Genomic DNA, 141,406 nt, shown 5'->3' on the forward strand with positions numbered 1-141,406 from the left:
TTGCTTCATATCAGAACCTCTGGAATGCAGCTAAAGGAGTTCTCTGAGGAAAAGTCACACCCTCAACAACAAGAATTAAGCATCTTACTCAAATTGCTAGTTCATTTTAAAGGAGGAAAATTAAGGAGGGCACATATTGCATGGAGTCCTGGGTATTATACGCAAATAATGAACCATGGAACACTACCTCAAAAACTAAGGATGTACTGTATGGTGACTAACATAACATAATAAAAATTATTATTAAAAAAAGGAAATTATATAACTAATACATAAATAAAAGAGCTTAGTCTTTGAAATGAAATGAAATAAAAGAGACAAAGTGTTAGCTAACTTACTCAAAAACAAGGATGAAATAAGAAATGACAAGAGGAAAATAACCACAGATATAAAGACAGTGAAAAAAATGAAAGTATTTTGTGCTTGTGGTGGTGGTTGGGGTGGGGAAATGAGTGTAGAGAAGCCTGAAATAAGTTTTTGGGATGACTGAAATGCTTTCTATCATGACTGTGGTAGTGGTTACATAGGTGTATATATTTGTCAAAACCCATCATTAAAATAGGTGCACTTTCTCGTAAGTAAAATATGTTTTGATGAAGTTGATTTTTAAAAAATACTTGAAAGACCAAGGGGGAATATTAAAATAATGAAAATGCTCTTTAAATTATTATACAAAACTCAGAAGCCATAAAAGAATTCACTGATACATTAAAACTGACACATTAAAATAAAAGACTGATATCTTGGGGGCACCTGGGTGGCTCAGTCGTTAAGAGTCTGCCTTCAGCTCAGGGCGTGATCCCAGAGTCCTGGGATCGAGCCCCACATCAGGCTCCTCCACTGGGAGCCTGCTTCTTCCTCTCCCACTACCCCTGCCTGTGTTCCTTCTCTCACTGGCTGTCTCTCTTTTCTGTCAAATAAATAAATAAAATCATACGTTATCTCGGAATTAACTTAACCAGAGATGTAAAGGATCTATATTCTAGAAACTACAAATCACTCTTGAAAGACATTGAAGAAGACACAAAAAGATGGACAAATATTCCATGCTCATGGATCGGAAGAATTAACATAGTTAAAACGTCTAAGCTGCCCAGAGCAACCTACACTTTCAATGCCGTCCCGATCAAAATACCAATGACATTTTTCAAAGAACTGGAACAAACAGCCCTTAAATTTGTGTGGAACCAGAAAAGGCCCCGTATCGCCAAGGAATTGTTGAAAAGGAAAAACAAAGCTGGGGGCATCACACTGCTGGATTTCAAGCTGTACTACAAAGCTGTGATCACAAAGACAGCATGGTACTGGCACAAAAACAGACACACAGACCAGTGGAACAGAATAGAGAACGCAGAAACGGACCCTCGGCTCTTTGGGCAACTAATCTTTGATAAAGCAGGAAAAAACATTCAGTGGAAAAAAGACAGTCTCTTCAATAAATGGTGCTGGGAAAATTGGACAGCTACATGCAAAAGAATGAAACTTGATCACTCACTCACAGCATACACAAAGATAAACTCCAAATGGATGAAAGACCTCAATGTGAGACAGGAATCCATCAAAATCCTAGAGGAGAACACAGGCAGCAACCTCTTTGACATCGGCCACAGCAAATTTTTTCACGACACATCTCCAAAGGCAAGAGAAACAAGATAAAATGAACTTGTGGGACTTCATCAAGATAAAAAGCTTCTGCACAGCCAAGGAAATAGTAAAAAAAAAAAAAAAAAACAAAAAAAAAAAAAACAAGAAAAAAAAACAACGAAGAGGCAGCCCACGGAATGGGAGAATATATTTGCAAATGACACTACAGATAAAGGACTGGTATCCAAGATCTACAAAGAACTTCTCAAACTCAATACACAAGAAACAAATAAACAAATCATAAAATGGGCAGAAGATATGAACAAACACTTTTCCAATGAAGACATACAAATAGCTAACAGACACATGAAAAAATGTTCAAAATCATTAGCCATCAGGGAAATTCAAATCAAAACCACACTGAGATACCACCTTACGCCAGTTAGAATGGCAAAAATTGACAAGGCAGAAAACAACAAATGTTGGAGAGCATGTGGAGAAAGGGGATCCCTCCTACATTGTTGGTGGGAATGCAAGTTGGTACAGCCACTCTGGAAAACAGTGTGGAGGTCCCTTAAAAAGTTAAAAATTGAGCTACCCTATGACCCAGCAATTGCACTACTGGGTATTTACCCCAAAGATACAGATGTAGTGAAGAGAAGGGCCATATGCACCCCAATGTTCATAGCAGCATTGTCCACAATAGCTAAATCGTGGAAGGAGCCAAGATGCCCTTCAACAGATGACTGAATTAAGAAGATGTGGTCCATATATACAATGGAATATTACTCAGCCATCAAAAAGAACAATTTCTCAACATTATCTGCAACATGGACGGCACTGGAGGAGATAATGCTAAGTGAAATAAGTCCAGAAGAGAAAGACAATTATCATATGGTTTCACTCATGTATGGAACATAAGAAGTAGGAAGATCGGTAGGAGAAGAAAGGGAAGAAGAAAGAGGGGGTGGTAAACAGAAGGGGGAATGAACCATGAGAGACTATGGACTCTGGGAAACAAACTGAGGGCTTCGGGGGTGGGGGATGGGATAGCCTGGTGATGGGTATTAAGGAGGGCACGTGTTGCGTGGTGCACTGGGTGTTATACGCAAGTAATGAATCATGGAACTTTACATCAAAAACTAGGGATGTACTGTATGGTGACTAACATAATATAATAAAAAATATTATTATTAAAAAAAATCTTTAAAAAAATGATATCTTTTTCTCCATGACAGAAACACAATAAATAAAGACAAAACACAAAATGAGGAAAAATTTTGCAACTCATAGAAAGGCAGAGAGCTCATTTCCCTAACCTATACAAATCATTTAGAAAACAAATACTTAATAGGATATATACATACATCTCACAAAAAAGGAAATATAAACATAGTAAAGATGTTTAATTTCATCTAAAGGAAATGCAAATTAAAAGTACATTGAGAATAATTTAAAATAAAATGGTTAAAGAACTCAGAAAATTCCTTTTTCCCCCCAAATTTTTATTTAAATTCTAGTTAGTTAACATACAGTGTAACATTGGTTTCAGGAGTAGAATTTATTGATTCATCACTTACATATAACATCCAGTGCTCATCATAACAAGTGCCCTCCTTAAATTCTCTCTTCCAGGGGTGCCTGGGTAGCTCAGCTGGTTAAGCATTCCATTCTTGATTTTAGTTCAGATCATGATTTTAGGGTCCTGAGATCAAACCCTGTGTTGGGCTCTGCACTGAGCTTGGAACCTGCTTAGGATTGTCTTTCTCCCTCTCTCTCTGCCCCTCCCCTTCCCTGCTCCTCTCTTTCTCTATAAAAAAAATTCTGTTCCATAAAAGCAACAAGAAAACTGGCAAAAATAGCCAGAATCAACTTTTTTAGAACTCTGGAAACCAGTGCTTGAACCAACCCAAGGAGTCTTTACTTAAGAAAATTGGCTTTCCCTCCCTTGTATCTGATTTAAAACACAACTTCATAAAGCAGTATTTACACATCTGTGTTGACAGGCACACCATTTATTAAGATGTAACTTTTGTGACATTTATAATATGAAAGAGTGGGGAAGGAATGGAGCTATATAGGATCAAAGTTTTTTTATATTGTTGAAATTAGGTTGGTATAAATATGAACTGGATTGTTTTAAATTAAAATGATAATTGTAATCCCTACAGCAAGAAAAAAAACCCTCAAAAACACAGTAAAAGGAATGACAAGGGACTTAAAAACTAAATTTAAATGGCATATTTAATATAATGAAAGTGGAGGAAGAGAAGGGAAACAAGACATAAGACAGGTAGAAAACAACAAGATGGCAGACATAACTGAATATAAATAAGCATTCCAATTAAAAGGCAGAGATTGGCAGGATGTATTTAAAAACTCATGATCCAACTACATGCTTCCTATAAGGGACAAACTTTAGATTCAAAAACACAAGTAGGTTCAAAGTAATAGGATGGAAAAACATGTATCATGCAAACTAGCTAAAGAGAGGTGGAGAGCTATATTAATTAAGACAAAGGGACATTTTATAATAGTAAAAGAGTAAATCCATCAAGAAGATACAGCAATTATAAATATATATGTACCTAACAACAGCATTTCAAAATACATAAAGCAAAACTGACAGAATTGAAAGGAGAAATAGACACACAGTAATAGCTATAGGCTTCAATATCTCACTTTCAATAATAGGCAGAACAAGGTAGGTAGGTGGAAGATCAGCAACGAAATAGTAGACATGATCAACACTATAAAAACTAACTACACTGGGGCGCCTGGGTGGCAGTCATTAAGCGTCTGCCTTTGGCTCAGGGCGTGATCCTATCGTTCTGGGATCAAGCCCCACATCAGGCTCCTCCGCTATGAGCCTGCTTCTTTCTCTCCCACTCCCCCTGCTTGTGTTCCCTCTCGCTGGCTGTCTCTATCTCTTCAAGTAAATAAAAAATAAAATCTTTATAAAAAAAAAAACTAACTACACTTAACAGACATCTGTAGAACACTTCACCCAACAACAGCAAAAAAGGATTGAAATCAAATCATTCAGAGTATGATTTGTGACTATAATGGAATGAAATTAGAAATAACAGAAATAAAATTTGGAAACTAACAAATATGTGGAAGTTAAGCAACACACTTCCAAATAACAAACTGGCCAAAGAAGAGAAATTATAACTACTTTGAGAGGAATGAACACGAAAACATAACACAGCAAAACTTAGAGGATTCAGCAAAGTCAGTGCATAGAGGGAAATTTATAGCTGTAAACACCTATATTAAAAATGAATAATGATCTCAAATCAAAAACCTAACTTTCCACCTGAAGAAACTAGAAACAGAAGAGCAGACTAAACCCAAAGCAAGCAGAAGGAAGGAAATAATGAAGATTAGAGCAGAAATGAATGAAATAGAGAACAGAAAAAGAGAAAAAAAAACAGCAAAACCAGGTGTTGATTCTTTGAAAAGATCAACAAAATTGACAAATCTTAGCTAAGGTTACTTTCTTAGCCAAAAAAAAACAAAGAGGAGACTCATATTACTAAATGAGGACTGAAAGTGCAGGAAGCACTACTGACTTTAAGAGATTAGAAGGATTATAAGGAAAATTTGGACAACTGTGTATCATCAGAATAGATAACCTAGATGAAATGGACAAATTCCTAGAAAGACACAAACTACTGAAACTAACTCAAGATTAAATAGAAAATCTCAATAGATCTATAACAACTAAAGAAGTTTAATTATTAATAAAAAAAACTTACCAGAAAGAGAAGCCCAGGCCCAGATGGTTTCACTGGTGAATTCTACCAAATATTGAAAGAGTTTTAAAACCAATCCTTTACAAATCCTTTCAAAAAAAAGAAGAGGCAGGAACTCAATCTATGAGGCCAGTTTTACCTTGATGCAAAAAACAGACAAAAAGATGACAAGAGAACATCTCTTATGAATGTAGGTGCAAAAATCCTCAACAAAATACTAGCGAATAGGCCCTTGCAATCGATAGAAAGGATTATACACCATGACAAAGTGGGATTTATCCCAGGAATGCAAGATTGGTTCTACACATGAAAATCACTAAGATATACCCTACTAATAGAAAAAAGGACCCAAACCACATGATCCTTTCAATAGAGGACAGAAAAAGCATTTGGCAAAATCCAGTACCCTATCATGATATAAATGCTCAACAAACTAGGAAGAGCCGGGAATTTCCTCAATCTGACAAAGGGCATCTACAAAAAACTCACAGCTAACATCATACTTAAAGGTGTAAAACTAAAAGCTTCGTCCCTAGGATTGAGAACAAGACAAAGTACATTCTTGCCACTTTCATTCAATACTGTACTATAGCTTCTTGTGAGTGTAATTAGATAAAAGAAATAAAAATCATCCAGATTGGAAAGGAAGAAGTAAGACTATTTCTATTTGCAGATGACATGATCTTGTATATATAAAATCCTAAGGAATCCACAAAAAAATCTAGAGCTAATAAATGAGTTCAGCAGTTCCAGGATACAAAATCAATATACAAAAATCAGTTTTATTTCTATGCACTATCAGTGAACAACTCAAAAATGAAATTGAGAAAACAACTCCAGGGGCGCCTGGGTGGCGCAGCGGTTAAGCACCTGCCGTCGGCTCAGGGCATGATCCTGGCGTTCTGGGATCGAGCCCCACATCAGGCTCCTCCGCTATGAGCCTGCTTCTTCCTCTCCCACTCCCCCTGCTTGTGTTCCCTCTCTCGCTGGCTGTCTCTATCTCTGTCGAATAAATAAATAAAATCTTAAAAGAAAAACCAACTCCATTACAAAAGAATCAAGAATAATAAAATATTTAGGCACAAATTTAACAAAAAAGTTCAAGACCTGTACATTGGAAACTATAAAACATTGAAAGAAATTTAGAAAAACCTAAATACGCAGAAAAGACAAGACATTTTCATGGATCAGAAAACTTAATGTTGTTAAAATAGCAATTCTCCCCTAATTTACTTACAGATTCAACTCAATACCCGTCAAAATTATAGCTGCATTTTTCGTAGAAATCAACAAGCTGACCCTAAAAGTCATATGGAAATGCAAGGGACCCTGAACAGCTAAAACAGTCTTGAAAAAGAATAATAAAGTTAGAGGACTCATACTTCCAATTTTAAAACTTACTACAAAGCTACAACTATCAAGACGGTGTGTACTGGCATAGGGACAGACACAGGGAGTGACGGAACAGAAATGAGAGTTCAGAAGTAGACCCAAACATCTAACAAAACCATACGTCAACAAGAGTATCATTTAAATGGGGGAAAGAGTAGTCTTCTTAACAAATAGTGTTGAGACAAGGAGATATCCACATGCAAGGAATGAATCAGGAAATTTACCTCACGCTATATGCAAAAACTAACTCAAAATGAATCAAAGATCTAAAAGAGATAAACCATATAAAAATCTTTAAAAAAAACAGAGGTGTAAACCTTTGTGATTTCTAAGATATAACAAAGCACAAGCAACCCAAAAACAAAAACCACACAAATTGTACTTCATGAAAACGTAACACTTTTGTTCTGCAAAATGATACCATCATGAAAGTGAAGACACAATTCACAGAATGAGAGTAAATATGTGTAAATCAAATCTGATAAGGGTCTAGTATCAGAATATATTTTAAAAAACTCTTTAAACTCAACAGTAAAAAGACATGTAACCCAATAAAAAATGGGCAGAGGATTCCAATAGACATTTCTCTAAGAATATCGACAAGTGGCCAATAAGCTCATAAAAATGTTCATCATTAGTCATAAAGGAAATGCAAACCAACACCACAATGAGATACCACTTCATACCCGCTAGAATATATCAAAAAAAGAAGCAGGGTTGCCTGGGTGGCTCAGTCAGTTGAGTGTTCTCCTGGTTTCAGCTCAGGTCATGATCTCAGGGTCATGAGACCGAGCCCTGCATTGGGGTCCATGATCAGCGTGGAGCCTGCTTGAGATTTTCTGTCCTTCTGCCTCTGCCCCTCCCCCTGCTCATGCTCACTCTCTCTCTCTCAAAATAAATAAAATCTTAAAAAAAGAGAAGCAATAGCAAGTGTTGGTGAGTTGAGGATATGGAAACCTGGAATCCTCACACACTGCTGGTGGGAATGTAAAATGGTACAGCAACTTTGGAAAACAGTTTGACAGTTCCTTAAAAAGTTAAACATAGAGTTTCTGCATAACCCAGTAATTTCATTCCGAGGCATATACCCGAGAGAATTGAAAATATATGTTCATACAAAAACTTGCACACAAATGTTTATAGTAGTATTATTCATAATAGTCAAATAGAGAAAACCACCCATGTATCCATAAGCTGGTGTGAATGGATAAATGAAGTGTGGTATATCGATACAATGGAAAATCCAACAATCCAACTATAAAAAGGAAAGCTACAATGTGGATGAACCTTGGAAAGATTATGCTAAGTGGAAGAAGTCAGACACAAAAGGCATATAGTATGATTTCATTTATATGAAATGTCCAGAAAAGGCATGTCCACAGAGACAGGTTACTAGGAGTTAGGGGAAGAGGGACTGGGTAGAGACTGCTAATGGGCATAGAGTTCGTTTTTGGGGTGATAAAAATGTTGTGGAATTAGATAGTGATAATGATTTCACAATTTTGTGATATACTAAAAGCCACTGAACTGTATATCTTTTTAAAGGGTGAATTCTTTCTCCACATCTTCTCCAACATTTGTTGTGAACACTCTTACACTGTTGGTGGGAATGCAAGTCAGTACAGCCACTTTGGAAAACAGTGTGGAGGTCTCTTAAAAAGTTAAAAACAGAGCTACCCTATGATCCAGCCATTGCACTACTGGGTATTCACCCCAAAGATACAGATCTTGTGAAAAGAAGGGCCATATGCACCCCAATGTTCATAGTAGCAATGTTCACAATAGCCAAATTGTGGAAGGAGCCGAGACGCCCTACAACAAATGAATGGATAAAGATGTGGTCCGTATATACAATGGAATATTACTCAGCCATCAGAAAGGATAATTACCCAACATTTGCATCAACATGGAAGGAACTGGAGGAGATTATGTTAAGTGAAATAAGTCAAGCAGAGAAAGACAATTATCATATGGTTTCACTTATTTGTGGAACATAAAGTATAGCAGGGACATCATTAGGAGAAGGAAGGGAAAAATGAAGGGGGGAAAACGGGGTGGGGGTGGTGAACCATGAGAGACTATGGATTCTGGGAAACAAACTGAGGGTTTTAGAGGGGAGCAGGGTGGGGGATGGGTCAGTCCGGTGATGGGTATTAAGGAGGGCACATATTGCAAGGAGCACTGGGTGTTGTGCGCAAATAATGAATCATGGAATACTACATCAAAACCTAATGATGTACTTTATGGTGACTAACATAATAAAAAAAAGTGTGAATTCTATCTCAATTTTAAAAATTGCCAAAAGGGAAAAAAATGGCAAAATAGAAAGGAAGAAAGTAAGAAAGAGAGAAAGAAAGAAAGAAAGAAAGAAAAAGAAAGAAAGGAAAAGAAAAAAAAGAAAGAAAGAAAAAAAGAAAGAAAAGGAGCAACACAGCATGACTGGTTAGTGCCATTTGTGGGAAAGAAGGGTGCAATAAATAATATGCCATTGCTTGCATGGGCACAGATGATTTTGTAAGGATACACAAAGAAGTGGTAACACAGGTCAGCTCTGCGGAAGGGAACTGTGGCTGGAAGACAGGAATGGGAAAGCTTTTCACTGTTAGACACTTTTGTTCCTTCTGAATTGTACCACATAAATGTATAATCTATATTTAAATCTACAAATTAAATTGATAATAGCAGCTAATACTTATTGAGTACTTATTTTGTGCCAGACAGTGTTCTAAGCGTTTTATATTTATCTGCACAATGATGTTCTTTTATTTTGTTTTTATCCTCATTTACAGAAAGGGAAACTGAAGCATAAACAAGATGAATTATATGCTAAAAGTAACACAGCTAATAAGTAGCAGAGTTAGAATTTGAACCCAGCTGTCTGGCTCCAGAGTCCTTTCTCTTTGCCACTAGTCGTATTGCTGCTCAGAAATGTAAAGGAGTGGAAGAGGAAGAGAGGGGGAAAGTGGGTGAGAAGGATAAAGGAAGAAAGGGGTAAGAGATAGAGGAATGGAAGGGGGAGTAGGGTGGGAGTAGAGGGAGAGGAGGGAAGGTAACAAGAGGACGGGGGGTGGGGAGGGGAGTGGGGGAACAGGAATATACAGACCAGACAGCCTGATTTAAATGCAAGTACAGGACTCCTTTTCCCAAACACTGCCCTGCCTGTCCTTAAAGTTCTGATCATGGTCATTTGAACAGAATATTGAAGATGGGTACAGGATAGCTTACCATAGGCTAGGTCCCATGAAAGCCTCTATAGCTTAGTACAAAAATCTGGAATCAAATTTGAGTTAGAATCCCAGCTCTACCATTTTGTGGCCATGTTTCCTGGAGTAAGACCTTTCTAAGCTTCAGTTTCTTCATCTGTAATATGGGGATAATAAAAGTACTTGTTTCACAGAGTTGACAAAAGGATTTAAAGAACGGTATTTCAAGCACTTAGCGCCTGGCACAGAGTAAGTGAACAAGAAATGGTAGCTTTCATAACATTAATTAACAGAATCTATGAACACTAGATGATCGAGTTATAAAGTGTAAAAACTGAGTGGGAAGATCAGGCTCTGTGTAAGAAAGGCCATCACACAGATAAAGGTCAAAGGTGGTGGCTCTAGAAAGGGACAATAAAAGAGAGCTAGAGTCATACACACCTTTGCAATTTCAGTTTCATGTGGGAATTCCCCAAGGCATACAGTACAAAAGAGAGACAGATTCCCACAGCCCTGTGTACCTCTCAAAAGTCCTTGATTTCTTAGGACTCTATTACCACATCTGTGCCGAGAGATCATCAAAGCACTCATATTGCCGGCTTTCTGTAAGTAGCCACAACCTCTGTATGAGGGATGTGTTTTCCGTCTGCTAATGGATGTTGCCTTACATAAGAGGCAATCAGTTCATCTCGAAGCCTCCCAGACCTCTAGTCTACCGCTGGTTCTAATTTCTGCCTCAGTTGTGCCAATGACCGTTAAGAGTTAAGAAAGATCTAAGTCTCGGGGGCGCCTGGGTAGTGCAGTCCTTAAGCGTCTGCCTTCGGCTCAGGGCGTGATCCCGGCGTTCAGGGATCGAGCCCCACATCGGGCTCCTCCGCTGGGAGCCTGCTTCTTCCTCTCCCACTCCCCTGCTGTGTTCCCTCTCTCGCTGGCTGGCTCTCTGTCAAATAAATAAATAAAATCTTAAAAAAAAAAAAAAAGATCTAAGTCTCATGCTTCAGAAACACAGGCTTTTATTTTGACAAAGCTATAGATAGTGGTGACTGTAAAAGGCTATATATTGAATATGTACACTATACAGTATCTTGAAAAGAACTTGAGTCATTTCTTTGTGTTATATATAACAAGAGAACCATGGCCCTTCAGATGATTTTCTTTAACATATACATTCTTTAATTTCTTCTTCATCCTTATTCTCCTTGACATCAGCCACTCTGTCAAATCCTGAAAGCAGGAACATAAAGAAGATCACAAACCTCAAAGAATGTCCTCTGCAATTATAAATCTAACTCATGGCCCTAGAAAAGGAGGAGATTTGTTGGGCCCCGGGGCAAGGAACTATATTTTTTCCCCTTTTTCTTGCCATTTACCTTCATAGACATTACATTGTGGATTCTAAGGCCTTCTTTCTCCCTTAGTGACCGTCCAGCTACTCCACAGAAACAATCTGGTTGTTTAAGCTGGGACCAAGGAAGAACTTTCTATGCCTACGGGTCACAGATGCTGGAACAAAGGGCTGAGAGAAGGGGTCATACTGTTTAATGATAAAAGGCCCCTGTCTGGGCTGGGCTGGGCCCGGTGCTAGTGAGAGGATGGTAATTATCTGCGGAGCAAGCACTAACTCCTTACAGCTCTGCGTCCCTTCTTTCTTTGGAGCAGCCTTGGACTGTCTGTAAGAATCCAAGCCTGTTTGTGACGTCTCTCAGATGAGGGTTCCAGGAACAAACGCTTACTCTGTATTCCTAAATTTCCTCCAAAGGAGTTGTTTTCCTCCAGGAAGTCTCCCTCTATCCAAATCCTGGTCAAGCAGGTGTCAAAAGGTCTGACAATGTTAGTCGAGGACATGGATTCTCTTTTTCCATATCTCATTACAGAGGCTTTAAGCTCAGAGACCCACTGGTGATAGACTGGGCAGGTCACACAGCGAGAAAAGAACTCCTTACAGTACTGAAAAGAGAAGGAAGTCCATGAGTTCAAGGATGAATACTTTCTTCCTCCACTCCACTTCACCAGGACTCATGACAGGGCCCACTCAGCATACTCACTCAGGGCTCAGGGGGCAGGGAGGAGTGACTCATGGCAAAGCAGGCCCAGAAAGTTGGTTTTGAGCTACAGGGGAAGTGGAATGCCTTAGATGCAGAAGGCAGGGCTGTAGGGACAGGTGTCAAACTGAGCCGCAGTGGGTCCACTGAGAAGGGCTAAATGTTAACATTTTAATTGTATTGGGTAGAAGCTGTGCAAAAGAAAGTCAGGGACTCTGGTCCTGGCCTACGCGCAAGAATGCCCGGGAGGGTCCATGAGGTACGTGGAAAGACTTTCTAGGTGGAGGGGAAAAAAGGGGTTTCAGGGGAGAAAGAGAGACAGAGGCAGCAAAGAGAAGAGGAAGGGAGAGATGCAGGCTGCAGAAAGAATATTACAGATCAAACTAGAACTTAGGTGTCAGGTGAAGGACAGGAGAGAAACGGGTACCTTGAGAGTTTGGCTGCGGGTCTCTGGGAGAGTATGCATGAAGACACCCTCTGGCATTTTTTGTAACATCAGCACATGGCACTCCAGGAATCGGACAAAGCCATGTGAACCAAATAGTGAGGCATTGGTTCTTTTCACTAACTGGCGAGCCTTGGAGAAGTGGTGCTCAAACAGATTCCACTGTGAGTCCTGGGCAAACCTGGAGGGAATAATCTCAGCTCCATCCCCTGCTTACCGACCATGGCTCTTTCACAGAGCCAACACTTCTTTAAGGCTCGAAGACCTCCTGGACAGTCAGAACTGTGATGCTGGCCAGGGACCCAGGTTAACTCACTCACATGAAGAAGACTTAAATGGAGACAGGGGGTTATCCAGCACTTAAATGTAACCTTAAACTTAACCCTCAACCTATAGGCCCAAACCTGCTCAGAGACAAAAAAGAACACTTCTACTAAGATGGGAGGGATGGGAAGTAAAGGTCTTTAGAAAGGCAGAGACGCAGAACAGCCCTGCCTGGAGGGGTAAAAGGCAGTAGCTTAAATGACCCTATGGTGTCCTTAAGTTTCTACCCTTCCCACTGAGTAAGACTCTGGTACCCCACATTACCACATGGCCAGAGATGAGTGGACCCCCAGCATGACATTACTCTGAGAGTTTAGAATGCAGCTGTGCTCACAGTGTTGAATGAAATGCAGACACTCGGCAAAGGGCCGACATAGCAATCCTGTGGACAGAAAAGGTAACCAGGCTAGGATCAGTTGTCAGTGTAGGAACTGGTATAGAAGCTGTGTGGTACAGGGGAGCAGACAACATCTGAAATGTAGACACCCTGAATCACAATGTGGTTCCTGGACTTTAAGAAACCAGGGGCTAGGATCAGGGGCCATGCCCAAGGGACAGGCTCATGACAACCTGTGTTCCAAACACAGGGTCCTATCTGAGATCTGAATCCTTTAGGAGTATAGCAGAGCCCTGAACAAGATTTACCTTTTCCGTAGAGCAGCAGATCTAAGCAAGCAGAATAGAAGCAGGCCAGGCCAAGGACATCATGACCCTGGGAAATGAGTGCCCACTGACTCTCCAGCACATGGACACATAGATCAAATCTGCCAAGAGATAGAGCCACTGGGACCAGCTAAGGTGTGGGGAAGATAGTAGAGGAGAGGAGGGGATCTTACATCTCCAAAGTAGCCTAACATCCCCTAGATCTTCTCGCCTTAGCTCTATTTATATAGAAAGTATCTGTGCCTCTAAGCAAAGGAAGTGGGAAAATGCTTCTGAGCCAGTTTCCAGGTTCTTTCTTGAGCTACCGTGATTACCCACCTCCCTGAGGATAAATGCAGGAAGAGGAGGTGGAGAAGGGGCAGGAATTGGGAGGGGGAGGAGGAGGAGGAATATGCATTTCTACTCCCAAACCCCACACTTAAGACAATGCTTCCTGGAATGACTAGAGAAGAGACAGCCCTGGCTGTAAGAAATGGAACGGCATCACCCTCTCCATTTCAAACTTCTCTGGTAGACCATACCCTCCCCTCTTAGACAACAAATACAAATGGCAGAAAATGATCTTAATACTTCTTCTTCAGAAATGCAGATCTGAAGAGAACTGAGAGAACCAGATTCTCCAGAGCTGGTTTCTTGAGGTGTCTGCATATCTCATGAGCTTGAAAACCTAAGGAGGTCAAAGAGCATTGTGTGAGGCCTAGTGGTGAACTTGGCTTCTCTAAAAGCCCTAGGCCCACCAGCTCCAAGCCCCATTACCCAGCTTGATGGAGAAGTCAAGATGGCCAAGGCAGAGCTTGGTGTAGGCCAAGGCCTGCATGAGCTGGGCTGTGGCCATTAATCCCTCCCTGGAGAACCAACATAGGCTGCTTTTCTGAATGGCCATCTGCTCACAGTGCAGCCACTTGTCTCTGTCACCCATATTCTGGGAGAACTGGGATAAAGCCACATAGGTAGAGACAACCTGTGGGGCAACAAACATGGGGCAAAATATTCCGACTGTATATTCACACTGCACTTCCATCTTGTCCCTTTCCTGCATAAGAGCCCACTATGGTGCCTTGCTGCCCATCTGATCAGGGACTGCTGGCATCCCTATCACTCTCCCCGACTCCCGCTATGAAAACACGATCCTTGTTGCCCCCACACTTCTAATTTGATCATTCTTCACTGCCTGATCTTTAAACAAACTACTTTCTCTACCTGTCCCTCTTCTTGTTCTCCAATGCCAGACTTAGCTTGCAAGACATTGGCCAAACTGTACTTCTATGTTTTCTCTAATGAAGGCCTCTGACACTCGTTCCTTACAACTCTTCAGAACTGCTGCTTAGATGTCTATTATAAGTATGTGCTATTTGACATCACTGATGACTCTCTTCTTGGAATATTGTCTTCGCTAAGTTTTGAGGACATCATACTCTCTTGGCAACTGCTCAATTTCTTTTGCCAATTTCTCCTTATGATCCTGACCTCTTAACACGGGAGCTGTTAACTCAGTCCTTTGACAATTTCTCATTCCCTTGGAGATCTCACCTAGTTTTATGGCTTTAGATACCATTTACACACTGATGACGCCTGTATTTCTATGTCCGGCCCAGACCTCTCCCATGCACCCCACATTTGTATATTCAACTACCTACTTAACATCTCCATCTAGATGTCTAATAAGCGTCTCAAATTAAACATGTTTAAAACCTGGCTCCAGTCTTCCCCCAAATCTGTTCCTTGTACAGACTGCTCCATCCCAGTTAAGAGTATCTCTATGCCTCTAGAAGTCCAGGTTGCAAATCTTGGGATTATCCTTGACTCTTTTTTCTCTCCCATCCCAGAAATGATCCATTTGGTGAATCCTGTTGGTTCTCTCTTGACAGAAGACCACTCCTCCTGCTTCCACTGCCACCACAACAATCCAAGCCAACTATCTCTTGCCTGTATTGCTGGGATTATCTCCTAACTTGCCTCCCTGCTTCCTCTCTTGCCTCCTTCAGTTAATTCTCAATACAGATCCTATTAAAATACAAGTAGACTCTGTCACTCCTCTTCTCAGAACCTACCACTTGCTTCCCATCTTTTGTAGAGTAAAAGTCCAAACCTGTACAGTGGCCCACAAGGCTATACCATCTGCCATCCACCCTTCCCTGGCTCTTGGACTCACCTCCTGGTCCTGTCTCCTCCCCTCTAGTCATGCTGGCCTCCTCACTGTTCCTCAAACACGGACACCATGCCTTGTGCTCTACTGTGCCTTCTGCCTGTCCAGTCTTCTCTGATAGCCATATGGCTTACTTTCTCACCTCCTTCAGATATTTGCCCAGATGTCACCTGCTTCTTGAGGCGTTCCCTACCATCTTGTTTAAAACTACACCCCATCCCCCAGCTCCCAGAATCCAATGGCCACTTGCCTCCACTTAATTTTTCTCCACTGCATTTATTATCACCTAACATTCCATATATTTCACTGATCTATTCTCTGTTTCCCTAGAACCAAGGACAATGCCTGGTACATAATGGGTATTCATCAAATATTTATTGAACAGATAGATAAAAAAGATAGACAGATGGACACTAAAATTAGGAAGATATTTCCCTTCCTTCTTTTTTCCTAAGTCAGCAATTCAAATCCTTTATTAGATCATGGACTCCTTTGAGAATCTGATGAAAGCTATGACCTGTTCCCTAACTCCCTCCACTTGTCAAGTGTTCTTTTGAACATACACACCAAAGCCGACATTCAGTTCAGGAAACTCACAGAAAGCCCACCTAGAAACCCATCTATAAACTACAATATGAGAAATGCTGCTCACACCTATGATCAGTATGTCCCGTAGAGTCTGGGTTATTGTGGAGCCATGCTAAACCCAGGAATCTCTCTGCCTAGCATTTTAGGTTTCCGAGGGAGGTCCAGAGGTAAAGCAAGGATTTGCTTACCTGGGCTTCATTTGCAAACTCCTCAGCAGAATTCTTCTGCATGAGAGTGGCGAGGCAGGCAAACCTGCGGCTGCTGGCTGTGGTGTCCAGGTTATAGAGCTGCCAGAGCAGGGAGAGGCAGTGTACCCGCTGCTGCAGGACTGCCAGTTTCTTCTTGCTGCTGTGAAGCACAGAGCGCTTACTATGCCCTTAGTTTGCACCAGTGCCCCGCTGGCCCTCCCACAAAAATCCCAATCTATTCATCAGGGGGCCATCTACTGACTTTCAAACTCAGACATGTTCCTGGGATCCCCATTTTTAAATCATCTCTCTCTTTTTTTTTTTAAATAGATTCCACGCCCAGGTGGGACTTGAACTCACATCCCTGAGATTGAGTCCTGTGCCCTTACTGACTGAGCCAGGCAGGTGCCCCAAATCATCCCTCTTGATTGAAAAAATTCAAAAAAGTGTTTTTAAAAGGTTCACTCTTTGAATTGCTGTTTTTATTATTAAATGTTTTAATGTGTATAATAAAATTTTTAAAATTATATGTTAGCACATTTTTACTTTTGCCATTTTGTAAGTGATTCTTGCTGTTTTTAAGTAAATATATGATTTGCCCATAATCAAATATTTTTTATTATAATATTTTTTATTATATTATGTTAGTCACCATACAGTACATCCCTGGTTTTTGATGTAAAGTTCGATGATTCATTAGAATTGCTATTTTGAATATATTTCCTGTAAGTTATTATAGCTCAGTAACAGGGTAACGATTTAATATTTTGTATACATATCAGAAATAATATTAAATTACTACATATATGTATCTATGTATACATATGTATACACACATACATATGTGTATCTTGATTTGAAAGAGACAGGGTTATATGTGTCTTTATTTGAAAAATACAGATCGGAAGAATTAACATAGTTAAAATGTCCATGCTACCCAGAGCAATCTACAGTTTCAACACTATACTGATCAAAATACCGAGGACATTTTTCAAAGAACTGGAACAAACAGCTCTTAAATTTGTGTGGAACCAGAAAAGGCCCCGAATCGCCAAGGAATTGTTGAAAAGGAAAAACAAAGCTGGGGGCATCACAATGCCGGATTTCGAGCTGTACTACAAAGCTGTGATCACAAAGACAGCATGGTACTGGCACAAAAACAGACACATAGACCAATGGAACAGAACAGAGAACCCAGAAATGGACCCTCGGCTCTTTGAGCAACTAATCTTTGATAAAGCAGGAAAAAACATTCAGTGGAAAAAAGACAGTCTCTTCAATAAATGGTGCTGGGAAAATTGGTCAGCTACATGCAAAAGAATGAAACTTGACCACTCTCTCACACCATACACAAAGATAAACTCTAAATGGATGAAAGACCTCGATGTGAGACAGGAATCCATCAAAATCCTAGAGAAGCGCATAGGCAGCAACCTCTACAGCATCGGCCACAGCAACCTTTTTCATGACACATCTCCAAAGGCAAGAGAAACAAAAGATAAAATGAACTTGTGGGACTTCATCAAGATAAAAAGCTTCTGCACAGCCAAGGAAACAGTCAAAAAAACTAAGAGGCAGCCCAAGGAATGGGAGAATATATTTGCAAATGACACTACAGATAAAAGACTGGTATCCAAGATCTACAAAGAACTTCTCAAACTCAATACACAAGAAACAAATAAACAAATCATAAAATGGGCAGAAGATATGAACAGACACTTTTCCAATGAAGACATACAAATGGCTAACAGACACATGAAAAAATGTTCAAAATCATTAGCCACCCGGGAAATTCAAATCAAAACCACACTAAGATACCACCTTACGCCAGTTAGAATGGCAAAAATTGACAAGCCAAGAAACAACAATTGTTGGAGAGGATGTGGAGAAAGGGGATCCCTCCTACATTGTTGGTGGGAATGCAAGTTGGTACAGCCACTCTGGAAAACAGTGTGGAAGTCCCTTAAAAAGTTAAAAATTGAGCTATCCTATGACCCAGCAATTGCACTACTGGGTATTTACCCCAAAGATACAGACGTAGTGAAGAGAAGGGCCATATGCACCCCAATGTTCATAGCAGCATTGTCCACAACAGCTAAATCGTGGAAGGAGCCAAGATGCCCTTCAACAGATGACTGGATTAAGAAGATGTGGTCCATATATACAATGGAATATTACTCAGCTATCAGAAAGAACGAGTTCTCAACATTTGCTGCAACATGGACGGCACTAGAGGAGATAATGCTAAGTGAAATAAGTCAAGCAGAGAAAGACAATTATCATATGGTTTCACTCATTTACGGAACATAAGAAGTAGGAAGATCAGTAGGAGAAGAACGGGATAAAGAAAGGGGGGTAATCAGAAGGGGGAATGAAGCATGAGAGACTATGGGCTCTGAGAAACAAACTGAGGGCTTCAGAGGGGAGGGGGGTGGGGGAATGGGATAGGCTGGTGATGGGTAGTAAGGAGGGCATGTATTGCATGGTGCACTGGGTGTTATACTCAACTAATGAATCATCGAACTTTACGTCCAAAAAAAAATTAAAAAAAAAAGAAAAAAAAGAAAAATACAGAGTAACACCATGCTTCAAAAACAAAAGAAGTCCTCACTGTGCTACATTTCATTGGCTCAGAGAGTAGGGCAGAGGAACTGGAAGTGCTATAGGTTGAAGGAGGAGTCTTAGGTCAATAGAGGCAACACTCCAGGCCCAGTCCTAGTTTAGTTCTCTGTGGTCCTAAAGGGACTGGGATGACTTGGCTAGGCTCCTCACTTCTCACTAGGGTTGTTTGGAGGTTGGCTTAGGGACCAGGAATGCCAATATTTTTCCAGGAATGTTTGGAAAAAGACACCAAACCAGGTCCAAGGGAAATTCCTTTTCAGCAGTCGAAGGGCTTGCCTGGCCAATTTTTTAGCCAACGTGATCTGTCCCATGTTGAAACAGACCTGGAGATGGGAAAATGAGAAACAGAAATGTTTAAGTGTGGGAAGAGTACTATGGTCATTTGGGGTTAGTACTTGGGCCACGGAGGTGCTAGAGTGAGAGAGCTACAGCAGGGCCAGGCTCACTAACGAGCACCAGTAGGGCCAGGCACAGGTAAAGAAGAAAATAGGATTGTGGAGAAAACACCCTCTTTTCTCATCCCACATGTTTGTCAGTGAGAAGGCTGTGATCTGGAAAAGTGATGCCGCTGGACTGAGATAGGACTGTCATGCAGATGCCACTGAAAGGATCTGAAATGTCACCAAATCCCTTATCTGTCTTCCTTAAACAGGCTGTGCTGCCACTGTTCATGTGGGGGTAGGAGCTGAAGAACTATATTGAGGTTATCATATCCTTCATGTTTTAAGACTAAATCCTCCAAGAAAGTGATAAAGTCTATGGGTGATTCCAGAACAATCTTGGGAAGACTGCACAAGGGAAAGAAATAATTATCTAATCTTGCTCAAAACCTCTGGATTGAAACACAGATAATGCAATACTATGGAAAATTTGAATATTCTCTTTGGCATTCAAAGGCATCATACACAGTAGGTTTACTCTCCTAGCCAGATTATCTTAAGGTTTACATTGAAATTAGATTTTATTTTATTTTATTTTAATTTTAAAGCTCAGCTCTCTAACAAAACATCCCCTATGGTTTTATGGAGTCATTATGTATAAACTGATAATTATCCTAACACATTTTATTCTGTTGATTTAATAGTGGCGAGGCTGGGGAAAGTTGCTGAGCTGTCCTGAGTTATTCCTACACAATAAACAAATTTACTCCAATATGACCTTTGTAAATAGAGTGTCTCATGGCAAGCTTTCCCCAGAGCTTCTACTTGTTATACAAATCTCACTCTCTGAGGAAATACTGTTATGATATAGAATGATCTATGAGGTATATTATTTTTTTTTAAAGCAAGATGTAGAATGAAATATAGAGAACTCTTATTTGTGTATAACAAAGGAAAGGGGAGACCATATACCTTTATGTATGCCAAACCCCTCTGGTAGAATATGTAAAGATTCATAACACCGGGGAGGGGACATAATAGCTGAGTGATAGGGTTGGGGTAGGGGGGGACTTTCAGATGTATGTTCTTTTTATCCCCTAGCTTTATTGAGATGTATTTGACACAAAGCATTGTGTAAGTTTAAGGTGTATGACACGATGATTTTTTATTGAGATATAACTGACATATAATGTGTTAGTTTTAGGTGTCCAACATAAATTTTTTTCTTGATGAGAACTTTTAAGATCTATTCTCTTAGGAACTTTCAAATACATAACACAGCATTGTTCACTATAGTCACTATGCTGTTCATTACATCTCTAGGACTTATTTATCTTATAACTGGAAGTTTGTACTTTTGATCACCTTCACCCTTATGTCCATCCCCCAGCTGTCCTGGAAGTAGTTTACATGTACTCCACTGAACAAAGGACATGAATAAGCAATTCACAGAAACATAAATGACTGATAAACATACAAAAATAACGTACCTTATTTAGATATACACATTAAAGTACAATATACCTTCCATCTACAGATTAGCAAGTTTAAAACAGACTGATAATATCTGATGTTCGTAAGGATGTGAAGAAATGGGAAAAATTTGAATTAATATATGGATAGTTCCTGACTTACAATGGTTTGACTTAACAATGTTTTGACTTTTACAAATGGCGTGAAAGTGATATGCATCCGATAGAAACTATACGCTGAATTTTGATCTTTTCCTGGGGTAGCAATGTATGTATGGTGTGATACTTTCTCATGATGCTGGGTGGCAGCAGTGGGTGCACTCCCTGTCAGCCACAGGATCATAAGGGTAAATGACCAATAGACTTACAATCATTCTGTCCCCATATAACCATTCTGTTTTTCACTTTCAGTAGAGTACCCAATAAGATACATGAGATATTCAACACTTTATTCTAAAATAGCCTTTGTGTTAGATAATTTTGCCCATCTGTAGGCTAATGTAAGTATTCTCGTGAGTATGTTTAAGGTAAGCCAGGCTAAACTACAATGTTTGGTAGGTCAGGTGTATTAAAGGCCTTTTCAACTTGTGATAGGTATACTAGGTTCGACTAAATGATATTTTCAACTTATCATGGGCTTAGTGAGATGTAACCCCATCATAAGTTGAGGAAGATGTATAATTTTGATGGACAATTTGGCAATATATTTATTAAATATAAAATCATTCCTATCTTCCACCTTAGCATTTCTGCCTCTGGAAATTTCTGTTACAGGAACATTTCTACAAGGGAAGAAAGAGATGTTTACAAGAATATTCACTGTAGCAATGCTTATAATAATCTCAACTTAGAGACAACCTGAATGCATGTGAAGAAGGGACTGATTAAGTAAATTTTGATATGAGCATATAATGGAGTGCTCAGCAGCCATAACCTGATTAGATGTACACTAATATATAAAAATGTTCAGTCTGTACAGTTAAGAATAAAAGTCGGCTACAGAAGAAAGAGAATATAGAATACAATTCTATTTAAAAAACAACAGAAAATAATAATGATATGCCTATGTGTGTATATCTGGTTGAATTTGCACATTATTAACTATGCTGGGGGTAGCACGGAGCTCTTTTCACTTTCTCCATATTGTGTATTGCTATGTTCTGAATTTGTAAAACCTTTTCTCACATTATCACATTTACAATTGCATACAAAAAAACAAAGAGATTTTTAAAAGAAATAATAGGGTAACCCTCAAGGAGAAATAACTCAAAATTCAGGGTCCTGCCCCGACTTTACCTCTGACCGAAGACGGCAGAAAGTGGCCTCCTCAAACTGACAGATCTTCACCTTGTGCCTTTTCAAAAATGAGAATGCTGTGGGCTGGCCCAGAAGACTGCTGGCCTTCCTCAAATAAAAGAAGGCCTCCGAACAAGACAAGGGATGGAGAAACAGGATTAGGATTCGGACGACCCTAGTGGTGCGATGAGGACCAAGGATGGAGTAAGGTTATGATGAGGTCAAGATTTGGATCAGAGTCAGGGTGGGTTCACAGTGAGAAATGGGGAGCTGGATAGCATGCGCAAGTCAGGGGCAGGGCCGGCAGTGGTTGGTGCTCCTGGTCTAGCACATTCTCACTTGGTGTTTTCTCCTAAATCCCTTCCAGTCCCTTTCTCTCTCCACTTTGCTCCATTTTTCACCCAAGTTGACTTGACAGTAAGAAATCCCCACCAAATTCCCCAAGTGCAAGGGCTCAGCTCAGGGGCCAGGAGCAGAGTTTGCTCACCATGTAATTATCTGAGAGGTCCAAGGAGGCAGCGGCAGCCTCCAGCAGGTAATAAAATGCACATGTGGTTTCTCCGATGACCAGGCAGTGCTTGGTGAGGGGTGAGAGCACTAACTGCAGGATATCCTCACAGTGACAGGGCTTTGTGGTCAACATGTCTTTCTCAGGGCTGGTCTGAGACAGCTTCCTATTCACCTGATTCAGGAACTCTTCTTCTGTTCTTTGTGGAGAGAAGATGAATGGAGAGTGGTCACAAAGCAGCCACTCTTCTCGGGTCATTCCCAGATCTCCAAGCTACTGTTTCCAGGAAGCTTTCCTTTATGACTCATCAATTCTATGTTTAGCCTCTCTTCTATCACTCCATAAGTTTTTGAAAGTCAGGGATCTGATCCATAATGTCAAAGCCCTATTAGGGATTTTTTAAAAACCTAAAGTCAATCTAAGCACCTCACAGACTAAATGGGGAAACAACTACACCTGAAGAGTAAACACGTGAAATAAAAACATGAACACGATACAAGGCAATAAGTAATAATATATTTCTCTATTAGCATATTTGAAGTTTGTCACAACACATTTGAACATGATTTTATACAATACCATCTTATCCTATAACAACCCTGTCTTTGAGGTAGGCAAAAACTACCTTCCTTTTGCCAGTGAGGAAATTGAAGCTTGGAAAGCTTAACTGACTTCTAAATGACCTCACAGCTACTGAATAGGACTAACACTAGAGTTCACTTCTCTGAGTACTAGTCTAGTGCACTCCCCACAAACACCATGAGTTCAAAAGAGGTTAGATCTCTCTGAGACAGAATGATTGAAAAAGATGGAAACTGAGGAGGGCTTTGAAGAATGGGGAACACTCTGATAAGCAGAAGGATGTGGAGGTCACTTAGTATTTCAAAAAAGGGGGAATTGTGTGAGCAGAGATATACAGGTGAGTGTGGGGATGATTCATGTAGAGTACAGATTTTTCTTTGAAAACCATAAGAAATCAGGTTGGATAAGCAGGAGAGGAAACTCTAGAGTGGCTGGTAAACTCAAGATAGGGACACTTAAAATCGACAGGCTAGGCACTAGGAAGCCATGAGGCACGTGATTAGGAAATGTAAATTCCTTTTAATATCAACTGGGGTCAAACATAATCAAGAAGGCAAACTTACAGCAGAGGAAAATCTGCTCTGTGTACAATTCATTTGAAAGCTATTAAATGAAGCTTTTCCTAAACACTAAGAGATTATTTCCCTCCAAAGAATCAAAAATTGCCTTTCCGATTCTCTGTTAACTTGAACTCTGGACTGAGTACAAGGGTCACTACTCCTGGGTGGTCAGAGGTGTTCCAGGGCTGCAGGTGAGGTGAGTGGCCCAGTTTAATGGTCACCTGTGTCTCATTTCCTGGCCCCCCACACCCACTCTCAGCATCTCCATTTACCTGCAGTGTTCACTTGTGAAGGCCTCCCGACTTCTGAATGGTTTTGTCTGGAACTGAAAACTATCTGTAGGGAGAAAAAGATTATCTTTCATTATCCATCTTTGTATTAACTGAGAACATTTCCGATTTCTGACTACCTCTCCTCTGAAGCTTAGTTCATGACCTAATTGCCTCCTCCATTGTTAAAATGATAAGTTTAGGTTTAATACTAGACAAAACACAAAATAGAATGGTAGATTACAAATTCCTTAATGGCAACTATTTATGATTCAAATAGTAACTCCTCTCAAACTGCCCAAACTAGCCCCTGATTCTATTTGCTAGAGAAATGAATAAAGAATATGTCCACCTGGTTTGATGGCTACTTCCAGTAGAAGAAATCCCTGAATATATCTGGATTGAATTTCTGACCAGGTGAGAGTGGACCACAGAGCTAGACCTCGTGAGGAAAATCATGAGGGCACCAGATGCCTTAGTCCACTAGAGTCCCAGTGGCTAGCAGGGGGTTTCAGCTTTACCTAGCTGGCCTTTAACAGCCCTTATCCCTCAGATTTGACTCTTCCTCTGCAGTTGCCTTCTCACAGATCAAAAAGCAAAAACTGGGAATGATGGGGAGATGTTACCATTAAGGCTCAGAAGCACAGGTGGCGGGACTGAAAGGGGGTCCCAGAGAACTGTTATAGGAAGGACTTGTATTAAGTAAAAGGACCAGCTCTCTGGATACTGACCCATGTAAAATAAGGTAGGGTAAAATAAGAGTAAGGTAACTAAAGAACCTGGAGTTTGGCAGTACGACCACAACACACAATTTCCAGGGGCACCATCACATCATAACATGTGTGACTAGCGCCCTCTAGATTTGTGCAGTACCTGTTCTGCATGTCCTCACACAGAGGCCCTGAATCTGGGAAGTGTCCTCAAGGTTTGGTTGTGCTGGGAAGGTCTTGAGCCTCTCTCATATAGACTGATCAGGCTATGTAATCTAAAGCTGACACTGACCTCTCAAAAGGAAAGAGTCATATAGGAAATATGAATGATAGGGTAACTTCTTCACAATCCCAGACCAGGACATTCACTGTTACTTTCTTCTCTCTCCTTGGAAAGTACAAAAGTGCAAATGCCCAAAGAGTTCATCAGCCAACGACTAATTTTTCCAAGTCACCGGTCTACCTTCACGAAGTCATCAGAATGTTACAGATAGAGCAAACATTAAGATAATAGATCAACTTCTTGATTTTAGTCCATTACCACCAACAATTCACCATCTCTCCTTATCCCTCTCCTCTACCAACACCAACAACAACTTCTAACAACGTAGAAAAAGAGAAGATTTGGTTGGGTCTTGCCAGCTGTCTTCAACTATGGAAGAAGGCGCAACTCTGATTTGCATTTCCCTGACGATCAGTGTGACATTGAGCATCTTCTCATGGGTCTGTTGGCCACCTGTATGTCTTCTTTGGAAAAATGTCTATTCATGTCTTCTGCCCATTTTTTAATTGGATTTTTCATTTTTTGGATACTGAGTTTTATAAGATCTTTACATATTTTGGATACTAACCCTTTATCAGATATGTCATTTGCAAATGTCTTCTCCCATTCTGTAGGTTGCCTTTTTTGTTGATTGTTTCCTTTGCTGTGCTAAAGCTTTTTATTTTGATGTAGTCCTGATAGTTTATTTTCCCTTGCTTCAGGAGACACATATAGAAAGAAGTTGCTATGGCTGAGGTCAAAGAGGTCACTGCCTGTGCTCTCTTCTAGGATGTTTATGGTTTCAGGTCTCACATTTAGGTCTTTAATCCATTTTGAATTTATTTTTGTATATGGTGTAAGGAAGTGGTCCAGTTTCATACTTGTGCATGTTGCTGTCCAGTTTTCCCAACAGCGTTTGTTGGAGAGAGAGTCTTTTCCCCAATGGATACTTTCCTGCTTTGTCCAAGATTAATTGACCATATAAGTGTGGGTTCATTTCTGGGTTTTCTATTCTGTTCCACTGATCTATGTGTCTATTTTTTGCCAGTACTATACTGTCTTGATCATTACAGCTTTATAATATAACTTGACGTCCGGAATTGTGATGCCTCCAGCTTTGTTTTTCTTTTTCAAGGTTGCTTCGGCTATTCAGAGTCTTTTGTCATTCCACACAAATTTTAGGATTATTTGTTCTAGCTCTGTGAACAATGCTGTTGGAATTTGGATGGGATTGCATTAAAGGGATTGCATTAAAGACTGCTTTGGGTAATAGAGACATTTTAATAATATTTGTTCTTCCAATCCATAAGCATGAAATGTCTTTCCACTTCTTTGTGTTGTTTTCACTTATTAGGGAAATGGGAATCAAAATGACAATGAGGGATCACCTCACACCTGTCAGAATGGCTAAAATCAACAACACAAACAACAGGGGTTGATGAGGATATAGAGAAAGGGGAACCCTCTGTTGGTGGGAATGAAAACTGCTGCAGCCACTGTGGAAAACAGTATGGAGGTTCCTTGAAAGTAAAAAATAGAACTACCCTATGATCCAATGATCACACTAGTAGGTATTTATCCAAAGAGTACAAAAACACTAATTCAAAGGGATACATGCACCCTGATGTTTATAGCAGCATTATCTATAACAGCCAGAGTATGGAAGCAGCCCAAGCGTCCATCGATTGATGATTGGATAAAGAAGATGTGGTATGTATGTATGTATGTATGTATCTATCTATCTACAGAATATTGCTTAGCCATAAAAAAGAATGAAATCTTGCCATTTGCCATGACATGGATAGAGTCAGAGAGTATAATGGTAAGTAAAATAAGTCAGAGAAAGATATAAACCATATGACTTCACTCATCTGTGGAATTTAAGAAACAAAACAAATGAGCAAAGGGGGAAAAAAAGAGAGGCAAACCAAGAAAGAGACTCTTAACTATAGAGAACAAACTGATGGTTACTAGAGGGGAGGGGTTGGGGGATGGGCTAAATAGGTGATGGGCACTAAGGACGGCACTTATGATGAGCACTGGGTGATGTATGCAAGTGTTGAATCACTGTATTGTACACGTGAAACTAATATTACACTGTGTGTTAACTAACTGGAATTTAAAGAAAAACTTAAAAAAAAGGCACAACTCTGAAAAATCGGTGAAGTTGCAATAACATAGATTCTGCCTTGATTTAAAAAAGCTTTCTAACAGCTGCTGACAATGAAATGGGCTGTCCAATAACTGAAAATGTTAAAACAGAGAGGGTGAACTCTCATTTAGGATGTGGTAGAAGGGCAACCAGCCTTGGGGACACCCATCCACTAACTCAAACTTCGTCAAGCAACGTACTCCTATTTATCCCTGAATTCTCATTTCTGGCGTTATTTCCTTCAAGGGGGTTTTCTCCTACTCACTTCTCAGGCTGAGCCAACGGCCTCTTCTCTAGGTACCCCAATGCATGGGTATGCTATTGTCATTGCCTTTACCATGCCATATCAGAATCTTCTATTTGCATGTCAGTATCAACCCCCAAAACCGATAATTTCAGGAACCCACGCTTACTCACTTTGTATTCTTTTTTTTTTTTTTAAGATTTTATTTATTTATTTGACAGAGATAGAGACAGCCAGCGAGAGAGGGAACACAAGCAGGGGGAGTGGGAGAGGAAGAAGCAGGCTCATAGCAGAGGAGCCTGATATGGGGCTCGATCCCATAACGCCGGGATCACGCCCTGAGCCGAAGGCAGACGCTTAACCGCTGTGCCACCCAGGTGCCCCTCACTTTGTATTCTTAATACCTAGTTGCAGCATCTGATACACACAGGGGTCCCATATAAGTGTACGGAATTTAATAATAATAATAGTAAATAATAATAATGATAATAATAATAATAATAGGGGTGCCTGGGTGGCTCAGCCATTTAAGCGTCTGCCTTCGGCTCAGGTCATGATCCCAGGGTCCTGGGATCGAGCCCCGCATCGGGCTCCCTCCTTGGTGGAAAGACTGCTTCTCCCTCTCCCACTCCCCTTGCTTGTGTTCCCTCTCTTACTGTCTCTCTCCATCAAATAAATAATAAAATCTTTAAAAATAATAAGAATAATAAAAACAGTAGCTAAAATGTATTGAGCACTAAACATGCGCCTGGCACTATTCAAATCACATTATATATTTTAACTCATTCAATTCTCATAGCAACTCTATGAAATTGGTATTGTTATTTTCCTCCATTAATTGAGGTTAGGTAACTTGCCCAATATTGCTAACCAAAACAAACATGATCTCTAAAGTTCCTTTTAGCTCTGAGATTACATTTTTCTTATTTTCGATACTTCAGGGATAAATGGTTCTTGCCGCCTATTTTTCTCCCTTAATCTGATTCCACCTTTTGGATGAAGAGCTCCAAGTACATGAATACAGAGAAGTGCTGCCCACAAGTCCTCTTTCTGCTCCCTGGGCTTACCTTGGGGAGAAGACAGCTGCAATTTGTCTGTGATCACTTGTGTTAGTACTGAACCAGTATCTTTGTAACTACAGAACCGGGAGGTCCCACTGCAGCTCTTAGTAGAACAGACGGCAAAACGGTGGAAGGGGACAAAGTCCCCCCCACAGCTCCCACAGCGGCAGGCCAAATCTCGGAGAAAGCAGGCACATTCAAGGTGCAGGGCTATCTGCTGTGCCTTGGGCCACAGTTCCCAAGCAGCTTCCCGTAATAGCGGCACTCCGAATTCTAGCACCTCCATCTGAGGTAGGGATAATTTCTCTTGCAAACTGAAAGGAGAGTCAGCCTCTGAAATATAGGAAAATCTAAGTGAGAGCCTCCCTTAAAGGCCTTTTATGCCATCAGTAGCAAACTCCCAATCATATGCTGCTAGTTTTTAAGAAAATTTTATTTATAATTCCTCTGTATAAAGTATATTACACCAATCTGAGAATGACATTGACCATATCTTGTACAAAGTACCAGAGAAGAAGTGGTCGGTGGTACAGAAGTACACTGAATAGATTTCTTAGATGTTTTGCATAAATTGAGCTTTTTTACTACAAATTACTATAAACATCAAATCATCAGAAATGTTCTGTTCAGGGGCATCTGGATGGCTCAGTCAGTTAAGCGTCTGCCTTCGGCTCAGGTCATGATCCCAGGGTCCTGGGATTGAGCCCTTCATTGGGCTCCCTGCTCAGCGGGGAGCCTGCTTCTCCTTCTCCCTCTGCTTCCTCCCCCCTGCTCATGTTCTGTCTCTCTCAAATAAATAAATAAAATCTTAAAAAAAAAAAAAGAAATGCTCTGTTCATATATAAGGCCCAAACATATTTCAAGGTCAAAGGGAAATTATTTGTGAAATATATGTGCTTTGGGTAGTTTATGCCACAATTTTATTATGTGGAGAATTTGAGATTGCAAGCTATTTAATGTATATCTTGCTTTGTTCATGTCTGTTTCAATACCAGATATGTTTATCTTCCTTGTAAATTTCTAAAATTAGGAACAGTTTATCCTTTTTTTCTTACTATTTATATCTAGAAACCAATAAAGGATTATGGCAATATTTTCTGAGCCAAAAATCAAGATACAGATACTTAACACATGGGGTTAACAAGGAGCTAAAATTCTTGAAATTAAGACAATTCTGAAAAATACAGGTTATTCATTCACTATAATCATGGCTCCTTTGTGATTAAGATAATCACTTTCCCCCATTTCTTAGCCACAGTTTTAGGAAACTGAGGCCCGTGATAAAGGATATTGCTGTTCTTTCTGAACACAGATATCCCCACCCAAGGCTCTCTGTTCAGGTAAGAAGGAAGCAGCTCTTCCTGACCTGACTTTTTCTTCTCCTCCTCTTTGGTGTGCTTGATAGTTTTGATAGAGGAAGGCACTAAGACTGACTCAGCAGGAAGCTCTTGACTCTTGTTGAACCAGCGGAGCACCTGTATATCCACAAGGGCCCTCAGCACCTGAAGCAGCTTGTTCTTATGCCAGCCAGGCAGGAGGTGCTGCAGCAGATCTATGTGGAAGGAGTGACCAATGACTGCAGCACACTTAACCAGCAACTGCTCCTCTGGGCTCAATTGATCCAACTGGTTTACTGCTATTTCTGGAAAAAAAACCAAGAGAAGTGAATAAGCTTTCTACAAACATAGAATACATTGTGTTGATAATCTGTTTACTTAAAAAAAAAAAAAAGGCTTGCAGGGCGCCTGAGTGGCTCAGCTGGGTTGAGCTTCCGACTCTTGATTTCAGGTCACGTCATGACCTCAGGTTGTGGCATTGAGCCCTGCGTTGGGCTCCCCGCTGAGCAGGGAATCTGCTTGAGAGTCTCTCTCTCTCTCTCTGCCCCTCCCACCTGCTTTCGTGCTCTCTCTCTCTCAGTCCTCCCCTTCTGCATTTGCCCTAACCTCTTGAGAAAGCCTTATCTCCAAGTCCTCACTTGTTCTCTTTCCCCATTCATTGTTCCACCACCAACAACAACCAGGTTTTTAACACATCACTGAAGCTGTTCTCCTTATGGTCACCAAAACCTTCCTCATTTCTAAAAAGAACGTCCCCTATCTGATTACGCCTACTCAATTCCGATGGCTTCTCCATTCTTTATCTCATCAGTCATTATAAACTTACTTAGCCCTATTTTTAATCAACTCTTGCTATGTGTATAGCACTGTCTCTTCACCAGCACCATAGATTTTCTTGTATCTCAGCCACATCACCTCCCTTGCTTACTGCCTCCTCTAGCACAGGAATATGCGCAAAGAGAAACTCAGGACCTAATTTTTATCAAGTAACTAGAAAACTTCTCAGTTATTAGGCAGCCCCAGAGAACAAGGGGCTCACTTAAGTAAAACATTACTCAAGTAGCATGACACATCTCTTAAAGGCTCTTTGGGCAGTGCCAGAACTTATTTCTAGAAGGCAGGTTTCTTTTTTAGAAGAAAATGGGGCTAGCATGATAATCAGAGAAATATATTCAATCAATCGCCAAATTACTAAGTGCAATGACATCTGTAATTGGTTCACTTGAGGTTTTCAAGGGACTTGCCTTTTAATAATGGTGGGAGAAGCACTGTATCCAAGTTCACATCATCCTTGACTGTGCAGATATAAAGTTCCTGGTCTTCCTCAGAGCCAGCAGGAAGAATACCATACATTGTGGATTTCATGGCATTGGCTGTAGGGAGGAAAACACCGTGCTCAGTGACTGTAGTTTTAAAGTCACAAAATTACAAGAATTTAGTCAAGAAACTAACAGGATGAAGATAAATAGAGCATATGTTTAAGGTGGCTTACCCCACCCATCCTGCCTGCTCTCTAATTTTCTCTTAGAAACTAACAACATTTTCTCTACCATATGGTACCCAACATTTACACTCTTCCTGTTGACTTTCCAGTAGCCCTCTCTTCTATTACGTCACAGCCCTCACAGCCCTAAGATGCTTTTCCAGATTTACACATACTTCTACCCCTTCCTCCTTTCCCAGCCGCCTCCCTTCTCCCATCCCCTATCCAAATCATCAAGTCATCCTTCTCATCAGTAATTAGTGTGCAATTCTCTATTGAACTTTTATGCTTATAAATCCTCTTTTCCTATTCCCTACCTCCTGGGCTGCTCAAAAAGGAACTATAAGAGATTGATTGGTCAATTAAGTTCTCTGAGGCAGGCCAGGAACGCTTACTCTTGCTTATAATGTTAGTAGGGAATGGGCACATGCCTCATAAGGGTCAGGTGATACCATATCAAAGGATGAACCCCAGCAGCTGGACAATGGTAGAACCCTGGAAGCTCAGCTTACCTGAGAGGGTCTCCCACTTGCTGTTCTCCTCCTCCTTTTGGAGGTCGTGAAAGAGCAATATATCTTTGGAGAGAAGGTCCTGGCATAAGACCTCACAGTAGAGGGGGTTTCCAAAGCACCTGTGGAGAAGGTAGCTGTAGAGAGGTAATTAGGGGATTGCTGACTAAGATGCCCACTTGAACAGAGCCAAGTACAGGGATATTTCATACTGAGGAATATTTCTTCTTTTGTTAAAGTCAGCTTTTGATGATATACACTAACAGAGGTAAGAAGCAACACAGAAATGTAAAAAAAAAAAAAATTCTGATTGGTTTGAAATGTATCTTGTAGTAAATTTTCTTTAACTATTTTGTTTTCATTGCTGTTAAAAAGAACTAACGTCCCCTTACAAAGAGCCCTAGAAAGTGGCCTGACCACAAACAACCGACACTAGAAGCAAGCCATCCAAGCCCTAACTGTCTTGTGGAAACCTGGATGACAGCCTAGGGAGGTAGCCCTTTACTGGTTTACTAGGAGACTGTCTATCCTTGAAGCTGGTCTTGGGTCTCATCATGGTTACTAAGGCCATTCTCTCCCCCAACATGGGTAAGTGAGACCTAAGCCTTCTCACTATATTATGGCACTGGCTCTGCCCTTAATGAAGTGCCCAGCTAGTCCTAGCCACTCACATCTGCAGCTCTTGGGGGATGCTCACCACCCCCAGTTCCCAACATGCCATTCTCAACAGTGAGGTCGTTGCCAACTTCAAAATGGGCACAAGGACAGCCTGAGAGCTCTGCAGGAAGTGCTGGGCACAGCTGCACAGGGTGAAGGTAGGGGTCAATGTCATCACCACGATGATGGGCACAGTGGAGAGTAATGTTTCCAAAAACTCCCAGGAAGCTGCATCCATATATTGGGCTTCATCAATGAGGAAAATCAGTGGTGTTTCCCTCACTGCCTGAAAATAACAGCAAAGAAACAGTGACAACCTTTGATTAGAAATGAAGTAATCTGATTTTCAAATGTACCATGAATTTCCCAACAGCAATTTAAATAAAATGTCAACACAGGCTGGGATTTTCAGAGTAAAATATATCCTAAGTCCAGGTAGTATTTTATTTTATAAATATAAAATACAGCCAGTGTATCTAATTTCTAAAGAAATGTACTGAGTTTCTTTGGGCAAGAAAATACTCTAACTGAAAAAAGAAATGAACATCAAAATATTCTCCAAATCAAACCTGAAGGTTTCATTTTGGCAAAGGCTTCAAACTGTGTGGGAATTCATAATACTTTATATCAGTAACTTCCAAACCAGGCGGCACATCAGAATTACCTGAGTGCTTGTTAAAACTACCAACTGCCAGGACCCACTCATGTAAACTTTAAAAAAATATTCTCATTTTTATCCACATTCCCCACTCCCCTGCTGCAGCAGGCAACCATTCCAAGGTGTTTACTGTAATCTTTTTGTCTGTATTGTGTTCTTATAAAATATGCATCATTGTTTCATTAAGTAAATTTTTTTTTAAAGATTTTATTTATTTATTTGACAGAGATAGAGACAGCCAGCGAGAGAGGGAACACAAGCAGGGGAGTGGGAGAGGAAGAAACAGACTCATAGCGGAGGAGCCTGATGTGGGGCTCGATCCCGTAACGCCGGGATCACGCCGAGCCGAAGGCAGACGCTTAACCGCTGTCCCACCCAGGCGCCCCTCATTAAGTAAATTTTTAATGTAAATGCTACTGTAGAGATCTCACTGTTTCTCTTTTTATTCAGGATTATTTTTAAGACCACTCTGTGTTGCAATGTTTTCATCTATTCCCATACTTCTAAATTTCTGCATTATCCTGCATAGCATTCATCTACGAGTTCATGCCAACACCTCCCTTGCCTCCACAAAGACTGCAGTGAACAGACGCCCAGGGACATAGGTCCAGGAGTAGAATTGCTAGGTCTAGAAGATGCATGTTATTAAAATTTGACTAGTTACTTCTAGGTTGCTTTCCAGAATGACTATAGCAGTTTCCGCTCATAGATATTTTTGACTCTGTAATCTGGGTTGAGGCTTGAGTGTAATAAATAGGATATAAAACAGCTATCTGCTTGCATTTAGAAACCACTATTTTAAATTAAGTCACTAAAATTTCATTAAGAACCAAGGATCAGGGAAGAGCGAAGAACTTTTCTTGTATTCTGTGCAATAGGATTGATTCAAAGTTAAAGACAGATACAAACAATGAAGATATCACAAATAGGCAGGCCTACGTCAAGCTGTGCTATGGATAGATTAAAATAAGCACAAACCGTCTCCACATATTAAGAGTTAATGGTATGTAGCAAAAATACCCACCTCCTGAAGCACTTGAAAAAAACATGCCTTAACCTTCTTTTGTCTGGTCAGTTCATCCATGTGCGAAACTTTGAAGGACAAGGGAAACTAACCAGGAAAATTATTCATATATTAGCATTCACAATGACAATCTAATAAAAATATACAAGTTCTCCAAAGGGAACAGACAATGATTTTATTTTGAGTGAGAATGGTTTCTCCTATAGGACTGGGCATAGGGTCACAAATGCCAATCCAACATCAATACAGATTTCAAAGAGTGAGATGGAAAGTCAACTGGAGTTTAGAGAGAGAGACAGCTCCTTTCCATACCCAGACTCTGGCAAACCCTTAAAGGGTCATGACTAAGAAGTAAAGTGACAGGTTGGACTTAGCAATGTCACTTTGGATAGCTCTAGTACCCCAGTTATTCCAAGTATGCCAGAACGAATGAGTGCATGAAACTTGTCAGGAAGAATCGCAACGGGAATCTCCTAACATTGTGCTAGGCCATGGCACATGAGTTACCATGGACCCAAGAGTCAAAGTGAGGCTACTCCTCCAGTACTTTGGCAAGGGCCAGAGCCCCAGACAAAGCTTGCCTTAAAACAGGAGTATACCGAGGGATTGGAGAGATTTTCCTTTTCTCTATTTTCCGTTAGATACAGTGCCCTGCAGGCTTGGTAGCTTAGGAGAAGTGATGGAGGAAGAACAAATAGAATTGTGGACAAGGGAATTCTTAGTCTACTCACTCTAGGGTAAACCCTAAACCACTGGAAGCTTTTGAGATTCAGGTGCTGGTTCAAGTGACAAACTCATGGCTAGGGTTAAAGAACCAAACATTGCAGCTGACTTGAGAACACACGGATAAAAATTGCTGGGGACGCTAAACTGGTCAGTATCACCTTGACGGATTTAGCACTCACATTTACACTATGATCTCTTATATACCAAACCTCCTTTAAAATGTATGCACTAATCACATAAAGTACTATAATTATCATTTCACAGGTGAAAAAATGTAGGCTCAGGCAAAGTGATTTGTCCCATGACATTTGATTAGCAAGTGTTGGAGTCAGTCCTGGAATCTACTCTCCTCAACAAAGAGAAAGCCTGGGTTTTGGTGTCAAAGGGATTTCAAATCTCAACCCTGCCATTGCTAATTATATGTTCTTAGGCTATACATATATGGCCTAAAGGCATTAGATTAGAAAACAATCCTGGGTTCAACTATCCACCAAAAATAACATTAGCAATCCAATTCAGAAAGCCCCAGCTTTCATTACCTTCACAAAGAAGAGGTCATTAAAAAGGCAGTGAAGAGGCTCCTCCACCACCCCATGGAGCTGTTTGTGTAGGCACTCTTGCCGGTAATAGGCTGGACATGTATCAATCTCAAAGAAGATGGCCATGAGGGTCTGGATGGCATAGAAGCACTGCTTGAAATCTGCTTCCTTCAGCTTCAATGGTAACACCCTGGTGAATGTGTATATGGTCACTGGGAGCCCCTTGACCCACAGAGAGGTTACTCACTCCACTAGCCCAAGGATGCTGAATCTAATGATACAAGAGTCTCACCAACAAGGGAAAGGAGCCTCAAGAGAAGTAGATACTGAGCCAGGAGTCCTTACCTGTGTCCTTCCTTTTGGGCCAGGAAGTTTATTTCAGCCAAGAGCTGACTTTTTCCATAGCCTTTTCCACCTTCATACAAAACTGCTTGTCCCTTCTTCTGGTGCAAACATTCCTGCTGTGCCATTTGGAAGGCTTCTAGTTCTTTCTCTCGGTCTGTAGAGAGACAGGGGACACCTAATACTCCTGTGCTTTTTAGTAGACACTCTTTTTTGCAAAGGTAACTCTCAGAATGGTTTTTTCCCCTAGAATCCTGGGCAGAACCCCATTATTTGATGAGGCTGCACATCTCTGCATAAAATCAACTACACAGAAATGTATGCTGGGCTTGGGGGTTTGCTCTGGAGCCTACGTAATAAGATTAAGACTAATTAGGGACCACATAGACATGGGAGCTACCAAATCTTCTTAGTTTTTTGTAAAAATTTCCATTATAACAATTTAGTCTTCAAAGCCAGTCACTGCTAAGTAAAGATAATAGACTAATAGATATAAATGAAGATAAATATAAAGATAGGGAATATACAGTGTGTGTGGTAACAGTCTTGGTGCTCTCTTTTCTGGTTCATGATGAGGAATTTTCCTCTAGAGATGATCCACAACAAGCTGAGCAGACCTCAATAGCTGAACTCTGACTTCCAAAGATTCTTACTAAATGTTTGTACTTCTCAGACAAAGTGAGAAGACTCTACCTGAAGTGTAAACATTCAACAGGGAAAAGAAATGGCAAGGCCTTCTCAAAATTAACATGAATTCAGTAAGAAGGCTGCTCTCTATCCTTTTAATATAATGCTTAGAAGCGCTTAGTCTTGCATTTTTTAAAAAAAATCACATTTAACCATCTATAGCTGAAAAAAATATGATTTAAGGTAGAAAAGAAAACTTACCTAACAAAGGGTGATTTTTATTTCTCTCTCTGGCCAAATGTCTCTTCCCAAACATTCTGGGAAAAAGGACAAAGGGAAATGTGTCTATTAACAGATTGGGACAGACAGAATGTATATCTCTAAATAGCTAGAAGAAAACTTGTCTCATCAGCAAGTACTTTCAGATAACTGAAAAGGTCCAGAGTTCTATATAAAAGAGTTTTAAAAAATTAAAAATCTTTGGGAGAAGGAAGGGGAGAAATATTCATTGTTCCAGGCTCAGAGAAGTAAATTGTGAGGTACACACACAGAAAAAAGAACACCCAGATTAGTGACCTATTGCATTCTCTTCCTGTTGGATAGCAAGAAGTTCACTGAGGAACTAACTAAGAGCTAAACAGAAAAGCTAAAGATCTCAGACACTAAACCCTCCTCTTATGTCTCTTATTCCACGAGGCCAGGACCAGAAGCATCTGTCTTTGTAGTTTCATACAAACACCGATGATTCCTATACCCTGATTCTGTAAGAGAGATGGGAATAAACTATTAATGACACTCACATACATCTTCTATGGCCAAGGTATTCATACATCTTCCCTGGGTTGGAGATATTTTTCATCATTTTCTCTGGGAGTTTCTTAAAGTTGTAAGCAGGTAGCATGGATCTTAGATATGTTACCTCATCACAGGACACCAAACCTGGATAAGCAGTTATCATTCTGGCCACAAGGCTTACCTTCGGGCCAATAACTGTGTCAGAAAGACAGTAAAGAAAAGGATGGAGAATTTTTGAACCATCTCCTCCACTTTCACCCCCTAAGTTACAGAGCTAACAATCCAATGTCCCATTCTACCTGTATATTCGTGTCTCGCTACTGCCCCAATCATGCCACAGAATACTGGTCCGTTGGTGATACTGATGGAAACAAGTCTGGTGATCAGAAAAGCAACAGTGGGTAAATACAGTCAGAAGCCTCCAAGTCAGGCACTAGAGCTGTCACTCCTCAGATCTAGACGTCTAGTTTTAGAGCTCAGAATAGAAAAGGCCAGAGACTGCTGTCTGTCTAAATCACATGATGTGTATAAAATTACAAAGGAACAAAATAGTCCCAGTACTCATGGAGTTTTAGTTGGGGAGCTATTATCAGCAGAAAGACTAAATAAAAATACCTTATATCTGTTAGAGAGTTTATATAAGTTTTTTGAAGTACTTTCAAATTGATTACTTCATCTAATCCTTTGAGGGATAATTAACAACAAATATGTGAGGTATGTAGGGCAAATATTTTAACCCCATTTGACAAACAAAATAAAAAACAAAACCCCACAACTGAGGAAGCTAATTAACTTTCCCAGAGTTACACAGCAGAAATCAACAGAAGAGTCAAAATGAGAATCCAGGCCTCCTGACTGCTAGCCCAATAGTTATTTCCACTATACCATGCTGTCTCAGATAAAACCCCAAAATGAAAAGTAGATCAGCAGTTATCAATACAGGGTTAATGGATCAAATAATTCTAGAATGTCAGAGTAAAGGAATAATCAGAGGGTCAGGCTGCTGATGGAAGCCTTCCTGAAGCAAATTAGCCTTTGGAATACATTTTAAAAATGAATAATAGTTTTTTCATTCATTCATTCGTATATAGGTTCATTCATTTAACAAGCACTAAGAAGTATGTACAGTACCAAGTACTGGGCTAGGTGTGTTTAAAACATCTTGCTCTGGAGAAGTTCAGTCTCAGGCAGCGGGAGGGTGGTAGAAATTGAGGGAGTTGAGGAGACACATTTAAAGTTAGCAAGACAAATGCTACATATTAGAAATCAGTACAGCAAATTAACAGAGCAAAAAGAACAGATACACTAACTCATACTAGAGAGTTATAAAAAGCACTCAAAGGAGAGGGTGTATGATTGGACTTTGTAAGCTGCAGTACTGTGAAAGCAGGGCAACAGCATTCGTCCAGTGGGAAAAGGCAGAACTCTAAAAGCCTGCTGTGTTTGTGCAAAACTAAGCAGTTCCGGATGGCTACAGCACCGATGGTGTGTGCAGTAGGGACAAGTGAAGGGAGATGTGGTCCTACCTAGGCCAGGGATGGGAAAGCACTATAAATATGAATTATTTAAAAAGGGGGCATATACTGTTCCAGATGAAGCAAAGGCTCAAAGGTGGCAAGTTCATACATAAGAGGGAATAATCAGATTTACTTGATGTGAAAATTTCATGTGACAGATAAGATAGGTGGGTGGGGAAAGAGGGTACAACGAGGCATAAATTAGTTTCAAGTTGAATCTACAAATAAACCACTTTCAGTTGTTCAAAGAGAGGAAAAGTGGCAACAATGTTGACACTATTGTCTCTATGCCATCAAAATTCTCCTGCCTTCCTCTAAGGCCAGGATTGAGGACTTTTACTTGGGCCCATTGCTCAGGGTAAGAGACACCCGAGATCTGAACCAGGCAGTTGGTTCTGCTGCCACACCAAGAATAAGACTAAACATCTTCGGATGTTTCACCATGCTTCCTTTGTCTAAGATGCCCTCTCTCGCTTTCCCCAATTGTTGAACTCCTTTCTTTCTCAACCTGCTTCAAATGTTGTCTTTAGAGTCAAGACTCCTCTGTGACCTCTGGGAAGAATGAACTCCGTCTTCCCATAGCACTTCGCTGCAGCTCCTATAGCATTGTATTCCTGCACTTACATTTCATGGTATTAAAGTTAGTTGTTTACTTAGTGGAGGAGGCAGTGTCTTATTTCTCTTTACATCCACCACACCTAGCATAGTGCCTGGCTCATCACAATGTTTAATGAATGCTTGCTGAGTGGGTACATTCACACATATGATAAACTCAGCCACTAACAAGGCTATGAGAACGAAACAAACCATACTATTTTCACTTGGTCATTTCTTATTTCTTTCTACTGGACTTTAGAAACCCCCTTCCTCTTCTTGGCAGTCTGTGTTCCTTCTGTTTTTTAAAGAGGAAGTGTAGGGCAAATAAAAATATATATTCTTTTTTTTTTTTTTTTAAGATTTTATTTATTTATTTGACAGAGATAGAGACAGCCAGCGAGAGAGGGAACACAAGCAGGGGGAGTGGGAGAGGAAGAAGCAGGCTCATAGTGGAAGAGCCTGATGTGGGGCTTGATCCCAGATCGCCGGGATCACGCCCTGAGCTGAAGGCAGACGCTTAACCGCTGTGCCACTCAGGCGCCCCAAAAATATATATTCTTTATTCAACATATGTAAATATACATAAAGTATTTTCAGTGAGATTCTGAGACTACACTCCCTGAGTCTCAAAAAATATCCTGGAGAAACAGTCACCAACCAGAAAAGCCTGATTAGTCATAAGACTCAGAAAATCATCTTTTTCTGTAAATGAACTGAAAACTGAAGGTATTTCCTAGATTAGAAAGAGGAATTTAGAAAACAATCCAAGGTGAATAGGGTCACTGAAAAAGGAGACATGGAATGGGGTTCTGGGAAAAGAAGATTCTCATGGCCAAATATGTTTGTGAAGTGATGCAAACTATATTTCCTTCTTGGAGGTTCACCAATATATGCTAATATCAAAGGTTCTGAGTAGTCTTATAATAAAAATTTTAAAAAAGAAGAAGGAGGCCAGATTAGATGAACTCTAAGATTCTATCTACCTCTTAAAATATACTATATTCTAAAATAAATAAGACTGAAAGCACAAAACTATGGCCTAAGAAATGATGTACTATATGGTGACTAACATAACAAAACAAAAACAAAAACAAAAACAAAAATAAAACAAAGAAATGACTATCTCATTCAGGAATAAAGGCCAAGTGCAGGATTCTCGAAGGCCACAGGCCAATGTAAAATGGAAGAGATGGCCCAGCACCCCTATGTTAGAGAAGTGAGAAGTGGGCTGTAGGAGTAGCTGCAGATCCCATCAAGTTTAAAAGAAGTGCCAACACATATCTGCCTTGGGCTAAGAGTTTGATTATCTATGAAGTATCTGAAACATCTTTCCTATCTGTAAAATAAAAAGTTAGATCAGATCATTTCTAAGATCCTTTTCAGTACTAATATTCTATAAGAATATTATAGATATTTAAATGCCTCCACAATAGTATCGCATTAGTAATACAGGTTATCCCTTTTGGAGAGTATTTGCATTTTATAAGAGGCAGCTATGAGGTACTGAAAATGACCCAGGATTTGAGGACAGAAGGTCTGGGTTTCATTATCAGCTCTGCTGCATGCTAGAAACTCCTCTTCTGTGGCTTTAGTTTCCTCACGTGTAAAAGAGGGATAAAAACATTCACACTGGTAGCATATACAAAGTATCCTATAAATGTTAAAGTGCCATATAATTTTTTTCATCTTGAATAAGTATGGCAAACAAATCTTTGACTTGATGTTAACATTAAAAATAAATTTTCAAATCTATTTATGTATATACCTTCCTCAGGGCTTTCTAGTAAAAAAAAGAGTCATCTGAAAAATTTTAGCCCACACTGTTATAGTGTGACTAGTGGAAACATGGAATTTTCTATACCTTTATTAGGACAAGGCTTTTGTAGAAGGTGGGAGGGTGGGGTAGATATGGAGGAGGGAGATCAGGGAGAATTCCAGAAAAAATCAAGGAACTAGGAAAGACTAAGACTGAAAGGCAAGGAGAGTGTTAACCCGTGGTGGTCCCTTCCTATCTTGGTAATTGCCCTACAACTTCTCTTCCCACACCTCCCCTCCCTGTAGACAGGCCGCCTTGGTTCTACTTTCCCACGACATACAGTTATATTATAAATTTACACATTTGCTTGTTCCTTTGCAGTGTTCTTAAATCTTGTTATGGATATTCGGTTCCTCCCTCTTCCACCCAATTGGATGGAAACTTATCTTCATTTTCCCTGGGTATCTGGTGCATAATTCTGTACCTAATGATTTCTTAATAGAGCTTATTTTCCGACTTCCCTTAGCATGTTCCCTCCCCTTTAGGCAGATTCTGGACACTCTCAACCCCAGCTACGTATTACTCCTATCCTGCCTGAAGAGCCCCCTGGGGCCTGAGAAGCTCCTCTCTGCCCCACCTTCCTCCTCACTTGGTCTCAGCAAGATTCTCCCAGCAGAAGCTGAAGATGCTGAAGGAGCTCTCCAGGGCATGTGCACACTCATCTGGCTTCTTATCCCCAGGAAGGCCAAAAACACAGAGGAACATGCAGCCCTGGGACAGATGGCAAAGAAGGAAAAGAGAAGTTTACCTGGGGAAAGAATATGCTTGCCTCAACTGGACCAACTCCCCTGAATAAAGCCAGAGCCTTTCCCCACTGGTTTTCTGTTAGGAATGTTGAGTTCTACAGGATTCATGAAATGGACACTCTGAGCCACATCAACATGGAGATTTAAAAAAAAAAAAAAAGAAAGAAAAAGAAATAAAATCTTGATTTAACTAACTCTTCAAACAACTGAAATTTGAAACAAAAAAAACTGATGTCAAGAACTTTTCAAAAATTCCATTTCTAGTATATGCCTTGAGCTATCTGCCCACATTTTTTTGTCACGTATTATGATACTGCTCTTTTTCAAGCTCCTCAATTATCAGAAATATCTGATTATACTCATTTACAAACAGAGCAGAAAAACATGCTTTTGCTCCGACAAAGATTTTTCAACAACAATTGGATGAAAAAGGACATGGAACGTAAACTTCAGTTACCCTGAAAATTAAATTAACTAGACCCATTCCTTAACTATTATTAGTTGAACTTTCAATGTCCTAAAGCTTGTCACAAAATAAATAGCAGGGAATTTGACTTACACATGAGTTATGTGAGAAACAAGACTATTATTCCTTACTGAACTTTAACACTGATGGATCATGTTTCCTTGTACTTACTTTCTCAAACATAAAGATCTGGCTTAGCTGGCCACCCCCTTTCTCTATGACTGTGGAGATGTACAGGGCAGCCTCCTGGATAAGATGACACAAATGCAACATCCATGCTGTCTTGTGGAACTCTAGGTTGACCAAAACCATAGTCACGGTACGGAATTCGGATATATACTCCACAGGCTGACCTTCATCAATCTACAAAGACAAAGTGAGTTATCTTGCTGTATCTTCAACTCTCAGTATCATGTTTAGGCATTTAAATTCTATATTCCATGGTGAGTATGAGAAAATAACTTACAGGTGTCAGACACTGAACTTAAAGTTCAGGTTTGAGAAGCATAGATGTACAAACCAGTACACTTGGAATTAAAACTGTTTGACTTTAAACCTAATTCACTGATGAAATTTGCCATGCTTTTATGTTTTCTCTTTATGTGAGTTTGATATGTCTATTCTATTAGTCATTATATCATTTACCAAGGGATGCATATAGATTCATACATACAAAATCGATCAATACATATTTACCAAGCATATACTCTCTACCCTGTTTATAATGTACTAGCTTCTTGAGAGATAAACTGAAAAACAAATATGGCTTCCACTTGCTAGAACTGAGAAATCTGAAGTTACGACATGTCATCACAGGAATTGGTACAGATGGGGAAACCTGCTGGCATTACAACGGAGAACAGGAGATGAACTGGATCAATATGAAAAGGTCATCATATATAAATGTACACCTGTCAACATAAACACACACACAATCTACACGATGACTCAAGAACTAGGAAATAACCTTCTTCAAAAGGTTTTTCATTATGTGCTTCCGCAGGGTTTGTTCAAGCGCAGAGTCTGGATCCAACTCCAGGGCAGTTCTTAGAGTATCTGAGAAAAGGAAAACAAACAAAATGTCTCCAGCCATGTGGAAAATTTATCTTTGAAATTTTGGGCTTAGGGAGAAAGGACCAAGTAACTTACCAGCACTTGTCCGGTAATGTGGCAGGTAATCAAGGCACTTGTCAAAATGCTCATCAAAATCAAATGGGTCAATGATCCGCATATCTCTTAACTACAGAAAGGAAACTGCTCAATTGTGGGGCCATCCACCACCTGGATTACTGTTGGTCCCTTAACAGAGGGGCTGAGGATGCCATTTCCCTTGTTGATCATGTATCTTTCCAGCCTCATTGTTCTGCCTCGTCTAACTTCCTGGGAGGATATCCCCCACCTCCCTCCAAAATAGAGTTCCAATGGTTTTTGGTTTGGTCAAGCCATATGCAACCACCAGCAGAGCACTGCCCTGCCTAGTAGGAAAGCCTTTTCAGGATGTGCAATGGATGGGACCAGCCTCCTACCTTCACAGCTTCATCCTCCCTCATGATTTCCACTTCAAACATGTACTGCTCACAGAGCTTCCAGCAGTTCCAGGACAAGACAATCTCATTTGCCTGAGCCAAACGCTGAGCTACCTGGACATCATCCACATCCCGCCCAATCACCAAGAGGTACTGTCGCTGCTCATCTCCAACAATAACCTGGGAAATCCGACCTGCAGATAGACCTATACAGAAGAAAGGAGACAAGCGATGAATAGCCAAACTCAACTGGAAGCTATGCAAATGGTGGGGTCTGGAATCCTCACATTGCTCTGTGGATCAAGTCAATCTTGCTTTTGCAAAAATATTAGGTGAGCTTACCTTCTAAAATATTACTTTGCCCCAGATTTTCTTCTGTCTTAAGCATACCCAGAGACATTCAAACAAGCCTGGGTTGTATGAGGGAAGAAGCAAGACATCCCAGGCCTCTAAGATTCCTCTCTTTAAATTGTTCTAATAAACAACTAGGTCATGATAGCAGACTAAATAGTCATGCCAGAAACTGCTGCCACAGTGACTATACCACCTCCTCAACGTATAATCAAGGTTAAGTGAGTAGACAATCAGTATTTTACCAGACTTGGGCTTTGCCATACACTTTTATTCTATCTCCTGTTTTTTTTACCCTGAGGCATTTCTTACTGCTAATATGGCTAAAAAACTGGTTTGCTTGCCAGGGGAAAAAGGACTATATCCAAGTTAAGCCTGCCCTTAGCTAAGTTATCCAATCTAAGCTAAAAACAAAGGGAAAATAGTTTAAAAGAATTGTAGAGACATATACTTTTGGCCAAGATGGATTAATAGGTGGTGAATTTACCGTAATTCCCAGAACAATTAAGAAACTAGAAAAAACACACAAAGTGACAGTTTTCAAGATACTGGATAACAGGTAATAAAGGACAAGGATACCTGAGAGATGGGAAACAAACAAGGTGAACCCTCTGATAGCCTAGCTAACTGCATGGAAGAATTTCCAGGACTTCTCAGGGAGGAGAAACCCAGGTATAGCCCAGAGGACTCCTCAAATTGAGGAAACAGAGCTAAGATCTGAGGAGGCCAAGGCGGCTAGAATTCACAGAGCATTGTTAGTACTGGAGAGAAGTGTATGGAGAGAGAATTCCAGAGATTTGTACCAGGTCCCCTACAAGTCTTTAACTGAGTACTCAGTACTAATAAGTACATCAATGTGAGGAAACTACCTGAAACCAGGGAAAGAACCACCTGAAAAGATTAGAAGGAACAATCCCCAATATCACACAGGGCTGGCAATAGTTCTTATTCCAACTAGCCACAGTGTCAAACTTAATAATTCACAGGACATTAGGTATAGTACTCAGAAGGGGTTTGCCTCAGGAATGGGGCAAAACCAGCCCTAGACTAAACACTGCTGTGGTCCCATCCAACAAAGTTTAAAAACAAAACCTGAAAAAATCAAGCTAACCACAACCCAGAAGTATGCTCAAGAATATTTATGGAGGTAGGAAAAAAAAACCCCAGCATCCAACAAAGTTAAATTCACAATGTCTGGTACCCACCCAAAATAACCAGGCATGCAAAGAAAAAGGAAAATATGATCCACAATGAGAAGAAAAATCAATCAATCAAGCCCAACCCAGAATAACACAGATGACAGAATTAGTAAATAAGAAAACAATAAAAGTATAACTATATTCAAGAACTTAGGAAAATGACTGAATAAGTAGAGACACTGCAAAAGAAAAGGTCTGTACAGTTGAAAACACACCAATAGAAACTATCCAAAATGAAAACAGGGAGAAAAAAAGAAACAATGAACACAATGTCAATGACTTGTAGGACAATTTCAGGCAGCCTAATATGGGTGTAATTGGGCAGAGGAGGAGGAAGAGAGAAAAAATTACGTGGAAAAATAATGGCAGAACATTTTCTAAATTTGATAAAACCCCAAACCCTACAGATCCAGAATCTCAATGAGCTGCAAGCACAAGAAAAGTGAAGAAAACTATACCAAGGGACATCATAATCAGATTATCCAAAACCAGTGATAAAGAAAAAAACCGTAAGAGCAGCCAGAGGGGGGAAAAGGCATTATATACAAACAAAGATAAAGATGAAAGCAGATTTCTTGTTGGAAATGCTGCAAGCTAGAAGACAGTGGAATACCAACTTTAATGTAAGGGAGAAAATCCCCTGTCAACCCAGAATTCCATACCCAGTGAAAATACCTCTCAAAAAACAGAGGTAAAATAAAGATTTTTTCAAACATACAAGAACTGAACTAACACATGTCCAGCAAACCAACACTATGAGAAATGTTAAAAGTTCTTCAAATACAGTCTCAACAGAGATTACCAAAATTATTCTTCATAGAAGTTGTACCGCTATTGATTCCCACCAGCAGTCTGTATGACAGTGTTCATAACTCATTGCTTCATCAACAGAGTATTCAGCATCTGAATTTTTGGTATCTTTACGTGAGAAATAATCTCAATGTACTTTCCACTGGCATTTTTCTTATTATGAAATTGAACATCTTTTCACATATTAAAAGAGATGTATTTGTTTATGTACTATTTATTCATGTCCTTTCCCATCTTTCTCTTAAAATGTTAGTCTTTTGTTGATTTCTAGGTGTTCTATTTCTAATACTCACCCTTTGTATATATGATATAAGCTGCAGTTTTTTTTTCCAGGTTGTCATTTATATTTTGAATTTTTTATAGTTTTTTTTTTTTTTTAATAGATCTCTCTTTTAGTAACTACTACCTATCTTTAGCTGCAGGTCCTGGCCTTCTCTGGTATGGTAGATCCCAAATTTCTCCTGTATCTCCAGACTGCATTTTGCCACCAGGGTAATGATGTCACTGAGTTGATTCTGTTTCACTGTCCAGAGTGCCAGGAGCACATTCCCTGCAGACACACAAGACAGGCTGACATGGATCGAATATCTGGATTCACCTGATCTGGGCAAAGTACCCAATAATGCAGAAGATATCATGCAAGGTGTCAGGCAAGGTTCCTTGGCCCTGTACACTATGTTTGGTTAAAATACTGTCTTAGAGCCTCAAAACCACTCATCATATAAAAAACAAGGCAGAAGCTGTAATGTTCCTAAAGTTTAAGAATATTTTTGATAATCTTCCCTCCACCAGTATACTAACAGAATGGGAGGAGCACTAGCTAAGAGGTTCATAAAATGTAGGTTCATGTTCAAATCTAATTTCAAGGTTGGCTCAATTAAATTTAAATTAAAAAAAAAAGGCCAACTCTGTTAATGATCCTGTGAGTTCTCCAGATAGGAGATTTTGACTCCTATCTTACACATAGCTTCTGCTCGTAAGGACTAAGTTTCTCATTAGTTTTCTCATGCAAACAAATGCTTTATTTTTCTGTCATTCAATTAAGCAAAATGTAAAGCACCTGTGAACTTAATATGGGCAAGATTTTTCTATCAGACTGAGAGAAACTTTGAGGCAGTGACTGTGTTTTCTTCATCTTTGTTTCCCCAAGGCCAAGTACATATTAAATAATCAGACAATGTTGAATAAACAAATATGCCAAATTCCACCTAAATGAAGTCTTCCTTGATTACAGTCCTTTAAATATTCAGAAAAACTGAAAAATACCTGTGATATTTAGGATATCTCCTCCAAAACACAGCACATCTGAAATCAAGTAAAGGAGAGAGAGGAAAATGCATTAAAATCAGATATACTAGACCATGGCAGAATTATGTATGATCAGAAGAATGGCCTACTGAATTTTTCCTCATATCTTCCCTGGTCTATTTGTTCTCTCGAAGGGACTCTTTCCTTTCCCTTAGCCTCTCCCCAAATCTGTCTGTATCTATATCCATCTTGAAAATGAAAGAAATACTCCTGTTCTCTTCAAAGTCATTCCCCTCGGCTCTGGATCCTAGCCCCTCCCACCCTTTCAAAAACTTCACTCCCTCCTTTATCTCCTCTCCACTGGATCGGATTCCCATGAATATCTTGAAAAATGAAAAGAAAACATAACAAAATTAACCCACCTATTCTTGACTCCACCTTCTCTTGCTATTAGCTCCATTTTTCTGCTACATCCCCAGCAAAAAAATTCTCAAAAGAGTTGGCCATATACAATTTGCTCCTCATATCCTATTTACTCTTAAACATTTTCTCTACCATTCTCTTCTCTGGCTTCTCCCATCTGACTTCCAACTCCATCACTTCACTAAAATTTATCAAGATCGTTAACAGCATTCACCTTGCTAAATTCGGTATTTTTCTCACAGCACTGTATTTTATATCTTTCATTTTCAACTCAGCCAGCCCCAGCCCTCTTCCAGAGACACTACTTCTCCTTTGGCTTCAGGAACACCACAATAGCCTACCTAACTGGCTGTTTTATAGTCTTTTGTAAATTCTCTCTCTAATCATAATCTATCCTGGAGTCCCTCAAGCCTCAGTCTTAGGCTCTTTTTATTTACACTCTCCTCATGTGGACTCAATCAGTTCCTAACTTTAAGTAACATCTTTATGCCATCAACTCACTTTTTGTCTCTAACAGAGACCTATTCTCTGAGCTGCAGGCTCAATCATAGCTTCTGACTTCATTTCTCCATTTGAATGACTTATTGACATCTCAAACTCAGTATATTCAAAACAGAACCCTTGATTTTCTTTCTCAAAGCCCAGTCTTGCCCATCTCGGTAAGTGACACCACCATCAATTCAATTATGAAAGCCAAAAATCCTTGAGAGTTGCTTTCCTCACTACTTCCCACTGGTATCAATATACCCATAAATCTTGTCTGTTGAGCCTGCAAAACACATTTCAAATCAATTCATCTCCTTAAGGCTCCACTGCCTTATCTCTAGACCAATGGTTTCTACCTTGGCTGCAATCTTGGCTTCAACATTGGGGTAGCCCGTGAAACTTTAAAAAATCCTTATTCCTGGTCTTACCCCAAGGTATTCTGATTTAATTGGTCTGGGATAAAGCCTAGACATCAGGACTTTTGAAAGCTCACTGAGTGGTTATTTAATGTGCTGCCAAGGTTGAGAACCACTACCCTAGACCAAATCAGCATCATCTCTCCACAGCTGCTACAACTGCCTCTTCTAGCTTCCATTCTTACCACCTGCCCTCCATCAGCTCCCTATGATCCAATCTCCATGAGGCGGCTAAAAGATTTAAAAAATGTAAATCAGATCACATCGCCCCCTTGTGAGAAACTTTTAAGTATCCCTTTACACAAAAATATGTAATTCAAACTCCTTATGGCCTACAGAGTTCAAAGATCTCCAATCTCACCTCAAGCCACTCTTCTCCCTACTAGTTACGTGTTACCCACACTGGTCTTCTCAGTTCTTAGAACACGGCAAGATTCCTCCCATCTTAGAAGCCTTACACTTGGCATTCTTCCGCCTGAAATACTTTACTCCTCACTCTTCACAAGGTGTTTCTCTCATCCTTTATGTCTCAGCTTAAACACCTCAGAGGAGCCTCCTATGACCACCCTACCTAACAGAAAATCTTTCACTCTACAATTCTTTTTTTTTAACCATTACACCCTATTTATTTCCTTTGTAAAATGTATAATTTATAATTATCTTGTTTACTTATTGTTTGTCTCTCCCACTAACATGAAAACTTCAAGAGAGCAGGTATTATGTCTTATTTTCCCCTGTATTTCTAGTACCCAGCAGTTCCTGGTGTTATAATACATATATACTTTCTATCTCTGCCTTTCATCTAAACTTGATGAGAAAAATCTAAAGACCTTTTACAACTGTTCCTTAGGGGTCAGGGGTGACTCAAATAAACAAGTTCCTAAAGGAGATTCCACAAAGTAAGAATTCTGGTGAATCTCAGAACTATGGACATGACTGTATGGACACTGTCAGTAAAAGAAGGGAATGTTATATAAGTACTACAGGTTTCAGGATCAGAGTAATTTCTGTTGGGTAGGTCTAACTAGACTGAAAGCTCCTCAAGAGTAGGTTTTTGTACACCGTGCACCTTTTACAGCGCATATCACAGAATATGCACTCAAGGGCGCCCAGGTGGCTCAGTTGGTTAAACACCTGCCTTCCGCTCAGGTCATGATCCCCAGGGAGTCCCGCGTCAGGCTCCCTGCTCAGCTGGGAGTCTGCCTCTCCCTCTGCTGCTCCCCCTGCTTGTCCTCTCTCTCTCAAATGAATAAATAAAATCTTAAAAAAAAAGAATAGGTACTCAAAACATTTACTGCACATGTAAGGAGCTGTTTTTATTTTCTTCCCCGATTAGGCAAATTTCCACAAGCTTAAGGTATGAAAGAAAATGAAGAAAACACTCATTCCTTCCTACTTCACAGGATCAAAATGCAATAGAATGGGAAGGTGTTTTGTAAATTATATCTTATATAAACACATGTGACACATTACATTATTGTTAGAAGAGACAACCTGAGGAATACTTTATTTTGAAATAAAATATAAACATACAAAGTCAAAATTAAAATTAGTTTGTTTTCCCCCCTTTCTGAGCATTGAGTCAACAGGATGTGAGACTAGATAGAATGGCAGATACAGGCAAAAATCTAGCTTGCTAGTAGCAAAAAGAGGAAATAAAATAAAAGATGAGTAACACTAAAGGAAAAGCCCTTTGGTATCTTTTCAAGTAGCCCTGGCCCCCTTCTGTTACAAACCCTCAGGGGCCCAGCACCACAACCTCCTGGCTTCCCAAGAGTCACACTCACGCTCCACGATGTCACTAATGTAATAACTGAAGATGTGGGCCAGTTTGTCCATGTCATGTTCCGACTTGCAGGTCAGGCTGAACCTGTCCATTAATGCTGTAAACCCTAGCCGACGAAACAAAAATTACGTTAGCTGCAAATCCTGAACTTTTAGGCTCGATTCCCTACACGCATCAGGCCAGTGTAAAGAAGCATATCTCCTCCAGATGAGTAATTTCACTACCCTTTACAAGTGTTCATACTCTGGGGCCAGGCTGGCTGCTGCCGCTTCTGGGAATCCAGAGAGCCACACCCCCTTCGTTTCCAGGAGCTACACATAAAGATTCACGCACAAGCACCCCTTTTCTCTCTAGCGAGGTACCCCGTTTCTGCCATACTCTCTTAAACTCCCTGGCCAAGGGAGAAACGGGATCTCGCCCCATGTGAGGGACGGAGAGACCAATGACGAGGGGGGATGGATTAAAGCTTAATGGAGAACTCAGATAGTGAGCTCCTCGAGGGCAGGCACCTTCCGATCACTCATCTTCAGATCCACGACACAAACTCCACAAGTACTTGTTAAGCGAGCGACTCTGGAAGTAGCTGCTGGATCTCTAATTCCTAGAGCAGTGGCGGGCACACACTTAGGGACCCAAAGAAGGAATTAATTGAGCGAAAAAAAGAACGGGCTGAAGCAGTACGCGTACTGGGAGAAAACTTGGGTTCAGAGCCTGCCCAGTGGTCCCGCAAAAGTCACTTCCCTTTTCTGAAGTGAACTCGAGGGCTACGCCAGACCATCCTGGAAGGAGTCCTCCCGCTCTGAAACCGACCCTCCAGGTTTCCCGAAGAGGCGGCGGCAGGCAGTTAAGCCGCGCCTTTACTTGCCGCGGGGCCAGACCTGTAACTGCCGCCGCCTCTCGGAGCCCTGCCCCAACGGCCGCCCCTCGGGCAGGGCGGGAGAGCGACGCGCCTCCCTCACCCGTCACGTGAACGCCAAGGAGGACGCCCTGGGCCGTGGCAAGCTCGGGTTCCGATCCCCGGGGCTTCCTGAACACCAGCAGGTCGGGAAGCAGCGCCGCCAACCGGGCCTCTACGGGCCACAGAGGCGACGCCGCCACCCGCTCGCCGGTCGCCATGGCGGCGGCGGCGTTGCCCGCCAAGCTACCGGAAACGGGGGGGGGCCTCCGGGTAGCAGCCAATCCTCAACGACGGCCTTGGCGGGTCCCTCCCACCAACCAATCAGTGTGGGCCTCCTCGGGGCGGTGCCAATCCAGGGGGGCCGCGGGCCCCGCCCCGCCTGCCTCCCGCCCCCAGCTCCCTTACTTTGGCCTCTGGGAGGTGGAGAGGCAGTAGGACCCGGGCGGGCAAGCCTGGTCGAGTCAAGATGACGTTTAGAAGTCTTGAACCGTGAAGATGCTTCCGCAATAGGGCAGATTATCTCAGACAGGGTCAATAGAGGGGTCTGTCACCAGAGTGGAATGCTGGCTCACCTCCGTATTTCTAAGGGGAATGCTCCATTAGCATCTGACTAAAGCAACCTCAGCTTGGCTTTTTAATTTAACACCCTTAGGCTAAGACTATTTAGTGGTCAGTGCCTTAACTGTTAAGAGAATTTGTTTCTCTTACCCGCCAGGACAGGTCTATAGGGTGTCTCCTGAGACTGCTCCTGGGGTTGCTTTGCTCTAGCTCCAGCTCCTGGTTCCCTGTATGGTAAAGGCCTATGTCAGTTGATCAGATTCTTGGAGAATTCACCTTAGTAACGGTATGAGTGCGTTGTGGATTTTTAACAATCAGGAAAGCAGCCGTGTTTTGTTTTTCTGCAGAAATAAAAAACAAAATCTAAAAATTACAGCTTCACTATCTTTAGTTCTATAATACCCAATCAATGCTGTTTCGGGGATAACTGATGTAAAAATGTTGGGGTTTGGGAGCCAACAGCCAAGAAAGAATTCTTGAGGTGTCTTCGGTGCAAAGCAGGTGGTTTTATTAAAGCACAGGGACAGGACCTTGGGCAGAAAGAGCTGCCCTGGGTTGTGAGCAGTGACTGATTATATCATGTTGGGAGGGGGTTAGGGATAGTATAAATCTCTAAGGAATCTGGAAGCAAGGTTTACAGGCCCTCGAGAAGCCATTTATTACACTCTACTAAAATCTTAGTTATGAAACCCTTCAGATGTAATCAGTGGGCCATATGCTTGGAGGATGATTGCCAACATATATCTTGGGAAGTTGAGATAAAGGAAGCTTCCAAAGGAATTTTTTTAATATGTTAAAGGAGACTTCCAGGATCCTGGAGTTGGGGCTAATGTCAAGCTTAGGTTGCCTTTTGCCCTTAGCAAAGTATTTAAACATCTAGGCAGTTGAGTTCCTAGAGGAAGGTCACTCTGCCTGTCTCAAGTACTGGTCAATGGACTGTAAGTTGTAAGGAAGTTTAATTTTTTTCTGTATTTCTTTTACCTTTGTTCTCCACATCAATAACTAAAAGGCTTATTTTGCTTATGGAATTACTTCATCGAATTTTGGTTAACACTTCCAGTAGTAAGATGAAATATACAATCTGCACAGGTGGCAGAGAATACCTCCTCAGCAGGATGGAGGGCCAAAGGGAAGAAAAGGAGAGTAAGGGGAGACATACGACTAAGAGGCCTGGACACTACAAGTTTGACATTCTGTCTACAGAGCTCCCATGTCTGTCTACAAAGATCACAATTTCAACATTATAAACACAACCTAGAACCCAAGGAATGTCAAAATTCAAATCACTTTATAGTATTTTTACAAATTTATTTTAAAAAATAACAATTGCAATGACATCAATGATCGATCATCTGTACTCCCCCTACTGCTGGGAGAAAAACCTATACTGTTGAGTCCCAAAGGAAAATCAAGACATTATTATCAGGCACCCAACAGCCAGAAAAAGCTCTGTTGGTCCAGTGGTATAGACACTGACATGTTCAATGTACCAGTGCAATTAAAATATATATTTACAATTATCTTGCCAAAAAGAGCACTCAAGAAGTGAAATAACTATGCATTAAACCAATTATTCACTCATCCGTTCACTCTTTCTGCATCTATAAAGTCATCACTACAGTCACAAGGACAAATAAAAGAACTAGTAACAAAGGAAAAAATCCAAACCTCAACCCCCCACTTTGTGGGTTATTATGTGCTAAAATGGCCACAATAAAAGGGCCATGAGCTATCTGAAATGCAGGTGACAAAACGACAACTGAAGCATTTCTTTCAAACAAAACACAACTCAAACTCATGGAAAAAAAACTGCAACAATATGAGGTTGATATTACTATGTACAAACTTACACAAATAAATAGTATTTTAGAACTGCTGTTGGCTTAGATCTGAGGACTTTCTTTCTGAGCTCTGCATCTTAAAGACTCCTAAACAAACCAAGGGATAGAAATTCCTCACTGTTTTTAGTGAACTATTATCTGAAAATCTTGGGGCTTACTGAATTAAATCAATGTCTCAAAAAGTCAAGAGCCAGAAGTTTCTGGTGAACCTACCAAAGGGTATGGCTTCTCCTGACATCTGGAAGCCAGGACAGGTGACTACACATACCAGGGACTAGAGATACTTTACTTTCTGCTTTCTTTGCATAGCTCTGTACCTCTATTTCCACCATTACAATTATTTCCCTTTGTGATGTTTTCTTCAGAGGGTTTCTTTTTTTTTTTAACCTCTTAGTTCAATCAGAGTGAAATAAAAGAAAGTGTCAATTTTCTTACTCTTGGTATTTAAATCAAACCCAAATGATCTTCGAAAGAATTAAGTCTTCTTTGTTTCTAGAGAAGGCAGCAACTCTTTTCTGCAATATCATCTTAGTTTCCCCCAGGTTCAACATCTAGCAAAGAAACAGGTTTCTGAGGCACAGTCCATTCTGGAAAATGTGGCCCAATTCTTGACCCTGCCAGCATCACCATTACCAGTTGCCAGCTTATCCCCAGAATGTGGATGCAATGTAAAAACCTTTCTGCTGTACAAGGCCTATGTAGAAAAGGGGAGACATGGAAACTGGCACTGAACAATCAGCTGCCAGGGGAACAAAGAGAATGTTCGCTCTCTAGGGCCAGCACAAAACAAAGTGCTGCAGGAGTGAAGCCAACATTCACCTTAAACTCAAGCAGGTTAAGCTGGAATATATCCAGGACAGTGTGATGAACAATGCTTTCCAGACAGAAATTGTCAAAGAGCAGTTCTCAGACTTCTCCCTTTCCATGCTTGTTAAAAGATTATAGTATAAATGTAAATTATTCTTTTCACCTTAATGATCCATCCCAGGTATCCATCCACTGGAGAATCATGCTATGTGACAACACATGGGTATATATGCTACTCTCTCTTCTGCTAGACTGCAACATGTGTGAATCCTTCTCTTCCCCAAATGCTGTCACAAAGCCTATGATTGAAAATCTCTAGGGGCACTGGTGTGACTCAGTCAGTTGAGCATCCAACTCTCGATCTCAGCTCAGGTCTTGATCTCAGGGATGTGAGTTCAAGCCCTGCACTGAACTCCATGCTGGGTATGGAGCCTACTTAAAAAAACAAAACAAAAACAGAAACTCGTCTGGCTCTCTATTTAGGAGTTACTACAAATGTCCTCAGCACTTCAACACAGAAGTTGTTGTATGGTTTTGTTCTCTACTTAGGAAAGGCAGTTTCAAGGTCCAATACCCTCTCAATTGTCTTATAAGTAGCATAAGCAAAAACCATGGTCCAGATGATCTGTCAGCAAACAGACCACAACTTGTCAAAGCTTTAAAAAAAAGAGAGATTCAGCAATTTATATTTTTAGTGCTTGAGTCTTTTGTCACTCTATCCCCAGAGTTAGCTTTTCTTGGCTGGAGTCCAAAAATACCAACCTATCATCTGGGTAGACAGAGATTCCTATTATTACCACAGATTAGATGAATGTATCTCAGAGAATTTATTGTTTCCATGTCATGAGATGGGACTTCCTTGCCTGGAAGCCACCTCTGAATACAAAGTGTCCAGTGAGTCAGCCTGAGATCCCCCATCAGAGGGATGGATGCTGCTTAGATTCCATGGGAAGGAGTGGGCGTCGGCTTCCCTGATTTCAGTCTCCGTTGAGAAAGTTGTTCTCCCTTGCCAAGACGGCTGGCTGGCTTCAGAAGCCAACATAAGTGCTGTGTGTGCACCTCCCTTGCACCATCCTAATCCATGAAATGTCAATGTCATCAACAGTCTGAAATAGGTCCTGTCTGAAAGGGCGAGACAAAGGCTTGCGACTTCAATATGCCAGACATCGCTGCAATTATAATACTGAGCCACTTATTAAAAACTAAGTGGTTTGTCCTGTAGAAAAGGGCAGCACATAATCGTCAGTGTCCCATTGGAAGAGGTGATCAATTTCCTGGAACAGTGGGAAACAGTGGCGAGGAACATGACCTTGATCTGCTCCATCACATGGCCTGGGGTTAGGACACTCGGATGATCTGTGTCATTGCTTCTTCATCTGCTTGGTTTGGATCCTAGAGACAAAGCATAATAGTAATTAAAATCCTTTGCGAAAGTAACAAGGAACTCAAGGCTCTCAATTCTCATCATCAAGGGGAATACATACAATTTTGCTAAGTAAACTGAAGCCCCAGAATGCATCTAAGTCTACCTACATGGATTAAAATGCAGCTCCATAAAGAAAGAAGAGATAACAAATCTTTGTGTAAAAGGACTGTTAAATCTGGCCTGGCATTCCACTTCCAAGGACTGCAGAGTTGACAGTTGTATCTCTTTCCTCAGAGAACCTATGTTGTGCTTTACCTTTCAAATTTAAGAGTCTTGAGGTGGCCAAGAGAAACCATGTCATGTTGTAATTTTGTGCCATGATTTTCGGATCATCATATTTAATGCACTCATTTTGTAGATAAACCCGAAGCCTGGATGGATGAAGTGATCTGCCTGGACTAGAGCTGAGAAAGTTAGCCAGCAGCCCAGTGAGAACTAATGCCCAAATCTCTTGGCTCCCATTTCACTATTTCTTAACCATTTCTCATTTCTTTTCCACTAAATTCTGCCTGCTCCCTCTCACTTAAAGCCTGCAGTGTTAAGACAAGGATCAGTCCTTGGAAGCTTTTTGCAGCACTCCACAATAACCGCCTTCAGTTCCTGCACACCAAGGCTCTGAAACTTCAACCGACATGATCTAAGAAAAAGCTAAAAGATTTCTGTAGGTGGCAAGACTGCAGCGGGGTCTTGAACAATGAGTAAGAATAATAACCAGTATTTACTGAGCCCTGACCATGCACTAGATAATGTGCTAAGTAGGTGCCCAATGTAGCTTACTGCATGAAATCCCCACAGTGGTCCTATGAAGTATCAACAGCAGCCTACTTTACAGGTGAAGGAACTCAGGCCAAAGGAGCCTAAGTAACTTGACCAAGGACCTATTTGTTAGCACACCGAATTAGGAGAGTTCCTGGCATAATGCCCATAGATGGCACTCTACATCCACTGCATGAACAAGTTAGGAAGGAGGGGCTCCCAGACTACAGGTAGGAATTAATAGCATTGAGAGAGGAGTTTGTGCTCCTGTGTGGAAATACTGAGGATTCCTAGTCTGACACTGAAAGAGGTGGAGGCCAAGCTGCTTAGATGTCACAAAGAAACAGTTTGGGACCTGATGCAGTAAGAAATGAAAACCAGCATGCATCCTTGAGCAGCGGACCGACATGATTAAAAAAGCACTATATTATAAAGGCTGATTCGGCAGTAGTGCAGGTGGGACGTAATGGTCACGCAGAATGCAGCAACAGGAACAGGAGGAATCCATGAATTCAACAAACATCCACCAAGTGCTTGTTCTGGACTGGGCATTATGCTAAGTCCAATCAATACAACAGAGAACAAAACAATCCTCTACTCTCTACACAGCTTACAGTCTAGTGAAGGAGGCGTTGACTGCATAATTACACAAATAAAGCAAGCTGATTATTATGATGCTCAAAAGAAAAGGAAGATGTGAAAAAATAATGAGATGGAAGAGACCTACTCTGGCTCCAGCCTCAGTTTTAAACCAAGACCTAAAAGGTAAGAGTCATGCAAGAAAATGGGAGTGAAAACCTTTACAGATTAGCGATTTTCAAGACAAAGGTCCTCTGGCAGGAGACAGATCAATGAACAGTACAGCAAGAGCATAAAGACCAAGAACAGAAGGAAATGAAGCCAGAGGTAGGCAAGAGCGTGATCACACACGTGCCTTTTTGGCCATGGTAAGCACTCTGGATTTTAGTGTAAGTGCAGTGGAAAGGGTTTAAGCAGGACAGTAATGTGATCACATTTTAAGAAGACCACACGAAGATGTGAAGAATGGAAGAAAGGACACCAGTAGGCAGCTATTACATGAACTGAAGCAAAAAAGAGAATTTCTTCAGGCTGATGGCAGCTGGAAGGGAAAAATGTTAACTGATTCAGATTATTTTAGAGGTAAAACCAAGAGGACTTTTTCAAGAACTGGACAATTTAAGCTTTAGCAACTGGGTGGATGGACAGGTCACTTACTGAGATGAGTGACTGGTTGAGGGATAAAAAATAAAATAAAAATCAAGAGCTCTGTTTTGGACACACTGACTCAGAAATGCCGATAAGTACAATCGGTGGAATCAGATGTAAGAACCAGTGAAATACAGCAGTTAAAAGTTCGTTCTGGAATTACACTGGCTTAGAATTTCAGGTGCACCATTTTATTAAGTATTTTACCTTGGGCAAACTACTTAACCTCTCTAAACCTCAGATTGAACTGTAAAATGGAAATAAGAATTCTTACCTCATGGGGCTTGAGGTTGCTCTAAAGATTCAATGAAAAAAAAATGCTTACAAAAATGCTTAATGTAATGGCTGGCACATAGCAGTTAAGTGTTAGCTGCTGCTGATTGTGCTATTACACTAAGAGACAATAAAACTTTTTCTTTTAATATCAAGAAAAATGAGAATTACAAGAAGGAATTAATAGTAATAACTGGCAAAGATGAGGAGGAAAAAAGGCCACTGGACTGAACACCTTTAGTGCTTTAAGGCAAAAAGGAATCTAAGAGACGCAACATTGCATTCAACTTAAGAGAATTCTTTTGGTGTGAAAGTTAAGAAGAGGACTCTGAATGCTCTTCCCAAGAAAATACAAGGCAAAAAAAAAAGAATGAAATGTATCACCTACTTACCTGCATATGGGGACTATCCTTTTCCTTTGGAGAGAAAAACCGTCCACCTTCACCCCGCTTCCGAGCCATGGCATGACGGTGCCGAGACTCGTGCAGGTATTTCTAAAACCAGAGAAATACAGGTACTAGTTGGAACCAGCACAGTTACCTCGTGCACACATTCTACTCTCTGAAGTTCAGGAGAGCTGTCATCAGAGCCACCAGGGGCAATTATGACCTTGAATTATGGAGAAAGCTTTGGAGGAAACACTGGGCAGCAGCTGACCACATATCAACTATCATAAAAATGTGAATGCTAAATGAATAATAAATAAAAATTCCCCGAGAGTGTAGCAATGATCACTATCTACCCTTCCCCATACACATCCTCTCCTTCGCTTCAGTAACAGACCAAATTTTAGTTGAGCAAATGGCTGCTCAGTAAAAAAAAAAAAACAAAAAAAACCCCTGCATTTCCCTGCCTTGTTTGTACATTTAAGTGTGGCCACATAATTAAGTTTTAGCTAATGAGATGTATGGAGCTTCTTGAAAGTCTCCTTGAATAAGAGTGCCTTTCTTGTTCCCTTTGTACTGAGGCTGGAGCCCAAGCAGTTGTCCTGGACTATGACTAGCCCACTACGGCTATCAGAACAGTGAGACTGGAGGAGAGAGCATCACATGAGCACTGACTGTGGAAATGGGCTACCAGCCTAAGACAATTTCTCTCTGGACTTCTCTTATGTAAGAAAAAAAGAAACACTTTTTTAAGCCCCTGTTACTGTTTTGTTATGGTAGTTGCAGCCACACAGAGCAATAATAAATGCTAACTTTCACGAAGATAACAGCTATTTACTTTCAATTGTATAGAAGCTGCTCAAGGAAACAAACCATATAAAAGGTAATTTCAAAAGTAGAACCCTGCCCTTTCTCTTCCTTCTTCTCATGTTATACGCACCCTTCTTTCCTTTGGAATTTTTCCTTCTGCCTCTAGTTTAGCCCGGGCTTGCCTCCTCTTTAATATACGGTGGTACTGTTTGGCATTCACATAGAGGGGCTCTTCTTCGAGCATCTCTGCCCCAGGGAGAGGGATTCTTTGGATAGCAGGTACAGAGCCAGCACCAGGCACCATCTACATGAAGAGAAAACCACAGCTTACGAAACAGTGGCATGCAGTATGGACACAGGAAACTGCTTCTTGGTCCCTGTTAAATTATTTTTTCGAAATTATGCTAAGTGAAATAAGTCAAGCAGAGAAAGACAATTATCATATGGTTTCACTCATTTACGGAACATAAGAAATAGCAGGAAGATTGGTAGGAGAAGGAAGGGAAGAATAAAGGGGGGTACACAGAAGGGGGAATGAACCACGAGAGACTATGGACTCTGGGAAACAAACTGAGGGCTTCGGGGGGGGGGGACTGGGATAGGCCGGTGATGGGTATTAAGGAGAGCACATATTGCATGGAGTACTGGGTTATACGCAAACAATGAATCATGGAACACTACATCAAAAACTACTGATGTACTGCATGGTGACTAACATAACAAAAAATTAGAGAAAAAAATTTTTTTTAAAATTATTTTTTCTAAATGCTATAAAGAGTAGCTTTCATAGAGCACGTAGTTAAATGCAGATTCCTGGAGAACATTCACACTCAAGGTCTGCATTTTAAACCAAAATTCCAGGTGATTGTCATAGGGAGCCCAGGAGCTACAATGACAAAAACCATGTCCAAATTCTTACCCACGTATGGCTCCATTTCTAGAAAAATCTGCTGCCATCTAATGGTCAGGAACAGTAATCATAGACAATGAAATAGTACAAAGGTAGGCTGACCCAAATGCCTACAGTTAAATAATTTAACTAGCTACTCAACTTAGTAAATAATTCAAACCTAATTTTTCTAAACACACTAAAACTAAAAACACTCTACTAAGTGTATGAGGAAACCAGTAACAGGTTCCCACGTCCCGCTCCCTTCCCAACTATAACAACTTTGAACGGATGTGTTGTTTCTTCTGGTAGCTTCCTCCACCACTGTGTGCAGGCTTCTACTACTTGTTCTTAATTTACCCATTTTAGATATTATGTTCTGCCATCCATTTTGGACAGGAGGACTTAGCCTCCACTTATCCTACTACTCATCTCTCCTTCCCTATCTTCCCAATGTATTCATAGCATACATGTTTTGGTTTCTTTATTGATTACAATCTGATTTTGAGTTTCTCATTTCACTCACTGTGGGCAATAGATTGCCCACTTCCCAAAGATTAGTAGTCTATGCCTTCATTTTTGAATTCCGAATAAGATTATTCAAAAGCAGGTATTTCTACCTGTTTATCCTCTGCTACATCTCTAGCACCTAGAATAGTCCCCAGCACATAATAGGTGCTTAGAATGAATTATAATGCACTGTAATTTAGTTTCTTGTAAAAGCAGATCTCTGTAAGTGCCTTAAGGATCAATTCAATCCCAAGGGGCCAGCATTATCAACAAGCTTTATGAGAAAGACCTCAAATTCCAAGTCCAAAAAAATGTTCAATGACAAAGAGATATATGGAAAGATAAATGACAGAAACAGTGAGGTGAAGAATCCGTTTTCTTACCATGACCATCCCTCCTGAATTGACCACATTGCCTGCCACTGGTAGTGTCACAGTGACAGTCCCTTGCCCACTGCTGGTTGTGTTGGTGTTGGCTCCTGTCTGAACAATCTGTGCTCCTGCCAAACTGGCTGCTGGAATGGTGATCATGCCTGAAACAGGGACTGTAACTTTAAGAAAATAAAACATAAAACAAACAAAAAACAGGTACACAGAAAGAAGGGAACACAGTTAGTCCCTCTTCTGTCTGGCACACACTTACTTATCTTGGAAAAACATACTGAACAGCACAAAGGGAGAAGCATTCTACTACTCTCTGCCCCGTTTGCTGCATGTAAGCCAAGTACTCACTACCTTTGATATTCACTGTCTGGGTTCTAGTTCTGATAAAATTATCCTTGAAGTGGATACCTTCCTGGGTATTCCAGGAATAGCTTTCAATGGCTGGTGAGAAAGCTTGGAGGCCTCCTCTTCTAGAGGCCAGTCTGACTTCAGCTATACCACTGTTCTTGTATACATGAATAATCTGTTTAGGATGGAGATTTTATAAATTTATAATTTGTTTATCTTAAACTGACAATGACTCAACCTGTTGTAGAACTAAAACTTAAAATTAAACCAAACACTCCAGGCCCCCAAACTATCACCAGCACTACGTACGGATTTGTTCACCATTTTCTGTTTGAGCTCTGGCCTGGGCTCAATGTAGTTCAGGCCTTCTGAGTCATAGGAGAGCACACTTAATGCACTCACTGGAGCTTGTATATTGCTAAATTTTAATCACAAGTCAGACTTCTTTTTTTTTTTTTGGAGACAGCACACATATGTGTGAGTCGGGGCAGGCAGAGGGAGAGGGAAACAGAGAATCCTAAGCAGACTCCATGTCTAGCATGGACCCCAACTTGGGGCTTGATCTCACAACCCTGAGATCACGAACTGAGCTGAAATCAAGGACGCTTAACCGACTGAGCCACCCAGGTACCCCCTCACAAGTCAAACTTTTGCTCATGGACTCAGATGTCTTTTCCAGATTTAATTATTTGACAGAAGCTTCCAAAAGCTCTCAAGTTCAGCTTAAGCCATCTCTTCTCTGAAGTCCATTCTCCTCCCAAGTCAAACAGATTTCATCACTCCTATTATTATCTATTCCTAGAACATACCTCTATAAAGGCTCTGCACTGTATTTATTTGGTCACATATATATCTCCCTAATAGATTTAATAGATTAGAGGCTCTTCGAGAAGAAAATTTCTTAGTGAAGTGCTGCATACATAGTACAGATATAAGTCTTTTGGGCAAAAACTAATAATAAAGTGGACCAGAAAAAAACAAAAGAAAAAAAAACTGTAAGTAGCAACGACACTAAATTCCAAGTCGACTTTTGATCTGTTTCTTCTATTACCAATAATGAAACTGTATTTCCAATCTTCTATTTAGAAACATTTTTCCCCTAGAAAGGCTCAAAAGATTCTATAATCCCTAAGACCAATCTTTCAACAACCACTGTAAGGAATGCCTACAAATGTTACCAAACCTGGTCACGTATGAATGACGAGAAAACAACAATTAACGGAGACTTAGAAACAATTTGTGTTGTTCAAAAATGTGCTGTGTGCAGGTCACCACGAAATTTGTGGGGCAGTCATTTGCTCAAAGGATAAAAAAGATGCCCCCCAGGTCCTGCAGAAACACACGGGCACACTTACCTTGCTGCAGAATGGTGCCGTCTGCATTCACTGGCTGATAGACAATGGTCTGCCCTTCAGCGGTCTGTGCCACTTGCTGTCCCTGGACAGCAATCTGCTGCTGGGTCTGAAGGACATAAATCGTGACAATAGAATACATTCCAAAGCTACCATAAAGGACCCCTTCTTTTTAAGAAAAGAAAATACAACATTTTTGGTGTTTTCTTCCCCATTTCTACGAGCGGTGAGAGATCTGGCTCAGCTGTCTGACCCTTCCCAATCGGCTGTGCTCTTGTGTTGACAGACCTAATAGGGATTACCTGGGTCTGGCCAGCAGTGACTGCCGTCTGGGGCTGCTGGATGATGATCTGCTGGGTCTGGCCCTGCTGGCCCTGCACCTGCACAGCCTGCCCACCCTGGATCTGAATCTGTCCAGGTGGGACCAACTGTATCTGTGCAAGAGAACACAAAGAAAGGTTAGTACCCCACTGGCATACTTTTGGTCCTGGAGTATTAGGTACCCAAATTCCTCTAGAAAGCAAGAAAGGCTCTAAAGAGGAAAAGACGACAGAATCTTGTTCTGCTCTCTATTATTATAAATTAGACGTAAGCTGTTTTCCATTCATGAAATAATGGGGGGAATTCTGGCTGCTGTCTAGATACAGGATGATTTTAAAGAATCAAAGTCAGTTTTAAAAAAGATGACAGATAACCATAAAGCATGTTCATTTAAAAACAAATTCTAAAATATTTTTTATAGCTAAAAGAATATTATATACATTCCAAATAATCCTTGAGAGAGAAAGGGAAGACTGGTCATGTTTTGATAAAAGTTGAAGCTGGGTGGTAGGGAGTCATCACACCATTCTCTTTGTTTTTGTCTATTTAATGTTTCCTATAATAAAATGTTGAAAAAAATGTTATTCTATAAATATGTATATACAAAAGCTTTAAACATATAGAAAAATTGAGACTATCATATTAGAAACCCATGCAGTCACCACTCAGATTTAACAAATTAGCGTTCTGCCATATTTGCTTAACATTCCCTTCCCATCTAAAAATTATTCACTGTATTAAAATGTGATCATTCTCACAGAGCATTTTACACATTTCTATCCATAAAAACCTATGGATAGGTTTTAGTTTGTAAGTTTCACATAAATAGTAATATACTGTATCTTTTTGCAATCTGCTCTTATTGGTCAGTGTTTTAAAAATTTAGCCAGTTTTAAAGTATTTTTAAAGTATTTAGTTCATCATTTTTAAAGTGTTTATTTGTAATCTCTATACCCAATGTGGGGGCTTGAACTCATGATCCTGAGATCAAGAGTCACATGCTCTTCCAACTGAACCAGCTGAGCACCCCAGAACTAGTTCACTCATTTTAACTGGTGATTAAGTAATTATACTGTAATTTATTATTCATCCATTCCCCCTAACATCTGGGTTTTTCTCCAACAATTTTATTTTTACTAACAAATTTTACACACACACAAAAATTAATGAACATGTATCCTTGTGCAAATGTTAGGAGCTTAAGTATTTAGAAGAATTCCTGTGTTGAAGGAGATGGTGTGTGGTATACAGCCTCAAAAATGGTTTCCAGCTGCCTTCTCGTAATCACTCCTTTATGTAATCTTCCCCATGAGTGTGCTAGACCTAGTGACTCACTTCTAACAAACAATCTGGCAAAAGTAGTGGGGCATCACTTTTGAGATTAGGTTACAGAAAGATCAACTTCCATCTTGCTGGCTTTTTCTCACTCTCCCTTACTTGCTCTGAGGGAAGACAGTTGTTGTGCCGTGTGCTACCTCACGGAGAGGCCCACAGACAAGGACCTGATGCCCACCAAGAGCCACGTAAGTTGAGCTTTAAAGTGGATCCTTCCCCCTGTTGAACCTCACTTTGACTGCAGCCCACCAGTGTGCTGAGAGAAACACTGAGTCAGAGGACCCAGACAAGCTGTGCCAGAATTCCTGACCTACAGAAACTGTGAGGTAATAATCTGTTGTTTTAAACCATTAACTTTTAGAATAATTTGTTTGCAGCAAAAGATAATACAATGTGTCAGATTATACCCCATGCCTATTTTCCAACATCTTCATTAATGCTCAGTACTGACATTAATGTTTGCTGGTCTTCTGCTGATTTAATTTGCATTTTCAATTCGATTCCTGGGTTTGGACTGCTAAACCTCAGGTAACAATTCTGGATAGAGAAGGAACTTGTGCTATCCAAATCTATTTTTTTTCATTTCTCTTTTTAATGGCTATGGCTAATTTATTAGAGTGTCACTGTAAATGCGACAAGAAATTTGAAAAATATTTCTTATAAGCTTTTTATTACTGAAAAAACTAGTTAACACTTTAACTGCTGGGTGTATAGAATCCTGTTTTCACGTTAACAGCTACTGTACACATTTTTAAAAACAAAAGAGAATGCATTTAGGAAGGCCCCATAGCTCAAAACTTCCAGTATTTTATATACAAGTTCACACCTTAACAATAATCAAGGGTACAGAACAAATGGTTCTCCCACAACCTCTTTATCTCCCATCTCATTAGTTCTTTCATTTATTCCACCACCAGACATTTTTGACCTGGGCGTTATTTCAACACAGTAGAGTTATTCCCCCCTTCATTCTGTTACTGCAGTGTATTACACGCATCAATTTTTCTATGTGGAAGCATCACTGAACTCTAGGAATAAATCCCACTTACATATAGTGTGTAATTTTTAATATGCTCGGGATTTGGGCTTGCTAGTATTTGGGGGGGATTCTTGCATCCATGTTCATAACGCATATTGGTCTGTAACTTTTCTTGCAATGTCTGCTTGGTTTTGGTATCAGAATAATACTGGCCTCACCGAATGAATTAGGAAGTACTTTCCTCTCTAATTTTTGGGAAGAGTTTTAGTATTAGTCTTGCAAGTTTTTGGTAAAATACACCAGTGAAGCCATTAGTGCTTTTATTTGTTGGGAGATTTTTGATAATGGATTCAAGCTCCTTACTAATTATAAGCTCTATATTCTGGTTTCTCTTCCAATCAGATACATCTTTCACCTTTTACTTACTGCAAGTCTATTCGGATCTTCTATTTCTTTGTTAACTGAGTCTTGGTAAAGTAGGTTTTGTTTCTAGGAATTTGCTCTTCTTTTAGGTTATTCAATTTGTTGCATTTAGCTGCTCATAATACTCTTATAATCTTTTCATCTCTAGAATTGGTAGTAACATCCCCACCTTCATTTCTGATTTTAGTTGAGACTTTTTTTAATTTATCTAGTTAAAGATTTGTCAATTTTGTTATTTTCAAAAAATCGATTTTTGTTTTCATTTATTTTCTCTATTGTTTTTTTACTATTTCATTTATTACTGCTCTAGTCTTTATTATTTCTTTCTTTTGGCCAGCTTTTTAATTCAATCTTTTTCTAATTACTTAAGCTGTAAGGTTAAGTTGTGGGTTGTCATTCAATTTTCCTTGTTTTTTAACATTAGCATTTATAGTCATCCACTTCCCCCCAACACTGCTTCTGCCATTTCCTGTGAGTCCTGGTATGTTGAGTGTTTGTTTTCATTTGTCTGTAAGTATTTTCTAATTTCTCATGTAATTTCTCTTTTGAGCCATTGATTATTTAAGAGTTTACTGTTTAATTTCCACAGATTTGTGAATTTTCTACTTTTATTTCTGTTGATTTCTAACTTCATCCCACTGTGGTTAAAGATACTTCGTATGCAGTCTGAGACTTAACTTGTATCCTGACATATGATCTGTCCTGGAAAGCTCCCATGTGCAATTGACAAGAATGCTGCTGTTGGGCTGAGTGTTCTACGTAAGTCTGTCTTATCTAGTTAGTCTTTTGTGTTAAGTACTCTATTTCCTTACTCATCTGTCTGGTTGTTCTATTGTTTTTTAACTGATTTTTTAAAAAGAATTTATTTATCAGAGAGAGAGAGTGTGTGTGTGTGCAGGAGAGTGAGAGAGACCATGAGCAAGGGGAGGATAAAGCAGACTCCCCGCTGAGCAGGGAGCCCGATCATGACCATGACCTGAGCTGAAGGCAGACACTTAACTGACTAATCCACCCAGTGCTCCACTGATAGATTTTTTTTTTTTTAAAGTAGGCTCCACACCCAGTGTGGAGCCCAGTGTGGCTTCAACTCACAACCCTGAGATCAAGACCTGAGCTGAGATCAAGAGTTGGATGCTTAACAGACTGAGCCACCTAGGTGCCCTGATGTTTATTTTCTATTAGCACTCTGAATATATTAGTCACTGCATTCTGGCCTCCAGTTTCTGATGAGAAATCTGCTAAAAATCTAATTGAGGATCCCCTGTAGGTGACAAGTCACTTCTTTCCTGCTGTTTTCAAGAGCCTCTATTTGTGGCTTCCAAAAGTCTGATGATAATGTGTCTTGCTGTTGGTCTCTGAGTTCATCTTAATGTCGTTCATCAAATTTGGGAAATTTTCAGTCATTATTTCTTCAGATATTCTCTCTGGACCTTTCTCTTTCTCTTCTTCTCAAACTCCCACAATGCATCTGTTGGCACACTTGATAGTGGACTCACAGCTCCCTCAGGCTCTGCTCACTTTTTCCCAATGTTTTTATTTCTGTTCCTCAGATCCAATCACTTCCATTGCCTTATCTTCAAGTTTGTGGATTCTTTCCTCTATCTGTTCAAATTTGCCTTGAATCTTTCTAGCGAATTTTTCATTCCCATTATCATCCTGATCAGTGCCACAATTTTTTTTCAGGTTTTCTATCACTTTATTGGTATTTCCATTTTGTTCTACATTGCTTCCCTGACTTTTTCAACTTCCTCTTGTAGTTCTCTGAGCATCTTTAGGACAGTTATTCTTAAAATGCTAGTCTTACACTAAATCTATTTTTTTAAAGGATGGTTTCTAGATTGATTAATTTTTGACTCTGAATGGGCCATACTTTTCTGTTTCTTTGTATGCCTTATGACTTTTGTTAGAAACTGCATATTAAGTCAAATAATGTAGTAGCTGTGGAAATCAGATTCTTTCCCTTCCCTGGGATTTGCTATTATTGTTTTGATTGTTGTAGGCAGTCTCTGTACCAAAAAATCAGCCTAAGGCATAAACTGAAGGCCTTTTCAGGTCTTTCCTGAACTTGTGCCTGTCCCCAAGTATGTGTAGTCCTTTTCTAATTTTCCCAAATATTCAGCTTCTTTTTGAGTGTCTTAGAGTCTAAAGTTAGGCTCTCAAAAGGGGAAAAAGAGAAAAACGAAGGGGGCAGGGAAGGGCACTGGCTTTTAAAAAATTCCCTAGGGGTCAGTCACTTCAGCTGGAGGGAGAGGGACTTAACAACAGTGGGGAAAGGTTTGACGATACAGGCTGCCTCCTCCTTCATCTGCACCTCTGATCAGAAGCAGCAATCAGTGATCCCTGATTTTAGAGGATGGGGTCTATTTTGCTCACTCTGGCTCCTATAAGCTGCCCAGAGGTTGCTTTAAGACCTGTGTACAGCTACCTGCTAGGCTGCTGGGTAGCTGCTATTGTGCTAAGAGCTCAAACTTACCGAAATTATCTTCACTCTAAGTCTATGCCTCCCCCTAGAAGTAAAAAGCTTTCAATAGACTCGAGAATTCCAAAATAGTTTATATCAGACAAAGTCTGCCAGTGCGATTATTGTATAGGTGGGGAGACAAATTCCTGGAATGTCCTGCTCCACCATCTTCCCAGAATCCTTTACCTAGGTCTTTTTAACTACTTTCTCCAAATATTTAGCTCATAGTTGGCACTTAGAAAGTAGTGGCAAATACATAAATAAGTAAACATTTAATTAGTTATCTGAATCTATTTCCTGAGTTTCAAACAGCAAGGGATACCTGCTATTAGTCATTTGGAATACCTTTTCCATCTATTCATATTCTCTGCCCATTTCTCTCCTGGATTGTTATTTTCATATCGATACATAAACGTTCTTTATGTAGTTTGGATACAAACCAAATTATGTGTGTTAAAATTATCTTCTGCGTATCTGCACCTTTTCTTTTATTTATACTTTGACGTATATACATTTTTATTTTGAAGTAGTCAAATCAATTTGGTTTTTATGTCTCTAAAAAATCCACTCTACTCCATGACATAAAGAAAATTCTCGTAAATAAAATCTAAAAGTTTCCAAGTATGCTTTTTTACATTTAGACTGTAAATCTACCAAGTATATAGTATGAGACAGATACCATGTTTTCTTTTTCTATGTCACTCTTAAACCATTTTTTTTTTTTTAAGATTTTATTTATTTATTTGACAGAGAGAGACAGCCAGCGAGAGAGGGAACACAAGCAGGGGGAGTGGGAGAGGAAGAAGCAGCCTGCCAGGAGAGCAGGGAGCCTGATGTGGGGCTCAATCCCAGGACACTGGGATCACGCCCAGAGCCAAAGGCAGACGCTTAACGACTGAGCCACCCAGGCGCCCCAAAACCACTTCTTCACTGGTATTTTATACTATGTTTATTATACATCAACTTCCAATATTCTTGCATTTATTTCTTCACTCTCTACTTTGGTTCCACTGTCCTTATTAAGCCAGGGATCTTAATCTAAAATTATAGACAAATTTAGCATGTATCTGAACATCTGTACCTTTTCTAAGAGGATATAAATTTCAGTGGAATTCTAAAATAGAGCATGCAATCCAAAAAAGATTAAGGAGTACTCTTCTAAAAGAAGTGGTTATTCAAAAAACACTAATGAGAAGCAACCTCTAATAAAAAGGGATTGAAACCTTAAGCATTTTAAAGGAGGCTATGGAATCGTACCTAGACCTTTATACATGTTAACAGAAAAGAATTTCTCCAGGATGGTTTGATTACTTACAGTCCTACTTGAAGGGAAGGAAATGAAATAAATAACCCTTTCAAAGTCTTTTACAGGCCAAAAAATCCCCATAAAATCACAGAATTTAGAGCTGGAATGAGCCCTAAACATCACCTGATATAAACTGCATTTCTGGATGAGAACACTGACAATCAAATGACTTGGCTAGGATCAGAAATCTTGTTTAATGGCAGACCTGGGAATGAAAGGTCACTGCATTCACAGTACACTGTTCCTAGTGTTATTATCACACCACTTATACTCCACAGTGGAGAGGAAGGCGTGGCAAGGGGGGCTGGAGAGGAGGCAATGAGAAGGACAGAAATGAAATAGCAGTACGACACTGCGGCAAGCACACACACAAAATATATTTAGAGCCTCATACATTTATGCATGGAGCAATGTGGAAACTATTTTTAATCTTAACTACAACTCTATCTTGGCAAAAATATGCCAACGGCCTTAAAAATGATCTTACGCTTTGCCAAGCAATCCCTCCACTCCAAAGAATTACTCTTAAGAATTCAACTGGAAAATAAAGCAATCACATTCAAACACACTTATAGTAATCTTACCTATAAAAGCAAAAGAACAAAAGTAATAAAGCAAAACAAAAAATCCCAGAATACACTTTGAAAAAAAAGTACATAAAATTACAAGGGCTTATATAAAAATTAATTTAGATTTATCAAGTAGTGTGATCATGCCTGGTTTTTTCAACTTCTATTAAATTCCTCCAGAACAACTAAATCATTGTGATCATTTCACTTGTTAAAACAAAATACAGATATACCAAAAAGTTAATAGTTCTCACTTGCCCCCCCGCCTCCATGCACATAAACATACATATCCATGAGTGTTTGGCTATTCATTACAGAAACCACTAGTATATATTTCTCTGCAAATTATTTTTCACTAAAAATACTTCAATATTGATTACGCCCCTAGTGAACAGTTCACCCTTTTCAACAGGGAAAAAATGCTCCATATATGAGCATAGAGTATGATGTACTCAACCGTTTTTTTATCCTTATTGATGGAATGGACATTCAGGTTACATTTTCTTTTCTAGTACAATGTTGCAATAAATGTCTTTGTACATTTCTCCCTGTACACAGGTGCTTTTCTTCTTACACAATACATTCTCAGAAGTGGGGCAGAAAGAGTTTATGTTTATGTATTTAGTAGTGAGATGCCCTCAGAATTTGAAATTACCAACAATGTTTCCTTTTCTCTACACCCATTCTAGCACCGGATATAAACTCTTTAATTTCTACCTACTCGATAAAGATCCCTCCAGTTTTTAAAAATCTGATGCCACCGAGCCGCATGTCTTGTTTTACCTTTGTTTTCTGTTTCTGAATCCATTTTTCCTGTGGATTTACCTAAGTACTTTATTGGTCTGTTTACAGAATCAGCCTCTATTTACCCTTTCTGCATTTTTGTTAGTTTTCTACTTCATTAATTTTAACCTACTTTTTTGCTCATTTTGTTCTTTCTTTCTCTAACTTCATAAGGGAAATACCATTCATTTTTCAGTTCTTTTAAAATAAAAGTATTGGGGTGCCTGCATAGCTCAGTCAGTTAGGTGTCTGCCTTTGGCTCAGGATGAGCCCCATGTCAGGCTCCCTGCTGAGCAGGGAGTCTGCTTCTCCCTCTTCCTACTGCTCCCCCTTTAAATAAAATATTTTAAAAAAAAAAGTATTTAAGGGTTACACATTTTGCACTAAGTACAGCCTTAGGTGTGTGTGATGGATTTGGACTGAAATATTTTTTCTTCATCACTTGCTAGATAATTCAAATTATAAATCACTTGGGAAGAAATGAAAGGCTAACATTCCTGACCAAGAACAGTTAATTTCCAAAGCACTCTGTAAATTCCCTCAGTTGCCAGAAGTTCCAACAAAGATCAAACCAATGAATCCCTTCTATTAAACCAGGCTCTCATCTTTTTGTATTCTTTATATAAGGATTCAAGATCATACCTAACATCTTAGTCTTTACCAGAGATGTCCAATTTCTGTACAGTTCTGCTTTCTATCACTGATAGTACAAAAGTGGAAAATCGACTAATTTTGTGAATGTAGGGTGGTAAATGCCAAATCAATAATAAGACAGTTCCTAACAAGCTCTTCTTAAAAACCTCTGATATTCTGTCTAGAGATTTTTTGCATCGCTCACCTGCTGCAAACCCTGAGTCCCAGACACAGGTACTTGCATGATGGTTTGACCTTGTCCACCAGGGACAGCTTGGACCATGATGGGTTGGCCAGTTGATGTGATTAATTGGCCTCCACTGACCTGTACCATTAATGGCTGCCCCTGGACCTAGAAGGAAATAAAATAAGAACAATGAAATAACATAAGACACAAAATGGTTTTTACCAAAAGATAATCACTGGAACTATTCTGCTGCCTTGGTATAGGGGGAAAAGGTAGAAGAGACACTAAGAAAATGAGTCTCAAGTCCCTATCTTCAAGTTATCTTCTTAAAAAGCACTCTAGCTTTGACTAAACGCCAAGCTGAATACTTTAAGGTCAGATATAATGAAGTATATCCAGGGTCTTTAGGAAGTCTCAACAGATATAAGGCATTTGTCATCAAATACAGGCTAAATCCATGAGAAGCACTTAATCAAAACATCCAAACTATGTGCCTTTTGAGACTAATATTCAGGAATAGTTTCTAGTGAAGGCTGGGGAGGAGGCAGTGAGAGGGGGGGCTAATGGTGGGGATGGTGGTTGAGTGCCAATTCTAAATAACCTGGAAGGAATAAATCAAACTACCCAGCAATGACTCCAGGAGGCTGGGCAGCAAGCAGCTCTGGAAGCTTATACAGAAGACCCTTTCTCCCCACAGTCTCTCAAGCATAAAGGAAATACACAACTTTGACCCTATACCTCACTCTGGGAATTCTAGTCCTGTGGTTCTTTCAAGAGCCCACTAGGAAAGGCCTAGAAATATCTTCTGGTCAGTTTTCAAGCTCTGTGGTGAATTCCTCACACTGGACCCTGCAATATCTGCATAGTTGTTTTAGTTTTAACAGAAACAGTGATAAATATGGGAATTATACACTCAAGTGTACCAAAAAAACTCCCAACTTTCAAGTTCCTTTGAGTAAATGGACTACTTTAGAAGACAGGGCATTATACGTGCTCTATGACATCTTGAATCGCAACATCAAAATACCTAGCTAATTGAATGCACTCTGGAAGCCAAAAAACCAGCCACATTAGAAATGAAATGAAATATTCAAAAGAATAGCTGCAAGTCCAAAATTTTCATTTTCAGATTCTGTCCTTGTTTTGAGGGATTATTTGTATCAGAACACAAGAATATTCACATGACTAAAATATTGATTTTTAATGCCCTTGAAAAGTGTGTTCAAATAACAGTAATTGGTTAAAAGATCAATCTTCCCTAGATGAACAGATTAGATATTAAGGCCCCCTCCTCCTCCTCACCACCACCACCACCACCAAATGCATCTGAATCTTCAGGAATATTTAAATCCTAAGTTTTATAAACTGTTCATTGAGAAATTCCACTTTACTTTTTAAAGGATTTTATAATCTGATTCTCTCATGCTTTCTCCTTTCCTTATCAAATTAAATTCCCTTTGCTACACCAATGTTTGCATATACTCCATCAGAAAGGATTGTTCTGAATATTTATTAAATGAGTAACTGAAAGAAATATTTAAAATTCTCCAAAATAATGAGACCCCTAGAGGAAAGGTCTTCATCATTTCCATAAAGTGTTCCCATTTCTTTTAAATAAAATCTACATAAGTAAGAAACACAAATTTTAAGGCCCAACTGTTCGTAATTTGCTGGCTACCCATCATCTTGAACTTCTCACTGACACACTAAATGTGTACATGATAAACCATTTGAAACTCCAAGGAGCCCATTGCGTTTACAACATATGATTACAAAGACACATGCACCAGACAAGAAGCCATACAGTTAAGAGCATGTTACATTCCCATTCCACAAGTGGTTAATGACAATACTGTTTTATGTATAAGATGAAGCAAGCATGAAAAACATGAACAAGCTGTTGAACTCTGAGATTTGAACATATTTAGGAGTACCTACAAGCTCAGCTTTTTTCAGCCTAATTTATGTTCAGAACTGACAGCATATCATCATCAGACACTACACGTGTCAAGTGTGGGGGTGGGGCTGAAGGATTAAAGTGCATGATTACCATGAGGGGCAGGTAACTGCTGGATGCTTAGCAGCACTGAAGTGAGATGCCAGGTCTACATTCTAGGTCCTACTTTGAATCATTTCCATTCAATGGAGGAAAAAAGGCAGTGCACACAAATTTTGCCAATTTCTCAGAAATAGAGCCATTTTAATCAAAATAACTTGCAGATACAGAAAAGACTTAGGTTCTACTCTTATTTTTACATAGGAATTTGCCAAAATATAACCCCAACTTAGGATTTTTAGCTTGGCCAAGCATAATGTTAGGGAACTGCTCCGGTTAAGTAAGAATTCTTAGAGTGGCTCTGATACCTAAGACTTGTAGAAAGCATATTCCACCTCTGTCCACGAAGAGGTATAGAGTAATCTTTGCAAATCTAGTAATAAAAATGGCCATGGTTTCCTCAGGAAAGGTAGTGAAAAGGCAGCAGTTAAGAGATTAACAAGATTCACTGATTAGATAAATCTTGCCAAGTACAAGGATTATTTTGCAGCTGAGTTGTCCTTTTAATAAAAATAAAGCATAATCTAACCCTAGTTTTTTTATTCCACTATTATAAATACAAATCCACGGAATTTTACTGTGCATTCTTAGTATAGAGCTTGAGCTCTAAATAGATTCTAACGCCACCTGTAAGAATTTCTTACTGTCACCTATGCCATTTCCTTCCTGGGTATTCCCAAAGAAACACAATAGCCAAATTCAATTTTAGAAAATTGATACTGGGGTGACTACATGACTAGGCATGAAACGTGAGGAGACTGGAATCTTATAAGCCTCAAACACAAGTTAACAGCATCAAAAACATGCAATTGACTTTGCCATTTCTCCTTGAGATCCTACCACAAACAGCACCAGACATGAGGACAGGAGAAATTCATGCAGTGCTTACAGAGAATCAGAGAGGGCACCACTACCTGGAGGGTCTGGACTTGCTGGCCTGAGGCGGATGCCACCTGGGCCTCAGTCTGCAACTGGACAGCAGTGACACCACCCTGCTGCTGAGAACAGGAACAGGAAGAGCTTGAAATGTGTCAGGAAGGAAATGTAGAGGTCAAGACATGAGATCACCTTACCTCTTATGGGAGAGGGAGGGAGTCTTCTTTCAACAGTCCCACCCAACAGAGGACTTTCACACTGTACAGACTCCCTACACTGAAGCTGTTTTGCTGTAGATAGCAGGATTAAAGATACTAGCCCTTTGTCCCCAGAGTGAAACTCAAAACACATTTCCATGACTCAAAAACAATAGTTGTCATCATTAACACAAATTTTTTTAATGTAATACTTCCCTCCAGAAATAAGCATTTGATCCTTTTGCTTAGAGTTATCTTAATGCTTTTTATTTCCTCAAATGAGTTCGCAACAAAGTTATCAGGTTTTTACAGCTTTGAAGCCACAACGAAGAATTTCTGGGACTTAAATGTAATCACCAGATAGGAAGAATGAAGCAGTCATTGTGAACCAAAATCATCTTCATGCTGGTCACTGCTCTCCTGGCCCAAAACTAAGATTACTTCTACTCAATTGGATTACCTTAGAAGCGATGCTTTCAGTGATTTAACCTAATTTTTATGTGCTCTAACGGTAAGTTCTGAGAGAACAAGACTTCATCCATCAGGGCCGTGGTGTGAATAGAGGGCCCTTTGTGGAATCCCCTTTCTTCAGCAGGCAGTTGAAGGAAGCTGCCAGAGACACAGCAGCTGTGGGGAAGGAAGAGCCAGTGAAGGAGTTTAAATAATTAATTTATTTTAATCAAGAGTTGCTCCTTCCTTTGATCATTAGAGAGGAACAACTTACCGTCAAAATGGCCTTTGCACTCCCTATCATCTACTTTTCTGCACTCTTGAAGCTCCCTTTTGTAAACAAAACATTCCCCAATCTTGGCCTAAGGTCAAATCGATTGAAAGGTCAAGGTCAAATCGACTGAAAAGACAAATAAATTTCTTCTACGGAGAAACACAAGTAAACTGTTACTAAAATAAAAAGCTAGGTATAGAGCATTAGAAAATGTAATCTCTGTATAAATCTAAGAAAGCAATCTATCTTATTAAGGAATAAACCCACAGAGGATTTCTTTCTAGTATGTGCTTATTCATAAGAGTGGCTAAGTATTAACCTCATGCCGAACTACAGCTTTTCAGAATAAGCACCATAACAGATCAAATCAAAGAACAGTGGATTTCTTGGATGACTATTTTGGTTTATCCACAGTGGCCACAGCCTTAGAAGATCACAAAGCTAGCTTAATCGAGAAGAGAAACAACAGAACTGAATCCAGAAAAAAACGACAACTCCAAATTTCCATCTGAGAATGGACTAGGTTTTGACTTTTAGCAAAATAAAACGGGCAGTTCAGAATCAAACCAGGTTCCCGAGAAGAGAAAATTCTCTTGGTCACATGGTCATGGACTGAATACAGAGCTCTGAACACATGGAACAGGAGAGAAACTGAAACAGATCCAATCTTCAACAAGCACTCTGGCACAAGTCGTCAGACCTATTATTCATAAGATCTGGGACCGCTAAATAATCCCCCACTTGAGTGGTGCCATTATGGGCTCCATTGCTGTGCTGTTTAAAGCAGTTTTACTTCCATACCTGCTGCTGAATCTGTCCAGCCTGCACAACAATCTGCTCTGTCGAACTATTGCTGTTTGCTGTGTACTGTTCCATGATCCCTCCAATTTAGAGTCCTGTCCGCAGTTGAGTTTCACGCAGGAGATCCTAGAAGACTGCAAAATGCACGCCTATTAGAAAGGATGGGAAAGAAACTGAGTAAGATGGTTAATAAAAGCCTCGCCAGACGATTAACGTTGATAACTTATTGCTGTGCTTTATTTGCAAGTAAACAGGCTAAGGGAACAGGAAACATTCATTTCTGACGTCATCTGTAACTAGGATTACAAGGCACGTGCATGCCAAAAATACCGTAATGCCATTTCACGTGTCTTGAAAGTGCTTTTAGTCATTTCTTACTGGCAGCCTTACCTTTCAACACTACCAGGGCAACACTTCCCACTTAGAAATACTCATGAAATTACGATATCATGTTGTTACAAGGCCTATTTAACACTAGTTTTAGGGTCTGCACGTGTATTTTAGAAGATAAGCAGTTTATTTTATAGCACATACTTGCTGCCTGCCAATACAATACCAAACGTATTACTCTAATTTGCTACACATGGTCTGCAGTATAAAACTTCACGGTTTATTATTTAGTAAGGAAATTACCCAGACTTGAAGTCAACCATTTTGCTTATCAAAATCTCCATTAAGTAGTATTAAGAAAGCTGGAGTGAAGGTTTAGGAATTTGCATTTTAATCCAAGGCAAGGAATAAGAAGTCATTAATGGCAAAAATGATGTTTATAGATTAAATAGAAGAAAAATTTTATATGACATATTAAGGCTATGATTTTCTCTAAAAAGAACTTAAGTTTCCCCCACTCTTGCATGTGAATGCCTACCTAGTATGCCTAATTATATCCTACCCCTTATTATATAATTTTAACTTGCTTTATGGCAATTTCCAAACCCATGCAAGAGTAGTGATGGGGTGGCCTACATGGCTCAGTTGGTTAAGTATCAGACTCTTGGTTTTGGCTCAGGTCGTGATCTTAGGGTCGTGAAATCAAGTCCCCCTTTGGGCTCTGTGTACAGTATGAAATCTGCTGAAGATTCTCTCTCTCCCTCGCCTTCTGCCCCTACCCCTGTTAGTACACGCTCGCTCTCTCTCTCCCTAAATAAATCTTAAAAAGATTCTCTCCCTCTGCCCCTCCCCTTGCTCATGTGTGTGCATGCAGGCTCTCAATCTCTAAAAAATAAAATCTTAAAAAAAAGAGAGTAGTGACAACATTATTAAGGAACCCCCCCAGTCATCTCCAATTCTTATTCCATGGTCAATCCTGTTTCACACATCTCATCCAGTTTCTACCCACCCCTGAAGTATTTTGAAGTAAATCCCAGACACCGTACTATTCCAAAATTCTGTGAATACTCTAGCATCTATCTCTAAAAAGGAAGGACTCTCGTTTTGTCTTTACCATCGTATCACAATATTGGCTCTGCATTATCATTTCAAACAGAAAATGAGTAAGTCCCTAAATATTATCAAATATCCAAGCCTTAGTCAAATAAACCCTTCTCGCTTAAAGACTCTCTTAAAATAAGGACACAATGAGATAAATTGGAAATGGTATTTGAGAACCTTAGATAAACTTGATTCAAAAATTTAAAATGAGGGGCACCTGAGTGGCTCAGTTGTTAAGCATCTGCCTTTGGCTCAGGGTGTGATCCCAGGGTCCTGAAATCGAGCCCCACATCGGGCTCCTCTGCTGGGAGCCTGCTTCTTCCTCTCCCACTCCCCCTTGCTTGTGTTTCCTCTCTCACTGGCTGTCTCTCTCTCTGTCAAATAAATAAATAAAATTAAAAAAAAATTTTTAAATGATAACTACCAAAGGGTAATTCACCTTGAAGTATGAGGAGGGTACAAGTACATATAAGCAAAATGTAGACAAATCTTTGTGCTCAATTTTTCTCCAGGTCTTCATAAATTCTAAAATTTGAATGATAAAGTTATGTGAGCTAAAATGAACTGCACGTTATGTCAGCAAAGAAATGCACCACTCTCCATAAATCCACATGTGGTAGATCAGATTAATCACTTGTAAACTGTCTCAATATGGTGTGAAAGAAATAAAAATATATTCTAGTGCATGTGCTAGTATTTAGGAAGAAGTATATTTAGCCCTAAAATTCACTCTGAAATGCATCAAAAAATAAGATGGATTGATGGATAAATGGATAGAGATGCCTGGTAAGTCAAGTATGGTACAGTGTTAACAGGAGACAGTAGGTGATGGGTATGCTGGTGTTTTTTGTAAAATTTTCAACTTCACTGTATGTTTGAAAATTTTTATACTAAAATATGTGTGTAGCCTATTACTCATAACCGAAATGGTATGCACAGTAAGAGTGTAAGAGCCATAAATAAGTGACAGGATGACTGTGTCATCACTCCATGCCGTTCTGTGGCCATATGGTTCTCTAACTCACTACCCTTGCTCTGATGGAATGCTCACCAAGCAACTATCTAACTATAATTTGCATTTATATACCGATATGCCAACAGAAAGCAAATATGATCAGCAACACAAATGAACTTGTTATTTCTCATTGCATACTGACAAACTGACTTTTTGATTTTTACACCATTTCTCTTCGGAACTGGTCGACTAAGTGGGCTCCTGAGAGACTCTGAGAGCAGTACAGAAAATCGGGTTTTCAGCAAGACTAAGTGGCTCTGCCAGGGAAGTAAATGGTCTTCCCTAAACTATCCTGTCTCTAACTAAAGTACAATGTATTTATGTTTATAAACTACTAAAATTATAGAACTAAGGATCATCATAACAAGAGAGCATAAGTGATTCCATTTATATGAAACCCTCAAAAAGCCATAGAAATCTAGAGACAGAAAGCAGGTCAGTGGTTCCCTGGGACTGGAAAGGCAGGGCAGTATAGGGGTGGGAAGTTGATTAGGATAGAGCATCTGGAACTTTCTGGGTGTGATGAGTATGTTTTATGTATTTTTATCGTGCTGGTGGTCACATAGGTATATGAACTTGTCTGAGTTCATCAAAATGAACAGTTGAAATGATTATCCTTTGTGTCTTAACTGTATCTCAATAAAGTTGATTTAAAAAACTGGGATCATGAAGGAATATCCTCTTTCAACACCCCCCCATTCCCCTTCCTGTGTGAGATTTTTTTCCCATGATCATTTATTTCCAGAAACTTATTTTATGAAGTACACGAGAATGAGTAATAAACAGAATGTCATGCAGATTTTCCTCTTAACTAGTTTATGCTAGTAATAAAAATGCTTCAATTTAAAAACATTTCAATTTACTGTACTTTGAAGGGTAAAAAAGGAAGTAGTTCTCAATCTAACAGCATCTCTCTCTCCCACTAATGAGGGATTCAGGTTGCAGCATGATACTGAGACTGCTAATGGTGAATATGCACCCAAGTGGCTTCATTGAAGCCACGTGCTCCCACCACCTTGAGCTTCACTTAGCAAACTGCAATACAATGTGACATTGTCTTTCTTCCAGTGCTTTTCTGTCCAAGATCTGAACAAAATTAAGTCAGCCAGATTTACGCAGTCTAGCTCTCAATCCTAACACAGTTTTTGGAAGTCTCTTCCTCAAAGAGCGAGTGTGTGTATATTCTGGCTAGCATGAAAATCCTCTTCCTCCCCACTTCAAGGTGCAGAACCCTAAACATAGCTAACTACTAGGAACCCATTCTATGTGTTCCTACACACATTTGAAAGCTAAAACTTCCAAAAACGCAACCATAAGCATGTGAAAAGCCCTTCAAAATGACTATATTTAACAATCACTACCAGGTAAAGACTGTTAACAGTGCCTTCAAATTTTTTTGACCACAAACCACTGCACACAAAACATAGAAAAATGTAACTGAAACAAAATTTTCATGAATGCTTATCCTTATGTAACATAAGATACACATTGTTATGTACTATTGTGTTATAAAAAATTAGCAGCATTACCCACTAAATTGATTTCACAACTCAACAAATGGGTCCTGATCTGTGTTTGGTAAAAGATGAGAGAACAAAGGACTGTCCAGCTTCCCTACTGAGAGACTTCCAGATTGGAGTTCTTAATTTGCTCCTTGTCTCCACTAATGAGGTATCATTTGCCAGACACCATCCTAAAGGTTTTAGAAATAAAAAAAAAAAACTCTGACGAAGATCCTAACTTCAAAGAGTCTTCAAGTTTGGTAAAGAAGTAAAAAACCTATACTGGAACCCTAAGAGAGAAACAAGGTAAAACAGTAATAGGGAGAACAGACCTTTCTTCTACCTGGGGATAGGTAAGTCAAGGAAGGCTTTAGGAAAATGCGGCACCTGACTTGGTCCAAAGTGTGAGAAGGATTTATACATGGGATGATGTGGGAGGAGGTGGAGTACTCTAAATGAAGAGACAGCGTAAAAACAAGGACAGAGAAATTTCTTGACATTCCCATGTCAAGAGAAAGCTAGAGGCCAGAACACTATCTCTTAAAATTCCAGAAAAAGAAGTTTTTCTGCAGACAGGTGGAGGCTCTAGAGACGTTTAGCCTAACAGCAACCAGACTATATTTTGTAACTGCCTTTTAGAAAAAAGTCTAGTGAAAGTGCCTGGTGGTTTTAAAGAGGCTAGATATATCCATTCTTACATACCAAGGTTAAACCAATATTCAGAAAACAAATACAAATGTTCTAAAAAATACCTTAGACATGCTATCCCATCTATTAATATGGATAATGTAATAATTAAATGAATTTAACAACATGATTTAAACAGTGAGAAACATTCGAAAAAATGAAAACAAAAAAACTGTCTCCGAAGTTTTAGTAGTGGAGAGAGCACTGGACCAGGAAGAGTTTTCTGAAACCTATCAGTTTTATGACCTTTAATGTGACCATAAAAATGGGCACCATATAGTTAAGACCTACTGTACTTGCCAGGACTGTAGCAGATGCTTCACATGAATAAAAACTTTTAAAGTCCTAAGAGAAAAATCTTCCTTTCTTTCCTCAAAGTCAGCCGCTGCTATAGAGCAGAAGCCCATAATTCAGAAACTTGTTTTTCGGACCCTGGAAAAAAATACACTCCTGGATTTCTTCCATGCGAACCTCCAAAAAGTAACTATTTCCGAAAATTCCTTATCAAGATATACAAATGCTTTTACCACCTGGGGATTCCAGCCTAAATTCTCACCAGTACTGCCCAGTGTCTTAACCCACTCTTCCCCTCAAACACAGCACAGTTTGGTGCCTGTGCACATACTCTTCTCTGTGAGGAATGCTCTTCCATTCTTTCTGGTCCGAAGAAATCCTATTGTCTTTAAAGGCCAATGAGAAGTGTGGCAACACCGAGTCTTCCACGGAGGATGTTAGCAGCTCACCCATCGGTACTTCACAGAACTGAACTTGGCCTCCTTATAGCACTAACCTTTAAGTATTAATTAGTTTTTCACTTGTTAATCTCCACCGGGCAGGTAAGGTTCTTACTGACCTCTACCTACTTTCTCCCCAGCATATAAACTGATGCTTCGTACGTACTAACTGCTAGAGACATGGCTGTCAATGAAGATTTCGTCTCACCCTATCGAAACCCCACAACACTGTTAAGTTTCTATAAATATGTGAGTAGAAAACGTTAACATGGAATTAGAAAGTATGCTAAAAAAAATAAACCAAGAGATGGCTGTGGACTGAACTGAGTCAAACCTGACACATGCAAAGTGACACAGAAAAGTGAAAGAAAAAAAAAAAGAATTCTGCATTCCCAAAGAAGGGAGAGTTCTCAAGATGAGCAATGGAGAAAACTAATAATATGAAAAACAAGTTGTGCAGCCTCCGCGAAAAGGAATGCGCAGGGCTGGCAATCTTCTAAGAGTGAGGTTCCAAGCACCGAATGGACTGGCCGGCTGCACAGCCAGGACAAGAAAGGGAGACCGCTTGGTTGGACTCCAAGCCGGAGGTGTGCGGTTCTGCCCGGGCGAGCTGGGCGGGGAGAAGAGGAAATGACGAGCCAAAAGGGGGTGGTAACGGCGCTGGGCCGGAGACCCGGGCCGAGCGTGCTGAGAGGAGGGGCGCGGCGGGGCAGGGGAGTGGGCGCACTAACGGACCCCCTCCCCCGACCCGGGAGAAGGCGGGGGCGGGCCCGCAAAGCGCCGAGGCGAGGGCGGGCCGCCTCCCTCTCCCCGCCGCGCTCGGGGCCCTGTGGCCGCGGCGCATACCTTCCCCAGGCCTCACTCGCGACCCAGGGGGGCTGCAGACAGGCAGACCCGGCTCTCGGAGGACTGGGGATCGCGGGCTCGGCGGGAGATTTCCCGTCCCGAGGGCTGGAGCACAGAGAATGCAAGGGCGGGCTTCAGTTTGAGGCCGGAAAAATCTGGAGAAGACCGCCAAAGCCTCGGGCGTGCGTGGACCTGGGTGTAGGGGCATTCGTGGCAGGCAGGCCACCAACCCCCAGCCTGGGGCCTGACAAACTGGGCCTAAGGATCGGGAGAACGGGGACGCATCCCCAACTGGCACAGGCACCCTGCAAGAGTCTGGACCCCGAGGTGCTCGCTCCCGAGGGCGCCATCCCCGCGCGGGGCGGCCCCCTGCAGGCCCCGGCCGGGAATGGCCCGGGGCACGCATAGGCCCCGGGCCGGGACCGCCGGCCGTCCCGCTCGGCTAGGCTCAGCTAGACTCCCGGGGCTCGACGGGCGCCTGGGCCTCTCCTGAGTGGTCAGCGAGACCCGCCAATCGGGGCGCTGGGGCCGGCTCTGGGCCGCTGGATATTGGCTCCTCACACTCACCGTGCCTCGCTCCCCCGGTTCGCTGCCCGCGCTGATTGGCTCCAGTACCGGACCCCGAAACCCAATCAGAGGCTCCAGCCGCCGCTGCCGCCGCCACTACCGCTGCCTCGCAAAATGGCGAACCCGAACAAAGGGGAATCGGGCCTCCCTCCAACCGCCTCCGCGCAGGCGCCCCTGAGACCACGCCCCCTAACCCCAGCTTCGGGCTCGCCCCACCCCCAGTTGAAGGAGCATCGCGCAGGCGTGTCCTGAGGCCACGCCCACTTCTCTGATTTGACACCATCTCCGGCTGAGGGAATACGCAGGCGCCTTCTAGACGCGCCAGATCCTTGAACTCAAACACCGCCCTAACCATAGTACTACGCAGGCGCTAACTATCTCCTTTGCCAACTGCCCACCCCCTTTTCTGCGGTCGCTGGAGACACACCCCTGGGGCTAATGCGCAAGCGCCGTTCTTCCCCACTCGCGGTGGGCTGTCTCGTTACGCATGCCCGGACGGCGGCGGGACAGTTCCACGGATTTTACCACCGGAAGTTCGGCGGCCATTACCAAAGAGTGGGAGTTCGGCTGGCTAGCTAGAGGGGCTTGTTTCCGCCCCGCTCCCGGGTGGTGGGCGGCCATTTTAGGTGCGTGCAATTAAGGGCTGTGGCGGGATTGGCTCCGCGTCTAGGTTCGTCCGCTGCTTCCCACCTACCAGGGCCGGATCCGGAGCCCTTCCCCGCGGGGCGGGACCTCGCAACGGCCGACTCCTTTCCAGGTGAAGGGTAACCCCGGTACGTTGAAGCTTTCAGCGAGCCTTCCCGCTTCTTCCCACGGGACCCCAGGACAGGCCGTACGCCTTTGCTGACCCGCCCTAGGGTAGGAGACAGAATGGGAGTCCTCTCTAGACTCGTTCCCCTGTCCCCCCAAGAGCAGTTGGGGGTGAGCCTTCCTTGAGAGGCCGCCTTCCCTCTCCCCCGCTTGCGGCTCGGCAGTATACTCCCCTGGTCCGGACACTCCGGTTGCGGCTCAGGGGGACTGTGGCCAAGTCCCTCCCTTTTTCTTGTGGGCCAAACCCACTGGGGAAATACTTTTGGCCAGGCCGAGAGGAGGAGGCTGTCCTCAATCCGCCTTGCTCGGGCGCGGAGAAAGGAGGAGGCGCGTCGTAGGGACCGCCTTTTCTTCCCCTGGCCGAGCGGGGCGCTCCAGGAAGGCGCGAAATGCGAGCGGGGGCCGGCCGCCTCTGGACCTAGCCAGTCTTCCTCATTCTTGCCCCAGAAGAGTTTGTATTAATTTATAGAGGCTGAACGAGCTCACGTTCAGCGATAAATGGTGGGGGAAGAAATAGCTAAGTGGGTGGTTAGGGCAGTTTGAATATAATATATTCAGGCCGCCTAAGCATTTTTACTTCCTTTTCCCTTTTTATAGCTGAAGAAACACTTAAGTTCTGGAAATAGCGACTCAGTATCATGGCCGGCAGCCCTAATGAAGATTCAGAAGGAAGCAGAGTGCGTAACAACTATTAACTTATTGGTGAACTGAAATTCAGAATAATTGAGGTCAAAAGCATAAACACTTTTTAATTAAAGCAATAATTGAATTGTCTTTTTTTCCCCCTCTCCAGCTGATTTACTTCAGAAAGGCTGATAGAGTCCTAGGCAGAAACCATCCATCACTTTCCTTCTACACATACTTTAATTTGTGGTTCCTTAAGTTCTGCAAATCGGGTTTTAAATCAAGGAGGGGCAGTTGTGGGGACTCAGTAAAGGGAAATGAAAGAAACAGCTTAGTGTCTTTCTGTATCAAATAAAACCTTTTCTTTCCCTTTTCACATTTTAGATCACTTATGTGAAAGGAGACCTTTTTGCATGCCCCAAAACAGACTCTTTAGCCCACTGTATCAGTGAGGATTGTCGAATGGGTGCTGGGATAGCTGTCCTCTTCAAGAAGAAATTTGGAGGGGTGCAGGAACTGTTAAATCAACGTGAGTTTTGAAAAACAGCTGAATTAGTCTGCCTTGTCTAGAGCATCTTGACCTCCTGTTATATTTTAATGATTAGACAAGGATATACATGCAGGGAGTGGGGTTCCTAACCACTGAGTACTTGTAACTTCAGATGAAGGTTTTTCTCTACAAAAGCAGCCTCTAGTTTGGGTCTTTATCACACCAAATTTGAATTCTTGTAAAGGTTTCTAATCTCTTCCTCTGTCCTAAAACTTTCTTGATATTACTTCACTTTTCTGAAACCTTTAATAACCAAAGTGCTTAGCTTCGATTCCCCAGGTATTAACTCAGCATTCAAGATCCTCTGTTTACCCGTATTGTACTTACTCTTCAAAGAGGAGTTTAGAAACCTCTTCCCTACAGACCCTACCCATCACTTTCTACCAGAGATACGTGTTAGATCCAACTATTGAGCTTCTGAAACCGTTGCTCAGATTGCAGTCTGGGCTTATTGGGTCAGTCTCCCCTGGTGATTCCTTTAAAACAATTTCTTACTGTTTTTTATTGTAGTTCTTTGTAAACATGACACCATCTCTTCATTGAAGACTAGTAATCAGGAACTTTTATACATCTATGTTCTCCACAATGCTTAGCACGATAACTCTTTGTATGTAAAAAAAAAAAGAAATCAAAGTTTTTTAAGTGAATATGGGTATATTTTGAAAATATGGTCAGGACAAAAGATGGGGTAAGAGGAAAACAACAAAAAATGAATACGAAAGCTGGAAGTTAAGGAAGGCTGATAAGGAGCAAAGTGTTACAGTGTTTCTTCAGAATTGAAAATTATTTTTAGCTCTGAAGTGAACTCAGATCTGTAAACATTTTTTTTTTCAAATCAAAGAATGCAAATCGGTGCTTTGATTTTGTTTTGTTTTTACCTTTCTACTATTAAATAACTTTTTCTTAGAAAAGAAATCTGGAGAAGTGGCTGTTCTGAAGAGAGATGGGCGATATATATATTACTTGGTAAGATGGGGGTAAATTCTCATGTCAATTCTCACTAGGTCAAAGGACTGGTGAACACATGGGCTGTACTGTGTTTGTCAGTCATGATTCTAGACAACCAAATATGACAAAAAGCTTCTGATCTCATCTCAGATCAAGTGGTGGTGGCTCTATGGAGCACTGGGTTAGAAAGGAACATGAGGCTGCATCTCAGCTCCACAGTGAAGAGTACTGTGACAGCCACCAAAAGCCTCTGTTCTAAGACTTGGAAAAGCTAGGGATGTCCCACATACTTTAATTCTTTCCTAATTACAGTGAGATAGAAACAGTAGTATCTCAAAAGACAGAGTGCCCAAAGGAGTTTTTTTTCTCATTCTTCCCTATTGAATGCAGTGCCTAGTATTACTTAGCTCCTTTCCTGCCTTTTGCCTCAATGGGGATTTTTTCACTGTCCAGATGGTCTTCAGGCCCCAGAAGCAGTGCAGCTTCTTGGTGGTGGTGCTGGGTCACTTAGAGCAACCAACCCACTACACACCTGATTTGGATAGCACACTGAGTGGGGACATGTCCTAAGGCCTTTGGATGCTCTCCTTAAGGCCGATGTGGCTTCCAGTCTTGTTTGGAACGCTACCAGTTTCTCTTTGTTCTTTATAGAGAAACAAAAAGCAAAGAAGCGTGTTTTCTAAATAGAGGTAACAGGAAGTTTTCAGGTGGTATGGGTTCTTCCTTGTTGCAGATACATTTCTTATCTCTAGGAAGTGGCACAAAGACTTTGACCTACCTTGCTTAAAAACAATAGACAATAGGCACTGCCTCCTAGCTAATCTGGGCTTCTTGAGAAAAGGAAAGGTTATCACATGGCAGTCTCTGGGTTTCTCAGGCCCTTTTTAGTAGATTTTCCTGGGGGCCTCCCATAACTGGAAAAGACAGTATGACATATGTCATCTTGCTCTGAACTCTTCTATAGAAATATACTTATTTTAATTATCAGGATGTTGGGAGAATGCGATGGCTCTTTTTTGGCTGTCTTTTGGACTAATGGAAGTTTGAATTTATTCCTTGTACTCAGATTACAAAGAAAAGGGCTTCACATAAGCCAACTTATGAAAACTTACAGAAGAGTTTAGAGGCCATGAAGTCCCACTGTCTGAAGAATGGAGTCACCGACCTCTCCATGCCCAGGCAAGGAAACCCAGGGCCCTGAATGAAGACTTGTAATTGAGTGGGGGATTTGCTGTTTGACTTGAAAGCTTAACGCAAAGTACAGGTTTAAAAGTGAACAAATTTAAAAACTTCTAAAAAATCACCAGTGAACCAGTGATCAGACTTTAGGCCACATTATACCCATTTCTTAGCCTGGGTTGAATGAATTGGGATAATTAAAACACATCTGGTTCAGCCTTCTTCGTAGGGAGGACCTGTTGATCAGTCGCCTTTGTGGAATTCTGGGCATCTTCTGCCTGATGCTGAGGCTCTGTTTGTGAAGCAATAAAAGCCTAAGAACCAAGACTGGGCAATTGTGATTTTCTTCTGGGCCACTTCACGTGTCCCAAGCTTGTTAATCTGGTGCAAAGAAAGCTGTAAATTATCGCTGCTTTTTAAACCGCATGCTTATTATGGTCAGTATGGGTAGTAGCCAGAGGTTATGTCCCTTATGTAATGTCTTAGACCCTCACCATTGGAGCTTAAGGGAATGGCGTGGGGGTTCAATATCATCCTTACTTTCTTTTTAGGAAATAGGTTTGGGGTCATTTCTCTTCCTGTCAGTCTGATTTTGAGTCATTGCTGACCATGCATGGCAGGTTTGTTCCAAGACCCAAGTTACTTATGAATGTGACTACAAAATCCCTCATTTACCCTGGGCTTTAATGTTAGTCATGTCTTCTGTATCAGAAACTGTTGTGTGTTTCCATCACAATTTTTTTAGGGACTTAATTATCAGACTATTTGAAATTAGCAATTTTAAGCCTTTTCCCCCTAGGGATATTGAAGATCAATAAAGTAACATTTTAGAAGAAAGGTGTCAGGAGAGTTTTGTGGGCTGACTCAGGTTTCTCACCACAGTATTGATAAGACCTGAACTGCAATCAGCTTGGCATTTCTATTTTGATTTCCTTTTTGCAGAGATCCTGTCCTTGTCCCTCTTTTTATCTTCCTTAGCATTTCATTATCATAAGTGTGTTTTTAAAATCTCAGCTAGTTTTTATCAGTAGATATAGAAGGATAGTGAGTCTCCCATGTCACCACAGTCACCCATTTTCTCAAGGTAGCCCCAAACAACTGAGAAGTGCCATCTTAGCGAAAGAAAAGTGACAGCTATTGGACGTTGGGAGCATCTAGGAGCAGCCTTAGGTAACTCACAACAGGATTTCACTTCCAAACTCCCACAGTAGGTGTGAGGCCAGATCATCTGTCTTTATGCTTTGAGTGGGTGCAGCCTAAAGGATGAGGAAAGAAATGATTTTCCTAGGTACCTTCCTCACAACCTGTGGAGCTGTTTTGTCTTTTTCAGGATTGGATGTGGTCTTGATCGTCTGCAATGGGAAAATGTATCTGCAATGATTGAAGAGGTGTTTGAAGCCACAGACATCAGAATTACTGTGTACACACTGTGAACAGATGTGCACTGTGGATGTATCCACGTTCTTCTCTGTCATCCTTACTGGACTGTAGCACTGCACAAACTGACCTGAAAACGATCTGAAGAAAGTTTCGTATGAAGCAGTCTGTGTCACAAGCCAGACTTGGGTTGCTATATTCTCACGATGGGACTGGGACTCTGGAGGAGGGATTGCCTGGGAAATGTTGCTGTGATTTTTTTTCCCCCTTCAGGAAGGTAAGGAGTAGAATGCCTCATATTAGGCAAGGAAACCAGATGTTGGGCCTTGGACTTTTTTTTTTTTGCTCCAGGATACTACCTGACTTGTTCGGCTTGCCACTAGGTGGCAGCATTGATTCTGCCTCTCTGCTGTTTAAGAGAAATTTCAGGAAGGACGAACATTTCAATTAGTTTTGCATCTTTTGTCATTTGTGAGCTTGCTTGGTATTATCCTTATGTCATATTCATTCTAGGAGAGAATTATGGGTTTTGTGTAAATTGCAAAAATGAGTCTTACGTTGTTAACAAGAAATTTGTGGTGACAGAAAAGGAAAAATAAATATCTTTTTCTTGGGGTCTAATGAAGTTCTGTGCACACGTCTGTTGTTCTGGACCTGGGTGATTGAGGATTCGTCTGTAACAAATTGGGAAGAATCAGGCAAAAAGTCCAGTGGGAAGAGCAGCAGGGTGAGAAGAAATAAGAACAGACAACTGTGGGTCAGCATTACTGGAGAGGCAGGTGTTTAGAATCTCCTTATAGTGAACTCTTCCTCTCTTCTGTCCACCACATAACTTCTGCGATTGAATGGGTCTGAATGCAGTCATGGAACAAATGAAATAATGTCTGTGAGATGTCTGCTAAATTGCTTAGGACAGAGTAATGACTCAACAAATCAGTGGTTTTCAACAAAATCCTTAATGAATCTTTTAAGAAGAAGGCCCACTTCCTTCAAAAATTCTAGTGTGGCAGTTTGGGGTGGGGTGGGGGAAATGGCTAGGTTTCTTTGTGTCATTAAGCTGCAGAAGATTGTGATCATGCAGCCAGCTGGGATGGAAAACAGTACGTATTAGTCCCTTTTTCTTCTTAAGCTAAAAGAGCAGCATTTTATCCTCTCGTGTTCACAGTGCGAGAATAGGTTCCTGGATTCAGTATCAAAGGTATTGGGAAAATTAGTGGAATTCTCTTTTACCATTACTATGTTAGTAAGAGTCGAAACAGGGTTGCCTGGCTGGCTCAGTTGGGAGAGCATGCGACTCTTAAGGTTGGGATCGTGAGTTCAAGCCCCACATTAGGCGTGGAGCCTACTTTAAAAAAAAAAAAAGTTAAACTAGCCAGACCTGTTGATTTTCTCGCTAGAGTGAATTCTGGGTCTGTTGTAGGAATTGCTGCTTTCCCAAGTGTAAAAAGAACTGGGTTTCAGAAGGGTCTTGTTGAAACACTAGGAAAACACTGGTTAAATATAATCTTTGAACTTTAGACTTGTGTTCTTATCATGCTGTAGCGTGATAGGCAGCAGTTTCAAAAAGTATTTCACTTCTTTTGTATCTCTGGAACAGACAAGTTCATGTTGTGGGGGTAAGGGTAGTGCAGGGCCAAGTTCATTGTTGAACTTAGATTGAGGCTTTTGAAGCTTTGCTTCTGTCCACATACAGTAAAACTGAAGGGGAAAAGAAGGAATACACAATACAGAAAATGAGAGTGAGATGATAAGAGGAAACTTAGAATCAAAGTATTTTGCTTAACTACGCAAATACATCTTTGCCCTTGGCTCAAAACATTGATTTTGTAGGCTTCTACCATTTAAAGGGATTAGGGTTAATTTTTTTCATGGAGTATGAGCCTTGAAGATTCTTTGAACAAAGGCTAGTCTGGCGGAGGACTGGCTGTAAGTGGAATTCTGGGACTCAGCAGGGATGTGATAAAGTGCTTTGTCATTTGCAGATAGTCTTGGGGTCAAATTCTGATGACTTATCACACTTGAAGCTTGGGAAGAAGAGGCATGGCCTGATAGAATGAGCACATTATTCCTGGAAACCTAGTTAGAGTTTGGCAATCATCCAGAAATTTGTACATGAAGTTCTGCTTCTACACAGAACTCAAGCCTTGGAAGAGACGAGACTTGACACCATCCTGCTGTCACCATCAAGTACTGCATATCAACTAATCTTTCAGGGTGTGTGTCTCAACATTGAAATCCTACTTATCCTCTCCTTAATCAAGTGGCTAATTGCTTATTAAGTAGCAATGGGAACATGGATATCTTATAAACAGATTTCCCTTGCCCTTCGTTTCACCCTTTGACATATTCCTGGTCTTCAGAGAAGGGAAGAGATACTCATTTACAAGTAATCTCAAAAAATATTTGATAAAGGTCAAGACCGGGGTGGGAAGTTGGCCTGGGAGAGTTGGTATCCTGTGTTGCCTAGACAGGTCCTGGGTTAAGCCTCCCTTCCACTTTCTAATGTCATGGCTTGGCTCACCGCCTGGGAACATCCCTATTCCTAGGACTGTTCACTGTTCGTAGTAATTTCTAAATGTCTAAGTTCCTTAAAAAACCTCACAAAAATCACACCACTTCTTTTATTAATGTTGCTGTTTTTCTTTCTTAAAAAAAATCCAACTTCACATAAAATGCATTTCTGGACATACTTCAAAGATCTGCCCAGACCTTGGGTCTGAGGTTCTTTGCCTTAAGCAACCCATTTGGGGGAATAATTAGGCCCTCCTGCCCCACAGATGCCTGTATATGGTTGTCATTTCTTTCTTTGCAACTCATTTTCCTGTTTCCAAGAGCAGCCTTAGGGAGAGCCGTGGCTTAAGTGATTTACAGCATGAGCAGTATATTCAGAGTCCTCGGAGGACCTGTGCACTAGGATTGGTTGGTGTCCAATGTTGTCCAGCTCAAGTGGTCTTGGGATGTCAGGCATGTCCCAGATGGCCATACATGTCACTGCTGTCTCCTGGTGGCAGCAGGCAGACCTTAGTGAGAAAACAGAAAGCATGTTACTGAGAGCTCTGCAGGCCCAAAACAATGATGAGTTTTCCTTTGAGCTAGGGTTTCTATGTGCCCTCTGAGCAAGTCCGAATTTCTCCCCCATAGTCTCCTGTGATTTCTGCTTCACTCAGCGTTAGGTGTGTTGTGTTCATGTTTTGGTGTGGTTCACACAGGGAAAACCCAGAAGATACCTACTTTAACTCTTGAGTTAAATATATAGTTAAATCCTATTCTGTCATTTTAAAAAAGATGGAATAAGAAATATAAGGCAAATTTTCTTTAACAAATGCCCATTTCTTAGTATTTTAATTAAGCAGAGTTGTCCTTTGGGCTTTTAGATTACAACTTGATTTCATGCCAATTTTTTTTTTTTAACTTGGTACATTTTAACCTTTCCCTTCAGGAACATGAATAACTCAAGAGTACAGGGAAGCACGTTAATGGGTCCAGATAATACAGTTATGTACACTAACAGAAGGAGGCTTATAGTGTGGAACATGTCCAATAAGATTTTATTTAAAAATAATTTGACTTGGAAATGGACTTTTCCCTCAAACTGATTAATCTATTTTACTTCCGTTTAGATTAGCATAAGATGCAACCCTCAATTATCTAAAATTAAAAGCTCCTTTTAATCCTCCTTGAAATGCTTAATTTTTATAGCAGATTTAGCTATCTATTCAACTTACTGGAAAAACAACAATACACACACACACACACACACACACACACACACACACACATCTCTGAGGACTTGATGGGTAGGCAGCTGGAAGTGGCCCATGGCTCTGAAAGGTGTTTAAAAAGAAAGTATACTATAGTTAAGATTAAGCTAGCAGTCATCATTCTGGAGGGTCTGAGTGGGGTTTATAATTACAGTGATAACACCTACACTAGTAAAATCTTCAAGGAATTTAAAAGTTAATTTCGTATTTTCAGAGGTCACCCTTAAAATTCTGTTTTTACCACTCCTCACCACCACTCAGAGTGGTGTCTTATTTTATGTGAGCGTAGTACAACGTGGCATTACCTGACCATCTTCCCACTGAAATCAATTAATAGGTACTGCTTTTTGTAAGAAATGGCTGAAAATCGCATCTTCTCAAACTGGCGAATGCTCAGCTGGAGAATTATCAGGCACCCCGTGTGCGTGTCTAATAGCAGACACCTGCCAACATCAGGCTCCAGAACATTGATAGTTCCCAAAACGTGTCTATGAAGCCACCTCTTCTCTTAAGAATATTAAGAGTGAGAGGGACCAGAAATAAATTGAATAGCTTCATGGAAGCATGCTGCTGTATGTTTTATTAATATGTGAACTGTTCCAGAATTGAAGTTGAAGAAGAGGGTGGTAAAGACCCTTTCTCCGTTTCTGGAAGATTTTGATGAGTAACTCAGGCCTTGTGCGGGGACTTGGTTGTAGCATTTCTGCGGGAACAAACTAGATCAGACCAAACTCAAAAAAAGTTAGTGAAGGATCTTTTGGCCTCTTTCCTGAGGGGAATCGGCCTCTTTCTGTGAGAGACTAATTTACCCTCAGCAAGAGGCCAAATTGGCCTTAATTGTGTCCTAATTGTTTGCTTAAATAGCTAATCTTTTCTTCTAGTTCTCTGATCACATCTTGATATTGTAGGTGGCCACTTCGGAGCTGCTATCTAATTTACAAACATCTTTTTAACCCTTTCAACATTCCTGCATAAAAGAACTTGTTGCTGTGATATCCCCATTCCTGAATTCAGCATTTTTCTATCAGTTCTGCTGAGGTCTTCTCAAAGTAAGAAAAATGTTCTTGCATTATACATTCACACAAATTACTGGTCTCATTCAAAGCAGAACCATTTGTTTGAAAACATGAAAGCGTCTCTGGCAATCAATCGATCAATCAATCAATAAGTTGAATACAAATCTGCTTGGGGACTTTCAAAAGTACCAGAAATGAAAAACAATTGTCCCTGAAGGAATGAAGAACCTCCCTTACAGGACGCTGGAAGGGTAAGATTGCAAATGGGGGGTGGGAGGAGGGCATCCAGCAGGTGTCCAGAGTTAGTAAGTCTGGACTCGCGGCCGCGGGGGCATGCTTAGGGGAGTGAGGTCCCGTCTCCGCTGTCGAGTAACAGGTCCCTGGCACCATCCAGATCTGACCTCGGCAAGTCACTGTGTGTCACCAAAGCTTTCGGATTCCTATCAACCTTGAGTATTCCGAGTTCGTTTGACACCAAAGGGTAGAAGCGGAAAGGGTTTAGGGAGAGGAACTGAGAGGAAAGAGAAAACGAAACGGGACCTCCTAAAATGTTTTCACAGCCGGCCCAAAGCGGAGCAATGCGCAAGCCAGGCGGACCACTCGGTCCCGCTGCCCTGCAGCCTTCGACCCGAGGGAAGCGGGGCACAGCGCGCCGGCGCCGGACTCACGTGAGGCTGGCCCGGAGGCCTACTTGAGGATGTCGGCCAACTTCTCCTCGTAGTACAGGAAGTTCTCCTGAACGTCCTCCCAGGGCTCAAAGGCCTTGGCCTCGCCCTCCTCCTGCTCCACGAAATGCTGCCAGACGTACTCGAAGTCCTGGGGCTTCATGACGCGCAGGCGGCAGCCGGCCTCCGCCAGCCTGCGCAGCGCGGCGCGCACGTCGGGCTCCTCCCACTGGAGCAGGCGCCCCGCCAGGATGAGCAGCCGCAGGTTCTTGGTCTGGCCGAGGGTCCGCGCGATGCGGTCGGCGCAGGCGGCGCAGGGGCTGGACGACACGTACCACGTGACGGTGTAGCGCAGGGCCGGGTCGCAGGCGGGCAGGACGGTGTTGAAGAAGGCCTCCTCGGCGTGGGCGGCGGCGTGCTCGTCCTCCAGGTACCCGCGCGTGGCCTGCACCTGGCCGCCCTTGCCCTGCGCTTCGACCACGTAGCACAGGAAGGTCTTGTTGCGCCCGGAGCTGTACTCCACGTTCCGGAACTGAAACTTAAAGAAGTTGACGGGCAGCCGCTCCCTGGGGGTCGAGGGGGCGGAGGGACAGGGGAGAAGAGAGAGGGATGAGCTCTTCCTGCTCCTCGGACCAGCCTGGAGCAGGTGGCTCTCGGAACTCCGTGCCTCGGGGACACGTTGGCCCTTGCTATCAAAGCGGGGCTTGCCTAGGCTAACATCGGGGGCAAAAAAAAGGAGGGTATATCTGGAGGAGAGGAGAGCATTTGTAGGTAGGCGTGCCGGTCACCCCAACAGGGAGGGTCTCCAAACACTCCACCACCCCTCTCACACACAACACACTCCTGCATTTCTAAATCAGTCACTCCTCCACCTGGCCACGCGGCAGAACCACCCAGAGGACTCTACACCTGTCAATGCCTGCGCCCCACACCAACCCAATGAAATCAGAACGTCTGGAGGGGGCCCAGGCACCAGCATTAAAAAACAACAACAACAACAACTCTCCAGATGATTCTAATAGATGGCCAGTTTGGAAAAGCAGTGTTCCAATAGTCATATTACAAAGTAGCAAGCCTATAAAATTTCTCCTGATAGAGCAAGACGAAGATTTTGCAGAGCATTTCCCGCTTCCACTTCTCTTCCCTGCCACTCATGGCCGGCGTATCTCAGGCATGGCGCGGCCCACCACTCAGTGCCACCCTCTCCCAGTGGCTGTTTCTCAAGTCCGGCTTTTCCCGCAGGTGAGAGAGTTGTCACACGATAAGCATCCAAGAATGTTTTTATCTTTGAGGTCAGATCACCCGAGAGAACCTTGATACGATAGAGCTTGGGTAGTAGTATTGAGTCGTTTCAAAATCATAAAACACTTGGCCTCTGCCCTCCAGATGGTTCTAATCGAGCAGCTCGACTCTAGCTAAGAGCATTCGAAAACTGCTAATTTAAAACGTGTAGGGAGCGTGGAGTGCGTGGGACAAAGGTTCTCGAACGTTTAGCCTTTATTCAGGAGGCAACAGAGAATTGTTACAGGCTCTTGAATAAAGAAAGACGTAATGAAAGTGACGTCCATGGGAGATGACATGGTGTCTTTAGGCAGATAGAGCGAGGCTGGGGAAAAGCCTGAACTTAAGCAAGCCCATTTGGTGTCTTAGGACACCAGACTTGGGGATGACGATGTTCAGTAGCTCGAGGGTGGGATGGATGATTAGGAAATGAAACCAGCAGAAAAAGGCCGGGTTTGGGAGAAAGTTCAGTAGTAAGAAGGAGGAGGGAGCAAAGGAAAGAGGCTAAAGAGGGCATCCGAGTTGATTGTATCTCTATGTGTGTCTGCATCTCTTTCTAAAATAGGGAAGTCTTTTGCAGGTGTGGAGGCCCAGGAGAACAAGGAGGCTTTCACAGGAGAGATTGAAAACGTCACAGGAGAGAAGGGGATTGAGTACTGGCTTGGGGAGGCTGAATGCTTTCTTTTTGAACAAAATATATTCTCTGGGGGCATGCTTGGGTGGTTTAGTCGGTTAAGCGTCCAACTCTTGGTTTTGGTTCAGGTCGTGATCTTGGGGTTGTGGGATCGAACCCCACGTTGGGCTCCCCTCCAGACGTTCTGATTTCATTGGGTTGGTGTGGGGCCCAGGCATTGACATTTGTAGAGTTCTCTGGGTGGTCCTGATGGGCTTCATGCTCAGGGGGGAGCCTGCTTGAGATTCTCTCTCTCCCTCTCCCTCAGCTCCTCTCCCTTCCCCACCCCCGTCCCTGCTCATGTGCTCCCTCTAAAAATAAATAAGTAAATAAGTAAATAAATAATTTTAATAAAGGTAATCTCTGCAGTTGCTCCAGAGGATACCCTGTGGCAACCATTGACTCCACTGTTACTTCTCTACATGCCTTCCCTTTCTAACTCCCAGGGCTACAGGGAAATCCCGGGTGTCCCAGGACCTTGGCTTCTTAGGGATAAGCCACAGTGGCCAAAGAGCTGAGTAAACATTAGCTGTTTCTCTGCAGTACTCCCCGCCCCCATCACAAAACTGTCTCCACCCAAGTTTCCATATCTCTTGCTGTCAAGTTAAGTTTCCACTGTGGGGATGGATGTGTTTGAGGATCTGGCCCCAGGATTCCTTCAGGTTCTATACTTAGCTCTCTAAACCCCTCTGTCCCTAGTTGGACGTGTTTATTATTTACTTAACATTTCAGAAGAATGGGTGGCCTGATGATTCCCCTCTCCTGTTTCAGTCCCTGTTGGGAGTTCACTTATACTGAGCTCTCCCCAATTAAAGTCACCCTACAAGACCACTCCTGGATTTTACCAGTTGCTAAATGGTCCTTCACTTCCTGGAATGGCTTTTTTTTTTTTCCTCCCGAAAAGCACAAAGCTTACCTTTCTTGTGCACACACTTTATGCTCTTCCACCTGCATGATGGATTCTCAGGCGAAACCCTTGGAAGTATTCATGACTGTGTGGTTGACTGGGGGCTTCCCCAAAGCTGCCTGTGTGGCCCCTCGGGTTTCATTCTGGAGCCCCCAAAACCATTGCTCCAGCTTTGCCAAATATAGCCCAGCCAAGAGCATGAATTTGGCCCAGCATACCATTGCAAATTGGGTGGCTGGTCTGAGGCTCCTGCTTGTCCCTGCCTCTCTTAAGCTCTGATGTTTTCCCCTCCTCCTCTTCCCTTTGCAAGAGGAGGGGACCCACAGAAACCTGAAACCCAAGGGGGAGGAAGAAAGTTCACCTCCCTATAAATACCAGTTTCCCACCCCTCTGGCCGGCAGCCCCGTAGTCTACTCCGGGCCTCAGCAGGGCCTTCTGGACTAGGTGCCTAAGGAAGGGAAATATTTTTAAGGGGCAAAGGAAAGTCAGGGAGAGTCTTGGCTCCGAGTCTTTCCTTTGGGCTTTCTCAAAATCTGGGCTTGCTTGGCTTCTCAGTGGGCTTCTTGGTTTTCCAGAAGGAGCATAAAGGTCAAATGAAATTCTTTGGGCCTCCCACAGGCTGAAACAGCCAGGCCCCGGAGAGGAACCAGGAGAACAGAGGTGGAAAGGGTCTGAAATCTCTCCAAGCAGCTAGACAATATGGTCATTTCAGGTGATTTTATAGAATCATAAAATAAGTCAACAGTGTTATGTCTGCTAGGGGAAGAAAGGAAGCAGTGACACTAATTTCTTAGATAATCACAAACATCTTTTTTTTTTCTAGTAGCGTGATGCCTCATTACCGTAGTGACTTACAGCCCTTACTCTTGCCCCCAGCAGGTGTTTTCCTGCTGAAATGGGACTGTGCCCATGTGTTGGAGTGGTGGTCGGGAGAAACATGCAGGTAGCAGATTTCTTCACCTGGGCTCAGTCACACCTTCATGCACAAAACCCAACAGGGCTATACCTCCCCCGCCCCCCACTTCTTCAAGCACCACTTCCTCATACTTTCTGCAGACAGGTTACTCACACTTCATCTGCTGAGACCCAGGCTCCTGGGCCTTGCAATTCTCTAGGCAGGAAACCAAGAATCCTAATCTCTAGGAAAGACCATTTGGAACATGGTTGACTTGATGGAGGGAGAAGGGATGTGAATAAATGCAATATATATATTTTTCTCACTCACATTGAAAAAATATTTGCGCTCCCTAAGCATAAATCTGTACAGTGAAAGAGAGCAACCTGGAAGGCAGTAGAGGCTGGTCTGAGATGAAACATTTGCTCCAAAATGATCATGGAGTGGAAAAATATATGCGCAGGTCATGGAGCGTTGACTTGTTTCAGCTTTCCTCGCCAGATCTCTCATGAGCTGCTCAGAAGAGGCCGAAGTGCTGGTTTTGGTCTCCTTCTCCCTTTTCCAGACCCGTTGCCGAGAGGACACCGAGGAGTGGGCCCAGGCAGAAGGAGGAAAGAAGCAGAGTTCTAACAGCCTGACTTCCTAGAACCCAGATGGGCTTTCCCAGGCTGCTGGCTCCTGGCTTGCCATTCTGGATGGGATTCTGCCCTGGACAAGCCCTGAGCCCTGCCTTTCCCCTGGGAGGCACTGTCTTCACACCGGGAGCTCTGACCTTCCCTCAGCCTCAGTGGAGGCCAGGGTGCCAGAGTCAGTGGCTGTCTTCTATTCTTTGCAGAACAAGCCTCCCCAGCAGGCTCTGGAGCCCAGGGTGAGGTGTGAGAGGCTTGCGGCAGTTAACAGCCAAGTCAAAGGCCCCCAGTCCTTGCTGTCTCTTCTCCTTGGAACCCTGCACATCCTCTCCGTGTTCCCCACGTGAACAGAGTGAACTACTGGTAGCCAAAGAAGCAGTCAAAGGGACAGTCACAGGCTGTGCCATTTATCTGTCTTCCACACCAATCTCTTTGCTAGCAGGTTCCGCGTGATGCAAAATCACACACAACACAGCTAGACACAAACAAACACAAACGCACAGCCAGGGGTCCTGCTAGGTAGAGCCATATTTGCTCATCACTGGGACGGAAAGATGAGAAGACAACTAATTCCGGTGTCCCAGAGCTTCCCTAAAGCACGCCGAGTTGAGAGGCAGGCAGGGACCTGTGGAATTCCCTTCTGTGCTGCGCACTGCGGGCTCTTCCTATATCCTGAAGGGCTCTCCTCCCAGAAGCCCTCCCCACAATTAGTTCCTTATCCTAATGCCTGGCAGACAGCCTACCATACAATAGGTGTTCATTCATTAGTTCATTTATTTCTTCAACAAGTATCTATTAGGAGCTATGCACTCTCCTTGGTGCTAGGGATAAAGCAGTTAAAAGGCAAAGTCCCTGTCCTCATGGAAGTTAAATACTAGTGGGGAAAATGGGCAGCAAATAAATGATTCCTAGTTGGTAAATATTTGTTGAATATAAAAAGCCTCCCATTTATGGCTTTTTTTTTTTTTTTTTTTTTTAGATGCAGTGTGGTGATTTGGAGTCAGACAGTCCTGGGGTTTACGCCCTACTGCATCCATTAGCTTTGGGCAAATTACTCATCCCTCTGAGACTTGGTTTTCTCATCTGGAAGATAGGTTGAGTAATCCAACCTCTCAGAGTTTGGGCAATGGTCAGCACTCAAGAAATTAAACCTAGTGCTGTTGGGTGGTGTCTTCTCTGGACCTCAGATCTTACCCCTCAGAGCTCAGTCTTAAGCACAACCAAACCTGAGCCCTCTCTACTTTTCCTCTCCTGTTTAGAGGGTTCTCTCTTTCCTTGGTGTGCTGGTTTAACACCCAGCCCTGTGACAGGAAGGGAGGGAGGGAGGGAGGGAGGAAGGAAGGAAGGAGGGAGGGAGGGAGGGAAGGAAGGAAGGAAGGAAGGAAGGAAGGAAGGAAGGAAGGAAGGAAGGAAGGAAGGAAGAAGGGAGGGAGGAAGGAAGGAGGAAGGAGGGAGGGAGGGAAGGAAGGAAGGAAGGATGGAAAGTCCTGATTTCTAAAGTTTGCTGATCTCTGTAAACACTCCTACTATGCCACTGAACGCAGCGCTGGGAAGAGATGCGCACAACTGACTCTCAGTCATGAGCTGGCTTCGGCACACCACTGCAGTTTTAGACCTTTTCTAGCACTGTCTACCATGTGATTTTGTTAAGGTTCTTAGGTCTGCTTTCTATCCGGAGTGCCCTAGTCAAGCCAGAATCACGACAAGTGGGGCATCTCTCTTTATTCCTACCTGGTACGCCGTCCTCACCTCAGACTATTTCCCGGAAAGCTGCCCACTCTTCTGCTAGTATTTGCTGCCCAAAACTAAGGAGTGGTAGAGACAGACCCATCCCCTCTGGGCATCTAGGCTAGGAGGGGAGCTGCTTTGCCGACCCCTTGATGCCAGGGCATCTGGAGAGGAAAGGAAGGGAAAGCTGTTCCCTCATCCTGTCACTGCACAGACACAGCCGCACCTCTGGGCTATTTTAAGCCAACTGTTTACCCAGAGGGGCCCAAGAGACAGATCTCCACAGCTGTTACTTGTGGCCAGGAAACACTCCCTCCTGAACTACTCAGAGCACCCAGAAAACTGCCCTGCCTCTCCTCTTTTTCTGAGCCTTGGGTCAGAAAAGCCTGTGAGTTCCACTACCTCACCGATGGAGATAGGTAAAACCCTGTTTGGGAAATCGGGAACCCGGAATGGATAAGAGACCCGTGGAAAGAACACTTGGCTGGAGTCAGAAGAAGACCCCTGCTACTTACTGGTTCTGTGGTCTTGAACAAATCACGCCTCTGCCTGACTCAGTTTCCCCATCTGTAGAGTGGCAATAATGTAAACCCCTCTCCTGGCATTGTGCTGAGGGTTGAAGGGCTCACGCATGTGCACCTATGTGGTGATTATAAAGCCCTGGATGAATGTAAGTTGCGTCAGAGGATTTGACCCTTAGGACCCCAAAGCAAGTTCAACTGAACATAGTCTAATTCTGTTCTGGACCTATCCTGCCCCTGTGCTGGGAGATCACAGCACCATGCAGAGTGGGTGTGCGCGTGTCTGGGTGTGACCAAGGGCAGCATGGACCAGCAGGCTTAGGGGTGAAGAAAAGGATCTCCTTCCACAGAGAGGCACTGGAATTGCAGACTCTCCTGGCCTGGCAGCCCTCGGCTCTCCCTAGGTCCATATTAATCTGTGCTCTGCTGCTTCTTTAATTCCAGGATAAGGGTGACATTCATTGGTTGGGCATGGGAGAACGCACATTCCAGGCTCTTGCCTGAATCCTTCCTTCAGGAACTAGGGTGCATTTTTCCCTCAGGTGTTTTTAGAAATCAGAAAATGTCTGAGCTGGAAGGGACCTTAGGGATCAACTTAGTGTAACTTCCTCATGTTACAAATGACAAAACAGGCCAGGGCTGGAAAATCACTTGCCAAGCTTAAAACGGCAAGTCCAGAGGGCCACCCAGGGCTTCTCTGCCCTCTGAGGACATCATGCCTCCATTCTTCCTGAAATTTCTCCTAGTGTGGACCTTACTCTGCCCGTGGGCATTGCTGGAGGCTCCCATCAAGGAAGCCTTGGGGCTAAGGGAGGCAATGTGGCCCTCCGTATCCCCTTCTTATTCTTGGCTGACAAAATTTGCCCAGGTCTTTTGCAAAAGGAACAGAGAGGGAAGAGGAAGAAGGACAACTTGGTTTTATTCCTGGAGATGGCATAATATGGACAAGACAGAGGGACCCTCTGTGTAGGCCTCTCTTTGGGGCCTGGAGACCCTTTTCTCAGGGTCCTTGTTCTTCCTTGGGTCTTGGCCAAGGGCGGAATACCTCTTCTGCCCAGAAGCTCCTGGCCCTGGACTGTTACCTGCTCTGTAACTACTGTTGCCCTGGGGGTGGGTGTGGAGAACCCCTGGGCAGACTTGATTCAATAAGAAAAAAAGTGCTTCTCACTCAGCCTTGGGAAAGGGTGGATCTGTTTTCCCTGTCTTAGGGTCCTCCACTCCAGAGAGAAGCTCTAGAGAAGGAGTGAGAGCCATACAGAGAGAGGGTAGGCCCACTCAGGAGCAGAGAGACAAGTCAAGGGAGGAGGTACTTTGGGGCCACATTTAAATGTGTCTGTGTCATCGCATGTCCTTACCCAACTCCCTGGGACTAGACAGCCTGTACCCAGAGAGACAGGTGACAGCCGCTACCAGGAGGCCTGAGCAGTGGTTTCATTCTCTGGGGCCTTGCCTCCCAGGAGCTGCTACTACTTCCCCCTGGTTAGAGGGGGTGGTAGGTGTCCCCTGAGAGGCCAAGAGAGATTTGCAGCTGTACCCACTGCAGCCCCTACCATGCACGGGAGTCTCGTGGCGGCAGGACTGTGACCCTGACCCCTACTATTACTGCCCTGAATTCCCCCAGCCTGCCCCCTGCCCACACTCCTCTAGGGAGGAGGCCCCTGGCCCACACCCAGGTCTCACCCTGTGACAATCTCAAAGGGAGGCAGTTCAATCAGCTCCTTCAGCTTCTCAGGGTCATCCAGGTTTTCCAGATCCTCACCATTCTGGGAAGCAGCTGGCTCAGCGGCCGCAGTGGCGGCAGTGGCGTCTTCTTTCTGGGCCATGGAGGGGTGATGGCTCCGCGGTCACTGAGAAAGGGGAGAGGCAGTGAGTTCCCAGGGCCAGGGCCTGGCAGCAGAGTCCCAAGCAGCTGTCAGCAGCTAAATCTGCCTGGGGACGATGGGAAGAGGACTGGGCTGGCCAGGCTTAGTGTTCTCACCTCCGGGCCACACAGGCTTTATAACCCGAGCCCTCAGCCCCTCCCCCAGGCCCTTGCCCTCTATCTTTTTTTAATTGAGTGACAGTGGGTGCCGGGATGGGGGGGGAGTGGAAAATCTGGCCACTAGTATCCCCTATTTATCAGTAGTCAAAGACAGGAAGCTGGCAGGTGGGGACGGTGAGGCCTGCTCTCCCTCCACCCCCCCCCCACCCCGGCTCACACATATATTCATACTCTCTCCCTCCACCTTCTATCCTTCCCTCTGTTTCCCGTGCAACCTTTCCAGCTCCACTGGGGGGATGGAGAAAGGGACCGAGGGTGGGCATTCTGATTTAGGAGAGATGCTCTCAGAGGTGCAAGCAGGATGAGGTTTGTGTTGAACGGGGTGCTTGCAGAGGAACCCCTGCCCCGTGATGTGGGGAGATGTGGGTTCAGGAAAGGAGGGTCCTGAGACGCGGTAGGATAAGCACTTCCAATTTGGGAAGAAACTGTGAGTTGTCACATAAAGGGACCAGATGCTAATTTGCCCTGTTACAAATAATGCTATGTCAGTTCCTGAACCTTCAGTAGTAACAATACTGACGTCTACAAGCTCAGAGGTTTTGAAAGAGGACAGGCAGTGAGTTTCCTGGTTTGCATGTGAAATCAGACTTAATGCTCTCAACAGTCACTGGAGGCAATCCGTATCATCCCATGTGTCATTTGGGGGAACTGGGACTCACAGAAAGGCTGGTGCAGGGCCTTGCCTAAGGCCATACAGCCTGCAAGTGGCAAAGGCAGGATTTGAACTCAGGCCTTTTTACTCCAGAGGCCAAACATTCGCCCTCCATGCTATGTTTCCTCTCAGTCCGTCCTTTATTCATTTAACAAACATTTGTTGAGCATCTACTGTATGCCAGGTGCTGTTTCAGGTACTGGGATATGGCACAGAACAAAACAAATGAAAATCCTTGCCCTCACAGAGCTGGAGGGGCTGGACAGTAAACAAGATAAGTGATCTATCTATCTATCTATCTGGCCTGTTTGCCGATGCTAAGTGCTAAGGAGGGAAGGCAGGTAAGGGGGACAGAAATGTCAAGGGGTGGGGTACTGTTTTTATAGAGTGGCCAGGGAAGGACTTTGAAAAGCAGACACCTGAGAGAAGGTGTGAAGGTTGTGAGGGAAACATGCTATGTAAAGGGCAAATGGCCCAGGGGAAGGAAGAACAGGTACAAAGGCCCTAAGGTGGGAGCATTGCTTGTATGTTTGAGGAGGATGCAGACACCTGTGCAGTGGGAGGTCCTAGGAGATGAGGCCAGAGAGATAAATAAGGGCTAAATAGGTAGGGTCTTATAGACTTGCCAAGGGCCTTGATTTTTTCTGAGTGAGATGGGAAGCCATTGTCTTTGAACAGATGAAACGCAATGGTCTGACTTATATTTTTACAGGATCACCCAGGCTGCATGGTTGAGAATAGACCAAAGGTGGGAAAGAGCAGAAGCACAGGTACCAGTTACAAGCTTGTGAAAGTAATGAGAGACACCTGGGGCCCCTAGAAAAATCCCTGAGCTAAAATAGCATTGGAAGATGGACGGATCACTTTCACAGTTCACGTCTTGGATGCTTAGCAGAGGCCACAGGTGCTTATGTTTGGGGCAGTGGAAGGCTGGGGTCAGGGTCACTAGAGGCTGAAAGTGAGGAACCTGAGAACATTGGGGACTGTTGGAACCTAGCCCCAAGTGGGGTTGGGTGGTGGTGATGGAAAGGGAGGGTACCCTTCCACAGTCTGCCTAGGGAACAGGAGTCAGGTCAGTTTGGAGTATTTGGGGCTCTCTCCCCAGAGAATTCTGAGCAGCACAGGGCCCTGTGAGGAAGAGGCCCAAGCATTTAGATCTGCCTGGATGGTCATAGTTTCTACCTGTCATCCAGGCATAATTACTACTAGTGCCCCCTTCACTCCACAGAGCGCTCCGGTATCAACCATAAGCTATATGGTCCCCCTACCTAATAGGCTTGTTACTGAAAGCACTTCTCCCGTGATTGTGATTTTCAGGTGTTTTTTCCAGGGGTGTCAAGCACGGGGTGGTAGTCGTAGTGCCTGTGTCCACAAAGAAAAGGCGGTGATCGCTGATACATCTCAGACACACATTATTCATTGTCATCCCACCAACACACAACATTTCAGTGCAAAGCGTTTACTTCCTCCTTTTATTTGATCAACACTTATCAAGGGCTCCTAGGTGCCAGGCACGGTAGGAAATGGCGAGAACACAGAGAGGCACGAGGTGCGGCCTCACCTGGAGGGCCCTGCCTTCATCCTCCGCAGGCCCTTGGGCATGCATTAGCATGCTCAGTCCTCACGCCAGTCCCACGTGGGCAGGTCCTATTGGCCTTGGTTTGCAAGTGGGAACCTGTGGCTCAGGAAGCTGAAGTGAGTTGTGCAAGATCACGCAAGGATTTAAGTCCAGCTTCTCTGAGAAGGATTCTTATCTCCAGGGCTGCACCCAGCCAGTTCTGATGAACGCATGTCTAAGGCGTATAGGCGTGTGTCCCTCTCCTACTTCCAGGTCACAGGCACAGTGCGGGGCTTGGAGCAACCAAGGAAGAGTCAAAGGTCTGGGGGGAGGCAAGTGAGGAGGAGGAATCCTTTCAGGGCCTTATTCCCCCTGTGGGAAAGATTTCCTCCTTGAGGACAGGTTCGTCTATTTATTTATTTATTTATTTATTTATTTATTTATTTATTTATTTATTTATTTATTTATGATTTTATTTATGATTTTATTTATTTATTTGAGAGAGAGAGTGAAACAACATGAGCAGAGGGGAGTGGCAGAGGGAGCGGGAGAAGATCCCGCCGAGCAGGGAGCCTAATGCTGGGGTCGATCCCATAACCCTGAGATGATGACCTGGGCCAAAATCGAGAATAGGACGCTCAACCGACTGAACCCCCCAGGCGCCCCGAGGACCGGGAATATGGCACAGATATTTTGGCTGTTGTGTATAACCCAGCATCGGGAAGGAACAAATAAATCCATATTCATGTCCTCAACTCAGCCTTGATTCACAGTGTGATCTTGGCCAAATCACTACGTGTCTCTGGGCCTCAGTGTGTCCATCTGAGTTATTGTCCAGGATGGTCAAAGGGATGGAAATGAGAAGTGGAGACCAGGCTGGCTCCTGTGGGGGTGAGGATGAACAGAGTCATGAAAATCTCCTGACTCTGAGTGACGGTCGGAGGTGGTACAGAGGTGGACCCAGGCTGGTCCTTTCTGAAGAGGTGGGCCCTGGCTCCCACCACACCCACATACACCCTTTCCTTTGACACTTGGGAGAGCACTCTGGGCCCTCGCTTGGACTGATAACTGACAGCTTCCTTTTTCACGGCTTCTTTCCAGCCCCCGCCCCTGCCCCCCATCCCCGGAGGCCCTCTGAGCTAGCTCTGGCTATTTATGGCTCCTCCTGGGGGCCTGGTTCCTGGCTGGTCCCTGGTTCTCCTTTCCAAGTCCTGCCAGTTTCCCCTGCTGGCCCCAGAGTGCAGCAGCTAATCTGGGGATCAGTTCCCGAGCTTGGCTCCGCCTCCTGCAGCTGCCACTATGCTCTTTAGGGCAGGCATTCCCCCCCCCCCCTTAATACTCGGGTAAGTTTCTATCCCTTTGCCCCTCCTGCAGAGGAGGAGACAGAGAAATAGGGTGTCTAGTTCAAGGTCACACTAGGAGTCTGTGGGGTGCTGGAATTTGAACCCAGGTCTGCCAGCCTCCCAAGTTCCAGGCTTTTCCAACTGTGTTATGCTGCCTGGGATTCAGTAACAGGGACCACTGACACTAGCACAGCCCTTCCTGGGGGCCTGACACTGGTCTAAGCAGGTCATGTAAATTAACCCCTTTACTCCTCACGAGGATGTTGGGGTAGGTACTACTAGTATTTTCATTTTATTGGTGAGGAATTTGAGACCAGAGAGCTTAAGTGACTTGGCCAAGGTCACGCAGCTAGTGAGAGCAGAGCTGTGTGCTGCCAGTCATGCTGTTGCCCCTTCCCCATTCAGCCCCTACTGCTACCAGGACCCCGAGGCCAGGCTCCGAAGAAGGAGGGGCAAGAAGGGGTCTAAGGAGAGGAAGGCGTTCTTCAGGGACCTTGGCTTTGGAAGCAATCAGTATGTGAGGGGTGCACGCACACAAGTACATAGGTGTGTGTGTGTGTGTGTGTGTGTGGTGTGTGCAGAGGGTACGGGTATAGAGACAAAGCAGCTGGTGAGTAGGGATGGAAACCACAAAGGCAATTCTCCCAATCTGTCCCCGCAGGCCACAGCCCCATTCTTTCCCGGGTGGCAGTGGCTGGAAGGAGCTGGATTAGGCCCACGATCAGCTGCAGCATGTCTCCCGGTCCCATTTCCCAGGGTCGTTTCAGAAAACACTCGATATTCTGGAGGTGGGCGAGGAGTAGGGGACAGGGTCAGGCGCGGCTATTCCTTGGGTCTCAGCCTGATGCCCTCATTGGGAAGGGAGTCGAGGCCAGGAGGAGCCTAGTGGAAAATAGAAGCCTCACCAGGGGAAGGTTTAAATTCTCACTTTGTGAAAGAAGACACCTCGGGAGCGTGTTGATGGAGTGGGTGCTTTACGTGCAGGGACAGCTGGGACCCCAACAGCGCGTTGCCCCAGAGACCCAGCCAGGGCATGCCCATCCCTCGGTCACTACTGAGACGAGTACACAAACAACAGGCTGCAGGCGCCAGACACCCCCCTGGCGGGCAGAAGCCTGCACCCTCCAGTAACCGCTCTGTTGACATAAACACGGGGTGTCCAGAGATTTGGCCAGGCGGGGAGGGGGGCGGGGAGGGAACCCAGGGTCTCCCAGAGGTCTAAGGCTGAGATCAGGGGAGGCACTAGACTCACAGGGCAGGCCAGGGTTTTCAATATCGCCCTGTGCAGAATGCAACGCTTGGCTGGCCAGTCAGAACGTGCTCCCCTGGGGAAAATGGTGACACCGGGACTTTAGTCCTGGTCACCACGGTCCTCCGTTCCAGCAGCCACTCCTGGCACCGCCCAGCTCCTGCGGTGGGCACTTTGAGTCTTTGAGGAAAAGGATCTGATAAGAATCATGCACTTGAAGGTGACTAAGGCTGTTCCTCTTTGAAGGGGGTATGTGCAGGGCCAAAGAACCTACGAGGAGAAAGCAACAAACTAAATCAACTTTTAAAAGGAGAACTTCAGTGCTTAGCATGCTCAGTGTGGGGAGCAGGTGGAGGGGACAGGAGTTTCTTTGGTGCTCCTGTGGGCAGCTAATTTCTGTGTGGGCTGGGGGATCTTGGAGATACAGACAGTAGAGGGGCGAATGCAGCTGGAAGAGACACTACTGAGGCACCTGGGTGTGACAAAGAGAGCCTGTCCCGGTTTGCACGCCAGTGGAGTGGGCCTAAGTGGGTGAGGGTTCTTGAAAGCTAGGGGGAGAGAAGGGGCCTCAAGGGACTCTACATGAGCATAAAAGATGGAGCTTCAGATCCAAAGGGGTCCCAACCAGAGCCAGGCTTTGTGTGGATAGGTAACTTGCCTGCCACTAAAGAGGATCAGCTGTAAGTCCTTAAAGGAAAGGGCCTTGTGCTTCTCTTCCAGAACTACGAGAAAGAGGAGGACTCTGATACTCAGCTTGGGGTGCCGGGGAATTCCAGATCGGATGGATGTGGCCACCACAGAGGAAGACTTTGGAGCCCTGGCTCAGGCCTGACAACACTCTGGGGGCCTTCCACTTCCTTCCACCAGGGCATCACCTCTACCTGCCCATGGGGAGGAGGGGCCGGGGACGCCCAGAGAAAACACTGCCTGCACTCTGCTCCCTCCCAGCCCAGTGGACCCAACGTTGTCCAGTATCGGTCTCCCCAACTCAGCTTGCCCCTGTGTGGCTGCACTCTGCAGACTTGGCAAAGGGAGGAAGAACGCAGGATTCGAAGGAGGGAGAGAGGGACTGAGATACAATAGAAAGTACCCACCACCCCCTGGGGCTGCTATGTTACCTGGTGCAGCTCTCCACCTCTGCAGACACTGGGGCGTGGACTGCCCTTGAGGAGCTCATCTCCCCCTCCCCGCCACCCTCCACCCAGTGGATCAGAGTCATATGCCTTGTGCCTGCTCAGAGGCGAATGGAAAACTAGCCCCCAAGGACAGAGAAGCGCACACACGTGACTGGGATGGTGGGACCCCACGACACATCTAGCAAAGACAGGAGGCAGCTCTGACTCTACTCAGACACAGCTCTAGGTAACTTCAGTAATCTAGGAGGGGCCCAGGGCAATGTGTGCTCCCGGTGGGGCTCAGAACTGGGAGGTGGGTGGCGTAAGGACAAAGGGTTCAGACAGATCGGGAGACTGGGAGATTAAAGGCCCCGCCCGAACCGGGAACCAAGGAGCAGTGTAGAAGGGAATTTTTTTTTTAAAGATTTTATTTATGTATCCATTTGAGAGAGAGAGAGAGAGAGAGGGCACAAGCATGTGATTGGGGGGGCGGGGAGCAGCCGAGGGAGAGGGACAAGCAGACTCTGCACTGATCGCAGAGCCCAACTTGGGGCTCGGTCTCATGACCCTAAGATCATGACCTGAGCTGAAATCAAGAGTCGGATGCTTAATCCAGGCACCCCTGCAGAAGGGAATTTTAAGGACGACTTTGGGGACAGAGGATGAAAGTCTGTGGTTGGAGTCCTGCCCATTCTGGTTGTTTCTGCTCAAAGTGAGGAAGCCCCTTAGTTTGGCTCATTCCTATCAGGCAGTCTTGTTTTCCAGGGCTTGGAACAACATTCAAATCAAGCTTTCTTCTAGGCCCAATGTCCAAAACTAGAGGTATCTGGATGCCTGGGTTTGTGGATCAGCTTGCGCTGGGGAGGGCAAAGTCATGCAATGACTCTCCCGTTCTTAGAGCATCAGTTAAGCTTCTAGAATTAGCCTGCAACACAAAATTAGTAGCAAATATTTATACTGCCTATATGAGATGACGATGAAAATGACAATGACAAACAGCTCTGGGGTGTTCACTTGTCTAAGGTCACCCAGTGATAGTGGAGTAGGGATTAGAACCCCTGCAGCGTGGTGACTCCGAGCCCACCCTCAATTGGTATTTATAGATTATGTTTCTACGTTTAAAACAGTTACACATATAAATGAAGTTATAAATTTAACTAAAAGCAGCTTTAGAAGATTTGATTGAGGTGAAGACAAAATCTGCTTGAATCTGCAACATAAAAAGCCAGTCATTTTGTGCGTGTGACACTGGTCAGGCTAGCCCACAGACCTGAGGAGAAGGAGGTCACTCACTCTCCTGGCTCTTAGGAAGTGAGGGAAATAGTGCTGGAGCTCTTGCAGCAAGATGGGTCTCCATTACCCAGGATGGGTAATGTGATTCAGAACCACGCATGGCCTCCAGGTTCCCCTCCTAGAACAGCTAACGGGCACTTCCTCCGTGCCAGACCTCTTTTTACTCATTATCTCATCTCTTCTCGACAATTCTAGGGTACCCCATTGCACAGGTGAGAAAAATGAAGCACGGTGACGTCAGTTGCACTGGGTTACCAGTTAGTAAGTGACAGTCTGTACCAAGCCCAGGCTGGCCTGTCTCCAGGGCCAGAACTGCAAACCACTGCACCGTATGGCCTTCCTTCCCCAAGATGATCTGATTCTGTGGGTCTGGAGCAGGGCTGGAGTCCATGCTTCCCACAACTGCCCCGGGAGGTCACACTCTGAGAACTACACTGGTGGCTATTTCCATTAGGGTGATGATAAGAACCACCTGAGAAGTTTCAACAACTATCCAGACCCTACCCGTCCCCAAACTTTTTCAGTGGGTCCAGAGTAGCCTGCTGGTGTTGGTGGGGTGTTGGCCAGCATTTTCTTTTAATGGGACGAAGTGTTCATTTTTCTAATCAATAAAGATATCTGAACACCTGCTCTGTGCTCTGGGCTGCACTGGGACTGGGTACACAAAAGTGGGGGGTACCTGACCTGCCTGGCTGGCCAGAGCATGCCCTTTCTGGAGGCAGGGAGGATGCAGATTCCTTCTTGCTTGTTCTCCTTTGGTGAGTTCCAGAAAGGGCCAATCTCCTCGAATGATGATGTCCTTCTGGCTTCTCCCCTGTGTGGTCCTTGGCCCCCACCAGAGAGGTCATAGCTGGTTCTCCACCCAGAATTCAGCTCACAGAAACACAGAGTGTCAACGTGAATAGAGCCCCAAGAGACCATCCATACCTGGAGCTCTCAAATTTTAGTGAGAGTTAACACAAGTGCTGGGGGCTTATTCAATCTAAAGATGCCTGGAGACCACCCCAAAAGTCCTGATTCTTAGGTCACGGGTGGGGTCTAAGGAGCATGCATTTGTAATAAGCTCCCCAGTGGCTCTGCGATGCTCTCAGTAGTGGTTCTCAGGTGGGCTGCAGGAGGCCCTGGAGAGTTTTAAAAGCACCGATGCCCACCTCCATCCCTAGAGAGTGGTCAATATCTTTAACAGCTCCTATGCAGGGTGTCTGCGTCTTCTAGCTGACCTTGTTTGGGGATTTGGGGAGGCAGCCCCAGGGGCAGTCACTGCTACCCTTGCTACCAGCAGGGCCCCAGAGAGAAGAGACAAAAATAAAGAAGCCAATGAGAGGATGTAGAAAGAAGTCTGGGCAAGAAATTCCTGCTGGAATCACTTATCAGCACTGTGGGGTTCATCTCTTTTTCTCAATGTGGGGTTCATCTCTTATTATGATAGTCATTAATTGATTTAAAAATTAATAGTAAAAAAGTATATGAAAACAAAAATAAAAAATGAGCTATAATCCTCCTTATCAGAGATAATCGCATAAGGTCTTAATATGACATATATAAAGTAGGGTATATTTTATAACCATAGTATAACACTATTATAATAACTATAATATAATATGATACATATTATAAATATTATATTATTGTTATTAATATATATTAATTAAAATCCAATAAATAACATTAAACTATTCTAAAATAAAATAAAATATATAAACCTGACACGTATAATTCGTATCCTTTTTTTTTTACTTTATCTACTTTTCCGTTTTGCTTTTATAGAACTTTTCAAAAAGACTTTGTGTTCTAGGTAACTGAAAAATCTAACGCCTAAATATCTCGGCCCTACTGGAGGGCGCGGGAGTGGAGCGGAGAGGGTGCGCCCAGCCTCCCCTCGCCATGCTCGCACTCCCGTGTGCGTCGCCGGACATGCACTCCCACACATGCGCAGACGCGTCTACCCTCCGCTCTGCAGCCCTAGGCCTCGTGGACCCGGATATGCACTTCACATCATACCCTAGAAGTTACTAAAGGAGTTTATTAATGGATATTACTAAATTACTTTATTAATACAGGATTAATTAATTTATATTAAGTATAAAATAAGTATCCCCCATCTTTCCCGTTCCTGAAATCGAGTGGAAATTGGCCCGTGGGAACCCAGGACAGTGACCACACTGGGCTGAGTCATCTTCAGGGATTCATCAATCCCTGGCCCCCTCTCCCCCTCCCCCTGCTCCCCTCTCCCCCCAGTAGCCCCACAGCCCTGCCTGCATTCTCTTCTACCCCTACCCTGGCCATCCTCCCTCCCCTCCTGCCCCTGGTGCCTCAGTCGCTCTTCTCCCCCATGGGCTGAGGCTGATGGTTTGGACAGAGGCTGTCCCTCCATAGGCGGTAGGCGATGGAAGCGGTCACGGTGAGCCAGGCCAGGTAAGGCAGCAGCAGCACGGCGGCCAGCTTGTTGATGGGATGCCAGATCAGCGCTGTGGTCACCACCAGTCCATAGAGCAGCAGCAGGTGCAGCAGGGCCTGGGCGGGGGGGGGAGTGCAGGGCCGTCAGGCAGCTGCCCTGAGAACTGAGCCCTCGGCCTTTCTGCAGCATCCTGGACCCCATGAGCCAAGTTGCTGAGGTCTGGGCATTCAACTGGAGCTCAGAGAAGTCCGCCCACCCGTTAACCTGCCTGCACTTGATTGGTCTGCTGTGTTATCTGCTCTGGGGGGCCCCGCGGTCTCACCTGCTGCTACGCTACTTCCACTGCTGAACACCGCATGCCTTACCAGACCATGGGTGTGGGCTGCGAAAAAGAGAATCAGGACAGCCCAGCTGACGGCAAGCTGCACAGCATAGAGGCAGAAAGGCAGGGCCAGGGGCCGCCCAAAGCCCCCTCCCAGGTCCTTCCACACCAGGTAGGAGGCATAGCTGTGGAGAGATGGTGGCAGAACACTCAGAGGGAGGGTGTTTCATGGCAAATGAAAGAAGTCCCCTGGTATAAGGACTCTTGGTTACTAAAAGGAAGCCCTGTGGGCTGAAATGGGAGCAAGAGTGTTTAAGCACGACTTGAGGGCCAGCGGGGAGGTGGGGGAGGCAATGGGGAAACTTGGAGAGGGGAAAGAACAAGGCTGGCTGGAATCCTATGCAGGCACAGAGGGGACCCCCATAAGAGGCAAGATGGCGTGCCATCCCTTTGGAGGCCTGAACGCAGCAGCAGTTCAGGTACGGGGTGGAGGCCCCACCCTAGCAGGTACCAGGGCCATGGTATGAGAAATGGGTACTCACCCCATGATAAAGTAGATGGTGATCCACCCTGCCAACAAGACTTTGTGAGGTGGGCACCAGGGTGGTTTCTTTGGGTTGTCGTACCAACCGGACATCCGATGACGGGTGAGCAGCCAGAGCAGGATGGGCCCCAGCTGGGGAAGGGCCAAAAAGATGGCGCCTTGAGGCTGCATTCCCCACACAGAGGCAAAAATCTAGGAAGGCAAACAACATGCTGGTGGTGGGCCTCCGTCTTAGTCCTTTCCCCGTGCCTGCTTGACTGTCTCCACGTCCTACCTGACACTGTTCCCTGGCCTGAGCCCCTCATGGGAGGTCTAGTCAGAGATGCCCTTCTCCTCACCTTGGGCCAGCTCCCACCCTTGCCCTTTCTCTGGCTTCCATGGCCTTATTTTCTCCACAACACCAGTGTGGCACCCAGAAGATACTGTCCAGTATTGATAGCTACTTCTGAGCGCAAGGCTCCTCCCCCCAGCGTGTATCTGACCCCTAGAGTTCAGGTCCACATATGACCGTCTTTCCCGGCTCTCATAGTGGGCGGCACTTGGTCAGGTACATAGCAGGCCCTTGACAGGGACGCTGCCTTATGCTGAACTCAGCCAAGCTGATCTAACCCGCCTTGGAGGACCGTGTTTAGAAAGGCAGGAGCCAGAGATCTCTGGGGGTCGTCTCCAGTCAAGAATGGGGCAGCCCGTCTGCCCCCAGGCTTATCTTGAACACCAGACTGGCAGACCCAAGAGGCCCACCCAGCCTGAGCGCTGCCCACAGTCGAACTCAGCTGAGTGACACTGGGTTCCTTTCTCTGAAGCCTTAGGTCTCGCCTGCCCCTCAGGGGTTGGGGAGGTCTCTCCTCCACCTCTCCACTTCCAGAGGGACAGAGCCACCAACACCACTTTCTTGTGGCCTGACTTCTCAAAGAAGCAACTGCCTGGTCTTTGATTAAAAAGCTGCCACACTCATTCGCATGTTGCCTTGGACATCACCGGCATGTGGAACAAGGCACTGGCTCTCCTCCGGCCAGGGTCCCCTACCCCATATCGTTCTCATCTGCACATGACATTTCAGCCTCCTCCCCGTGACTGCCAGGACTGTAAGGAAGACAGGTGTGGTGATTCTCAGTGTCCTGGAGTAACTGCCCACTCCGGGGTCCTGCCCACGTCCTGGAGGTTCTGGGGACAGGGCCGACTGGCCTGCCTGCCTGTGCCTCTCTCTATTTCTCTGCTCCTCACTGTCCATTCATTTATCTCCTGCCTTCTCGTCTCTCTCTCTTTCTGTTTTTATGTCCGGTGTTGGAGGCTCCTTCCACAGTCCCCATCCTCTTTTCTCCTGTCTCCACCCTCCTGTTTCTGCCTCCTTATTCCCAGGCCTGCATTCCCCTTACCTCAGGCAGCACCCCTTCCAGGCCGAGTGCCCGATGCTATCTGTCGTGTGCAAAGCAGGAGGAGGGTGGGGGACGGGAGGAGGGCGGAGTGAGGCTCCCATCTGGCCTGTCTTTCTCCAATGACAAGGGTGGTGGCACTGGCATGTCTGCACGGCCCTGAAGGGTTCCTTTTAGGAGAGGTCCCCCTGGTCTGCTAGACCTGGCCTCTGGAGGGGGCCCCTTGTTGGAACGGTCGAGGCTTTGGCATTGTGAGAGTCTGATCCCCTGGGCCAGCTCAGCTCCAGGCTATAAGCCTACTGAAGCATCCACATCCCGTGAAATGGCTTTGTGTCCACAGGGATGGTGGGGACCCTCAGATTTCCCCAGGACCTTCCTGTAACTGGGATTATCCCCAAGTGAGGCAAGCACCAACAGCTTGGAAATGAGTTCACATGCACGGACGCAGCCTCTGGTTATAGCCTAGTTGGCATGCTCCTTCCCGGCTTGGAACTCGAGCTTGACAGATTTTCACAAACCCCTATAACTTCATGACTCAGAGGAGAAAGGAGGCTCCCGTGTGACTCAGACAGAGCCTTGTCCAGCAAAGACTAACACCCTCTCTTTTCGTCCCTATAAAGGTTCTGAGCACCTTTCCCTTGATTGTCCTTTACTCATGAGGTCCCTTTCCCAGGTTGGCGGCTCTCCATCGTTCCTTTGCCCCATCTCTCCACTCTGGGGACCCAGGCAACCCTGAGAGGTGTTTATCCCACCCTCTGACTTCTACCCTGGGGAAGGCAGCAGAGGGGAGGGGGTGGCAGTCAGGGACAAGAGGCTGGACAATCATTAACTGAGATGAAAGCAGTGGCAGTTACTTATTTTCTATGAAATGATACCCGAGGGGGGGGGCAGTTCACGTGGTCCTTGCCTTCAGGAGGCCAGCCCGCGGTGCCTGCCGTGACAATGGTGACCACTTACTGGGCATCCATTTTGTGGTGAGCATTTTACAGTTATTAGCTCAATGATGACCGCGCGTACGCCTCACGTGGTAGATCGTATTGTCAGCATTCGTCAGACAAGGGAAGGGAGGCTCAGAGGGGTTGAGTAACTTGCCTAACAGTACACAGCTCACAGATGAGTCGCCTGTGTTCAGTGTTAGTAGTCTGGCACCAAAACGCATCCTCTTTTCTCTGAATGGGTCCATGCATTCATTCAACAAGTCTTTATTCGATACCTGCTATGGACCAGGCTGTACCAGGAGCTATAAGTACAACAGCAAACAGCTGGAGAAAAAAAATCCATCTTCGAAGAGATCTTTCATTCCACTGGCACTATCTGTCTGAGGCAGAATTTCTATGAAGGGACTCGGGCTGGCAGACAGCCCAAAGTCTGTTCTCCCCCGAGTGCAGGGCTCCTGCCAACTCTGAGTGAGGGCAGGGAGCAGATAGGGGAACACCCCGCTGCTGCCAGCACCTTGGGAGTCCTTAACCCTCTCAGTGCCTCCTCTCATCTCTGCGTGGGAAAGAGTGCCACTAGACATTGTCTAAGCTTCTGGACCAGCTGCATTGGCGTCAGCTGGGAGCTTCTTAGACGTGCAGAATCTCAGGACCCAGCTCAGACCTACGGGATCAGGACCCATGTTTTCACCCGGTACCTCATGTGGTTGTATGCACGCTGTCCTTTGAGAAGCTTCTATCAGGGCTCCCCCCTCTTACCTTCTGCCCTTTCCCTGGCCTCTGGCTGGGGCAGCCACTCACCAGCAGAGGGCGTTGTAGGGAGGGGTTCACCTGTACCCAGGTTTTCTCTTTCTCTGTCCCCTCCCTTCCAGACCCAGACTGGTGAGTCCACTGACTTCTGGGATCCTCAGCTACTCCCCTGCCTTGGCTGGACTTTGTCAATAGACAGAGACAGACTCCCCCACCCCTCTTTAGGGTGCTGGGAGGCAGGTCATTGCCCGGAAGCTCCGGGCCACTCCTGCCCGGATTCCCCGCCCACCTCCACTTGTCTGCTGGCCTTGTGACTGGGTCTGGCTGACCTCTCTGTTTCTCAGAGAAGGAACTGCTGTTCCTGGACAAGCCGGCAGCCTCTGGGAGCACCTACACGGTAAGGTGAGCATTCCCTGGGGCAGCTGGAGGTGGGGTGGGCATTGCAATGGAGCCACCTGGGGCTCAGGGGAGGAGCCAGGCCAGCTTAGCCAGGCGGGCATGGAGAGGGCAGAGGGCAAGTGCCCAGTGGGTGTGAGGACCTGGGAGACAGTTGTATGCACTATGGAAATGTAGGCTATGCTGATGAGCACTGCCCACGTCAGGTTTGGACTCATCCATCCTGGTACTTTTTATGTGTTTCAGCAATGAGCTAGCAGGGTTTGAGCAGGCATGGTAAGAACCAGTGATGTGGGAGAAGTGTTGAGGTTGTCTCAAAGGACGTGAGCAGAGCATTGTCGCAGGAATCCAGATCTTGGTGCTGGAGGAGGCAACTTCTGAGGGACAGGTGATGGCAGCATTCTAAAGGATCGTTGTCTTGGGGGACCTGCTACCCAGGATAATCTGGGGTCAGGGGCAAGGCAGACTGGAGCCATGGGTAGTAAGGAGGCGGGCATGGGTTTGGGAAGGTCTAGGCTACATTTATCTGCTTGCCCTGCTGTAGATTCAGGACCTTTCCTCCTCTTACGGTTAAGGGGAGGATGGAGTGAGGGCCAAGCAGCTTGGAGAGCTGTCAGCCTGGGAGAAAGGGGGTCGAGCTGGGGGGGAGTTAATGAATGGGCTGCCCATGAGAGGCTCCTTGGGGCCCGGGGGAGCAATATGCCAACTGTCCGGGTTGGGAGGCTGGGCGGGGAGACTCTGCTGCGCCACCTAATGGGGTGGAGGGGATTTGGACTCTGGTCTTCTGAGGCCCCAGGAAGGTTGTTGCTACAGAAACAGAGCAGAGTCCCTCCTTTCTTTCATGTTAGCTAGCCACTGGTGCCTTTGTGGGCAGGGGGTGGGGGGCATCCTGCACTGTGGAACCAAGGATATGCCTTTCGGGTCTTTCCATTTATTTTTGTTTCTTTCTCTTCCAACTTCACTTCCTCTAGAAGTGGAAAGGAGGAGAGACCTGGGGCGAAAAAAGGGGCAGGGAGAGAAAGGTAGTGTTTCTGGAACACGGTCATCGTCCCTGTTCATCCTTCCCTCTGCCTTCAGCTGTGGCTTAATAGCCTCCCATACGTCTCCACGGTGGGAAGAAAACTTGGCTTCCTTATCCGGGAAATGCAGATAAAAATAACACCTAACTCACAAGGCTACTGTGAGGATCAAATGAGATGGGCCACACAGCGTGCTCCAACACAGCGGCATAGACTAGAGCTCCATAAATGATAACTGGGACTATTGCAGTTATAATTCCAATTGTCTTTCATGTGGAAGGACCTTTTGGAATGGCTGCTCCGTGAAGGGAGGCTGGCCGCTCCAGCCCCGTTTCCCACCAGATGTGGGGGCGTTGCCAACTCACCCACTTCCCTCCCGTGCCCTGCAAGGAGCTTGGCTGAAGCAGGCCGCTACAGTGTGTCTGCAGGGTTGCACTGTCAGGCAAAGGGAGCAATGCCAAAGCTTCCTTCCTGTCTACGTTTTCCATGGGGACACGGAAGGCAATAGATCCCACCCCACTCCTTAATCCTGAGGGTGCACAGGAGTTTCTGCCCCTGTCTGGGAGGACCTAAGGAAAGGGGCTTGGGTTTCTTGGGCCCTGAGGAAGGAAGGAAGAGGTGGGCATGGAAGGAGCTGGAGGCTTGAGGTGAGGCCTCAGCTCTGGGTTGGGGTGTGAGAGTGGGGAGTGGAGAGGAATGGATGCAGAAGCCTCTCTAGTGCAGACCCTAGTGAATCAACCATGGGGATCCTGAGGGTTTTGAAAGAAAATATTATACCACCCAGATCTCAGCTACGGAGTGAACGAACCACATTCCCTCAGAAACTTCCCGAGAGCTGCCTAAGACAACATCTTTGTCAAGACTGAACTTCCCACAGTGCAAGGTGCACAGCCGATGCTCAGAAAATGCTCATTTGAGTAGAAAAATCACATGTGACAGCGTAGAGTCGAGGTGGGAGGGCAGTGGTGAGCGTGTCAAGGGTTGGTGAGCCATGGGGAGGTGCTGTCGAGCAGGGGGGTCCAGGTGGGAAGGTGAGGCACATGGGAGAACAGCTGGAGCAAAGCTCAGAGGCGGAATTAGCCGGGTGTTAGGACCCCAGCCCGGCAGGAGTGTAGGGTATTGGAAATTAAAGGAGGATCTCAATCCTCCCTTAGACTCCGGAGGGCCTTAGGAAGGTCTGGCAACTGTACTGGGAAGCTGCTGGAAGGGCCAGGTTCCTACCTGAGGCCCCCATTGTAAGCAGGGGAGCAGAAAGCCGGCGCCTGCCCTTGCCCTGCCTCCTTCGAGCCTCACTGGAGGCTCCCACCTTTGGTTTTCTTTCTCTTTTTTCTCTTCTAACTTTGTTATTCTCCTTCTTTTTCACATGTGCCTGTGAGCTACCTTCTGACCTTTCTGGCAGTAGGTGGGGCATAAAGAAACATATTTGGGCAGTGCTTTATCATCGGCAAATGCTTTTCCCATGATCTCATGCCATCCTCACAATCACTCTGAGTGGTAATTACTTTTTAACTGTTGATCGCGCTTCAAAAGAATTACGAAGTTAATATAAAATACACACCTGGGGTGAAAAAAATTCAAACACAGGAAAAAGAGTTTAAGAAAATTGAAAGTCCTAGTTCACACCTTCTACCCTCTCAATCTCCTGTCTGTTTCAGTAGTGACTGGTGGGAATAGTTTGCAGTGTGTCCTCTCAGACCTGCCTGCATTGCCCCAGACAGGAGTCACTAGCTCGGGGGGCTGCTGAGCACTTGAAACAGAGCAGGTCCCAACTGCCATGTGCTGGGAGTGTAAAATACACACAGGTTTCAAAGACTTAGTATGAAAACAGAATGTAAAATATCTCAGTAATTTTATATTGATTTCCTCTCAAAGTGATGTTTTGAATATATTGGGTTAGATACATGAAATATATTATTATTATTTTAGAAGTATTTATTTATTTATGACAGAGAGAGAGAGAGAGAGCATGAGCAGGGGGAGCAGCAAGGAGAGGGAGGGAGGAGAGCAGAAGGAGAGGGAGAAGGAGGCTCCCCGCTGAGCAGGGAGCCCGATGTGGGGCTCGATTCCAAGACCCCGTGATCATGACCTGAGCTGAAGACAGATGCTTAACCGACTGAGCCACCCAGGCGCCTCCTACATAAAATATATTATTAAAATTAATTCCCCCTGTTTCTCTTGACCTTTTTACTGTGGCCACTAGAAAGTTTAAAATTACATTTGTGGCTTACATTATATATATATTATATATAATAAATATATATATTTACATATATATAAAATATATATTTACAGATATATAAAATATATATTTACATATATAAAATATATTTACAGATATAAGAATATACATATTTATATATTACATAGATATATATGCACATATATATATGTAAAGATTTTATTTAATTACTTTAGAGAAAGAGTGATGGGGGAAGGAGGGAAGGGAGAGTCAGAGAATCCCAAACAGACTCCCCGCTGAGCACAGAGCTCAGCGTAGCTCTGGGTCTCACAACCCATGAGATCATGACCTGAGCCTAAATCACAAGCTGGATGCTTAACTGACTGAGCCACCCAGGCACCCCAGCTTACATTATAACTTTACTGCATAGCTCTGCTCCAGACCTCTCTCTGTGATTGACATATATATACCCATAAATACGTATCTGTGCTTGTATACAGTTCTGTTATTTACAGTAATGAGATCGGAGAATGTCTGGTTCTCTGTAACTTGCTTTTCTACTCTAAGATTTTTCTATGAAGATCAAGAGGGGTATTTCGACAGATGCAGAAACTGAGGGACAGTAAGCCATATGACAAACTCGCTCAGCCAGTGGCGAAGGTGGCACTTGAATTTATATCCTCTACCTCCAAACCCAAGCTCTTTCTGCCTCCGGGGAATTTAATGTGATGTACTAGGCCATGGGCTGCCATGGTAGGTTCTTGAGTAAGACAAAGGTAGGTGACGTTTCATTAAAGGTTTTAATCGAGGATGCACTGGAATGAAGACTCCCTCACGGCAGCCATTTGGAAGCTAAGTCTTGGCCTCCATGACATTGAAAAGGCTTACCTGGCACTGCCTCTTCCCTTCTCCAGGTCCTTGGCCTTGGCTGGCCCAGGGGTGCAGGGCAGCTGGCAGCATCGAGTGACCAGGCAGATGTGCTCCCATGAGAGTTCCTTCCAACCCGCCCAGTTCCTACTGCTGGTGGGGGTCCCGGTGGCAAGTGCCGTCCTTCTGGTCCAGTGCCTTAGATGGCACTATCCTCGCCGGCTGCTGGGGGCCTGCTGGAAGCTGGATAGCCAAGAGGAGCCAGTGGCCCCTCCCACTCCCCTACCAGAAAATGAGTCCTCAAGGCAGTGCCCGCCGGCCACACTGCCGGAGATGGCCGCCTTCTACCAGGAACTGCACACACCCACTCAAGGCCAGACCATCGTCCGTCAGCTGATGCACAAGCTGCTGGTGTTTTCGGCCCGAGAGGTGGATCACCGAGGTGGCTGCCTGATGCTCCAGGATATGGGCATCTCTCTGCTCATCCCGCCAGGTAATTGCACCTTCTCCCTTCTCAGCCTACAGTTGTTCTTTGCACATTGTACAAGGGCATCGTGCCTAAGGGAGCATCATTTGTAGACATCTCCATAATTTTGAAAATTGTTTATATTTTTAGTATGACTTTATTGACTCCAAAGATGGATAGATTGCATATTTTTATGACAAGTCCCTGACAGGTGGAAGTAAAGTGCCTGGTGATAATGAACAGTGTGTTATGACAATTCTCAGTAAAGGCAAGTGTCTGCAGCAAGAGCACCTCTTGCAAGTTCCCACTAGTCCCGTATGGGTTAGCGGTGGCCCCGAAATGAAGGAGGGTGACCTGCTCAGGATTATGCCACAAGCCAGCTCACAGTCTTTCTCTCCTTGCACACTGCCTCCCCGTGTGCCCTGCTAGGGACCCTCTCTCCTGGGCTCTTCTCCCACCTCCCCTCGCACTGTGGCCTGGCCCCTTCTGGGGTGGGGGTGAGCCTGCCTGCTCAACTCTTGTTCTCCCCAGGAGCTGTGGCTGTGGGCCGCCAGGAGCGGGTGTCACTGATCCTGGTGTGGGACTTGTTGGACGCCCCATCACTGTCCCAAGCCCAGGGGCTGGTGAGCCCTGTGGTGGCATGTGGCCCCCATGGGGCCTCGTTCCTGAAGCCCTGCACCCTCACATTCAAGCACTGTGCCCAGGAGCCCAGCCATGCCCGTACCTACAGCAGCAACACAGCCCTGCTCGATGCCAAGGCCTGGAGGCCCCTGGGGCGGCCTGGGACCCACACCTCCCGGGACGAGTGTCGCATCCAGCTCTCCCACTTCAGGTAGGCCCATCGGCCCCGTCTTCCTGCCCATTGTCTCGGTCTGCCTCATCCTCACCTTTCTGTATGGAATTGCCCCTTGATCTGTCCCACATGGCCTGCAAATCCCTTTTCCCACCGTGGCCCTTCCTGGTCCCTCTGTCCTAGTGTGTAGGGCAGCTTGTCCCACTCCAACCCTGTCCAGGACTGTGCCCCCTGTGGCAGTCTCTCTGCCTGTCTACACCTACCACCCCAGCCCTCCATCTAGAAGGGTCTGTCCCATCCCCACCTTTGTCTCTCTAAAATTGTCTGTTTCTACCATGTGTCCCTGTTCAGGACTGTTTCTGAACTGTCCAGAGCAGCCTGTCCCCTCTAGTTCTTGAAAACATCTCCCATCTCATGTCTGTCCTTAGCTCTGTCTTTCCAGAATCTTGGCCCTTCTGCCTGTCCTTCCCACTGAGTGGAACAGGGCCAGCCATGTGTGCGACCCCTCTGAAGCACAGTGGCCCTGAGCCCTCCTTCCCTCTCTCCCCTGCTGGAGGGTGCTTGGGGCTCTTCTTCCCGCTCGGCGATGGTCACCACGACATGATTCACATTTCATCCCCCTACCTGCCTGCCTCCCTGCCAGTTCCCCCCTACCCTTGCCCTTGACTGTTCTCCTTGGCTCCTAGGGCTGTGGGAGCCAGGTGGCAGGTGCACTGGGGTCCCAGCCTCCTCTGTGCCAGTCCCCATCATGTCTTTCTCTGCAGCCTCTACACCTGTGTGCTGGAGGCACCTGCAGGCCGGGAAGCCCGCAAATGGCTGCAGCTGGCCGTGTTCTGTTCGCCGCTGGCACCGGGGCAGTCCCACCTGCAGCTGCGCATCTACTTTCTCAACAACACACCCTGCGCCCTGCAGTGGGCCGTGGCCAATGAGCAGCCCCATGGTGGGCGCCTGCGTGGGCCCTGCCAGCTCTTCGACTTCACCGGGGCCCGAGGGGACCAGTGCCTGAAGCTCAAGTACATCTCTGAGGGTGAGGGAGGCAGGGGTCTGGGGAGCCCCACTTGGGGGGGGGTCTGGGCCCTCCCCTGGGTGGAAATCTGGGAACCTCGAGTTTCTTTTGGAGACTCCTGGGCAGGCAATGTCTTCAAGGGGACCTCTGGCTTCTGCTGCTGTCTGCGGGAGCCCCAGGCTCTGCCTACTTCCTCCCTCTAAGATCCCTTCGGCTCTGGCCTCTCCGTGGGAGGACAGGATGATGCAGAGTAGGGCAAGGGGAGTGGGGGCTTTTATTGTCCCACCTGGCTGGGGCTGGTGTCTGGAGAGGAGTCCCAGTCTTCTCTGTCCACCCTCCTTTGTGGCAGCGGCTGCTGCACTGTCTCATGGGGCCGAGGACGTCTGTGTGGCTCGTGCACAGGGCACAGGGCACAGGTGCATGGCTGCTTCTGGGGGTCGAGGGTGGGTGGTGGGAGGCCTGTGTGCTGGGGTGTAGGAGGTGTGTGGTAGTAGGACAAGGCTGCTCACAGGGTCCCTGTCCAGGCTCCAAGGACTCCCATCCACTCAAGACACCCTCCTGCTTTCACTCCTGCCTCATCCTTCCCCACAGCACCCTGCATGACACCTGCCACAGAGTAGGTCTCCTCAAACACTTGTAGATGAGCCCAGTTTCTGAGGCCCTCCACTCTGCCTCCTCCCCAGGTTGGGAGAATGTGGACGAGAGCAGTTGCCAGCTGGTTCCCCATCTTCACATCTGGCATGGAAAGTGCCCCTTCCGCTCCTTCTGCTTCCGGAGAAAAGCAGGTATTCCAGGAGATCCGGTCCACCTCCTGCCCTGTCCACTCCCCCTCAACCCCCACCCCTCCTCTCCCCTCCCCTCTGCAGTTCCCCATTCCGTCAGGCATGCACGTGCACCTTCTCTAAAGAAGAGGAGCCACAACTGATCTTTGTAAAGAGAAAGATGGAACACCCTGACCAGTGTCTTTGGATTTCGAAAGCCTGCCTGGGAGTTCCTTTCACTTCTCCAGCTCCCTTATGCCAGGCTTTGCCCTCTCTTACCTGCCATGTCCTCTCCTCTTTGTAGCCAATGAGAGCGACGACTGCTCAGCACTTACCAATGAGATCATTGTCACCATGCACACCTTCCAGGATGTGAGTTGGAGCTGAGGGGCAAAAGAAGGGCAGGGCTTGGGGGAGCCCTAGGCAAAGTGGGCGAGGGGTCTTGTGCCCAGTCAGTCTGGCCCTAATCACATAATCAAGCAGGTGGATGGCATTCTTCCAGGGGCTGAGACCACCTGGCCTCCAAGTTACCCTTCATCCCTGACTCTCTCTTGTCTATCCATGGATGAATCCAGTAGGGGGGAAAAAGAGCCAAACCCTAGATTAAGCCCTTCTCTTAGCCCAGAGGAACTTGGACATGAGAGAAAAGTGGTTTCTTCCTAGGCTGACTGTCTAGAGCGACCAGAGAAGGTGGCTTGAGTAGGTGGGATGAGAGTTAAATATCCCACTCTCCCAAAGGGGAAGAGTTGAAGGCATCAGGATTGAGAGCCTTTGGGGAACCATGGTGGCATCTTTGTGGAGAGTAGGCCAGTACCTCTCAGGTTGTCACTTGCAAGGAGGGACCAAGGGATGGAGGGAAGGAGACACATATGCCTGAGTTCAGTGTCCCTACGTTTGGCTGACTTTCCCCTGCCCCGTGACCTCACCCAGACTTTTCCTGGTGTCTTAGACTGCACCCTCTTCGAGCTTCATGTCTCAGCCCCCAAGAAACTCAGTAGGCAAACTTAAAGCTGGAAGTTCTGGGGTCAGGGGAGCAGAGGGGAGGGCGTCCTGGGTGGGGCAGGCCTGTGTTTCCTGGTAGAGTAACTCCGGGTGACAGGCTGAAGGAGTTGAAGAATGGAGGCAGGTTCCCCAGTTTCTTGCTCACGGGATGTCTCATGATCCCTAAGTGTGTTCCCAACTCTCTGCTGGCTCAGGGCTTGGAGACCAAGTACATGGAAATCCTCAGATTCCAGGCATCAGAGGAAGAATCCTGGGCAGCACCACCCCCGGTCTCTCAACCACCCCCATGCAACAGGTGAGGTGGGGTTGCTTGGGCTGCTGCCGGCAGGGGGGTGTTTGGGGTTCTCCCCGCCCATCCCTGGCTCCTGCAGGGCGCGTACACCATTCGGTGTGTGTGTGGAATGGACTGGGTTTCTCTGATCCTCCCCTCTGAGAACCCCACCTCCCCCACCCCAGGCTGCCTCCAGAGCTCTTTGAGCAACTGCAGATGTTGTTGGAACCGAACAGCATCACAGGCAATGACTGGCGTCGGCTGGCCTCCCATCTGGGGCTCTGCGGCATGAAAATCCGGTAAGAGGGGTGAGGTCTGCGGGTGGGAGATGGGGGTGGACTGGCATGGGGGGGGGTTCCTGGGACACCTTGAGGACGGCAGCACAGACAAGGGAGCAACTTAGAAGTCAGAGAATGGCTATTCCCCACCCTGTTCCCCATAATAGAGCAGCTCTTTTTATTTATTACTGTATTCTCAGTACCTAGAATGACGCCTGGCTCATGAGTAGGTGCTCAACAAATATTTAAAAATGAATCAATTCACACGTAAGTCATTGGGTACATACTGAGTGCTTGACATGCTGTGCCCTGAGGGGTAGAAGGCAGACTATATGATAATGTGTATACAGCATGTAGTTGAGTGCCTGGCGTGTTAATTCAATAAATGTTAGTAATAATGCGGACAATGTAAGCATGGTCTCTGTCAACAGCAATCGGTACGAGAACAATTCTGAGCTTAAGCTCCAGAACCCAGACTATGAGTGCAGTAGTCAGGAAGGACTTCACCCGGGAGATGGGACTAGAACTGGACCCAGCTGAAAGCAGAGTGGATTTAAACACTTATTTATTAAACATTTATCAAGTACCCACCGTGTCCTTGAAAACTACGCTAAGCATTGGAGTACAAGATGAATGAGACCTGGTTCTAGCATCCAGGAACACACACTGTATGTAGCAAGGGATCCAGAGAGCCGAACACAGTAAAGGCAGGGTTTCTTGTGCCTTATTCTGTATATCCAGTGCTGCGTAGCAAGGTGAAAACAGAGACACAAAACAGCTAAAGCAAGAATAACCAAGACGTGGGGGTAGCTCTGACCAGAAGTCTGAACTGGAGGGTGCAGATGGTCTCCACCTAGGAGATGGGAATTAGAACTGGCTTTTGGGAGGAGATGGTGGGAAAGGGGGGAGCAGCCACTCTGTTGGGAGGGAGTAACACAGCTGGTTGTGGGTGTGGTGTGTGCAACGTGGGAAAGGGATAGGCCCACAGCAGCAAGGTTCCGGTTGGGATTGGGAGAAAAGGTCAGGAAAAAACAACAACACCAACTTGTGGGTGAGCTCAGGGTCTGGAGCATGGGCTTGGCTAGTACTGGAAAGAGACTCTGGAAGGTTTTTGAGCAGGGAAGGGTCCTGGTGAAGCCATGGTTTAGAACAACTCTTTCCTGACTGGTGGGCAGGATGTGGTGGCCTGGGGGAGAGGGAGGAGGAGGGGAGAGTGTGTTTGGGGTGGGGGACATGGAGAAAGCAACTACAGACCATTACAGAGCTGGAAGCAGCCTTAGAGGTCCTCTTGTCCAAGCCCTCGCTGAAGGAGGAGGAAACCGGGGTCTAGAGAGAAATAGCCTTTGAGCCAGGACAGTCTCAGGTCTCAAGGTTCTGGGCCCTCCCACCACCCCAGTCCCCTGGAAGGCAGGAAGAGCAGGATGAGGGGGCGGATCCGGCCACAGCGCGCCCACCACCCCGCATCCCGGCCAGGTTCCTGTCCTGCCAGCGCAGCCCCGCCGCGGCCATCCTGGAGCTGTTCGAGGAGCAGAACGGCAGCCTGCAGGAGCTGCACTACCTCATGACCGTCATGGAGCGGCTGGACTGCGCCTCGGCCATCCAGAGCTACCTAAACGGGACTCACAGCGGCAGCCCGGCGCCGGTCCGCGGGGGTGCCCAGGAGAACGACGGCCTGGAGCTGGACGAGAAGCTCTGAGCGCCCCCTCCAGGGGCGGGACTCCGCAGCACTCTGGGCACGCCCCCCCCCCCCCCCCCGGCCGGACACAGAGGAAGAATGCAGAAGGTGCTCCTGGCTGTGCCCATCGGTCTTGTCAGAACCCGTTGACGGTGCCTGCGGCCACCGCGAAGCCGGGGTGCCATGGCCAGCCTCCCCGGGGTCGGGATCACAATTGTGACCCGCTTGGTCCTGTGAACAGGTCCCATCCTGGCCGGCAGGGGGCGCAGGAGCCCAGGAGATGGCCCGGCTTGGCCAGCCTTCAGGAGGCTCTTTCCTAGACCAGTGGACTGTGAGGCTGCCCTGTTGGCACTCCTTGGGGATTGGCCAGTTCACAGGGATTCATTGAGTGCTTCGTGATACTCAGCTTCGGACTGGGTATCACGGGGAATCCTGGGATAGAGGAGATGGAACTGGGAGCTTGACAAACCCACAGTTCTCTTGTGGGAGTCAAGATGCGCTCATGGGCTGAGGGTCAACTCCAAAACAGCAGTGCCCTGTGGTTAGGGCATGTGGGCGTGGGATGAACAGATAGATGTCCTTTAGGAGCTGAGAGGGGAGGCAGCGGAGTGTGGGCTGGAGCAGTGAGAAGGCTTCATGGAGGTTGTTGGAGAGAGGGCAGGGACATGTAAAGAGGGTTTCGGCCATCTTTGGGTGAGGGAGTAAAGGATGGCAGCGGGACTTACAGGAGGAGCCAAGAGTAAGCATGGGTGCTGAGGCGTTAAGGAGCTCAGCTTGGTGGGTGTGAGGGGAGGGGAGGACCAGGGTTCAAGGTCAGTCATGCTTGGCTGCCCACCTGTCTCCTTTGTCTTCCTTTGACTCTCTGTCTTCCCATCCTTGCCTTGTCTTCCTCTCTTTCTGCTATTATCTCCATCATAAATCATCAAAATGGAAAAGAAACTTCAAGATTAACATTTGTACCCAACTTTTTACCTCTTTATCTGGAACTGTGTGAGTTTTCAGTCTCTCTGACTTCTTTTTCTGCCACCATTTCCTGCAGCCTCTGCTTCCCCGAATCTGTCTATTACATCTTCCCGCCTCTACTGAGTCACTGTGCCTGCCTTTGAGGGTTTCCTTTACTCTCTGAAACCCTCAGTCATTCCCCTCAGGCAAATGTCTCTAATCCAATGTTATGTATCAAAGGCAATGAAAGGACACTGGGCTACCCTATGAATGGGGGTGGGGTGGATTTTACCTCATGAATCAAGATCCAGTTTAGGGTCAGGAAATAAACAGTGGGTATTAAAGAACACACCATTCAGTCAATGAATATTTATTCACCCTCTACTATGTGTTAGACTCTGTATAGAAAAGAGATTAGTGGACTTGGTCCTGGAAAGAGAATAAAGGATTTGACTCAGTTTTAGCAATACTTTTGTTTGCAAACAGGTGTTGTTAATTTTTTTTAAGGGCAGGCAAACAATCTCTCTGGCAACACTAACACTTTGCTTTTGTATTTAATTAAAAGATATGAAAGCTTTTTCTATAATAAACAATATTGTATAATAAAATATGAAAATTACCTTTCTTCATTACTAACTGCATTTTGCTCAGATTGATAAATTTGGATGTGGGTATGAATGGTTTTGTTTGGTCAAATTGTAGTGATGGGGCAGGTTGGAGGGAAGCATTTTGTAGATTGTGCTTCCAGAGTGAAAATTATCTGGGTTCAACATGATAAAGTAGGGAGGTTCACTTCCCTTTCTGTTAGAAGCGTGACTTCAGGGTGGGGCCCTTTCACCTCCTCCCTCTTCCATTGTGTCCTGTCCTCCTGGTTGGTGCCTTGGCCTTCCCCACTTCCTTGACTCAGGATTGGGCTGCTAAGAGCATCTTTTCCTCCTGGAGTCCCAGTCTCTTCCTTGCTCTCCACACCAGCCCAAGGTATCTTTATTTCGTATTCCTTCCTACCCTGGAACACATTATTTTAAGAGTTTCAGGTCTTCTGGAATTGTGCATAGAAGCTACAGTGGTTTCTGTGCTGGCACAGATTGCCTTCTGGCCCCCGCTCTAATTCGTCAGAATGGGCTCACAGTGCCTGGAAAGAGATGCTTGGAAGCCTTGGGGGTAGGTGGCAGGCTGCCCATCTCTGGAGGGTGGATCCTTCCTTTCTGAAATCACACCTGCTTGGCATGTGTTTGCCAGCACCTAAAGCCGCAGGCTGGCGTGTTTGGGGGCGGGGCTGTTAGGAGACTTAGTGCTCAACTTTGGCTCTAGTGCTAATGAGCACAGCTCTTGCCTCTCTAGCTTCAGACTCTTCACCCTTGGATGAAATGACTTTACCTCTGGCCCCTTTCCTGGTAGGCCACCTGCCTGGTTCCTAAAACACCAAACATGTGACTTCAGCTCTTATACATGTTGTGGGGCCCCTGCCTAAACTTCCTTCTGTTGGGTTTAGAGCTGGCGGGGGAATAAGCAGAAAGGGTTGGCCTGGGTCTGTAGGCTTACAGGCTCCAGTATTCAGAGGCAACCTGTGTCTTCGGCCCCCCATCCGCCTGCTGAGTGACACTCACGCCAACGTATGGATTCACGGTGTCCAACAGAAATGTAATGAAAGCCATATATTTGATTCTGTGTTTTCTAGTAATCACACATACACAAAAATGTAAAAAGGAACAGGTGAAGTCAGTGTTAATATATTTTGTTTAGCCTAATATATCCAGAATACTCTAATTTCCACATGTAATCAATATAAAACATATTAATGGCATATTTTGCATTCTTTTTTCATAAAGTATTTGGGATCTGGTACATAGTTTATAATTACAGCATATCTCAATTTGTATTGAACATGTGCTAAATTTTTGTTGGAAATATTTGGTCAATATTTAACTTTCATAAATTTTACAGCTTAAAAAGTATACTTATATAACAAGTTAAACAAGGTAAATGTTTTCCAAAATGAAATTAGGTACAAATTTTAAAATTTAAGTCAATTGAAATAAATGGAAAATTCAGGGGCATCTGGGTGGTTCAGTCGGTTAAGCGTCTGGCTCTTGATTTTGGCTCAGGTCATGATCTCAGGGTCCTGGGATTGAGCCCTGCATGCTTGACATTCTCTGTCTCCCTCTCCCTCTCTAAATAAATAAATAAATAAATAAATAAATAAATAAATAAATAAATAAATAAAATCTTTAAAAAAATAAAAAATAAATAAAATTTCTGTTCTTTAGTTGTAGTAACCACATTTCAGGTGCTCAGTAGCTATGCGTGCCTAGTGGATACTCTAAAGAGCAGTGCACAGGTCTGGATTATGGACCCACCTGGGCATAACTTTAGCGTGTACTTAAGCATTCACTCATTCATTCATCAAACATTTACTGAACACCTGTTCTGCCCAAAATGTTGCTTATCAAAAAAAAATTCAATGAAGAAGAGCACTCTTGTTCTACAGGAGCTCCTGGAATGGGTGGAGTCAGAGGGAAAGGGTACTTTTCTCCCCTCCTTGTGTGCACCTGGCTCAAGAAGGAAATGGGGATGAAGCCTAGGTAGACTCTCTGCTGTAGGCTCACTCTGCCGTGTGGTGGAGAGGCCATGGATGCAGAGTCAGGTGTTCCTGGCTCACCCCGCACATCAGGTGGGCTCTCAGTTGCTGACAACAGGATCCACTCTGGCTGAGGACTGTAGACAGGGGATTTTATCTTGAAGTATAAACAATCATTTGGAGGGCTGAGGTTAAGTTTCCAGAAACAACACTGGTGCTGTTGAACCAGCCCATGGGGAAAGCAGTATTGCTGTGGCTGCTACTACTGAGCCCTGGGTAGTGGGAACCCAGCATGAGGTTGCAGCCACTTCTGCAGCCCCACTGCTTCTTCTGAGTTGAACACCAGCCACCACCTCTGAAGGCTGAGGTTCTGCAGCTGTTCATGTCAGCACACATGGAAACTCCGTGTGCTACCCGCTTCTTCATGCCACCCATTTCCGAATCAGATATCAAGTGGGGACATTGGATTGTCAGAGTTCAGATCACGTCCTGAATTCTAGCTGCAAAGGAGTCTGGAAATTTGAATTCTGACTTTAATATTGGAGAGGTAGGACTCACTGCAACCAAACATTCCCAAATATGGGAAAAAGCTACTCAAAAGTTGCTGGACAGCCATGAATACAACAGACGTCTGCTGCGGTGTGGTTAATGCCATGGTTCCAGGCAGCAAACTCTCTTCACAAGAAGAGTCACGCTTTCAGCAGTTTCTTGTTTGAGTCCGTTGACCTTCAGAACCTTCTCAATAAAGCATGACTGCACAAATCCCTCAGGATGGCTTTCATGCCCAAATTTGATTCTGTGGTCTAGGATCAGGCCTTGATGTGTTTCATGAATATGCAGCAAGAGCTCACTGACAGCGGTTAACTGATTTATTCAGTCCCTTCTCCAGCCCCACGTGCTGTCCTGTACTGCAGAGACTGAAAACTGAACCTACATTTTCCAGACCCCTTGGCAGATGAGGTCCAGGTATGGTTAGGTTCTGCCAATCAGCTGAACACATGCAGGACTCTGATTTGGCATTGAGTGATGTTGGGAGTTGAACAGGACACAAGGCTAATGCTTGTTCTGAGGAGATGAGTCATCCAGGACCCACCGGTGGTGGCAGCTGCTCCCTGATCTGGTAGCTTCCATGTAGGCTGGTTCTGTGGCATGGTGTGGGGAGTCAATTATGCAATTCCTGCTTACAGTCTGTTCCTTCAGCTCTTCCAATGACTATCTAGCCTCCATAATATATCATTTTGTGCTCAAACTCACTAGAGAGAGACTCTATAATGTATGACTAAGACCCCTATCTAATGTGCCAATGATTCTTTCTCTGGAAAGACTTTCCTTCATTCTGTGATCATACCCTTCCTCTTTGCTAGTGTCAAAGGGTCTGTTATCTCATGAGAGAATGGTAATGGAGAGGATAGTTTTATTAAAATGTCCTTACTTGTTGATTTTTCCCTTCCCAATTTAAAAAACAAAACAAAAAATTTTATTGGTCTTTGAAATACAAAAGCCTTGGAATACTCTTTTATGAGAACTGTCATCTTTATTCACCCTTTTTAAAGCCTTACACAGGTATGTTTATTCATCTGCTTAGCACATATTTGACTGGTTATTATGTGCTTTGGATCATGGTGGTCCCTCATTTATTTTCTTACCTGCAGGTAATCTTTCTCATGTTGGCCTTATTCTAGCCTATGCTAAGTTGGTAGAGATGTTATGGCTCCTGACCAACAAAAAGCTAACATCAATACTAGCCAGTTAGTGTCATAATGTCATAAAAACATTAGCCCGAGGACAGGAATATGCTTTAAATTATCTACCAACCAGGTGGGAATACATTTGTTTTCCTAACGAACTAGGAAAGATACAATCATAAAATTGAGAATAATATTTAGGAAATGCTGAAGTGGGTAAATATGGGATTGTAGAAAATTTCCTAAGTGGGGTAAAGAGTAGGGATGGCGTTAGGGAAGGGCCTAATACCTGATCCAGGGAGAGGTTGACCATTCTGTCCCTGGGAACCCCAAAAAACATAAGGAGAGTGTGTGACAGAGAAGGGGACCCATTGATGGCCTTGATCATTTGGGAAATCTACTAGGAAAATCTCCACATCTTGCTCGTGCCCATTTTGTACCTACCCATGGGGCTTCCCCAAAGTTGGCTTTTTGGGCTCTGGCTGAAGAGGCCATTTGTGGCTAGGTGGCAGAAGTGGACCATTTTCAGTCACACGACCTGAGCTCTTGGGAAGCTTCAGTTTCCAGAAGATGTCCTTCTTAATGTGTTTGTGCTATCCTTTCTGCCTATGACCACCCTCTTCTTTCTGGGCCAGGCTGGTCAGATATGACTCAAATATATTCCCCCTTGAGAGCAGATAAGGTGACCACCCTACTTCAGCCTTTGTTTATTTCCCTTAATTAACTCTTTTCAACTTGTTTGATTTCATCAAAGCAAACATGTTTCCATTCTTGTGGGGTGCAGTCTTGGAAGCCTGGCAATATGGGACAAGTAAGGACTCTGGCAACCTATGGACTTGAACTTGAAAACCAGCTCCATCACTTCCCATGAAGACCTGGGCAGGTCACTTAATGTGTCTGAAGCTCCATCTTCTTGTCTGGATAAGGGGTACAATGCTACCCTCCTTGAAAGACTGTTGTAGGGATTAATGAGATCAGGAATGTAAAACATTCGCCCACTGCTTGCATGTGGTCTGGTTCGATATTTGAGGCCTCCCTCTTTGTAACACCATGCAGTGACCCCTGGGCTGGACGATTATTGATTTTGGCTGCACAGAATCCCATCCCCTTCTCCAACAGCACCCCAGTTTCCTTTAAGAAATCAACTTTCCCCACTCGGAATAGTCTCAGAGAGTGATAATACCAAAGAGGCAAAGTCTTTCTCACCTGCCCTTGGTGTAGCCTGGGGTCTGGGACATGATCCATGTCACTATCACTCCCGACGTGGAATTCTGAGACAGTAGATTGAGGATGTGCTACGGACTGAATGTTTGTGTCCCCCTGAAATTCATATATTGAAATCTGAACCCCCAATGTGATAGTATTAGGAGGTGGGGTTTTGGGGATAATTAGGTCATGATGGTGGAGCCCTCCTGAATGGGTTTAGTGACCCTAAAAGACACAGGAGATCTTGCTTCCAATCTCTGCTATCTGCCATGTGAGGATACCACAAGAAGATGGCCATCTGAAACCAGGTAAATAAGTCTCACCAGGCGCCTTGATCTTGGATTTTCAGTCTCCAGAACTGTGAGAAATAAACATTTGTTGTAAGCCCCCTGGTCTATGGTATTCTGTTATATTCTGTTATGGTATTCTGATATTCTGTCAGCAGCCTGAACTAAGACAGAATGTGTGGATGAGCCGTGGAGGTGTGGCTACCTGGCTTTTCCTTTTTCTGAACCAGGACTGAAGTTTTGTTGCCCAGGTTACCAGTGGGCCCTCCCAGAAAATTCCCCTTTGGCTTACATTTTCCAGAATTGGTTTTTCTTGCTTGGAATCAAGAACTCTGATTAACATCCCTTAACCTTATACTTAAGCCATGAAATAGCATAGACTATGTATTTGTTATCCATTGCTGTGTAACAAATTAGCCCCAAATTTAGTGGCTTAAAACAATGATCCTTTATTATCTCTCACAGTTTCTATAGATCAGGGATTCTGGAGCAGTTTTTGGTTCAGGGTCTCTCTTGAGCCTACATCATCTGAAGGTTTGACGAGGGCTGAAGGATCCACTTCCACAGTGACCCATTCATGCGGCTGACAAGGTGGGGCTGGTTATTGGCCAGAGACCTCCAGTTCGTTTCCATGTGGGGATTTCCACAGGCCTTGCTGAGAGTCTTCACAGCATGATTCCTGCATTGTTGATTCCTAGATGTTCTGATGAGGTGGTCAGGGGTAAAACAACTCTGAGCTCTTCCACTTGGAACTGTTCTTTGCCAGGTGAGTCAACAACATCCTTCCGCCAAAGCTGTTTCTGAGCACAGGAGGCTTATTTTAATCTTGCTACTCCTAACTGTTTTGTCCTCTAAAGTAGAATAATCTTAGCAAAACTTGGAGCAATGCTGTTTAATCCCTTTTCATAAGGCTGTGTAAATTTACAAAACTCTTTAGCAATCTCTTCTCAGTGGTTCCTCACAACAACATTATAAGGCAAACAGAGATGGTTGTAATGGCCCCATTTCACAAATGAGGACACTGAGGCCTAGGGTCGACAAGCATAAGTCAGCCACAGTGGTTAGGGTACAGTGTCAAGAATCAGGCCTGGGGGGGCTCCTGGGTAGCGCAGTCATTAAGCATCTGCCTTCGGCTCAGGGCATGATCCCGGCGTTCCGGGATCAAGTCCCACATCAGGCTCCTCCGCTGGGAGCCTGCTTCTTCCTCTCCCACTCCCCCTGCTGTGTTCCTTCTCTCGCTGGCTGTCTCTATCTCTGTCGAATAAATATATAAAGTCTTAAAAAAAAAAAGAATCAGGCCTGGGTTTCAAACCTAAGTGTGCCTTTTACTAGCTGCATGACCTTGTGTGAGTTGCTTAACATCTATCTACCTCCATTTCTGCATCTGTAAAATGGGCTAACAAGAGTGCCATAGTAATAGTGTCAGTCTTCAGGGTTGTCAGAGTTAAAAGAGATAGTGTATAGAAAATGCTTAGCATGGCATCTGGCACTTAAGAAGCACTCAGAGGAGGACAGATTATGTATTTTAGTAAATTGCACAATGGATTGGTTTGTTCTCATTGGTGAACATACTCATTGGTGCTTGGAAACAAGGACCAACCATCCTTCCCTCTCCTCTCACCTGCCTTCCCATGGCTCCTCCTTCCTAGTGTTTGCTCTTCCCTCCCTTTCCTCCTCAGCTATCTCATACTATCCCAATATTTGAAGAATGCGGGGTTGTAAAAATTTATAGGGTTCCCATATACCTATATAGCATCCAATTTACTGCAGGCCTTCAGGAAATTGTGTTCACTAAGTACTTGTTAACTCAATCAAAAATCAAGTCATCCATGTGGATAAACGACTAGCTGCCCAGCTGGCCTGGCAGCGCGTGTGCGCGTGCACACACACACACACACACACACACACACACACACACGAGCGTTCCTGCCGAGCTCCTTCAGGCTCACCTTCGGAAACCTGTTCATCCCAAGCCCAGGCCTTGGGAAGGAAACCTGTGGCCTCCCCTAAAAGCACCTCTGGTGATAGGGTGTGCAGGTGCCCTCAGACCAAAGTAATCCTAGACCTGGCAGCACCTCTTAGTTTAATAGTCCGTGCCACATTCATTATCTTCCTGGATTCTCTTCTGCAGAGAACTGAGGGCTGGGGGGTGGTGGTGGTTCAGTGATCTTCCTAAGTGAAGACCCTGGACTCACATCCAAGCCTCTTTGTTCTAAAACCTGGACTGTGCTGCCCCTTGAAAAGGTCTGCCCTGCTCCCCAACCTTGTTAGAGCTGTATCTCTGGGTTAAGTCTTGGATCTCCGTTAGATCCCTGTTAATAAAACATGCAAAACACACACTTTACCTGAAAGGGGTCCAGCTCTACCTTAATGGCTAAAATTAGTCTGTCGGATCAGATAGCTATGATCGAGGGTGAGCATTTATCCAGACAAGCATGTTCGGGACTAAGTGTGAGGGAGGGGAGAGCAGGCTGACGGCTGTCCACCGGAACATGTTTCCCTCTTTTTCACTGTTCTTCCACAGTGGGCATCCATTTCTCAGTCTCCCTGAAGTTTGGTGAGGCCATGTGATGTAGTTCCCACTAACAGAATGTGGGTGCAGTGATTAGGGGACTGCCAGACCCAGGGCCCTAGGGCAATCAGCATACCACCTCCATGCTCCCTTTCTCCTTTTCACTTGTTGCAAACAGATCAGCAACAGCTTTCCCCATGAGGATGAGGGCCACGTCTTGGGGGATGGAGAGAGCCTGGTTCACCAACACTCTGCTTGAAGGAGAGCTGCCTCCTGAACAGGAAGCCTCCCTCAGATGTTATGTAAGTAAGAAGTAAACTTCTAACTTCTTTAAGCCCCTGGGTTATTGTCAGGTCTCTTTGTTATAGCAGCCAATCTATCGGTTAGAATTAAATGAGCTTGTCCACAGGAACTGCTTGACACTGGGCCTGGCACATAGTAAATGCTCAGTAAATGTTAGTTCCTACTAGGACTGTGTCTCAGAACTCTGCAATCATCTCTGAATCTTTTAGTGGAGAACTCGGGAGTGATTTTCAGAAGGGCTCTGCTGGACGTGGGCTGCCGTGGTCTGGTGACCTGCTCAGGTGACCAAGCATGGCCTGGAGCAGACATCTGCCCTGCTACTTCATGAAACGCTGAGGGCCTTCAGGCCAAGGGGACTCTGGAGGACCTGGTTGGCTTTGCTGATACCAGGAGGTGGCTTCTTGGGTCCAAGCCCTGGTGACCTTCACACCTGGTGGAAGGGCCCCTGGGAAGCAATGCTCTGGAGTGCCTGAGGACGGAGGGCATCTGCAGATGGGATGGGAATGAACAGAACTAGTGGGCTTGTGCGAGAAACCTTGTGCTGGGAGAAACCTCCCAGCAATCACTTGGTAGAATTTGGGGTTGGGTAGAAGCTCTGTAATAGCAAGTAGGTATAAAAACTGGTAAGACATGGGTAACATCTGTAATTGTGAGCCCTCTTTGGACAAGTAAGGCTGGAAAACTTGGGTTTCCTTAAAACAAATTTACCCGACGATAACAGTCTACTCAGTAAGGGGCGGCTGTGGTATTTTATGCTTCTTAGGTTTGGGAGGAAGGCTACCACTGTACATTCATGTCCTTGTGCTGTTCTTTACTGGGTAGGAACTATCTAGAATCTCCTCACATCCACCCGGGCCCTATATTTTCAACCAAATGTTTTTATATGTATGTATGTACATATGGATGTGTATGTGTATATATTTTCAATTTTTCACCTTTTTAAAAGAGATTTTATTTATTTATTTATTTGAGAGAGAGAGAGTGCGAGTGAGGTGGAAGGAGGAGCAGAGGGAGAGGGGCAAGCAGACTTCTGAGCACGGAACCCGACAAAAGGCTTGATCTCACAACCCTGAGATCATGACCTGAGCCGAAGCCAAGAGCTGGACGCTTAGTCAACTGAACCACCCAGGTGCCCCAGTTTTTCACTTTGAAGAAACTGCAGACTCATAAGAAGTTGCAGAGAGTCCAGAGAGCGCCAACAGATTCAGGACCTACTGCTGCCAGTCGTGGTATCTAGTGTATCACCTAAATCAGAGAATTAACATTGGCCCAGTACAGACCTCACTTGGATTTCAACAGTTTTTGCAAATACTCATCTTTTGGCACATCTTTGTGCATAACTCAGCAACATTTTATTACATGTAGATTCCTAGCCCACCACCACCACATCTAAATATCTTTAGCTTCATAGCAGGCACGAGAATATTTAAAACCTACTGTGCAGTGAGGGAGAACGTGGGTTTTGTCATCCAACAGACCTGGTTGCAAATCCCGGCTTCTGCACGGGGTAGCCGCTTGACCTTGGGCAGGAATGATGCCGTAATCTCTCTGAGCCTGTTGCCCCATCTGTAGAATGGTGATGATAAAAATAGTACCTGCTTTCAGTGTTGTCTCAGAGAGGAGATGAGATCGTTCCCAGCAGAGTACGTGCGCTATCTTCTGCTATTACCAGTATGCTGGTGTCAGTGCCTTTCGGCTTTACAACTCAGGATTGTTGACTCAGCCTCCAGAGTAATTAATAAGAAAGGGGAAAAAAAGTAAGGGAACCTGCATGTGAGGTACTCAGCATATGGAAGTTACACTTCTCAGCTCCCCTCCCTAGGACGCTTGTCTGTGATAACTTTATGTCAATGTCCCTGCCATCAGCCTCACTGATTCATGTCTGCTGTGCTCCTCCTCATACATGCTATGGAAGGGAAGCTCCTCAGAGGCCCCATGTGACTCTTCCTCAACTTCCTGTATCTTTCCAAGGATCTCCCCAGCTTTGCGTCTGCCTTACCACCTTTCCTCCCTACATCCCCCCATGTCCTTACTTTTTAATCACAGTCAATGGGAGCAACTCAGGTTGCATGTATAATGAGACCATAATATACAGAAGTACATATGCGCAAACCAGGATTTTACTTAAGAGGAACTTGGTTGGAGAGAGAGAACTGTGCTCCTATTGGCATCTATTCTCTATCTCTATCTGTCTGTCTGTCTCTCTTATTAGACTGTGAGGTCTTTGAAGGCTGAAATTCTTTATATGAGTTGTTAAGGCATATTTTGGGCACCCATCCATGCTAACGTCTCACATAATAATCCCACACAAAAATGGTAGCTCCCTGGATGGAGCTTCTCCCACTTCCTTGTCTGAGTGCTTGAAGCCCTACTTCACTTAACATGCTGCAAAGTATTAGGGTGATCTCCACAGTGTGGGCGCACACACTGAGGCTCAGCATGGTTCAATGAGCAGCCTGAATCTGTTCTGTTTTCTCCCCAGAACCATGTACTCTCAACTTTGACATGTCGCCTCTCTATTCATGTCTGCTTGATTAATAACACAGAGCCCCTGATATAGCTCCCTGGGATAGTGTAAACCAGCGTCATGCGTCTCTGTCTTGTTTATGTCACAGGATCCTTACTGAGGATCCAATGACCCACAGACAGGGACTGCCCACTGCAAACCATGGACAGCACACATGTGTGAAGGCACCTGCCACCCTCCACTCCTTGGGAGATAGACACTTTCTACTTTCCATGTGCTGTCAGTCCCTAGCCCCACCCTGCAGTGCTGTCCTAGGCAAGTAGGAGGAAATAAATTCATATTTATCTTACATTTATTGAAAGCTGTCTTTGTAGCAGCCATTTCCAGATGGGGTATTTTATTTTAAACACAGTCTCAGTGAGTGCTCACACCTACTTATGATAGAAGTATTATTCTCACCATTATTTTGCATATGGAAAAACCAAGGCTCCCGGAGAGTAAAGTGACCTGCCTCACATCACACAACTAGTGGGTTTGTGTTTGGAACCCAGGTCCGACTCCAGGTCCAATGCTTTAAGTAAAAATCTATATATTTTCAACATTTCAAAATTCAAAATATATAAAAGAGAAGTCTGTGACTGTCTTGTCTTTTGGCTCCTTGGTCCTCTTCCTCTGAGACAATATTATAATTTCTTCAGTTTTCTTCCTGAGTTATTTCAAGCATATTAACTAGATACGGGACTCTATGGCTTTTCCTCATTTTCCCCACAGTCTTCTGTACTCTGCTTCCTTCACTGAACAGTGGGTCTTGAGATGTTTTCATAATCAGTTGATAGAAATCTCTTCATATTTTTCTACAGTTGCCTAATATTCCACAGTAAGGATGGACCATAATTTATTGAACAAATAATGGATATTTAGATTGTTTCCAATTTCTGTTGTAACAAGAATCCTTCAGTGAATAACCTTTACACTTACGTCCTTTTGCATGTGTGTGAGTGTATCTGAAAAAAAAAATCACTGAAGCCAAGTTTTTGGGTGAAAGGGGATGTGCAATTGGAAATCTGAGAGTTATTAGAGTACTTTGCTCTCTGTAGTGGTTGTACCAATTTAAATTTCCCCAGTGCTCCTTCTTCTGCATGACACCAAATCAGAACAGGAGCCAAACTCAGGGAAAGCAGGGTGCGCTGCTGGGACACATTCCTCCTGCTGCAGGCACAGCCAGGCTTTTTGTCCTCTTGCGTTCCACACTTTCCTCACTCAGGGGATCATTAGATGTTGCCACCGAAAGAAGGGGAGATGTTTTCCTCAAACAGAAGACACAGTATTTCTGTTTATAAGTGATTCACACCCAGAGCATTGATGAACTCTAAGAGCCTTGGCAGACTCCAGAGGAAGCTCACAGATGGAATTGGTGGTGGAGGCAGGTGGGCAGCAGGCTTCAGTTAAATATTAATAATATTAAACACTTACTGTGCATTTTTTCAGTGCTGGGAATTGTGCTAAGCACTTTTCATGGATTACCTTGTTGAAGCCTCCAGACAACAGTATGCAAGATGCATACTGTCATTCTACTCTTTTTAAGGATGTAGAAATGGAGCTAATAGGATTGAGTACGTTTTGTAAGACCACATAATTAGCAAATGGTACCGCTGGGATTCGAGCCCTGGTTTGATGTCACACTCAATCACTACACTAAACCACATTTTTAGGAGAACAGAGAACGATCTTTCTGACTCCTTCCCTTTCCCATGCTTGGCTTCCACCCTTTCAGGAGATCCTGCCCCTCTCCCCCCACCTACCATCCAGGGTGGTATCTCCTCTGGAAAGACTCAGCTTGTCCCACCTCCTTCTCCCTCCACCAGCACATTTGATCCCTCCATTGCCCCAGCTTTTAAATCCCAGCTTCCCATCGGCACAGTGTTTATAGTAACAGACTGTCACAACTGCGTAGGTCTCCATTGGACCTTAACCTGGTCAGATTTCAGGTGCTGAGGTGAGCCAGTGGGGGAGATTTTTTAGAAAGGGGTTGTATGTGTACGTGTGTGTGTGTGTGTGTGTTTGTGTGTGCGTATGGGCATGTGTGTATATGTGTGTTTGTGTGCATATGGGAGTGTATGTTTATGTGTGTGTGTACAAATGGG

At 44.0% G+C, this 141,406-nt stretch overlaps 6 protein-coding genes across 26 annotated transcripts; 2 read left to right on the top strand and 4 right to left on the bottom strand.

The window, feature by feature from the left end:
* Window positions 1-10,915: 10,915 nt before the first annotated feature.
* On the bottom strand, window positions 10,916-51,666 carry LOC123779184 (adenylate cyclase type 10-like). 3 transcript variants are annotated; one of them, XM_087857136.1, is made up of 32 exons: window positions 51,495-51,666; window positions 50,537-50,641; window positions 47,443-47,481; window positions 46,583-46,726; window positions 43,817-44,022; window positions 43,440-43,530; window positions 43,258-43,346; window positions 42,462-42,653; window positions 41,668-41,789; window positions 37,448-37,524; window positions 37,154-37,343; window positions 36,615-36,670; window positions 35,730-35,883; window positions 35,385-35,574; window positions 34,120-34,206; window positions 32,452-32,723; window positions 31,784-31,917; window positions 31,033-31,161; window positions 29,818-30,093; window positions 28,458-28,784; window positions 24,026-24,089; window positions 22,591-22,810; window positions 22,104-22,229; window positions 19,106-19,278; window positions 16,334-16,490; window positions 14,168-14,372; window positions 13,982-14,078; window positions 13,394-13,512; window positions 13,013-13,130; window positions 12,407-12,605; window positions 11,671-11,884; window positions 10,916-11,161 (listed from the first exon to the last, which is right to left on the bottom strand). In XM_087857136.1, exons 1-32 carry the CDS (start codon window positions 51,649-51,651, stop codon window positions 11,094-11,096), a joined length of 4,797 nt encoding a protein of 1,598 aa, XP_087713262.1. In that variant the 5' UTR covers window positions 51,652-51,666; the 3' UTR covers window positions 10,916-11,093. The 3 variants fall into 3 exon arrangements, with proteins under 3 accessions (XP_087713262.1, XP_087713263.1, XP_087713261.1); XM_087857137.1 differs by having other exon boundaries at window positions 16,334-16,493; window positions 51,495-51,651; XM_087857135.1 differs by lacking the exons at window positions 10,916-11,161; window positions 11,671-11,884; window positions 12,407-12,605; window positions 13,013-13,130; window positions 14,168-14,372 and having other exon boundaries at window positions 13,357-14,078; window positions 16,334-16,493; window positions 51,495-51,651.
* Window positions 51,667-54,201: 2,535 nt separating this feature from the next.
* On the bottom strand, window positions 54,202-84,264 carry NFYA (nuclear transcription factor Y subunit alpha). Of its 14 annotated transcripts, none has more exons than XM_087857139.1 (11): window positions 83,433-83,554; window positions 78,299-78,455; window positions 76,651-76,784; window positions 74,964-75,050; window positions 72,015-72,161; window positions 63,302-63,433; window positions 63,003-63,108; window positions 61,300-61,466; window positions 59,648-59,821; window positions 58,714-58,815; window positions 54,202-56,031 (listed from the first exon to the last, which is right to left on the bottom strand). In XM_087857139.1, exons 3-11 carry the CDS (start codon window positions 76,723-76,725, stop codon window positions 55,978-55,980), a joined length of 1,044 nt encoding a protein of 347 aa, XP_087713265.1. In that variant the 5' UTR covers window positions 76,726-76,784; window positions 78,299-78,455; window positions 83,433-83,554; the 3' UTR covers window positions 54,202-55,977. The 14 variants fall into 14 exon arrangements, with proteins under 14 accessions (XP_087713265.1, XP_087713264.1, XP_045632961.1 ...); XM_087857138.1 differs by having other exon boundaries at window positions 76,651-76,799; XM_045777005.2 differs by lacking the exons at window positions 78,299-78,455; window positions 83,433-83,554 and adding an exon at window positions 84,127-84,264.
* On the top strand, window positions 83,784-89,545 carry OARD1 (O-acyl-ADP-ribose deacylase 1). Of its 4 annotated transcripts, none has more exons than XM_045777020.2 (6): window positions 83,784-84,058; window positions 84,840-84,919; window positions 85,251-85,395; window positions 86,324-86,382; window positions 87,431-87,543; window positions 88,874-89,545. In XM_045777020.2, the coding sequence occupies exons 2-6, from the start codon at window positions 84,881-84,883 to the stop codon at window positions 88,974-88,976; spliced, it is 459 nt and encodes a 152-aa protein (XP_045632976.1). In that variant the 5' UTR covers window positions 83,784-84,058; window positions 84,840-84,880; the 3' UTR covers window positions 88,977-89,545. The 4 variants fall into 4 exon arrangements, with proteins under 4 accessions (XP_045632976.1, XP_045632975.1, XP_045632973.1 ...); XM_045777019.2 differs by having other exon boundaries at window positions 84,052-84,189; XM_045777017.1 differs by lacking the exon at window positions 83,784-84,058 and adding an exon at window positions 84,066-84,205.
* Window positions 89,546-91,527: 1,982 nt separating this feature from the next.
* Window positions 91,528-102,984, bottom strand: APOBEC2 (apolipoprotein B mRNA editing enzyme catalytic subunit 2). The gene is made up of 3 exons (XM_045777016.2): window positions 102,677-102,984; window positions 94,366-94,928; window positions 91,528-91,940 (listed from the first exon to the last, which is right to left on the bottom strand). Exons 1-2 carry the CDS (start codon window positions 102,817-102,819, stop codon window positions 94,385-94,387), a joined length of 687 nt encoding a protein of 228 aa, XP_045632972.1. The 5' UTR covers window positions 102,820-102,984; the 3' UTR covers window positions 91,528-91,940; window positions 94,366-94,384.
* Window positions 102,985-112,477: 9,493 nt separating this feature from the next.
* Window positions 112,478-115,018, bottom strand: TSPO2 (translocator protein 2). 2 transcript variants are annotated; one of them, XM_045813711.2, is made up of 4 exons: window positions 114,888-115,018; window positions 113,510-113,703; window positions 113,011-113,152; window positions 112,479-112,761 (listed from the first exon to the last, which is right to left on the bottom strand). In XM_045813711.2, the coding sequence occupies exons 2-4, from the start codon at window positions 113,680-113,682 to the stop codon at window positions 112,561-112,563; spliced, it is 516 nt and encodes a 171-aa protein (XP_045669667.1). In that variant the 5' UTR covers window positions 113,683-113,703; window positions 114,888-115,018; the 3' UTR covers window positions 112,479-112,560. The 2 variants fall into 2 exon arrangements, with proteins under 2 accessions (XP_087713273.1, XP_045669667.1); XM_087857147.1 differs by lacking the exon at window positions 114,888-115,018 and having other exon boundaries at window positions 112,478-112,761; window positions 113,510-113,702.
* A 1,408-nt stretch (window positions 115,019-116,426) lies between these two features.
* On the top strand, window positions 116,427-128,843 carry UNC5CL (unc-5 family C-terminal like). 2 transcript variants are annotated; one of them, XM_045813714.2, is made up of 9 exons: window positions 116,427-116,971; window positions 121,078-121,523; window positions 122,028-122,328; window positions 123,054-123,316; window positions 123,979-124,080; window positions 124,361-124,428; window positions 125,253-125,353; window positions 125,515-125,628; window positions 127,081-128,843. In XM_045813714.2, the coding sequence occupies exons 2-9, from the start codon at window positions 121,139-121,141 to the stop codon at window positions 127,301-127,303; spliced, it is 1,557 nt and encodes a 518-aa protein (XP_045669670.1). In that variant the 5' UTR covers window positions 116,427-116,971; window positions 121,078-121,138; the 3' UTR covers window positions 127,304-128,843. The 2 variants fall into 2 exon arrangements, with proteins under 2 accessions (XP_045669670.1, XP_045669671.1); XM_045813715.2 differs by having other exon boundaries at window positions 116,427-116,966.
* Window positions 128,844-141,406: the final 12,563 nt, after the last annotated feature.

The sequence above is a fragment of the Ursus americanus genome, chromosome 29, assembly GCF_024610735.1.
Source record: "Ursus americanus isolate L20-20 chromosome 29, mUrsAme1.1.p, whole genome shotgun sequence".
In the NCBI taxonomy this organism is placed as follows: domain Eukaryota; kingdom Metazoa; phylum Chordata; class Mammalia; order Carnivora; family Ursidae; genus Ursus; species Ursus americanus.

What these genes read in the sequence shown, in the direction of transcription:
- LOC123779184 (XM_087857137.1), bottom strand. Translation starts at nt 51,651, where the DNA reads ATGGCGACCGGCGAGCGGGTGGCGGCGTCGCCTCTGTGGCCCGTAGAG. An exon ending in ACATTACCGGACAAGTGCTG is followed by an intron (nt 43,347 to 43,439) that starts GTAAGTTACTTG and finishes TCCTTTTCTCAG; the next exon opens with ATACTCTAAGAACTGCCCTG. An exon ending in GCAGCTGTCTTCTCCCCAAG is followed by an intron (nt 24,090 to 28,457) that starts GTAAGCCCAGGG and finishes TTCTCCCTACAG; the next exon opens with ATAGTTTTCAGTTCCAGACA.
- NFYA (XM_045777005.2), bottom strand. Translation starts at nt 76,725, where the DNA reads ATGGAACAGTACACAGCAAACAGCAATAGTTCGACAGAGCAGATTGTT. An exon ending in CTGGACAGATTCAGCAGCAG is followed by an intron (nt 75,051 to 76,650) that starts GTATGGAAGTAA and finishes TCCTGTTCTCAG; the next exon opens with CAGCAGGGTGGTGTCACTGC. An exon ending in AAATTCCAAAGGAAAGAAGG is followed by an intron (nt 58,816 to 59,647) that starts GTGCGTATAACA and finishes CTCTGGTTTTAG; the next exon opens with AAATACCTGCACGAGTCTCG.
- OARD1 (XM_045777020.2), top strand. Translation starts at nt 84,881, where the DNA reads ATGGCCGGCAGCCCTAATGAAGATTCAGAAGGAAGCAGA. An exon ending in AAGATTCAGAAGGAAGCAGA is followed by an intron (nt 84,920 to 85,250) that starts GTGCGTAACAAC and finishes TTCACATTTTAG; the next exon opens with ATCACTTATGTGAAAGGAGA. An exon ending in GGCGATATATATATTACTTG is followed by an intron (nt 86,383 to 87,430) that starts GTAAGATGGGGG and finishes CCTTGTACTCAG; the next exon opens with ATTACAAAGAAAAGGGCTTC.
- APOBEC2 (XM_045777016.2), bottom strand. Translation starts at nt 102,819, where the DNA reads ATGGCCCAGAAAGAAGACGCCACTGCCGCCACTGCGGCCGCTGAGCCA. An exon ending in CCCTTTGAGATTGTCACAGG is followed by an intron (nt 94,929 to 102,676) that starts GTGAGACCTGGG and finishes CTCGACCCCCAG; the next exon opens with GGAGCGGCTGCCCGTCAACT.
- TSPO2 (XM_087857147.1), bottom strand. Translation starts at nt 113,682, where the DNA reads ATGCAGCCTCAAGGCGCCATCTTTTTGGCCCTTCCCCAGCTGGGGCCC. An exon ending in ACCATCTACTTTATCATGGG is followed by an intron (nt 113,153 to 113,509) that starts GTGAGTACCCAT and finishes ATCTCTCCACAG; the next exon opens with CTATGCCTCCTACCTGGTGT. An exon ending in CAGCCCACACCCATGGTCTG is followed by an intron (nt 112,762 to 113,010) that starts GTAAGGCATGCG and finishes CCCCCCGCCCAG; the next exon opens with GCCCTGCTGCACCTGCTGCT.
- UNC5CL (XM_045813714.2), top strand. Translation starts at nt 121,139, where the DNA reads ATGTGCTCCCATGAGAGTTCCTTCCAACCCGCCCAGTTCCTACTGCTG. An exon ending in GCTCAAGTACATCTCTGAGG is followed by an intron (nt 123,317 to 123,978) that starts GTGAGGGAGGCA and finishes CCTCCTCCCCAG; the next exon opens with GTTGGGAGAATGTGGACGAG. An exon ending in CTGCTTCCGGAGAAAAGCAG is followed by an intron (nt 124,081 to 124,360) that starts GTATTCCAGGAG and finishes TCCTCTTTGTAG; the next exon opens with CCAATGAGAGCGACGACTGC.